Consider the following 135,510-nt stretch of genomic DNA (forward strand, 5'->3'; position numbering starts at 1 on the left):
CTACTCCCTTTCCTACGGCCAATTAATTTTTAGGGAGAGAAAACAGGGACTGGAAGGGGTGGGAAATGGGTTGGGGTCAGGGAGATTAGTGCTCTGGATTCTTTATATTCAGAGGCTCCTTGGAATCAAGTTCAGAGTCTCCCAAGGGCTGTAGCCTGGCTCATGGGAGGAGAGGGGTGTGTGTGTGTAGGGGGGTAGTTTCCAGGCTAAGAGGCAAACTGGGGAATCTTGCATTTTTCTTATCTTAGGCTCAGATTCTCAAAACATTAGAATCTGTTTCTTAGAAGTTGAGGATATTCAGCACTTCAGAGCGGAGGACTCAGCCCATGAGGATGCTAAAACCTCAGGCTTGGAATCAGAGGCTTATGGAATCTTCCACTTAGATTTTTGGACCCTTGGGGCATAGAACAGAGAATGTGGGAGCTGGAAGGGATTTTAGAACACGGAACAGAGAACCTTAGAGCTGAGAGAAACATAAAAAGGTAGAACTGAGAATATAAGACAGATCTAGGATGGCCCTTAGAAAACAATGTCAGAACTGGTAATAGGGAGAGAAGGGAACTTAGAGAATAGCAGAGAGTGTGGGGCTTGGAACAGAGAACCGAGGTCAGAGCTGGAAGGGAGCTTAGAACAGGGAATGTCAGAGCTGGGAGGGGCCTTAGAACAGTGAAAGTTAGAGCTAGAACAAAACTTAATGGTTCTCTAGTGCACGCCCTGCTTGTTACCCATAGCAGACCTTTATACCGACATGGATATGTCTTGCCTTTTCTATTTTCCCCTCCAATTATTTATCTCCCTGGAGCCTCACCTTGACAACCCAGTGAGCTGGACGTACCCCAATAATTATTGTTAGCTTCATTGAGGCAGCTAGATGATGAAAGTGATTAGAGCCCTGGCTGGGCCTGGAGTAAGGAAGAACTGAGTTCAAATTTGGCCTCAGACTTAGCTGTGTGACCCTAAACTGCTGTTTGCCTCAGTTTCCCCAACTGTAAAATGTCTAAGACAATGACAAGGGACTTGCCCACCTCCTATCCCAGGCAGAATTTCTGCCTAGGTCTCCCGACTCCAAGATCAGCATATATATACTTCCGACCATCTTTTACAGATGAGGAAGCTGAGATCTGGAGAAGAGACTATGGCATGTCTCCCAGCCAGGAAGCCTCAGTGGCTTGGAGACTAGAACCCGGGTCTGCTATCTACGTAGCGCGGGAAAACGGCATTCAGCCTCACAAGTAACTGCGCCGGGGGCTGAGCTCTGCTCTGATATTTACGGCGCTGTCGAGTCCGCCCCCCACCCCCGCACCTAGCCCAGGCTTGCAGTTCCATTCTGCGGAGTTCGGCGGCTCGGGGAGGGAAGGTGAGAGGGATTCTGGAGTCTAAGTCGTCCCTCGCAGCTAGCTCAGGCCCCGCCCCTCAGCTCCGGACTTCCACTGGGCTCCGGGATCTGAAGCTCCACTCCGCTTGGGGGAAGAGCCAGGAGGGTGGGAACCAGGCGTCCGGGCGGCCCCGCCCCGTAGGGGCAGGGGGTTGGGGGAAGCGAAGCGTCCTGGGCCCCTCCTGCCCCCGCATGGAGGGGACCCCGGAGTGCTCGGCGCCCGACTTGCGGGACGTGGAGGGCAAGGTGGGCCGGAAGACTCCCGAGGGGTTGCTCCGCAGTTTGCGGGGCGAGGGAGAGCCAGTTTCCGCGCTGCTGCAGCCTTCTCGAGGGATGCCAGAAGCCGGCCACGGCCTCGGTCTGGGCGACAAGGTCACGGCGCTGAGGTTAGAGCTGGTGAGTCTCTCCCTCTGTCTCCCCACTCCTCCCCGCCGGATTTTAGACCTGGTCTCCGTCCCCGGGCGGTCACTCCCCACCGAAGGGTTAAATAAAGCTTCTGCTTGATACTGGACCCCTCCACCCCAACCCTCACCGCCCACAGGGTTAAAACCTGGCGAGGCGTGAGTTGAAGCCGGCTGTGGGGCTGTGGGAAACTGTGAGCCTCCAGCCCCAGGGCCGGGGAAAACACTTTCTAGGGCTTTTTCCATCGCTCGTTTGGTTTGGTTGTGTTTTTCCCGTCCAGTTCTATAATAAAAGGTCAGGTTTGTTTTCTTTTTCCGTGAGGGATGTTGGGGCCTGCCTCACTCCTCAAACACTCGCTCCTATCCAGCACAGAGATCCAGCATCAGCGCTGCCTTAGCCCGAGCTGTAAAAGCCAACTGTCAGCAAGCTGTAGGACCCTGGACAAGACCCTTCCCTCAGTGGGCCCCGGTCTGTTCTCTGCAAAGAAGGGTCCTCAGAAGCCATCCATTCTATCTCTTATCCGACGACCCCATACCTTTCACCAAAGACAGGGCTGCAGGGAAGCCACTGCGTCGGGACGAATCGCCCTCCCCTTTCCCAGACCCTGCCTTTGCGCTAGGGTGAGGAGGGGGCGCATCGAACGCAGCCAGGCTCCGAGGAGCCATCTGCTTCCCCCACCCCGCACCGTGGGTGTGTGTTTGTGTTGGGCAGAAGGTGCCCAAGCTGCCATATCCCCACTCACGTCTTTTCAGGACTCCAGCTCTGCTAAAGGCCAGTGGTCCCTGAGTTAGCTGGAGAACCCCTCTCCCCAGGATCTTAGGGCTCAGCGTGAGAAACAGAGGCAAGTGGAACACGGTGGAGAGGACCCTGAATTGGACCTCAGTGGAGGCTACTGGGCTGCTTTGTGACCTTGGGCAAATCCTTCAATTCTACCAGTCTCAGTTTTCCACTCTGTAACTTGGGAGGGAGGTGGGGAGAATGGTGGTAAGGCAAAAGGAAACCTTATTTTGATGATTGCTTATACTGCCTCCTGGTGGTCTCGGGATGACCCTGGAGTCTCTTCTGAGGGAGCTCATCTGAACTGACCTGGCATGTGGGGAAAAGGGAGAGCTCTCAGGCTGGCCATGAGGCACCCAGCGCCATGGTGCCTCCAATCAATAGACTGTGGGTCTGCTGTCTGCACAGAAGACTGGCCTCTAGCATCACAGGGCTTTCCACTAGAGAAGTGAATTGTTTTCAGCTAAAACTCAAAAAGCTGCTGTGATGGAATGGTGGGGCTCCAATCTATGATGATATCATGGGGTTAATAATAGTTATCGCCCCCATTTCTATAGAAAAGTTTACAAAGCACTTCTCTACTCCACCCCTCTGGTAGCCAGTTGTTATTCTACTTTACAGATGGGGAAACTGAGGCCCAGTGGTAAAAGGAACTTGTCTGAGGTTACACATGCCTAGAAAGGCATGTCCCAGGCTCTTTCCCCTGCAATGTTAACACTTTCTAACTTTTCCCTCTATCAGCTGAAATGGAGGTTCAGAGCAGAAGAGGTAGTATTGGGGGAAGGGGTGTTTTTACAACCTTTGAATTTTCATCCCCCATAAGGAAGCCTGCTTAATTGAGGTGGAGAATGCAAGGGGGGACTGTGCTCCTCTAGTTTCTCCTAAAACCCCCAATCTGGCTTTCCAGGGACCCAGCTGGCATTGAGATCTGGGCATCCTGGTGTCCAGCCTCATCTAATCATCTTCTCCTTTCCCCTGGGGTGGGAGAATGGCTAGGGCCTACAATTTTCCATTAATCTGTGACTCCATAAGCTGTGGAGTGGATGGTAGAAGACCCACATTCCAATATCCACTCTGTCCCTTACTGGCTGTATGGGCAACTCCCTTCTTTCCAGGTCTCAGTTTCCTTTTCTGTCTAAGGAGCCTGGATGGTCTGACATTCTATCATGTCCCTTCCAGCTTGGAGACTCTGTGACTTTGGGGCACTGGCCCTTTAAGTCTCCGTATTATCTGCCCCAAAATTTGTATGTGGGAAGGGAGGATGGCTGTGCCCTTCATGAGTCCATCTGCTGCCCCAGCTGTCCCACTCAAGATGGGCTGGCACAGGATCCTCCTTATGCCCAAGCCCCAGCCTTTTCCTCCCTTCCTGATCACCTCCAGACCTAGAGTCTGAATGTTGTGGCATAAGTGGCCCCTTGGTGGGCTGGGGAGGGTGGCAGGTTTGGGGGGCATTTCTCTCCCTTCCCACTCCAGGAGACCTCCCACTCCTGCTGCTGTTGCCATGGTAACCAGAGCTCCTGGGTACATTCTAGCCCAGGCTGTCGGTGAGGTGTCCTAGCTCTGCCCCTTCCAAGCTAAGTGACCTTGAGCAAGCCGTTTTCCTCCTCAGGGTGTCAGTTTCCTCTTCTGTAAAATGACGGGATCAAACTAGGTGATTCCCAAGGTTCCCTTGAGCTCAGACATTCTATGCTTCCACATTCCCTGAGAATCCCCAAATGCCTCCAGTAAGGGTTGGGGGGGCTGGGAGCCAGGAAGTGTGGAGTCCCTGCTTTTTCCCTGGGGCCTAGACAGTGACGTCACTCTCCACCCTCCATCCCCCCAGTCATACATATTCATACCTATTCTCTGGCTCTGGTTGTCTCTTCCTTGAGGCTGAGAGGCTGTTGCCGGGTTCTTAGAATTCTGTAGAGGGGAAAAAAAAGAATTCTGTAGGGGCTGTGTTCTCTCTCAGAGAGCTGGTGGTACAATGGATAGAACACCAGGTATGGAGTCAGGAAGACTCATCTTTGTGAGTTCAAATCTGACCTCAGACACTTCCTAGCTGTGTGACCCTAGGCAAGTCACTAAAATAACCCTGTTGGCCTCAGTTTCCTCATCTGTAAAATGAGCTAGAGAAATGGCTAAACTACTCCAGTGTCTTTGCCAAGAAAGCCCCAAAGCAAGCAAAAAAAAAAAAAAGCCCCAAATAGGGTCACACGTGACTGAATAACAACAAAATGTTCCCTCTCACCTTCACACTACCTGGCCTCTCTGGGTGGCTCCCCATTGGGGGCAGAACCTATGTTTGTTGTAGGGTCCCCTAGGGGGACTCATGACCAGAGCCCCCATACCCTCTCCCCAAGGCTTGTAGTCCATTCTGACACTGAACCAGAAGCCCTTCTCTTCTGCCCTGTTGATGCTTGGAAAGCTCACTACCTTCCTAGGCAGCCCATTCCCCTTTGGGATTGTGAGGAAGCTACTTCTGGCTGCCTGAAAGCTGGTTCTCAGTACTGTCCTCATTGCTCCAGGCTTGACCACGTGCAGATGGCCCTGGCTGTCCTACTGAGCCTCGCATTCCCACCCAGCAGCACAGGGAGGGCCACTGGAGAAATGTTGGTTCAATTGAATTCATCCTCAGACCGGAGGCCTCTCCTTCAGCCCCCACAACAGCCCTGCCAGCCCCAGAGTCATGTCCAGGGCCCTTAGGGCACCACAATGGTGACTTCCTCTGCCTGTGAGGGGAGCACAGCTTGCCCCAACCCCCTCAGGCACTCCCCCTACCTACTTCTGACATTCAGCAAGTCCCAATTTCAGGTATCCACTCTGGTCTTGGGGGCTCTAGAGAAATGGACACACCACACTGCCTCCTCCCATCCAGCCTGCCTTAGGCATCACCGGTTCTGTGGGGGATGACAGACTCTTCTGGGACCTCCTTGAAGCTTCTAACCCACAGTCCTTCACTCTCTGCTCACCCTTCAAGATGCCCGGTCCCTGGCAGTGCTTTCCACAGGTGTCTGATCTTCCCACTGCCCTGCCCGTGCTGGAGGCTGAGAACCCGTTCTCTGCTGACCTTTTCTCTTCACAGGGCTAGCCCAGAGGTGGGGAACCTGTGACCCTCTAGGTCCTCAAGTGAGCCCCTTTAACTGAATCCAAACTGCACAGAACAAATTGTTTTAATAAAAAGATTTGTTCTGTAAAACTTGGACTCAGTCAAAAGGCCACACCCAAGGACCTAGAAGGCCACATGTGGCCTTGTGGCCACAGGTTCCCCACCCCTAGTCTAGCCAATCTTCTTGTCTTATCCCCTCCCCATTCTTGGTGGCCCTCTGCTGACCTCTGGGTTATGCCCCCAACTTTCTCACTGACTTGACAGCCTGGCTCTTGGTCAGTCTTCTTCTTTAACCCTATCCTTGCTACATTCTTACCCCCCCCTTTTTATTTGCTAGGCAATGGGGTTAAGTGACTTGCCCAAGATCACACAGCTAGTTAGTCTCAAGAGTCTGAGGCTAGATTTAAACTTAGGTCCTTCTGACTCCAGGGCTGGTCTCTATCCATGGTGCCACCTAACTGCCCCTCCTCGCTACATTCTTCAGGGACATCATATTTAAGCTGATGAACCCTCTGAGACTCTCATTCCTCAACTTCAGCTACCTCCTCCAGTCCTCTGCAGTCATCAGCGTTCATCATCTCACCTCAGCCCTTGACCCGTCATCAGGGATGTACTGAGGCCAGACCTGGAGAGCTGAGATCCCACTCTGAAAACTGCAGCCTCCTGGCCTTTGCCCCTCACACATCCCAATCCTCTTAGTGATGTTATTGTGACTTCTGATGCCCAGGTCCATCTCTGTCTTCCTCCCTCTGCCTTTCCCTGGCCCCACATCCAACCTTAACCTAATGGACAGACAAAATAAAGCTTCCCTAGACTCCCTGGACCCATTGACCAGCACAGTGACCTGACCCAGCAGCAGGTGTGATGTTGGACATCTGGCAGGCCTGCCAAGAGTGGAATAAGACATTTCATTATCCACCCCCTAGAACCAGCATTAGCCTTTTGTGTGATATTGTTGGGAGAGCTGTCTTCAAATATATAAGGGACTGTCCTATGAAACAAGGATTAGCTTGGCCCTGCTTGGCCCCAGGCATCATCAGAGAAGTTCCAAATAGGCTAATTGAGGCTGGATGGCAGGAAGAACCTCCCAACCCTGAGAACTGTCCCAGAGTGGCTGCCTTTGGAAGTGGCTTTTAGTGGTGAGCTCCCCTTCCATGGGGGTCTCCAAGCAGAGGCTGGCTGACCACTTGTAGGGGATGATGTCTAGTTTGGAACTGATGCCACAGAAGTGCCTTCCATCTCTGAGTTGCTGTGATTCTGTGATTTAGACTCGTGGAATGTTAGGCCACAAAGGGAACTTACAGACCATCCAGTCTAGTCCACTCATTTTGCAGACTAGGAAACTGAGTCACGGAGTGTGTGTATGTGTGGGAGAGAATGACTTGCCCAAAGGTCACACAGCTAGCATATAGCTCAGACCTCCAGACTTGTGATTCTGACTCCTGCCCTGCCCCGTGGGGTGGCCTTCATGACTTAGGGGCTGGCCTTGTCCACCTGGCCTGGCCTCAGCCTCTCTCCCTCCCTCTCCAGGCTTACCTTCGAGCCATTGATGTGAAGATCTTGCAGCAGCTTGTCACAGTGAATGAGGGCATTGAGGCAGTCCGCTGGCTGCTGGAAGAGCGAGGGGCCCTGGCTAGCCGCTGCAGCAGCCTCACCAGCAGCCAGTACAGCTTGACGGGGGGTAGCCCAGGAGCCTGCTCCCACCGGGACAGCTGGGAGAGCCTGCCTGACCCCACTCCCACCACCACCACAGCTGCAGCTGTCGACCAGCTGGACAGCGTCTCCATTGGCAGCTACCTGGACACACTGGCCTCAGGGGCTGAGCCCGAGGACGAAGGGCTCTCCGAGGCTGGCCCCCGACATCCTCCGACTGGCATGACTTGGGCAAAGGCTCCTCCCTCAGAGGAGAGGTTGTGGATAGAGGCTGACACGGCATCGGGGGCCAGGTCTGGGCAGAAGCCTCCTGGAGAGGAGGTCCCTGAGGATGTCAGATCTGGCCTCAGCTATGGGGCCCACTGGTACTGGGGACGGTGTCAGGATGATGTGACATTCTTGTAGCAGCAGCCCCAGGCCTCTCATCTCCTCCAATCTGTCCCCTTCCTTTCATTCTCTGAAATGAGGAGACAGTTTGGTTTCAAAGGTCACTTCTGACTTTAAATTTAAGATCTGAAGGTCTGGAGGAAGAGATTGGAAACTAGGCCCCAAGATGTTCCTCAGGCCAGCCTTCCTCTCCCCCAGCTCTTCCCTCACACGAGGTACTGTTTCCTATGTCCTGTCCTCATGCTTCAGGAAATCAGCCAGATGTCAACGTTGGCCTAATGAGGGGAGGCTGGTGGATTGGGTGCCAGAGATGGGTTAATGTTGCCCACCCCTTCCAAGCTAGACTCCCCCAGTTGTTAGGTGGGGGGTGGGAGGAGCCAGTGTGGAAGCTCCTCCCCATTCTCTACAAAGTCACCTAGAGTGCTGGGTGGTAACTCACCACTTCCCTGCATCAGGGATAGCATAGCTGTCTATGGAGGAGGTGGGAGGCCACCTCCCGAACCCACCACCTGAGGGCTATATCTTCCCATTGACTGCAGGATTGGAATACCTGACTGGGTTAACATCACTTCCTGGTGGCCAAGCTTCTCCTTGTCCCTTCCTGGGAGTGACAGGCCCCCTAATTCCCATGGGCTCCCTCTTCTTAGGAGTAATGCCCTGAGACTTTCTGTCAGTGGGAGCCTCATTTCCTCCTGGTCTCAACCTCACCAGCAGTTGGGGAGGAACCTCGTGCTGGTATTCTTCTCTTCCTGCCCACAGTAGGGAGGAGGTGCAGGATTCTGTCTCAGTGGCTAAGCCTGGCCTAACCTGACTCTCCTCTTCTCCTGCCCCCCTCCATTTATATGCCAATTCATTAACCTTGGTCTCTCTGTCCAGTCTCAGTGCCATGGGGCTTGAGCCTCAGGGTGGGGGGAGGGAGGGTTAGGTTATCTGAGGAGAGGGAGAGGGAGAAAGTCTCCCAATACTCAGTTTCAATAAAGTCCATTGTTGCCTGAGCCTGTTCTGCCCACATGGCACCAGCTGCCCACTGCCCAGTCTGTCTGTCTTCTGTACGCCTCCAACTCTGTCTCCCTCTGTCTCAGCTGCCCAGTTGAAGATTCTTTGTCTACTTTCTCAAAACTGAGGCTGATGGGGTGTCTTGATCTCTGTGATTCTGGTCCATTTGACACATCTCTCTGTTTTTTATTCTCTGATCTGTGTGTCTCTGTCTCTGATTTGTGCGTCCATCTGTCTCTGTCTTTCTAATGGATGAGGGACTCTGAGTCCCCTCCTCAGGATGGTAAGGTGTCTGGGAGAGCACCACAGACTGGAGAAAGAACCTCTGTCTATAAATTTCCCATAGGGACCTGGCAGAAAGTAGACTAAGGCATGGGGGAAGGAGCTGAAGTCACAATGCCCAAGGGGGGATGGGAAGCCAGTACTGTAGGGCCTAGCTCCTTGTCTGATAGCAGATTGGGCTAGTTCTGAGTGGAGCTCAGCTTGGTGCCTACGAGTGAGGTTGGCACTGTGGAAGGGAGGGAGTGGCCCAGACAAATCAATTTGTCTGCACGATAGGCGGGGAAGAGAACAAAGCAGACTCCTCTGGCCAAGGGGCCCGAGCTCAGCTCCCATAAAACCTGACTCTAATGCCATCAGTCCCACAGGGCCCAGACAAGAGCCTCAGCTCTGCCAGCCACCAGAGGCAGCTGGTGGCCCAGTGGATACAGTGCTGGTCCTGGAATCAGGAAGACCTGAGTTCAGATCCAGCCTCAGATACTGACTAGCTATGTGACCCTGGGGCAAGTCATTTCACTTCTGTCTCAGTGTTTCAGTTTCGGGTAAAATGGGGATAATTGCAACTACCACCCAGGATTGCTGTGAGAATCCAATGAGATAAGAGCTGTAAAAAGCACTTAGCGCAGTGCCTGGCACGTAACAGGTGTTATATAAATTCCCTTTCCTTTCCTTTGCCTATCCAGCTAATGGTTGTCAGGGGAGTTTCCCTTCTTCATTTTTAACTCCACCCCCTCCCGCCATGGCACAGTTTGGCCACCAGGGGGCAGGCACTATTTGCTGTCCTTTCTGAGCAATAGGTTGGGGTCAGAGGCTGGGAGACCGCCTGTGATATCAGGGGGGATCCCCAGTCCTGACTCCACCATCTCCCACCTCCCCTCTCCCATTGCTTGCCTTCCCCACCCTCAAACTGCTCTTCAGTTAAGTCCAGCCTCAAGAGTGGCATGAGGTCAGCTAGGATGGTGAAGGCACTGGGAGAGGAGGGGACTAGGGACATTCAGCCATCCTGGAGAAGAGAAGACCTGGGGTGAAGGGAGGGAGGGTGGCTAGACGGTGGTCTTCAAGCATCTGAAGGACTGTCCCGTGGAAGGAGGATCAGCCTTGCTCCACTCGGCCCCAGAGAGCAGAACCAGGACCAGAGCCTGGGTGGGGGAAGTCATGGGGAGACAAGTAAGAAAAAATTGACCAGTTAGTTCTGGCCATCAGTGGAGTGGAATGGGCTTCCTCAAGAAGTAGTGAACTTCCAGGGCCTGAGTTCAAATCAGGCCTCAGACACTTGTTAGCTGTGTGACCCTGGGCAAGTCACTTAACCCTGATTGCCTTTGTAAAAAGGTAGTTAGCTCCCCTTTAGGGCAGAGGCTTTTCACCTTTTTCATGTTGTACCTGCACCCCCTTGGACAGTCTGGTGAAGCCTCTTGACCCCTTCTCAGAAGAATATTTTTTAAATGCAAAAAGTGAAATATACAGGATTACCAAGGAAGCCAATTATAGTGAAATGCAGTTATCCACCATATTGGAAGTTGCAAGTTCCTGGAGGCGAGGCTCTGAGCTCCCGCTCTATTTAGGTCTCCAAGCAGGAGCAGAAGAGGAATCCTATTTAGGTCCAGGATAGGCTCAGTGCCTTCTGAGGTCTATGAGTTGGTAGGTCATTGTTCCCAGGTCTCCAGGGAATACCACCCTGTGGCCTTGAAAAGGCTGGTTGGACAAGAGCATGGTTATAATGCTCTTTAAGAAAAAGCCCTGTATGAGGGCTCCCCTGAAGGGGAGGATTGGGATGTTCATCCCCCCCATCCCCTGCAGCTTGTGATGGGGACTCAAGGCCCTTCTCTGGCCTGGCTGCCCTCCTATGGACACTTCAGATTGTCAGTGTCCTCCCTAAACTCTGGTGCCCAGGAGTACACCCAGCACTCCAGCTTGGTCTGAGCATACAGGGCAGAACACAGGAGAGCTTGAATTGGGGGGAACCTCTTGTTTGAGAGTGAAAGGAGGGGTTCTGTCTAAATCAGACCTCTGCCTACTCTCATAGAAGAGACAATTCCTGCTCTGATCACACACACACATCCTCTCTCACTTCTGGCATTTTCCATACATTTCTCCTCCTGTCCAATGTCCCCAGTGTCCCTGAGCCTGGTAGCGGTGCCTAAGAGCCCTGTTGGGTGTAGCCAGAATGGGATGGGAGGAGCAGGGGAAAGGGGGAGCCTTGAGTCTAGGAGCCAGCAGAGAGAGGGCCTGGGATCTGTGGGATTTCAAGGTACTCCTGGAAGCCTAGGAGTGGAGTCTGACTCCTTGGGTCAAAGCTCTGGGCACTGTCCCCTCCCCCACCCCAGGACAGCTATGGTTGGTTACTCTCATATGGGCCTCCTGACTCTTGGTCCCCCTATGGTCTCCAGGGAAGGGGGCCAGTCTCCGGGGTCTGGGAATCTGTGGGCTCCCTGAAGATAAAGTCCCCAGCACAAGGCTGGTTAGGATGAGGGTTCTCTGGAGGCAATGATGGAGAGGATCCAGTGTGGGTGAGGAAAAAAGGGAAAGAGGGAAGGAGGAAAAGAAGTGAGATCTTAGGAGCCTAGATCAAGAATTACAAGGAACCTGAGTCCAGCTCATCCCATCCCTTCATTTTATGAGTAAACTAAGGCCCAGTAATTTGAAGTGACTTGCTCAAGGTCAGCCAGGCAGTAGGTGAAAGAGGTAGGAATAAAGGGTGTGATGGGTGAGGGCCTCTTTTAACCTGAGTCAGCAGGAAGCTGAGAGGGTATGCTGAGGGTAACAGGGACTGGCCAAGGAGCCCAGTCCTTTTGAGTACGTGCAGAGTGCTCAGCTGTCCCCCGTTAGGAAGAAGGGCCCAGTTGGGTTGGGCAGCACCATGTCCAGCCTGTATCTGAATAGTAGCCTCTGCTTAAAGGCCTCCATTGAGGGGGGCCCACCACCTGTCAGCATTGTCTTCTATCATGGTAAAACAACTGCACTATCCCTCTCATTGCTCCTGGTTGTGCCCTCTAAGACCAAACAGAAAAGCCTAATCCTTTATCCCCACGGTAGTCCTTCAGATCTGGCTGGCATTCCTCACCATTGTCCCTCTTCTTCAGCTCAACTTGCAGCATCAAACTCATCAAAAATAGAAACAGAGGCCACCGAACCATACATAAGGAAATTAACATTATGTTCTTCTGTATTTTTAATTATGTTGTTAAATATTACCCAATTACCTTTTAATCTAGTTCTGGTCCAATTGGGAATGTTGTTCAATCATTCCCTAATGATGCAACTCATTTTTTTTCTTTTTTCAGTCATACATTTCTGTGATGAGGTCCTTTTCACCATCTCTCTAGCATAATTCTGTATTGGATATGTATTTCAGCCCATTCACATGCCCTATATGCCTCTCTGTTGCCCTTTCAGTGATTCTCAATTTCAGTACGTTGGAGACTGTGGTATTCCGTGAATGAATGAATGAATGAATGAATGAATGAATGAATGAATGAAGCATTTGTTAAGTGCTTACTACAGGACAAAGTATTGTGCTGATAGCTGAGGATATAAGTAGAAAAGTAAGCCAGGCTCTCAGGACACAGGTAGGTAAGGAAACTCTTATTCTATTGGCAACAACACATAGGGAAGGTTTCAGCTGCAAATGAGATAGAAAGGCCTCATGGTCCATAGGGTAGAGTGGCCAAGCAGATGGTCATACTGCTTTTTAATGTACTGATTCCTCTGGTAAAATCATATCAGTTTCTATAGTAGAACCATTTGATAGGGCCAAGGACTGAAGAAAGGAACTTTCTCATCTGGGTCTGCAAGGCAATGTCCACCCAGGCTGCATCTTCACAGGGGTTGCTTCCCAGGAAAGTAGCTGAGGGCCCTGGGCTGGAAACAGTGATCCTTCCAAGGCTCTTGGCTTCTGGGTCCTGAGCTGTCTCCCTCAGGGTCTGAGAGAGATGCTGATCACAATGGTAGTGGGGTTTGACCTGCCTCTCTCTCCCTCAGGGTGCTTTGCCACTTCTTCCTTTCTCTCTTGACATGGCACAGATATCCAGGACCCATAGCCATCAGAGACATATAGGCACGATGCCTCTCAATCCAGGCTCTGAGATCACAGTGTTTTTGGCTGTCATTAATTTTTGATCTTATAATCCATGAAAATCACCAGTTTTTTTTTAATAATTTTTTTTTCAAATCTAGCTATGATTCCCTCATCCTCTATTTGTGAACTGGTTTTATGAGCTTTGAATATAAGACTTTACATTTGTAACACCCATGGGGTGGGTCTCCCAGAGAAGATGATCCCCCGGATCAAAGTACCCTTGTATCTATATTTGCTTAAAACCATAGTCTCTGAGCTCCCACTTGATGCACTTACTCCTCATTTCTCACCTGGCTGCACTAGCTGGGGCCATCTAGGACTTCTCCACCATGCCCTATTATTGGGGTAATCTCATCATCTTGCCAAGATCCCATCAGTCTTGGGACTCCATCTCATCACTACCTCTTTCCATCTGACTCAAGGTGGAACCATGAACTCCAAAACTTCCTTTAAGGAGGGAGCTCAGCTCAGATGTCTCCTCCTTTCCCACCTGGCTGCACTCCTTTGGGACCTCTCTGCCTCCTCTACCACAGCCAGGTCATTGGTACCTCCCTACCTTTTCTGCTTTTTTTTAATGTGTTCTCTTCTCCTATTAGACCGTAAGCTCCTTGAGGGCAGGGACTATCTTTCTTTCCCCAGCACTTAGCACAGTGCCTGTCACATAGTAGGTGCTTATTAAATATTTATTGACTATTGACTGTTCATTATTTTTTCTAGGCATCCATAGAACATGTAACATGTGAAGGGGTAAGGAATAGATTTAGCAACTGAATGAATGTGGGGAGTGAAGGAGAGTGAGGCAATGATGCTGAGGGTCTGAACCTGGAAGATGGTGGTGCCCTTGACAAAAATAAGGATGTTTAGTACAGGGGTGAGTTTCAGGGGTGGGGAGACACAGCGAGTTCTATTTTGAATACAGTATGTTGAGTCTGAGATCTCTCCAGTCCATTCAGTTATTGTTTGTCCTTAGCTCTTAAAGAGGACCATGACATCAGGGAAGTGCCATGACATGCAAATGAATTGGATTTAAGTGAGGGAGGGCTGTGTAAAGTCACCAGCCTCACTTTCTTCTCCGAAGCCATCTGGATCCACGGGCAAGATATAGATCAGGATGACTGGAGATGGCCCTGGATGAAGTGAGGGACCTTGGCCTTTTCAAGCTAAGGTCTTTAAGATGTCTTTAACCAAGGTCTTCAACTGGCTATCCAATATGAAATGTTTAATAGGCCATTGGTGATATAGGACTGGAGCTCAGGAGAGAGATAGAAACTAGGCGTGGTTAGGCGTAGAGGCCTAGACTTGGAATAAGAAAGACCTGAGTTTAAATCCTGCTTCAGATATTTCCTAGCTGTGTGACCTTGGGGAAGTCACTTCACCTTTGTCTGTCTCAGTTTTCTCATTTCTAAAAATGAGACCTTCTTCATATGAGACACCTACTTCACAGAATTTACAGAGGATCTAAATAAGGTGACATATTAGTATTCTTTGCAAACTTGAAAGTGCTGTATTAATACTAGCTATTATTATACATGGACAGCTAGGTGGCATAGTGGATAAGACGCTGGGCCTGGAGTCAGGAAGACTCATCTTCCTGAGTTCAAATCTGGCATCAGACACTTGTCAGCTATGTAACCCTGGGCAAGTCACTTAACCCTGTTTGCCTCAGCTTTCTGTAAAATGAGCTAGAGAAGGAAATGGCAAAGCACTCCCATGTCTTTGCCAAGAAAACCCCAAATGGGGTCATAAAAAGTTGGACACAACTAGACGACTGAACAACAATAACATTATACATATATTTATGAGTCATTTGCATGGAGTTGATAATTAAACCTATGTAAGCAGATGAGATTACTAAGAGAAATACGGCCCATGACAGAGCCATGATGTATACCCAGAGATATAGGATATTATATGAGAGATGATCTAGCGAAAGAGAATTAGAAGGAGGTAGTCAGACAGGCAGGAGGAGAGCCGAGAGAGAGTGAGGCCACGAAAATCTAGAGAAGAGAGAGAGTAGCTAGGAGAAGAGACCAATTAACATTGTCAAATACAGCACAGAGAAAAATAAGGTTGAAGACTGAGAAAAAAAACCCCATAGGATTTAATAATTAAGGTATTATTGGTCCCCAAAAGAAATATGCCAAAGGATGTGAACAGTTATCATGAGACAAACCTGCAACCTATGAACAACCATGTGAAAGACTGCTCGAATCACTAATAACCAGAGAAATGAAACTCAAAACAACCCTGAGGTTTCAGTTCACATTCAAAAAATTGTGGGAAGATGACAAAAGATGATAACGGTAAATGTCAGATGCAAAGACCAGCACACTAATGTATTGTTTGTAGAGCTACAACTTGGTCCAACCATTCTTCTTTCATATACATATATTATATATATGTTATATACATATATATATATGATATACATATTTCCACTTAATATGTATATGCATACATATTATATATATAATATAACATATATACATGTTTCCACTTAATAGTATTTTATTTTTTCCAATTACATGTAAAGATAGTTTTCAACATTCATTTTTATAAGATTTTGAGTTGCAATTTTTTTCCTCCCTCCTTCCCTCCCTTTCCCCCTCTCCAAGATGGCGAGCAATTGATATAGGCATGTACAATCATATTAAACATATTTCCATATTAGGCATGTTGTGAAAGAAGAATCAGAACAAAAGGAGAAAACCACAAGAAAGGAAAAAAAGAGAAAATAATATGCTTTAATCTGCATTCAGATGTCATCATTCTTTCTCTGGATGTGGATAGCATTTTCCATCATGAGTCTTTTGGAATTGTTTTAGATCATTGTATTGTTGAGAAGAGCTAAGTCTATCAATGTTAGTCATTGTACAATGTGGCTGTTACTATGTACAACGTTCTCCTCGTTCTGCTTACTTCACTCAACATCAGTCCATGCAAGTCTTTCCAGGTTTTTCCGAAGTCCACCTGCTCATCGTTTCTTATAGCACAATAGTATTAAATTACATTCATGTACCACAACTTGTTCAGCCATTCCCTAATTGATGGGCATCCCTTCAATTTCCAATTCTTTGCCACCACAAAAAGCTGCTATAAATATTTTTGTACATGTGAATCCTTTTCCCTTTTTTATGATCTCTTTGGGATTCAGTTGGTCCAACCATTCTGCAAAACCAATTGAAATGATGCAAAGACAGTTAACTAAAACATCCAGACACTCTGATCTAGAGATTTCACTGCTAGGCATATAGACCAAGGAGGTCATTGACAAGAAGAAAGGTTCCATAGTCACAAAAATATTTGTAGTAGGAAAGAATTGGAAACAAAGTAGATGCCTATCTATTGGCATATATTGGCAAATAACTAAAGAAACTGCGGCACATGAATGTAATGGAATAATATTGTTCCATAAGAAATAGAAGTACAGAGAACCACGGAAAGACTTACATGAACTGATACAATGTGAAGCAAGTAGCACCAGGAATACAATATATGCAATGACTACAACGATGTAAATTTAAGAACAACCACAAAACAATTGGAAATGAATGTTATGAGATTATAAAGAACAAGTTTAAAGAAGAGATGTTAGATGACACTTCCCCCTAATACTCTGAAAAGACTGGGGTCCATGAGTATGGAACATAGTATATATTGTCAGATTTTTTCCCCCAGTGTTAATCAGTTTTGCCTAGTTCTGAAAGGGGTACACTGAGGTCTCCCAGTATTAAAGTTTCACTCTCTATTTCTTCCTGTAACTTGCTTAGCTTTTCCTTTAACATTTAGCCGTTATTTTATTCATTGTACTTATGCTAAGTATTAAGATAATTCATTGTCTATAGTATCTTTCAACAAAATAGTTTCTCTGATTATCTCTTTTAATTAAGGCATTTTTTTTGCTATTTCTTTGAGATCTTGATTGCTGCCCTGCTTTCCTGAGTTCAGCTGAAGAATAATATATTTGCTTTAGCCTCTTATTTTAATTCTGTATAAATATTTGTTTCAAGTGAATTTCTTGTAAATATTATTAGATGGTACTTTCTAATCCATTCTGCTATTCTCTTCTGTTTCATAGACAGGTTCATCCCATTCACATTCACAGTCATGATTTCAATTAAATATTTCCCTCCATCCTATTCTTATTTTCTTCCTCTTTGTCTTGTAAAAAAACCAATTGTTATAAGGGCTGCCTCTCTGGGAAGGGGAAGGGAAGGATATAGAGGGAAATCTAGGGTGTTTGAAAACAGAAGACATTAAGACAAATCTATTTTTAAAGAAAGATATCATTGGTATCTTTGGATAAGATCTTTGGTAAATCTTTGATTTATTTCAATCTCTAATCCCTTGATCCAGAGGATGACAATATGTAAGTTGGAGTCACAGAATATTAGATAAAAAGCTAGAAGGACTATCCATCACTTTACACCTGGGAAATTTTTACTCTTAACATATGGGTAAACTGAGGCACAGAGAGATGTGAATTACCTAAAGTCATAACATGGCAAGTGGAAGAACAGGTGTTCCAAACCAGGTGCTCTAACTCCCAAACCAGTAGTCTTGGCACTGCCTTTTGCTGGACTGAACACCTGTGATGTCCAAGAGAATAAATAGGACAGAGCTCAGGTGGTGGTGAAAAGAGTCAGCACTAACCAGCACTCTGGCATTCTCTGAGCCTAAGACCCCTAGCAGTCCCCAAAGACTTCCAGACTTCCAGGAGAGGCACATGTACAATAGAGTGGAAGCACAGACTCAGGTAGAGCAGAATGACTGCAGCTGTCCTACTTTGCTTCTGGGAGAGCTTGCCTGATGCTCCTTTACCAATATAGGTTGAGGAGTGGAATGAACCTTGGAGACCATCTAGTTCAATCTTCTCATTTGACAGATAAGGAAACCGACACCCAGGGAAGGAAAGTGACTTGTCCAAGGTCACACAGATGGACCGTGTTAGAGAAGGGATAGAACCCAACACTCTACGATATCCCTGCCTCTCACTGTTATACTAATTGTCTCCCTACTCCCCCATAACTGCCTGATAGGGAGACAGGACAGAAGGAATGAAAAGGAAGGAACCTCTGTTTTTTGTCCCATCTGTGGTATGAAGTGACAGCAGTGAACATTCACAAGCCTATACGGGCTGGCAGGGGAGCAAGCCTCCCTGAAAGGATGTTGCCCAGTAAAGATCTCCAGCCTCCTTGGGATACAGCCCTAGAAGTGCTATTGCTGGATCAAAGGGCATGCACATTTTTATAGCCCTTTGGGCATAGTTCCAAATTGCTCTCCAGAATGGTTGGATCAGTTCACAATTCCACCAACAATGCATTAGTGTTCCAATTTTCCCACATCTTCTCCAACATTTATCATTTTCCTGTTTCTGATAGGTGTGATGTGGTACCACAGAGTCGTTTTGACTTGCATTTCTTTAATCAGTAGTGATTTAAAACATTGTTTCATATGACTATAGATAACTTTAGTTTCTTCCTCTGAGAACTGCCTGTTCATATCCTTTGACCATTTATCAATTGGGGAATGACTTGCAGTCTTATAAATTTGACTCAGTTCTGTATATATTTTATAAATGAGGCTTTTATCAGAGACACTGGTTATAAAAACTCTTTCCCCCCCAAAAAAACCAACAACAAAAAAATTCTTTCCCAGTTTTCTGCTTCTCTCCAAAGAGATCATAAAAATGGGAAAAGGACCTACATGTACAAAAATATTTATATCAGTTTTTTCTGTGGTGGCCAAGAATTGGAAATTGAGAGAATTCCCATCAATTGGAGAATGGCTGAACAAGTTGTGGTATATGAATGTAATGGAATACTATTGTGCTATAAGAAATGATGGGCAGGAGGACTTAAACAAAAACAAAAAAACCTGGACTTACATGAACTGATGCAGAGTGAAATGATCAAAACCAGGAGAACATTGTATACAGTAACAGCCACACTGATGACTGACTTTGACAGACTTGGCTCTTCTCAGCAATGCAAAGATCTAAGTCATCTCCAAAAGACTCACGATGGAAACTGCTATCCACACCCAGAGAAAGGACTATGGAGTCTGAATGCAGATGGAAGCATGCTATTTGCTCTCCTTTTCCTTTGTTGTTTTGTTTTATTGCTTCATTCACATGGTTCCTCCCATTGGTTCTAATCGTTCTTTACATTATGGGGACAGAGAGAAAATCTAAAACTCAAAATCTTATGGCAGTGAATGTTGAAAACTAAAAATAAATAAATAAATTATTAAAACAAAAAACAAAAAGCTCCAGTCTCCTCTGGCCACAGACTAATGCCAGTTTCTATCAGCGCCTGCGCATTGCGTCACCCCTTCCACTCCACCTTCGTCCCTCTAGCTCCGGCCCAGCGACCCTTAGGCCCCGCCCCCAACCTGTGACGCTTGCCGGAGACGCAGCCAATGGGAGGCCACGTTGGCTAATCCGCCATCCGATTGGCCGAGCTCGGCGGGGGCGGGAATTCGGGCCCGCGGGTGCTGCGGACTGCAAGAAGCGGTAACTAAGGGGTGCGGGAGCGCGGTGCCGGAAGCGCGGGGCGAGATGGCCCCAGGCCTGGGCCTGGGAGCGGGATAGAGAGCAGAACCAGGGGCGGGACCGGGACCATACCGAAAGCAGGCCGCGACCAGGGCTGCGGGCGCATTTTACAGATAGGGAAACTGAGACTGGGGGGTGAGGGGAGGGTGTTGGGGTCACAGGGTCATGAGTCTATCGTTGGGAGGGTGGCCCCAGATGTCATCTAGACCCCCTTTTGACAGCTGGGGAAACTGAGGCCTGGAGAGAGAAAAAGGCCTGATGCTCAGCTGGTTAGTGTCAGAGACAGGATTTGAACCCAGGCCCTCCTTCCACACACCATCTATCCTGGCTAGCAGTCCTAGGCCCTGGTCAGCCTGAAGGCCTCAAGAGTTGTCCTCAGCCCCCAGGGCAGGCAGGACCCTCTTCCCGGGAGAAGGCTGATAGCCCACAAGCACTGATTAAGCACCTAGTGTGTGCTGGGCACTGTGCTAAGGGATACAAAGACAGGTCCTGTCCTGGAAGGGTTGGGAGGTTTAATGGAGACAGTATTCAAGGCAGAATAAGCCAGGCACCCTCAAAGAGGGAGGCGCTAGAATTCAGGGGATTTTAGTCTGGACTTGAAGGAAGGCAGGAGGTAGAGGGAGGATGCTCCGGGCCTGGGGCATGGCCAGGGAAAACTGGGGTCTGGAGATGGAGCGTCCTGGGTGAGGAAGAGCCAAGAGGCCAATGAAGAGTACTTATTGGGAAGAAAGGAGAGAAGCCTGGAAAGGGAGGAGGGTCGAGGTTGTGATGGGCTTTGAATGCCAAATCAGGGTGTTTGTATTTGCTCTGGGTGGTGGTAGGGAGCCATTGGGGTTCGCTGAGTGGGGCAGTGATGTGATCAGATCTGAGCTTTAGGAAAATTACTTTGGTGGCTGAGTGGAAGAAGGAGGGCAGTGGGAGAGACACCCCCCACTCCCCCCTCAGCAGCTATCACAATAGTATGAGGTGCTGAGCGCCTGCACCAGGGTGGGGGTGGTGTCAGAGGAAAGGGAGGGGCATATTCAAGAGATACTGTAGAAATGAAATGGGCAGGCCTGGACATGGGTGGTGAGAGAGTGAAGAGTCCAGGATGACTGCTAGGCTGTGAGCCTGAGGGCCTCGGTGTTGTTATACAGAACATAGGAGCCTGGGGCATGGGGGAAAGAGTCTTGGACATGCTAGGTTTTTTGTTTTTTTTAATTTATTTTGAATTATCAACAGTCACTTCCATAAGCTTTTGAGTTTTAAATTTTTCTCCCCCTACCTCCCCAAGATGGCATGCAATCTGATATAGGCTATACATACACATCCTATTAAACATATTTTCACATTTAGTGATGTTGTAAGAATTAGAACTAATAGGAGGAATCACCAGAAAGAGGAAACAAAACACAACAGAAGAAAAAAAATAGGAAATAGTATGCTTCGATCTGCATTCAAATTCCATAATTCTTTCTTTGGATGTGGATAGCATTTTCTATCATGAGGCCTTTGGAGATGTCTTAGATCCTTGTATTGCTGAGAAGGGTTAAGTCTATCAATATTAGTCATCATACAACGTGGCTGTTATTGTATACAACGTTCTGCTGGTTCTGCTCACTTCATTCAGCATCAGACCATACAAATCTTTCCAGGTTTTTCTGAAGTCAGCATGTTCATCATTTCTTTTTTTTTTTTTGCTTTTTTTTTTTTGGTGAGGCAGTTGGGGTTAAGTGACTTGCCCAGGTTCACACAACTAGTGTCATGTGTCTGAGACTGGATTTGAACTCATGTCCTTCTCACTTCAAGGCCAGAGCTCTATCCACTGTGCCACCTAGCTGCCCCCTGTTCAACAATAGTATTCCATTACGTTTGACGTGCTAGGTTTGAGACTTCTTCAGGACATCCAATCTGTGAATCCCAGCAGGCAGTCAGAGCTTTGAGACTTGAGGTCTTGAGAGAGCTTAAGACTGGATAAATAGACCTGAGAATCTTGCGTATAGACACGGGAGCTGACGAGATCACCAAGTAAGGTAGATGGCATAGAGGGGAACAGTGACCTGAGACAGAACATTGGAGGGTGCAAACATAGAGTAGGTGCTCAAGAGCATTGTTTTTTTGTTTGTTTGTTTGTTTTTAAGAGCATTGGTTTTGTGGTCAGAAAATCTGAGTTCAAATCTTGCCTTCAGTACTACCTTGAGTCCCTTAGATCAGCTAGGCATCAGGGGTACAAAACCCCGAAGCAATTGGCATTCTATCAATTAACCTTTCTGGGTTTCACTTTCCTTATCTGTAAAATATATTTTAAGTATTTGGACTAGGTAACTTCTGAGGCCCCTTTTAGTTCTGAATATAATAATCCTGGGAGCCTAGGTGCCTGTTATTGAATGATTGCTCTTGGGTTTGCTGATAACTCAGGAGCTAGCATTCTTCCCAGTCTTCATCTTTCCCTCCACTTATTTTCCTCTGCCCGTGCTTGAATGACTCTCCTTAGTGGGATGTGCCCCTTGCCAACCACCATTGTCATCCATTCTCGTAGGCCCAGATCTCCCAGCACCTAGACTTCTCAAGGCCGTCAGATCCATGGGGACCTAAGGGTCCACCGCACTTGTCTGAGGATGGTGAGTATTGATCATGCAGGTATCTGCTGCGTCTTCCTTGGGGCACCTGAACTCACCATTGTTTCCTTGCCATATGGTGGCTCAGGCAGGACCTGGAACCTGTGTAGACCTCTGTCCTTTTCTTCTTGCAGAGGAGGAGCCTGGCTCCGAGTCAGCTTGCCAAGAGGAAGCCAGAGGGCAGTGCTTCTGATGAAGAAGACTGGCACCCGGAGTCGGTGGTAAGGCCTAGCTCCTTTGTGCCCTTCTCACAAGTCATGCCCCAGGCATCTGTGAACACACCCAGTGCCACAGAGTCGGAAAATCCAGTCCAGGCAGCAGTCATTAAGTGCTTGCTTTGTGCCAGGCACTGTGCTCAGCCCTGGGGATACCCAGAAATGCAAAGGGCAGGCCCTGCCCTCAAGGAGCTCACAGTCGAATGGGGGAGATGAAAGGTAAATTGCTGTGTATGCACAAATGTGCACTAAGCAGCAGAAGTCTGGGGTAATCTAAGACTAAGGCACTGCCACTGAAGAGGAATGGGGAAGGCTCCTTGCGGAAGGAAGCAGGGACTTTAGCTGAGACTTGGAGGCGGCTGTGAGGAGGGAGGGCATGCCAGGCTTGGGCACTGCCAGAGAAAATGCCTGGAGGTGGGAGATAAGAGTTTCGTGTGCTAGGAAAAACAAGATTTTGTTTCTGAAATGCATTGCCAGTGTGGTGAAAGGACTGGACTTTAATTCTGGCTCTCAGTAAGCATTTATTAAGCACCTGCTATATGCCAGGTACTGTGCCTGGGTATACAAAAAGAGGCAAATGACAGTCCCTCCTTTGGAGGAACTCAGTCTGATGGGGGTGACACCAGCAAACAACTATGTAAAAACACGCTGTGGACAAGACTATGGGCTGCTAGGTGGTGCCATAGTGCCCAGAGCACTGGGCCTGGAGTCAGGAAGACTCATGTCCTGAGTTCAAATTTGGCCTCAGACACTTCCTAGCTGGGCGAGTCACTTGACCCTGTTGACCTCAGTTTCCTCATCAGTAAAATGAACTGGATAGGGAAATGGAAACTCCGGTATCTCTGCCAAGAAAACCCCAGATGGGGTCATGGAGAGTCAGACAAGAGTGAGCAAGAACAGCACAGACAGGATAAACTGGAAGTGATTCATAGAGGGGTGCTAGAATGAGGAGGATTTGAAAAGGGAGGATTTTAACTGAGACTTGAAGGAAGCCAGGCTGCTTGGCCTGGGGGAGGGCAGCCAGAGAGAATGCCTGGAGCCGTGAGGTGGAGGGTCTTATTTGTGGAGCAGCCAGGAGGCCGGGTCACTGGATCCAAGAGGATGTGCTGGGGCGGGGGGCAGCTATGAGAAGGCTGGAAACAAGGGGAGGGGAGTTAGGTGATGACGGGCTTCAGAAACGGGTTTACATTGAGTAGGGGTGACGTGATCAGACCTGAGTTTTCGGAAAATCATTTTTGTGGTTGAGTGAGGGATGGATTAGAGCAGAGGGAGACTTGAGGCAGGGACCCCCTTGAGGAGGCTGATCTATGTGAGCTGATGAGGGCCCAGCTCAGGTAGTGGCTGGTGGATAGAGAGGAGGGCTCGGATGTGAGATGTATTGTGGAAATGGCAGGATTTGGCAACTGACTGGCTCTGTGGGGGAGGAGGAGGGAGGGCTCCAGGGCGGGGGAAGGCAGAAGAGGGCTCCTAAGACAACGCAGGGTTTATGGACTCGAGGGCCTGGAAGGATGGGGGTGTCTTTGGCAGAAGAGGACAGAATTAGAGAGGGAAGAGAATTCGTTCAATCTGGACGTGTTGAATCAGAGCTACCTCCTGCACGTCCAGTTTGCAGTGTCCAGTAGCAGCTGGTGATAGTGGGACCGAAGGCCAGGCAGAGAACGGGGCTGCCTCTAGAGATCTGGGAGCCCCTGCTTAGAGGTGGGGCTGATGGGGAAACCGAGAGAGGGTAAAGAGGGAGTAGAGAAAGAGGCCTAGGGCTGAGCCTTGGGGAACATGCCCAGTGAGGGGCTGTGATCTGGAAGATGAGCCAGTGAAGGGGGTAGAGAAGGAGCGGTCAGGGAGGGAGGGCAGGAAGTGCTGTAGGGGCTCAGGGAGGGGAAGGATCAGGGAAGGGGCTTGAGGCCAGAGGCCTTAAAGGATGGTGAGAGTGGGAGGGCATTGCATACAGGGTGGACTAGAAGAGGCACCAGCAAGAGGTCCAGCTTGGGTGGCCAGTGAGGGCAAGGAGGAGAGCCTGGGCTAGAATGGGGGTGTGGTTGAGGAAGGGGTTGAAATACAGAAGCTCCCATCTCTCCTGGGCTGTTTTGTACCCCCCCCCCAGTATAACCCTGCCCACAGCAGAAGCTGCCCAACAGCTCTGGGTTGACTTGATTCTGGCCAGCTTGAAATCTGGGTTCTGGCCTGCACCCAGGCCCAGTTTGAAATTCACCCCCCTCCCCCAGCACGATCCTGTCCCCTTGAGTTCTGGAGTCTTCCCTGGGTGTGCATGTTGGTGGATCACGGATTCATGAACTCCATGCCAGGGAGAGGGGTGGTCTCTGGCACTCAGACAGGTGCATTGATGAGAAATCCTATGGGAAAGTGTCCTTCCTATGCTTCCAGGAGAGGGGGGCAGCCTGTGCAGGGCTAGCACCTCCTGTGTGGCCGGTGATTAATAAAGGGGGATGACCTGATAAAGGAATGTGGCCTTCGGTCCCGGTTCCAATAAGTCAGCCTCCTGGAAGGCTGAGGCTCCTGGGCCTGTGTTGTGACCACCAGGGATCCGGGCAGCCCTCAAATGGAGGCTCCCCCCCCCCCCAGCAGTGGGGCAGCGTTCCCCCGCCCCCCACCCCGAGCAGCCACTGCTAGAACTCAAAGCCCTGAGCAGAATGACTGGACTGGTGAGTGGGCACAGAGTGCTTGTGGACCCCTAGAATCTCCTCCTTCCTCTTATTTTCCTAGAGTAGGTCTTATTAGCTCTGATTGATGTCTCTGCCCCATGGAGCTGACATTGACAGACGGGAAAACCCAGGGCTGGTGCCGACCATTTGTCACCTTCAGGCGGCTCCTCTTCCCGACTTGCTGCTTCTCAAGCATCCCAGTCACACGCTGGCCCATCGGGGCCTCGATTCTCTCTCCTAGACTCAGAAGAGGCAGAAGTCAAACATTGAGGTGAATAGCCGGGACTGTTTCTTGTCACCTTTTCGGAAACCCCTGACTCAGCTAACAAATCGGCCTCAGTGCCTGGACAGCAGCCAACATGTAAGTCACTTGGGGAGGGTTTCTGACTGGGCTCCAGGCGGGAGGTGGGGAAGGTGGACCTCAGATGTGGTTTTGCTTGGCTCTTCTGTGTGTGTGTGCATGCGCGTGTGTGTGTGTAGGTATCTGTTTCGGGGCTGATTGGGCACAATGTCGAGCTAATGGCTGCTCACGTGCCTTAGTGATCCTGGTGTGGAGCCCTTGGCTGGCAGTGACTGACTTTTGCTGCATTGTCATCAGACTTGTGACCAATCAGGGCTCCTGAGCCCTGACCCTGGGCGCTTCCTTCTGGGTGCTTGGCCTTCTTGGCTGTGGTTTAGTGAGAAGGGCAGGAGACGAGGCCGAGGATGCGTGTCGGGCGTGTAAAGCCCGGACAGCACATCTCCATTCGGAGATGGAGGGATGCTGCATGCGGCTCCCACGCAGCCTGACAGGCTGTCGAGCCTGAGAGAAGGGCTCTCAGGGAGTCCCCCGTGCTCCTGGGCCAGGACGGCCCACGAGCTCTGCATTGAGAGCTCCGGCTCCAGGTCCGGAGCTGTCCTTCCCTCTCTCTCCTTCCTCACTGTCACCCTCACTGCTTCCACCCCGCCCCTTCTCTCCTGTCATCATGCCACCGAAGGAGGAAGTCACCCTAGAGTGTTGCTGTTCTCCACTCTCCCGTGGATGCTGGTGCTGTGTGACATGCCCGGAACTCCTCACTGGTCAGTGATCCCCTGGCAGTTCCAATGCTTCCGTGTCATACACCTCAAGCACCAGCTCTCCCTTTTGGTCAGCCGGCATCCTCCCTGGCCTCTCTGCAGTGTTCCATGCTGTTGGCCACCCCTCCTTCCTCAGGCCTTCTCTTCCTGCTTGGTCCCTGGATCCTTGGGCCTCGTGGTTCCTGATTCTGTATCTCATCCTTACGGTCACGTTTGTATCCTAGGAATCATCTTGGACACCTCACTCTCACTCAACTGGCCTCTCCAGAACCAAGCTCTTGCCATGGCTTGTCCCCAAACTACCCCTTTCCCTCCACTCATACCACAATGACCCTCCCCCTGTCCTCTTGGGCCTTTCTCTAGCCTGACTTTCCCTTCTGTGGTCCATTCTCTGTGAGCTGCTCCCCTCAAGAAGTTCCTCATAGGCCCTAGGGCAGGGCTTGCCATCTTGGGGTACACATCCCAGGGGCACAGGGAAGATTAAGAAATAATTGTATTATCCGTTGAAATCACTCTCTCTTCCTTTTATGCTTAGATGTGATAAAGTGAAGAGTTTTCTTCCTCTTGCTGAACAGAGGATGGGGGGTTGGGTTACTGAAAACTGAAGAGGGCTGGGACCCCTGCCTTAAGATCAAATACAGACTCTCTGCTTGGTGTGTAAAGCCCTTCCCTTTCCGGGCTGACCACCCATCTCCCTCATTCATTCATGCTTTAGCCAGACAGGCCTCGTTGGTGCTCTTGGCGTGTGACGTCCTGTTTCCCACCTCTTTGCCTTTGCTTGGGCTGTTCCTCCTGCCTGGAATGCTCTCCCTTCACATTTTTGCCACTTGGGACCTCTGCCTCCCTTTGAGACTCAGCTCACCTTCCCTGGGCCCCCTCAGTGTTATTGTTCACTGCACTGCCCCTCCATCACTGCATTTATTTTATATGAGTCTGGTGATTTCTCATCTGTAAATGCAGAACATAGGCTCCTTGAGGGCAGGGACCGCCTCACTCTTGCACTGAGCACCCACTGAGCATGCTCGCCTCATTCTTGCTGATGGATTGCTGCTGGTTCTCAGTGTCCCCCACAGATGGGCTTCAGCTCTGCTTGGCCAGAGGGCGGTGAATCTGGGGGCTCAGCCTTTCTTGAGGAGCATTTGTAAGTCATAGGAGAGTCAAAATCTGTGTTGTGGGAGGGTGATAGGTGGAGGAGCCCCTTCCCCACATACCTACAAACCTACAGTCAGGCAAAGTGAAAATGCTGCTTCTGAACGAGAAACCTGAACGTGGCCGGTGGTGGCCAGATTGCAGGAGGATGGCACCCCGCCTGCCCCCATTGCCATTCATAATCTTAGCAATCATGTTAATTTCCAGAGCGAGTACTCGGCCCTCCACACTACCCTTCCATCTCTTTAGCAAAATATATTCATGACTTTGCAGCAGCCGTTTAAAATGCATTAGCTTACTAGAAATTCATGAAAATCAGCACCTGTCTGCCAAGAGGAGGGCTGCAGTACAAAGGCAGGAATTCCTCTGTGGCACAGGCTCACTTTGCTGTTCCTGAACTACTCTGTAGCCAAGAGGAGGTTTTTTGCCTATTACCACTCTGGACCATACTTCATTCTCCTTAAAAATCACTCTCAGGGCTTCTGCTCCCAGGTCTCCCATTACCATCTGGCTGACGGGCTGGAGCAGGGCTGCGCTTCGTTGAATATTGTAATTACCCCCGGGGTCAGGGTGGGCGCAGAGCCAAGCCCTCATTTGGAGCAGCTGCTCCTGGAGAGGCTCCACCTGGTCCCAGTGAAAAATCTGTGTCTTGGGGCAAAAGGTGGTAATTGATGTGCCAAAGCCTGGCATGTCAGGAATGGCGGCTGCTCGACGTGGGGCCAGCGGGGGAATCCGTGTTAAACCAGCCGTGCATGCTGTTTAAGAAGGTTTATGGGCCAGACCCTGCCCAGCTTGCTCTTCCTCAGCAGGTCGTCAACTGGGAGTGGAGAACTTGGGGTGGGGGACAAGGTTGGGCTTTTAAGATGTGTGTTTCTTTTCCCAAACTTCTGCTGTCCCCCCCAAGATGGAGCAGGGTGAGAGGTCAAAGCCACAGTCTAGTTCCATCTTGCATATGGGAAGAACATGGCCTTGATCTTCATGGCTACAGTAGAGCAGGTTTGGAAGGAGCCTTGAGGAATTGTGGAGGCAAGGATGGAGCTACATGCAGTGAAATTGGATAGATTCACACAGCCTGGGAAGGACACAGATTCACACAGACTGTGGGAGCGAGTGGCTGAGGACCAGGTCAGATTATAGAGTCCAGTGATCCCACCAGCCTTTCCATTGGACCCTTTCTGCCACTACTTCTACAGAGCCCCTCAGGGGTGCCGATGGACAGTGCCCATCTCCTGTAGAAGAGGTCAGCGGTGCCAATGGATGGTGCCCATCTTCTGTAGAAGAGATCAGGGGTGCAGATGGACGGTGCCCATCTCCCGTAGAAGAGGTCAGGAGTGCCGATGGACAGTGCCCATCTCCTGCAGAAGAGGTCAGCGGTGCCAATGGATGGTGCCCATCTTCTGTAGAAGAGGTCAGGGGTGCAGATGGACGGTGCCCATCTCCCATAGAAGAGGTCAGGAGTGCCGATGGACAGTGCCCATCTTCTGTAGAAGAGGTCAGGGGTGCTGATGGACAGTGCCCATCTCCCGTAGAAGAGGTCAGGAGTGCCGATGGGCAATGCCTATCCCCTGCAGAAGAGATCAGGGGTGCTGATGGATGGTGCCCATCTCCCATAGAAGAGGTCAGGGGTGCTGATGGACGGTGCCCATCTCTATCGGAAGAGGTTTGGAATGGGGTGAGGCCAATCCAGAAATTCCACAAGTACCTGCTGATCCCCCTCAAGTGAAGCTTTGCCAGTGTGAGAGGCCGTGTAAAGGGCAGGTAGCTGCTGTGCTTTGTGTCTCCCTGAGAGGCGATGCCATCCAGGTGTGGCATGGAGGAGAGGGGCAGGGCTCAGCAGGGTCAGCTCCTCCAAGGGACAGGGCAGAGGCAAGGAAAGACTGGTCTGGGCTCTATGAGGGCTCTGCTGCCTCCTGGGGGACCTTGAGCAGACTGTCTCCCCTCTGCCCCTTCCTGCTCTCACACCTTGAGAGGGAGATGGATGGCAGCTGCTAGGCTGCGGGAGCCACCTCTAGAATACCCACTTAATTTGTTCAGTATTATAAGTAATGCTAGCCGGTATTCACACGACCCTCTCTTGTCTGTCCTTCATTCTTGAAGACGACCGTGACATGGGAAGGTGATGGCATGACTTGCAAGTGAATTGGATTTAAATGAGTCAGGGCTGTGCAGTCACCAGCCTCACTCGCTCCTCTGGAGCCATGTGGGCCCAGTGGCCAGATGTGGATCAGGACTGGAGGAGGCCCCAAGTGACGTGGCACTTTAAGGTTTTGCCAAATGCCTAACAAATGCCTCTTTCAAGCCTCACAACAACCCTGGGAAGTAGGTGCTCCATTTTACAGATGAAGGAACTGAGGCAGGCAGCAGGAAGATGACTTGCCCAGGGTTACACAGCTAGTTCAGTGTCTGAGACTAAATTTGTGCTTGGGTCTTCCTGACTCCAAATCCCTCGCTCTGTCCCTTGCAGCATCTGACTGAAATGTGAAATACTCAGAAGGTCCCGTAGAGAGCCAGATACATTTTCACTGGTCGTTTCATTTTCCCGGTGTGCTTGGAAGGCCGTGGCTCTGGCCGGACATGCCTGGCCTTACTCTCTTCCACGCCCCCTTTCAGGAGGTAGTGTGACCAGCCGCTAACGTGCCGGGTACTCCTCTTCCCCCTTCAGGAGGCGTTTATCCGGAGCATCTTGTCGAAGCCCTTCAAAGTCCCGATCCCCAATTACCAAGGTAAACTGGAGAGCACGTTGGGCGCGCTGTGTCTGTTGTGTGTGGCTAGCACAGATGCAGAGGTGTGGGAACTCTGCCTTTGCGTTGGGTTTTTGTCGTGTGAGGGTTGTAGTAAGGATGCCGACTGACCATCTGTGCAGCCACCTTTATGTGGCTGTGTGTGTCCCCCTGCTTCTGTCTGTATATAGTGTGCTGGGAGCTTTACTTCCTCCCCACTGGGGCAAGAATCCATGGAAAAGGGGAAGGAGGCTTGGGTTCACAGAGACCTGGGTTCAGATCCTGCCCCAAGTGGGCAGGTGATCATATACAAGAGGGTTGTGCGTCCAGGGGTCATTGAGTCCAAGACAAAAGGGAGGCCTAGAGAGGTTAGGAGACTTGCTGAGGATCCCACAGTAAATCACAGAATAGGGACTTGAACCCACATCCTTGGACACGTTAAAACCTTCAGTCTCTTGTAACCTCAGTTTCCTCATTTGTGAAATGGGGATAACTACACTGCTTACCTGCCAGGGTTGGTGCCAAAATGAAATATTCATGTAGAGTGCTCGTGGAAGTGTCATGTTGTTATTGCAGGTTGACCACACCTGTATTCAGGTGGAAGGAAGCACCAGCACAATTCCCAGAGGCCTCTGCTGAGGTGGAGGAGAGCCACACCCACTCTCCTTCATATCCCTTCCTGGTCCAGTTTCTTCCATGGGGGTGGGGGATCCACTCCCCCTTTCCTTGGTCGGGGAGAGCCTGGGGAGTGGCGGGAAGGGGCCTCACCTTCCTCAAAGTGAAGCGAAGGCTGAGGGCACCTGTTGGCATGGGAGAGCAATGGTGGCATCCCCTGTAGCTTTTGGGCATTCTTTGTCCTTTCCCACTGTTGGGCATAGCCCTTTCTTAAGCCCCAGAGCTTCCAAAATCATCCTCATGTGGTAACAAGAGACAGGAAGCAGGGGGGGCCAACAAGTGGAGAATGGCTGGCTGAGGGCTGAGGCTTGTGATAGCAAATGCGTGGAAGCAGAGAACCTGGGATGGCCAAACAAAGCACTCCAGGGGACCGCTAGACTGATGCCAAGACTGTAAACACAAGCAGCATTGAGAGGCCACCAGCCTCCCACTGCAGGGCCTATGTCTGCTGAATGTCGCATACGCTTCTGTTTTTCTTTGTTGGGAGAGAGGGCACCTTGATGGGGGTGTGTGTGTGTGTGTGCAATATTGGGGAAGTAACTGCAATCCTGAAACAAAGGGCACCAGGGAAATATTTGAGGATGACCGCTGGCCCTCGAGCCTGAGAGAAGCCCCTAAAAAGCCAGCCTGCAGAGTTGGTGACTGTGGCCTGTGATTGCTTGCAGGTCCTCTGGGCCTTCGGGCCTTGGGCATCAAGCGGGCGGGGCTCCGGCATGCCCTCCATGACCCATTAGAGGAAGGAGCTCTGGTTCTTTATGAGCCGCCACCCCTCAGTGCCCATGACCATCTGAAGCTGGACAGGTGAGTGAACAGGTGGGGAGGGCGGGGTGGGGGTGGGGTGGGAGCCCGTGGTGAGAGCCCCCTGTTGGTTGGACCTCTGCTGTCTGAGGCCAAGCCATTGTGTGGCCCTGGGGCATTCCCGCTCTGTGTACCCTCTGGGCTGCCTGGCTGGGGAGGTGGTCCAGAAAGCCTCTTTTCTTTGACGCTCCCCAGGGGTTTTATGCCCCTCTGTCTAATGCATGCCAGTCCCTGACTGGAGTGCAGCATCTTTGTGTAGATGCTTCCTTGCTGGCCGGGAACTCCAGGAGGTTGAGGGCCGTGACCTGACTCTGTCTGTCTCCCCCAGCACTTGCCCACAGCTCTGCCTCCAGTAGGCACAGAGAGAATCAGTGGGTGAATGTGCTAGGGAGGACTTTCTTCCTGCTCTGCTCTCTCCAGAGGCCCCAGATGGAGTTTTGTTATTTGGTTCTGGGCAGCACATGTTAGGAATTCCATTGATGAGTTGGAGGGTGTCCAGAGGAGGTGGACGGGATGAGAAAGGCCTCAACATCCAGCTGTACGAGGCTCATTGAGGGAACTGGGAATAGTTAGCAGACTCTGGGGGGACATGACCATTTCTCCAGGTGTCTGAAGGGCTTGCCTGTGGAGGAGGGCTCTGCCCAGAGGGCAGAGTGGGGACCAGTAGGGGGGGGCTGGAGGTCAGGAAGCTGACTCTAAGGAGGGGAAGGGGCTCTTTTACAAGATGAGGCTCCCTAGAAACAGGCCAGATGCCTGCTTTCAGAAGAGGTGTGTGTGTGCAGCCTGATGCCGCTGAGGGCTGAGACTCTGGTTCTGAGGGAAGTAGGATAACTTTAGTGCAGCACACAGGCTCTGCAGCTTGCTGGCTCCCAGACAATCACAACAGACAAGCTGTAGGCAGGATAAACTGGAGCTAATAGCAGGAAGGCACTAGGATTAGGGGGATCAGTAAAGGCTTCCTGGAGAAGGGAGGATTTTAGCTGGGACTTGGAGGAAGCCAAGAGGTAGAGATGAGGAGGGAGAGCATTCCAGGCAGGGGGCACAGCCAGAGAAAATGCCCAGAGTCTGGAAATGAAGTGTCTTATGGGAGGAACAGCCAGAGTGTGTGGGGGGGATGTAAGGTGGAAGAAGACTGGAAAGATGGGAAGGGACTAAGTGATAAAGGGCTTTATAAGTCAAACAGAATTTTCTATTTGATTCTGGAGGTGATTGACTGGGAGGTGAGGAGACAAGGTCAGACCTGAGCTTTAGGGGGTCACTTTGACAGCCGAGTGGAGGATGGCCTGGAGGCAGGCAGGCCCCTCAGCAGCTAGTGCAGTAGCCCAGACTTGAGGTGATGGGGGCCTGCACCAGGGTGGGGGCCATATCAGAGGAGAGGAGATTTTACGAAAGTAGAAACTGTAGGACTTTGCATTTGCTTCCATATGGAAGGTGAGACTGAGGAGCGGAGGGTGACACTTAGCTTAGAGCCAGACCAGGAGTGGGATGGGGGGCGCTGGGAGGATGGTGGAGCTATCGCCAGTCACGGGGGGTTAGGAAGAGGGGAAGGTTTGGGGGAATGGCAGAGAGTTCAGTTTGAGGCATATGGGGTTCAGGATGTCTGTGGGACATCCAGTCTGAGGTTTTTGGGAGCCAGTTGGAGACTGGAAGTCTGGAGAGAGGTTAGGGCCTGATAAGTAGATCTTAGAATCATCTGTGTTGAGATGATCATTTAATCCATGGAAATGATGAGATCCCCAAATGAAAGAGTCTAGGAGGAGGGGAGGGGCGCCAGGACAGAGCCAGGACAGGAGGGAACCTGCAAGGAAGCAGGTGCCTGGGACAGTGGCAACAGGTGGTCTGGGGGTGGCTGGCGGAGCGAGCATGCTATTGGCGTGCTCGAGAGTGGCCAGGGATGACACAGTGTCTCCTGCCCAGTCAGGCTCTGGGGCTGTGATGGAAAGAAGGCAGGAGCCCAGGTTGGTTTTTTTTTTCATTTTTCAGTGATAAGTGCAGCGCCTGGCACAGAGTAGGTGATTAATAAATGTTTATTGATAATTTTGAAAAATTTATTTGTATCAGGGTCTTAGTACATGGTGATTTTCTTTTAGTTCAATTTTATCTTATTTTCAGATCCATATTCTACCACACACACATACTTCCCTCTCTCCTCCCCCAAATCCATTGAAAAAGACAGAAAGACAAAATCCCAGTTTCAAACGTGTGTTGTCAAGCCAACGAATTCCTGCCTTGACTGTTCACCAAAGAAAAGGCCCTCGGCTGTCTGTCTGGAGGTGGCAGCACGTTTCATCAGGAGTCCTTGGCTTCTCAGAGGATGGATTAGAGTCACCGAGTCTTTCAAAATTGTTTGTGTAGTATTACTGAGTAATAACCATATTAGTAATAGCTAGCATTTATATCGCCTACTATGTGCTGGGCACTGTGCTAAGTGCTTTTACAATTACTATCTCATTTGGTTCTCACAACAGCCTTGGGAGGTAGGTGCTATTATTACCCTCATTTTACAGATGAGGAAACTGAGGCAAACAGGGTTAAGTGACTTGTCCAGGGTCACACAGCTAGGAAGTGTCTGAGTTCACATTTGAACTCAGGTCTTCTTGACTCTAGGCCCGATGCACTATCCACTGTGCCACCTAGTGGCCCACAGGGCATCATTTCCTCTAAGTCTTTCTGGGATTCTCTGAAACCATCCCCTTATTTTTTACAGCACATTCACAGACCATCACTTGTTCAGGCCCTCAGTGTCCAACTTGGCTACTATGAAAAGAGCTGCTGTCAATATTTTGACAGACACGGGTCCTCTTCCACACGGTGTCCCTGGGGAAGCGAGGCTTGATAGCTTTGGGGCCAAATTGTTCTCTGCAATGGCTGGACTGCCAGCGCTGTGTCACTGTGCCTCTTTGCCCACAGCCCCTCCAGCATCTGTCAGTCATCTTAGCCAGTCTGAGGGATGGGAGGTGGAACCTCAGAGTTGCCTTCATGCATTTTTTTAGAATTGTTAGTGACTTAGAGCATTTTTTCATATGGTCACTGATAGCTTAGACTTTAAGAAAAGTTTGTTAGAGATAGGACAGTGATGATTGGGTGATGCCAATGTCAGGGGAATGCAGAACAGAAGGCAATGATCAGGCTGAGGTGGGGAGGCCTGACATGATGGGGAGGAGAGAACCAGGAGGTTGAGCAGGAGGAGATTTTTGCCTTGAAAATAGGCCTTAATTAAGGAAGGAAGATGCAGCACTGCCTTTGGTTGGGGCTCCCCGCATCTGGGCTGAGATGACACAGGAGGCACCCAGTGCTGCTCCTTCAGCCTCCAGGACACCTTTGGTGAGTGGCTTCCCCAGGGGAGTGATTGAACTCACCCTTAGCCCTGGTTCTCTTCTCCTTGCATGACAGCAGGGAAACTGCTCAGCAAGAGTGTCCGTGTACCTGGAGGAGGCCCATGGCTCCTGCACGTGAGGCTGCAGCCAGGGCAGCTGCTGGCAACGAGCCCTGGCATGTGGGCAGCTCATGGTTTTGGACTTTCCTCAGCTGGTGCAGTGAATTAGGGGGCTATGAGGTAGTGTCTCCACCTCTGGCAGTGAGTCCTGGAGAGAAGAGGTTTCTGGTCCATTCCCAGGGTGCTCAGGTCAGGAGGGGTTGGCTGGAGCACTGCGTGGCCACCAGGACAGACGCCGCCTTCGTGAGAGGCTGTTTGGTGCTGTTGTGCCAGTTGCTGACCACGTGGGTCCTTGTGTGAGGCACTGGGGGGCGTCTTGGGTGGTCCCTGCCCAGCCCTCTGTGGGAAAGGGATCGAGTCCGGTGACTGAGGACAGGAGGAAGCTCTCTGTGCCACCCACCAAAGGACAGCCCTGCAGGAGCTCTGAGCTAGGAGCAAAGGCTAAGGGCCCTGGCTGTCCTGGGGGAAGGGAGAGTAGAGTGTAGACAGCTCAGTTCTGCAAACATCTGGGCTGGGGAGACCAAGGTGCATAGCGGCCCAGGCCCTGCCTTCATGGAACATACAGTCTCGCAGGGCTTGGCCGTTAAGGCCACAGCCCCAGGCAGAAAGTTGGTGGCCAGAGGAGTGGCAGTGAGCTGCCCAGAGGAGGCCACAGCAGGCGCAGGGCTCAGCAGACAGTCAGATAGGGTGTGTGTTTTAGGTGAGAATGGGCTGGGGCTGGCCAATCCCCTCCAGTGAGGCTGGAGCCCAGAGTGGCAAACAGGACCAGGATGGGGCAGTAGAGTCAGACTGAGGGAGGCCTCGATCCCCAGGCCGTGCCTTGTAGGCAGTAGTAAAGCGCTTACCCAGTATTCAAGCAAGAGAGCTATGTGGTCCAGCCTGTGCCTGAGGAAGATGAATGTGCCGGTGGTGGGAAGGACCAACGACTGAGGGAGGTGGGAGGGAGGCAGCCAGGCAGAGGCTGCGGAGAAGCAGTGCGAGCCTTTAGCTCTTGAGGGGAGTATGAGAGGACAGCACAAAAAGGAAGGAAAAGGGGGCAGCTCGGTGGTGCAGAGGGTAGAGCACTGGCCCTGGATTCAGGAGGACCTTGTCAAGTCTGGCCTCACTGACTGTGTGACCCTGGGCAAGTCACTTAACCCCATTGCCTAGCCAAAAAAAAAAAAAAAGGAAGAAAAGAGAGAGGTGGGGGCTGTCGACAGTGCTGTGAGTCTCATCCCCCTTGTCTCCTGCAGAAGCGGTCACTGGGGAGGTTGCTGAGGGGGTGTGTTAGCATTGAAGCTTGGTAGTCTGCTCAGTGCTCTGAGAATAAACCAGAGTGGGTGTCACGTGACAGTAGCCAGCCTTCCTTTATCCTGTGGGAAGGGGCCTTAGGTAGGGTGTGGTCAGTGGCCAGGTATTGGGCAGCCTTGTTCAGCCTCTGGAGCAGTAGCCACAAAAACTCGCAGAGGGCTGTGGTCCTGTCCACATCCTCACTCTGTATTTCCTTTGACCTGTTTTCTCAGGGAGAAACTCCCTGTCCATGTGGTGGTCGATCCCATTCTCAGTAAGATCTTACGGCCCCACCAGAGAGAGGTGAGTGAGGAGAGGCTGCCCTAGGCCCAGGAGCTGAGCCTGGGAGGCCGGCGGGGTGCTTGGGGGTTGCAGTGCTCTGCTTCCGGGCCTTGGCTGTCGGTTTGAGCAGCCCCGTGACAGGGCGCCCCTCTTCCTCAGGGCGTCAAGTTTCTCTGGGAATGCGTGACCAGCCGGCGCATCCCTGGCAGCCATGGCTGCATCATGGCGGATGAGATGGGCCTGGGCAAGACCCTGCAGTGCATCACTCTGATGTGGACGCTCTTGCGCCAGAGTCCGGAGGGCAAGCCTGAGATCGACAAGGCCGTGGTGGTCTCCCCCTCCAGCCTGGTCAGGAACTGGTCCAATGAAGTACACAAGTGGCTGGGGGGCCGGATCCAGCCCCTCGCCATCGATGGGGGCTCCAAGGAGGAGATCGACCAGAAATTGGGTACTGACTGAGCACATTCACTTGGTGCCGGCCTGTTCTCCAAACTTTCACACATGCTCTTTGGCTGGATCTCCCATCCCTTTGTTTGGGAGGTGGGGGTGGCAGCCTTGAAGGTGGGAAAGACAGTACTTGGGGAAAGAGAAAGAAATTCCAGAAACAAGATTTTTCATGCTAAAGTAGCTGTTTGTCAAGCAGTTTTCCACTTGAGGCAAGTTTGACGTGAGGCCAGTGGGCTCTCCATGAATCTTCTAGAATTTACATTGTGCTCTTCCTCTGACTGCACCTTCTCTCTCCTCCTCTGCCCCACTCCCACCCCAGCCAGCTTCATGAACCAGCGGGGCTCCCGGGTCCCCTCTCCCATCCTCATCATCTCCTACGAGACGTTCCGCCTGCACGCTGAAGCCCTGCAGCGAGGAAGTGTGGGGCTGGTGATCTGTGATGAGGTAGGCAGCGCTCTCTTCTGGGTGGCATTGGGCCCCCCCCGACACCCCTGCTGTCTGGGGCCCGGGGCCAGGGCTGTCCTCAAAGAGTATACAGGCTGAGCTTTGGGGGGAGATGCAGGACTCGGCAGAAAAGTTCATTCTTGAGCACATGCCTAAGGGACATCTGTTTGACAGCCGAGTGGAGGGCTGGTGAGCACAGTGTGGGGCGGGCCAGTTATGAGGCTTGGACATAATGGGATAGGGTGAAGAGAAGGGGGCAGGTGACGAGCTACATTGAGGACTCCCACCTATGCTTGAACGTGGGGTCTTTGGCAGAAATTGGGACATCAGAGCGGAAGCTGATGGCATCTGCTTGGGATGAGCTGAATTTGAGATGTCTGTGGGACATCCGGGCAGGACGGGCCTGGAGGTTGGGCGGCATAGACCTGGGAGTCTGAGCCCATGGGAGCTAAGGAGCTCCCCCCTGGAGAGGAGGGGCCAGGGTCACAGGGCTCCTGGAGGCAGGAGCCACGGCCATCTCGGTGTTCCTTCAGGCCCTGAACAGGACGTCCTGCACAGAGAAGGCAGATTCAAAAGAGGTGCTGGTGTGGTTTGTTTCCCACCATTATTCAACGAGAATAGAATGTTTTTCCCCCAGTAAAATTCCTGCCAGAGTAATTTAGCGACTGTGCTTTTCCAGAAAGGTCCCGGTCCCAGACCTGGGACTTCCCTCTTTGCACTGGGCCCCCTGCGTGGCTGGGTGGGCCTCAGGGTGACCCAAGGTGCAGGGAAGAAGCTAGGTGGGGTTTGGGGTTTTAATGGGAGGTTCCTGAGCCAGTCCTTGGTTCCAGGGCGCCCTTCCCCCTCTTGTCACACCGAGCTTGTGGTCTTCTAAAGCCCCCAGATCTTTTTTCAGTTGCACTGAAACCTTCCCGGCCTTAGGAAGCTGATTTTTTAAACCCAGTAGCAGACTGTACATTTGCCCCAGTCATTGTTTTCTTCCTGGATCTGGCCCAGTGTGGAGAGTCACCCACTTGGTTTTCAGGGCCACAGACTCAAGAACTCGGAGAACCAGACGTACCAGGCCCTGAACAGCTTAAACACGAGCCGACGAGTGCTCATCTCCGGGACCCCGATACAGAATGACCTGCTGGAGTACTTCAGCTTGGTGCACTTTGTGAATTCTGGCATCCTGGGTACGAGCCCCGGGCCCTCCCACAGCCCTTCAGCTTGGGTGGTGCCTGGCTGCCACCAGGTCCCTGGCACAGCTGGGCGAGGAGGATCAGAGGAAGTCGGTCCTCCTCTGCCCCCGCCTTGCACTCAGCACTCGTGCTTGGGAGCAGAGGATGGCCACGGGCCTGCGTGGGGCTTTGTCTCTAGGGCACTGGCTTCCTAAAAGCACGTGTGCTTTCTGTGGTGGGGCTGGCGTGGGTGGCACACATATCCTTCCCCTTGGCCTCAGAGGAAGGCTGGCTGCCTCTCCCCTGATGGGCCCCTAGGCCCCGGGCTAGTCGTGGTGCAGGGGGGGATGGCGGCCCTCCCACTGGGGTGAAACCTCTGACCAGCTCACTGTGTGGTAGAGAGAGATGGCATCAGAGGGCCGAGTCTGAACCTGTTTCTGCCTCTCACTTCTGTGGGCTTGGGCAAGGCTTTCTTTCTCACCTGTAAAAATGAGCAAGTTGGGTCAGGCTCTTGGGTTCCTTCCCGTTCTCTGGTCCTAAGAAAGGGAAGGACGCAGAGGAAATTTCCGAAGGGTCGTGGCTTCCTGCACCTTGGTGCTATTCTGACGGGGCACCACAGGACTCATGGCTGTTCTTGTGGCTTTTCTAGGTTGTGCACTGATGGTGGGGATGGAGGAAGGGGTCTTGTCCAGTCCTGCTGTCTTGTCCGTCTGTCTTCTCAGAAGCCTGGGCTGAGGTGCGTGTCAAGAAGCCACCTCGGGGCCTCCAGCTGACTGGATTTGTTCTGCTCCCCCCTGTCATTAGGGACGGCCCAGGAATTCAAAAAGCACTTTGAGCTGCCGATTTTAAAGGGCAGAGATGCTGATGCGAGTGAAGATGCCAGGCAGAAGGGAGAGGAACGCCTCAGAGAGCTTGTCAGCATCGTGAACAGGTAATGTGCTCGGGCCTGCTCACGAGCCCCCGGCAAGGGGCCTCCACCTTGGGAGCGCCTTCTGGGCCCTCAGGTTGAGTGTCTGTCATCTGTGGAGGCACCTCCTGGCTCTGGGCAGGGCGGGAGCAGATGCCCCTTGAGGGCCAAGGTGAGCCTGGGGAGCAGCAGGCTTGACTTGGGGGGGGGTCCCCTCCGGGGAGGCTGGAAGTCAGCGAGCACTGGCAGAGATGCTTCTAGAGCTCCCTGATCTGGCCTGCCTTGTCTTCCGGGCGAGGGGGACCAGGGCAGTGCGATGACCCCTCTCCCCTAACCCAGCTGCTCTCCTGACAGCCTGGGCTGCTTTCACTGCCATAGCTCCATCTCTCTCAAGCTGGCCCAACCCCCTCACTTTACAAGTGAGGAAACTGAGGTGCATTTATTAAGTGCCTGCTGCATGCCAGGCACTACATCAGGCTCTAGGGAGGCAAAAAAAGGCCAGAACAGTCTGTGGGTGGTGACCGCGGAGGGGCTTGAGCTCCCAGTCCTGCAGACGTGGCTTTTTGGGATGTGGAATGGTAGGTAGTGCACTGGCCCTCGAGGTGGGGAGACCTGGGCTTGGGTCCTGCTTCATTGGCTTCAGTACTTCAGGCTGAATCTCTCTGAGCTTCTGCTCCCTCGTCCCTAAAGCCAGGCTCACGAGGCCTGGGGGCCTGCTGTGGTGTGCTTTGTGAGGGTCAGGGAGATAAAGGCTGGGGGTGATGCCCGTCATTACCGTCACTGGGGACAGCCCAGCCTCTGGGGGCTTAGGTCGTCCTGGGCCTTGGACGGCCCTAGAGCTAAGGTGGAGGCCTCCTCACCCTGCCACTTTCATATGCTCTTGATGTCTGTTGCAGGTGTCTGATTCGGAGAACCTCGGACATCCTCTCCAAGTACCTGCCTGTGAAAATTGAGCAGGTGGTCTGCTGCAGGTATGCTGCACGCCAGGCCCCCACACCCCAGGCCTGCAAATCCAGGGGCTCCTTTATGCTGAAGGGCTGCTAGCTGCAGCCTGGGGCACAGTGCTGACCACTGTGGGCCGGGGATGCTGGGAGTCCCGGTTCAGCCATTCAGCTGGCGATCGTCCCTGGCCCTGGCTCTCTCCATCCCATGGGCCCGAGATAGTCTTATGACAAAAGCTCTTTGCTCATCTCAAGGTCTAAAGACAGACACAAGTGTCTGTGAATGAAGAAAGGTGGGGGTGGGGGGGTTCTCATTCTGTGCTGTGTGGCCTTAGGTCTCTGTGCCTCGATGTCCCCTCAAGGCTGTCGCCAGGCCCTGGGGCATGAGGGGTCTTAGCTGCCCTCTGCTCCCTGAAGGCGCGAGGCTGGGCTGCCAGGCTCCTGGAGGCCAGCTGGTGCTCGGGGTTGGCTGTTGCGGGGAGACCAGGGCACTGCTCGGGGCCCTCCCCCACCCTGGGCTTTTCTGGGCTGTAGGCTGACTCCATTGCAGACTGAGCTGTACAGACGATTTCTCAAACAAGCCAAGCCCATGGAGGAGCTGAGAGCGGGCAAGATGAGCGTGTCGTCCTTGTCTTCCATCACGTCCCTGAAGAAGCTGTGTAACCGTGAGTGGACCTTCCTCCAGCTGCCTCCTGGCCCTTGGCTCCAGCGCAGCCCATCCCCCCCACACCCGCTGGCCTCCCCATTCAGTACAGATCTCAGCAGCTCCAGCTGCCAACCTTTCCCTCTGCTCCTGTAACTGCCCCCACCTCCTGCCTCCGGTCATGCTCCACACTGCTGCCGCAGGGATTGTCCTTAAGCGTGGTTCTGACTGTGTCCTTCTCTCCCCCAACCTCTACTCAGTCAATGCCACTGGTTCCTTGTTGGCACTGAAGTGCCCTTGGAGGAGCTTTGACGTTGGGGAGACAAGTTTGACCCGCAGAAAACCCCTCCAGTGGAGCCGGACAGAGGGGCTTGGGACTGGGCTGTGGGAGCCAGACTCTGAGTGCTCTGGGCATTCTGATGGGGCTGGAGCCCCCCGCTGGGCCTCCTCCAGGGGGCTGGGGGGCTGTGCCTGTGGGTACCTGCGGAGGGAGACGTTTCTGAACACTGACCCAGTGTTCTGGCCTCTCAGACCCGGGCCTGATCTACGAGAAGTGTGTGGAGGAGGAAGAAGGCTTTGTGGGAGCCCTTGACTTGTTTCCCCCTGGCTACAGCTGCAAGTCGGTGGAGCCACAGCTCTCAGGTAAGTGCTGCCCTGTCTCTGTCACCCTGAGGAAGCCTGAGTTTGGAATTGAGCTTGTGGCCTGGGGGGCCGGGGGCAGACGAGAAAGAGGGGGGAGGCCTTACCTTGCATCATCCACTTCAAGGGCTGTCTTGCCAAACAGAAGAACAGGTAGAGTTGAGGCCTGGGAAACATGGAGCCTGGATGGGGAGGCAGCTGGGCAGAGAGCCCTCAGTTCAGATTCTGGGGGCCTGGGTTTGATTTCTAGCTGTGCCCTGTATGGCCTTCCCTCCCCTCCCCCCCCCCCAAAAAAAAAATTCAGGTCCTTTTCTAAAATGGGAGGCTGGACTGGATGAGGCGTAAAAGCTTGTCCGGCTCTAAGTCTGAACCTGGCCTCCAGGGCTTTGCTTTTTTGTGGACGCTTCTGAGTTTCTAAGTGAAAAAGTCCTTGGATTTTGAAATGCTCATGTGTCCTTAACCAAAGTCCCTACAGAGAGGAGGCTGGTGCAGTCCCAGAGACAAGGTGCAGGAGGGAATGGAGGGAGGGGAGAGGCCATTGCTACAGAGGGTGGAGACCTCCTTAGTGCCCTGGGGATTTGACTGCTGGAAGGGGCTTCCTTCTCCCTTGGGGAACGGGGGTGAGGTAGTCCCTGCAGACTGTGGGCAGTACTGCTGGCTGCTGTGGGGAGTTGGCTCGAAGGCCTGCTTAGAGACAGAGCCTCTGGGGGTGGCACAGCTCAGGCCTCAAGCCTCTTGCATGGGCTGACCCTCTGGTTCAGACCCTCATCCCCTCCCACCTGGTCTATCGCAGTGGCCTCCTGACTGGCCTCCCGGCCATTCTCTCCCATTCCAACCTGTCCTCTGCTCAGCTGCCTAAAGCACAGGTCTGACCTCTTAACCTCCAGCATCAAATATAAGGGCCCCAGTTTAGCTTCTAAGACCCTTCACAGCCAGGCCCCAAACCATCTTTCCAGCCTTGTTACCTGTCACTTCTCTTCCTACATACTGAGCTGGCCTTCTCTTTGTCCCTCCCACACAACTGCCCGTCTCCTGCCCCTGCCCCTGCAGTGGCCACCCCCTCTGCCCTCAGCACCGTGGCCTCCCACAATCCCTCACTTCCTCCAAGATGCGGCTTGGGCACCACCAGCTCCATGAGGCCTTTTGGGTCCCCCCAGGTGCTAGCGCCGTCATTGCCTCCCCAGTTATTCTGGGTGTGTACTTACATCTGCATGTGCATGTCATCTCCCTGAGGGCAGAGACTAGTCTCCCTTCTATCCCTCTCTCTTCCTTGCACCAGCCTGGCACTGGGCCTGGCACACAGTAGGCGCTTAATAAGTGTGTGTTGATTTCACAGTGGAAGAACTTTAGAGATCCTCTAGTTCAGGAGTTCTTAACCTTTATTTTTTCCTGGGCCCCTTTGGCAAGGCAGCCTGGGAAAAGCCTAGGGACTTTCTGCAGAATCACATTTGTAAATGACTAAATACTTGAAGGGAATGCCTGATTTCACTTGGAGGTAAGTGAAAATAAAGAAGAGACTTTTTTCCCATCCAGATTCATGGACTGCCCCACCCCACCCCATCCCATCTATCCACACCCCCTGACCCTGGCCAAAAAGTCACTTTATAGATAACAGCCTGAGATTCAGGGCCCCAGGAAGGGCCTTGGTTGAGGTCATGCAGGCAGGCAGGTGATGGCAGAGCTGGCTGTGGGGTGCCTGTCTCTGGTGCCACAGCTCCCCCGTGGCTTCCTCTGGATGGAGGCCTGGTCTTTCCTGCTGCAGTTTTCTTGAATGCAGTTCATTGGGAGCATTAGGTCTGGGCCCTGGGCTCCTCCACTCTGGGGGCTTGGCCATACTCATGACCTTTGCAAGCTCCCCGGCTTGGGTCTTTCCCCAGGGAAGATGCTGGTCTTGGATTATATTCTGGCTGTGACACGGAGGACCAGCAGTGACAAGGTTGTCCTGGTGTCCAACTACACCCAGACCCTGGACCTGTTTGAGAGGCTCTGCCGGCTCAGGAGGTGCGTCCTAGAACCTGGCTGGGCCACACCTGTCCAGATGTGGCCGGCCTCGTGCGAGTTAGCTCAGGATGGGCGCCTCGGACCACCTGGTTCCAGGGCTCAGGCCCTTCTGTCTCCCAGAGCCCATGCTTGGACAAAGTGACTTCCCCATGGCACCCTTTTGCCTAGAGCTGGTCAGGTCAGAGTCCTGTGATGCCAGGGCCCTGTGGCCCTTCCCCATCAGTGGTCAGGCAGGGTCTTGTGAACTGGCATGGAGCCAGGGCTGGGATCTCAGGACCCCCTGCACCTCAGAATCAGCAGCAGAGCCAAGAGTGACCTCAGATCGTTGCCACACCTCCTTCCCAGGGCAGGAGGCTCCCAAACCCAGGCCAACTGCCAGCCTGTGTGAGCACTGCTGAGGAGGGCTCGCCAGCCCGGGCCAGGGCTCTGGGCACCTTCCCTTGAGCTGACCTTTGTCCTTTCCCCTGCCCTGGGCACAGGTATCTCTACGTCCGGCTGGATGGTACCATGTCCATCAAGAAACGAGCCAAGGTCGTGGAGCGATTCAACAACCCCTCGGTGAGTGGGCAGGCTGACCCACCCGGAGCTGGCCCCTTGCCAGAGATTGGGGGTGAGAGGAGTGCTGCCTCACCACCAGGCTGCTGGGGATGGAGCCCAGGCTCAGGGGCCTTCCCACAGGGACAGAGATGGGCTTGAGACAGACTGGGTGGGGGCTGAGGGGCCAGGCTTATTCAGTATTGTCCTAGGCTGCAGCCACCCTGGGTAGGCCAGGGTCTGAGGGCATCTTTTGACTTTAACAAGGCTGCAAGTGGGTACCTGCATTTGGATCTTCTACGTGGAGTCTTTCTTAGTCTCCCCAGCTACTAAGACTTCTCCCCAAATCCCCTGGTCAGGAAAAGACTGGAAGAAAAGACTTAGGAGGGGGAGGGGAGGACATGCAAGTTGTCTTCAAGTTTCCAAAAGGATGTCATGGGTAAAGGGAAATCACACGTGTTCTACCTGGCCCTAGAGGGGCAGGCTGAGGCTTCATAGAGGTAGTGATCTCCCTGTTGTGGAAGGCCTATTCAGGCTTCCTTCAAGCTAGGGTTTGACATGAGCCCTTCCTGCTTGCTTCCAGCTGAGGGCAGGCCCAGCGAGGGGATGAGACTCACTGTGTTTCTTTTTTTTTTTTATTTTTTGCGAGAGGGGTGGCTAGTCAATGGGGTTAAGTGACTTGCCCAGGGTCACACAGCTAGTAAGTGTTATGTGTCTGAGGCCGAATTTGAACTCAAGGCCTCCAGTGCTCTATCCACTGGGCCACCTCGCTGCCCCGCTGTGGTTCTCTTGTTGCAGCTGGTCTTTCTCCAGGGGCCTTGCAAGCTGTCAGTGCACCTCTCTCCAGAGGGCTCTGCAGCCCAGCTGTGACAGGACCCACCCCTCCCCTCCCTGTCTTCCCAGAGCCCAGACTTCATCTTCATGCTGAGTAGCAAGGCTGGTGGTTGTGGCCTCAACCTTATTGGGGCCAACAGGCTGGTCATGTTTGACCCTGACTGGAACCCCGCCAACGACGAGCAGGCCATGGCCCGTGTGTGGCGTGATGGCCAGAAGAAGACCTGTTACATCTACCGCTTGCTCTCGGTGAGCTCTGCCTGGCCTTCAAGGCCTTGGCCCTAGGGTGGGGAAGAGCTCTGGGCTGGGGGCTGGCGACACCTTGGGTCAGTGTCATGTTCTCTCCTGGCCGCGAGTTCTCTGCTGCTGCCCCACAGGGGTCACACTTCAGCCTCCTGATGTCCTGGGTCTCAGCAGAGGAGACCCCAACACGGGTGGGGTTGGATGATGAGGCTGGGCCTGGACCGGGGTCAGTCTCCTGGCTGGAGCTGACTCCCCCTGCCCCTTCTACTCCCAGGCTGGGACGATTGAGGAGAAGATCTTTCAGCGACAGACTCACAAGAAGGCTCTGAGTAGCTGTGTGGTGGATGAAGAGCAGGACGTGGAACGTCACTTCTCCCTGGGGGAACTTCGAGAGCTGTTCACCCTCAATGAGGCCATGCCCAGTGACACCCATGACAAGTAAGGAGGTGGTGAGGGGAGGAGAGCCTGCTGCCTCCTGGGAAGTGGAGATGTGCTCCTGGGGGCTGTCTGTAGTCCAGGGTGCTGTGAGCTGGGGGGGCCAGAGCCCAGCTGGTTGCACTGCATCATATCTCTGCAGATTGCGCTGTCGTCGCTGCGTGAATGGACGTCAGGTCCGGCCTCCTGCTGAGGGCTCCGACTGTACCTCTGACTTGGCCCAGTGGCACCACAGTGCAGACAAGAGGGGGGTCCCAGATGCCGTGTTGCTGGCAGCCTGGGATGCTGCAGTGACCTTTGCCTTCCACCAGCGCTCACATGAGGAGCAGCGTGGGGTCCTTTGAGCCCTGGGACTGGGGCTGAACTGGGCCTAGGTTGGGGCTGGAAAGCTGGGGTACTGGACTAGGTGTGGACTGGGCCTGGGACAGGGCTAGAAAGCTGAGGAGCTGGACTGGGCTGCGGCTGAGGCTGAGGCCGAGGCCGAGGCCAGGACCAGGCTGGTCCAGGCCATCAAATGGCTACAGCCACCTAGGCTGGTCTGGGCAGAAAGCCTGTGCTTGCTGCACCAGGAGCTAGAGCTGCCCATCCTGGACCACTCCTGCCATCACTGCCCAAAAGCTGGGAGAACACTCAACCACACAGCTGAGAGTCAGAGATATGCAGAATAGATTTTTTTATTTTTAAAAATGTAAAAAAGGTACAGAGGAATAATAAAGGCATTAACAACTTTCTGGTGGCAGAGTCGAAAGCATGGTGTGGGCTCTGGGTGGATCCAGGCCTCAGTCGGGTACTCCTGGGGAAGGAGGGTGGCTCTGGGGATCACTTTTCCCCTTGATCCCCCTGAGCACAGCAGGGCCAGCTGCAACCCATCTGCCCAGGTGAGATGGGGAGCCAGGACCTGCCTGCTTTCTCTTTCCCTCTTGGGCCAGAAATTGGGCCTCTGGTACCATGCCCTACCCCACAAGCTCTGGCGTGAGTAGGGGTTGGAGGGAAGTGTTGCTGTACTCCTGTGGACCCTAGCCTAGGATAGGGCCTCTATATCCCGGGAAGGCCATAGTCACATCATACTGATGTAGTCGGCAAAGGCCTGGGAGGAGTCCCATGTGTCACTAACCACACTGAATGTAGCCCGTAGCCGGCCGATGGCCTCCTGAGCCATGCCGGGGTCCTGGTCTAGCCAGTTCTGGAAGAGGCAGAGGTGGCCGAAGGTCCCACGGCTTGGGTGACTCTGCTCCAGCTGCTTGGCAAATTCAAGGAGTCCATCTGGCTTGATACAATTGGAGCTGGGATGGGGAGGAGAAGGTTGGAGTCAGAAAAGGAGCCCTGAAGAAGGGGAAGTGGGGCCTGCTCACCCCGCTCCAACCACATACCTGATGTCCAGCTGGCAGAGCGAGGAAGAGGAGTCACTAGAGAAGATCTCAGCCAGTGCCACAAGGCCTGAGCTCCCTGGAGGAGGAAAGAGGCCAGGTCTCCCAGGAGGCCGAGCTGCCCAGCCCTTTCCTGGGTCAGTGCTGGCCAGCCACACTACACTCACCAAGGCGATTCCCTGGCAGCCGGAAGCTCTTCAGAGTGGAATTGCTCTTCATGGCGGTGACTAGCTTTGGCAGAAAGTGGGTCCGGCGCTTCTCCAGCAGCCGGCAGAAGGACAGGGTGAGCTCTGTGGGAAAGCCAGAGGAACCCTTGGGCCAGCCTGTTCTCAGGCCACAGCTTCTTGCCCCCATTTTACAGAGAGTGAATTTAGAGCTAGAAAGGGCAGCAGAGGCAACAGAGTCCAACCCACTCATTTTACAGATAGATAAACTGAGGCACAGAGAGGGTGATTTGCCCAAGGTCACAGCTAGTAAGCATGTGAGGTGGGATTTGAACCCAGATGTTCCTGACTGTAGGTCCCATGCTCTATCCCCTCCTGTCCTATTCCCAGTTGTCCAGCTCACCTCGGAGGGTGGGGTCCTGGAGCAGCAAGAGTACCTCCTTCTGGCAGTCAGCAAGGTTCATGTCATGGAAGCTCAGCTTCTGCAGGGCTGGGTTGCATTCTAGGGGGTAGAGGGAGACAGCAGGCAGCCTGTGGGGCTGAGTAGGGCAGCCCGCGCTGGGGACCCCGAGTCCTTAGCGCCCTGTCCGTCCCCTCCCCCATGCAGGGTGGTACCTCGAAGTGTCTGCAGCACCAACCCCAGTTCCCTGGGAGAGGTGAAGGTAGCACTGTCCAGGGCCAGCTGCCTCAGGGCAGGTGATGCCTCCAGGACCCGGCACAGGCACTTGCTGGCCTGCGGCCTGCGGGGAAAGCCCAGCTCCAGCTGTTCCAGGCAGTTCTCTGCCAGAAAGAGAGGAAGGGGGCAAGGCTGCAGCCGCCAGCCTCTGCCCCCAGGACAGCTGGCCTGTGGCCCAGAACCCCCTTACACGCTGGGGCTGCGTGGGACAGTGCCGGCCATGTGGGCTCCCCAGGCCGGTCCTAAAGTGTGGACTCTGCAGAGTAGGGGTTTTAACTGGTGGAAATGAGCATCAAATCACAATCCTCCACACAAGAGGACAGGGGTCCCCAGAGCCCAGGTGGCTACCCAGCCTTAGAGGCATGGAGTGGGGCACAGAGCTCCCCAGGCACTGCCCCTTCACCACTCCGAGCTTGTTTCCTTATCTGCCAAGGGTCCCACCCTGATAGCTTCTAGGGTCCCTTGCAGACCTGGGTGTGTGATCCCAAGATCTCAGTAGTTTGCAAACGACTTTCCAACCATATCCAGCACTTAACACTAGATGGGGTCTCTTGAAGGCAGAGGTCACTGTGACTCACCTCACTTGTCCTGAGGGCTTGCCAAGGATCAGAGGCTCCTGGCCTGCCCAAATCCCCCCATTCTACAACCCCCTCACCTGGAATGTCCTCATGCCCTGCCCCAGGGCTAGAGTTCCCAGGGGCTGTGGGACTGTCATCTGGGCTCAGATGATCAATCCGGATGGCCAGGGTGTGCAGCCTGGGCAGGACCCTGAGGGTGGTGTGGGCCAGCTCCAACACAGACAGAGGGGAGAAGAGGTCAGTGAAGTGGAGGGAGCAGAGGCAGCAGTTGGCCTGGGCTGAGAGGGCCTGCAGACCCTCCAGTAGGTGGAAGATATTGGAGCCTAGCCCTGCAGTGGAAGGAAGCAAACATTTATTAAGCACCTACTAGGGATGGGCCAAGCACTGTGCTAAGCATTGTACAAATATTACCTCATTTGATGCTCACCACAACCCTGGGAGGTAGGTCCTATTATTATCCCTATTTTGTAGTAGGGGAAACTGAGGCAGTGAAGTGACTTGCCTAGGGTCACATAGTTCATACATGTCTGAGACCGGATTTGAACTCGGGTCTTCCTTGCTCCAGGCCCAATGTTCTATCTACTGTACCACTAAGTTGCCCCGGGGGAGACATGTTAAGTCCAGGTCGTGCCACAGCCAGGGGTCCCAACAGGGCTGCCTTCTCTCCAGGTCCCTGCGGCTACTCTTCCCAGATCAATACCCTCCACCCCCAATCTGAGACCCTGATAAGAAGCACGGGTTTACGAAGTACTTTCCCCCCAAACAGCTCTGTGAGGTAGGTGGTGCAGATATTCCCACTTCACAGGGGAGGAACCTTAAGGCTCAGAGGCTGTGATTTTCCCCAAATCCACAGCCAGAAAGCACGGGAGGCAGGATCTGACCTCGGCTCCTCCAGGCCCAGAGAACAGTGCCCCAAGAAGCTTCTCGGCCCTACGTGGGTACTCTTGCCCACCTCCTATGGCAGGGATGGCCCTTCCCAGGGCCTCTCCCTGGATCAGGAAGCCACTGGCCCTCAGCATCCCCTCCTCAGTGATCCAGCATGTGTCTGAGTCTTACCCACCCCCTACTCCCAAGCAGAATGGAGGCTCCCTGAGGGTAGAGGAAGTGTTCCCTTGTGGGTTTGGTTTTTTTTAATATGCCCAAAGCAGGTGTTTAATCAGTACAATGCCAGTTCTCCATAGCCAGCTTGGAGAACCCTGCGCACAAGACCACAGAGGCATGCAAAGCTGCCTTTTCAGTGTGGTGCTGAGACAGCCTCCTATGGACCAGGCCTGGAGTTGGATGCATGTAGGGGAGACACAAGTACCCACTCTGTGCTAGGCCCCGGGGAGACTGGTTCAAAACTCAGGCGACTTAACTTGGGGAGCTGATGTTCCAGCAGAGGGCTGGCAGGTGCAGCTAACAGGCATCTTGCCATGGCGGCTACCACCCAGAAACCCTTACTACCACCAAGTCTGAGTGGAAAAGTCTACAGAGGCTGACCAAAGGAACATGTTTGCCAAGGAGCTGCTGGGTGAGCAGGAAGGGTGGGCCCACACTTCCAGAAGAGAAGAGGAAAGAACTTGAATGCCTCTCCCCTCCCCAGATACTCGAGGAGAATGAAGAGCTGCTTGAGAAAAGGGGTGCAGGGGGTATAGAAATCTATCCTGCCCTACAGGAAAATGGAAGGGGAAGAGGATAAGAGAAGGTGGGGTGGGGGGAGATAGAAGGGAAGGCAGATGAGGGGAAGGGGTATTAAGAATACACACCGTCTTGGGGTGAGGGGAGGGATGAGATGGGGAGAAAATTTGGAACTCAAAATCTTGTGGAAGTGAATGTTGAAAACTAAAAATAAATAAAGAAGCTATATTTTTAAAAAAAGGAAAGGGGTAGGTAGAGGATGGGGCAGAGAGGGCAGAGAAGCAAGAGACATAGCTCAGCTCCCAACACAACTTCTCTCCCGAGATGTAGGACGGAGATCATTAGACCAAGCTGTGATCAAGAAAATCCAAGAATTAGTCGCACAATATCATCTTTCTCCTCTAGGTCAGCAATGGAAGACAGTCCGGCCTGTGGACACCAGGGTCAAGTTCTGGCCAGGGAGGGCATTCCACGTGTGCAGGAACTGAAAAAGGACTGAGGCCACGCCCCAGCCCCAGAGGACCTAGGCCCATAAAAGGGGGACCAACCAGCAGCTTTTTTGGTCACTACTCAGTTCCAGGTCCAGACCCTAGGTGGACAGGGGAGGGAGAGATCTACCAGGATAAGGAAGGGCCATGGGCTGGGCTGTGAACGAAGCTCGGAACAAGCTCAGAGGCCAGCAGGGCCTGTGGGGCTCCCAGCCTCCAGCTCAGTCTGAGTCTTGTACAACCAGAGAAAGAATTCCAGACTGGGGAGAAGCCTGCTGTTCAGTCCCACTGAAGCGGCAGAGCTTTCGAATCAGCTGAAAGTGGTCTAATCTAGCAGCATTCTACTGGGACTTCCAACCAGGCAAGCCCACAGGAGGATTAGCATACCCAACTCAGGTCACACCAGAAGGGCAGTAATTTGACTCCCAATGTGGGGGCGTGGAAAACTTGCAGGTCCCCAGCCTGAGCTATCCCTGAGACCCTGGAGTAACATGAGACTCAGTATCTCAAGAAAGAAGCAGCAGGACAGGCCAGATTTTCCCCCAGAACTGGTCAGAGCCCAGACCTAACATCAAGTCCAAAGTTAGGAAGGAGATCCATGACAAAGAAGCTGATAGGACCTCAAAGTTCTCACTCATCAATGGGAGACCCACAGCTGCATGTGGCTTTGGATGGGCAGATCTTAATCCAAACAGACCAAACACGTGAAAGGGTCAGCCATGTCCAGTCTCTTCCATTCATTTCCACAAACATCTGTACTATGGCTGGCGCTGTGCCAGGGGGTATGTGAACAAAGACAGTGGCTAGCTGGCCAGTCATGCAGACCGCCCTGCCTGGGTGACCCTGGACAAATCCTTTCACCTCTCAGGGTTCCTGGCAGTCCTCTGGGGCTGTAAGTTGCAGAGAAGGTGCCAACCTGCATTACTTGGCAGAGGGGTGTTTCCTCTCTAGGAGTTCCCTAAATTAGTGAAATCACAAGAAAAATAAAGCGGGGCATGTTCCCAGAAGCCCGTTCTACCTGGAACTACAACCTAGACACAGATCATTTTGTTTATTATTTTTAAAGGTAGAGTGAGGTGGGAAGTGACCCCTGAGCTGGGCCTTGAAGAAAAGTCAGAGTTTGTATCTGACAGGCCATCTGGCCTAGTGAAGAGGTCACCAGACTTGGCCTCAAAGGCAGCTCTGACACTCCCTGCCCCCTCTGAGCCTCCACTTTCTCTCTGTACAATGGAGATAACCATCTATGCTTCCCCTCCCCTCTCTCTCCCCCAGGGGGGTGGGGTCAAAGTCACTCTAACTCTCAGAATGCTACAGACTGGGAGGGTCAGGCCTACTCAGGGCCTGGAGGGAGGTGAACCAGGAGCTAAAAGCAGAGAAACCAGAGGCCCCAGAGAAAGCAGTCTGGCAGAAACAAGGTCCGGACCCATATCTGGCAGCATATACTGAGACACGTCCACCACAAACAGTGAAGGAAATGGCCTTCGGGTTTGTGCAGAGGGAGTATAAGGGCCAAACAGAGCAGAGTGGGTCACCTGTGGATGACCCTGACCTAGCCTGTGTGTCCCCCTTGATCGCCACCAAACTGCTCCAAGAGACTCCCCAGGACTGGGGGCAAGAGCCAGATGTCAGCGCTGACCTGATTGTGGGCAAGTGAAGACAGGGAGAGGTATCCAGGGAAGGCTCTGGGGCCCCGGAGTGGGGGATCCTTGTGCTCTCCGTCTGCCTCCTGGGCCTTGGCAAAGACGGGATGTTTGTGACTGGTACCGGAACCACCGCCGGCGCTCTGCAAAGAACCGGCCTGCTGGAGGACACCTTACCATTATAGGAGAGGGTGAGCTTCTCCAGGGACACCCAGGAGCGCAGCAGGTGACACAGGATGAGCGTCGACTCTGTGGACAGTGGGATGGTGAACAGCTCCAGAGCCGAGATGCTGCGGAAGCGCTGGGCAGTGTCTAGAGAGGGAAGGTCCCTGCAGCTGGGCTCCCACATCCCACAAGACAAACGGCTCTGCCTCTCCTCTTCCTGCTCCTCCTTTTCACTGGCAATGAGGAAGACAAAGTCATAGAGGTCATCTGGCTCTGTCCCAGGCCTTTGCCAGTGAGGAGGGCAGGGGCTTTTCCCCCTGGGGGCCACCTGGGGCTGCAGGGCTGAGCTGGCTGTAGTCCGAGGGCCTGAGGATGGGGCAGGAGGACTCCCGGGGCCTGCTTCACCCAGCGTCCGGCTCTCCTGCACAAGCATGGCCTGTTCTTGAGCCTTCCTGGCCTCAGTCTCCCACCGAGTGGCCATCAGGGCAGCTGCTGAGCACTCTGCAGTATCCCGGCGTGGCCAGCCAGGCCCCAGAAGGAAAGCCGGCTCATCAAGGGCTGGGGCTTGTGCCGGGGGGTCCTCCCTACACAGAATGCAAGGCCCATCACAGGGGGCTGGCTGCCAGAGCCCTGCACTCATGGTGAGGATGAGGATGAACAGTGCGGTCTCAGGCACAGGCCAGGAGTACATGGACACGTGCTGCACAGCTCCGTGGTGAATAAGCCGGTGCAGTAGCTTCCGCAGGGCCTGGTGAGCAGCTCCGTCAGAGAAGAGCAGGTGCCGAAACTTGAGGGTGTGCAGGGAGCAGGCCAGGGTCTGCAGCGCCTCGTGCTGGGCCTCGGCCACCAGCTCCCCCACTCCCTGCAGTGCGTTGCAGATGGTGAGCTGGGTGACGTAGGGTGCGCTGTGCTGGAGGGCCGAGAAGCGGCTGTCCTGGAGGCGCCAGTCACACGATGGGTCCAGGGTCCCTCGGAGCACGTGGCAGAAGAATGTCTCCAGGAACTTGGTCCGCCAACAGGGCACACTCTGAGGCCAGAGAGGGAGGAGAGCCAGACAGGTGAGGCCAAGCCCCTACAGGCAGCCTGTGCCAGCCACTTCCTGGCTGCCCCCCTCCCAGTGTCCCGGGCTGGGCTGCCCAGTTAAGCCCCTTGCCCTGACATGGATTCAGCTTTGAACGTAGTTCTAACAGCTGCTGGTGAGGTGACCTGGGCAAGGACCTCACTTCGATCAGCCTCAGTTTCTTCATCTGTAAAATGGAGAAAACACTCCATCCTACTTCCTAGGCACAGGGTTGCTGGAAGGAAGAGACTTTTTTGAGTTGCTCTCACTGTTACTGCCCCGTCCCTGGGCTCTGCTGGCTTGGACAGTGGCCCTCATTAAAGGCCTTCCCAGCCCAGGCAGCGTCAGCCCAAAGGGTTTGGAGTCATGTCCTGGCCCAGTGACGTGTCTAACAAGCTCTTCTTCTGGCCTAAACCCACGTTCTAGCTTATTCAAAATCTGCCCTGAGCCCCTGTGCTCATTCTCAACCCCGCCGTGTTCCCAGCCCATAGAGCAGGCTGGCACACCCTTGGGCATGGCTCTGGCAGGGCTGGCTTGCTCTCTTAGGGATGGATCCCTCAGTGCCCAGGACTGGAGCACTGTGTGTTCCCCCAGAAGCTGCTTTCTGGAAGCATCCCTGCCCTGAGCTCAGCTGTCTCTTCCCCTCAACTACCGAGTGAGTAGAGGGGCCTTATCAGCCAGGCTCTAGTCAGCATGGCCCTGCACCACCTTAGTGCCAGGAGGGGCTGCCCCTGCCCTCACCTCAGGATGGGGTGGCCTTGTCCTCATCACATCATCCCAGAGCTGATGCCAGATGGCCTGCGTAGAGAGGCCTGTAGGGAGCAGAAAAACCATGCGTCTTGTCACTCCCAGGGGCCCCATAGACTCGAGACAGGCAGCTCGATCCCTGGCATCCAGTGCCACTCTCTACCCACCCCATGCCCCTGCTGGTGTCTCTAAGTCTCAGCTCCTGGATATAGGGATAGCCAGGTCTGCCCCATCCATTCCATGGGGATGGGGATGGCTGTTACCTGCCGGGGGCAAACCCAACCTCCTGATCTGGGGTGACAGTGACAGCTCACCTTTCTTCTGGGCTGCATGCTCAGCCCTCTCCAGGTAATAGATATTGAGCAGCGGTAAGATGCCTTGAAGTATGGGACCTGGAAGAGCTGGGAAAACCAAGACAGAGTGCTGGGTCTGGAGGCAGGAGATGAAGACAGGGGCCTCTCTCCACACATTTTGTTTCCACACTTGCCCGATTCAAGAAAGGGGGTCTTAGAGGGGAAAAGCCCCCACCCTGCAGCCACCTCTGCACTCGTGAAGCACTTTCAGAAGCGTCAAAAGGGGATGCTTGGCTAGAGGCCCTAAAACTCGTCCCCTCTGAGGTTCTGCCGGAGGCATCCTCCCGGAGAGACTGCTGAGCACAGGGGTGAGTGCATCTGTGCCAGCATTCTGAGTACCTACTGTGCGCTGGTGCTGGTGACATAGAGGCTGCCTTGGTCTCCACTCTCAAGGAGATGATATTACGATACATAAACAGACAAGCCAAAGCAGCCCATCCTGCTTTTCCTCTCACACAACTTCCTGTCTCCTTCGCCTCCAACTCTCAGAATTTCTACTTTTCTTTAAAGCTCAGCTCCAGCACCACCTCCTACATGAAGCCTTCCCTGATCCTTCTAGCTCTAGAGACCCCCACCCCCTCACCATGACTGTCATGAAAAGCAAGGGAAGAGCACATCAGGAGAAGAAGGTGACCACCAAGACCAGAGGCTGCAGACAGGTCAAGAAGGCTGGGATCAAGATCTTCCACTTGATTCAGAAAGGAGTAACTTTGTTAATGATTTTGGGGAGAGCAGTCTGGGTTGAAGGATGAGGCCAGAAGCCAGACCCAAAGGAGTCAGAAGAGAGTTAAAGGAAATTGAGGAGTTTAGCCCTAAAAAGATGGTGAGATCAAGGAAAGGGGTCCGAGGCTGGGGGAGACATGGCATGTTTGTGGGCGGCAGGGAAGCAGCCAGTAGACAGGGAGAGACTGAAGACAGAGATGAGAGTGGGGATGACAGAGGGGTGGCCTGCTGGAGGAGACAGGATGGAACAGGGTCCCTTGTGGCTGCAGAGGAGTTTGCTTTAGCCAGGAGAAGGGCCTCTTCTCTGAGACAAGGGTGAAGGGAGAGAGAGTGGCAGAGGCACCTTCAAGCGTAAGATTAGGAGGTGAGAGAAGAGGGAGACATTGGTGAGTGACCTCAGGTTCTCAGCTGAGAGGATGAGAGGAAGGGGAGCCAAAGGAGGTTTGGGGAGGGATGAGAAGGTCTGGAAGAGCCGCTGTGGAGAGCGGGACAGTGAGTGACGAGGGCGGTGTGGCAGGATTGCCTTGTAACAGGGAGGGCTTAGCTCAGGTTATGTAACAAATCTATAGTGGACCCATTCACTCCAGCTTCATGATTTTCCCCAGCTTTGTTTAGCAACATGTGAGTAGCAATAAAGCCAGTGGATGGTGGGAAGAATGCCAGTGGGTTAGGGTAGGATCTTCAAAAGAATAAAGGGGCAAGGGACTCAAGAGAAAAGGCCAGTGAACTGGAGCACCAAGGGGTCAAGATAGGGACAGGAGGAGAACACAGCAGTGCAAGGGGGGTGGTGTAAGAATTGAGAGTTTGAGGGACTGGAGGTCACAGCGAGGACAAAGAGGAGGATTTGGTACTGGAAGGCAGAGGGAGAAGCGGAATCACAACAGATTATGATGGATAGAAAAATTTCAGAGTTCACAAACATGGAAGTGAAACATTTATGGGTAATGGTGAGATCAAGGGTATGACTATCTTTGTGTATGACTGAGGTGGGGTAGAGGAGGAGAGCATGGGAAAAGGAATGAGATGAGGAAAAGTGCGGTTAGGGTGTTTGAGAGAGTATCAATATGTATGTTAAACTTCTAGTTTGAGAGCAGGAGCGGGGGAGGAGGGAGCCTGTGAGGCTGGCACTGAGCTTACTGAAGAAGAAGGGGGACATACTGGAGGTCTGCAGACAACAAATATCAGGATTTTGTTTGGGTGATAGATATTGTCTGAATGAATCTCAAAGGAAGAGATGTTACTGAGTGATGATGGGAGAGGGAGAGTCAGAAGTTAAAATGGAGAGCACAGAATATTCAGAGTCCCCTACCAAGACCAGTGCTGGAAAGGGATGGAAGCTGTGCTAGCAAGAGGGAGCCAGATCTTGGTGAGTGTACTAGGAGACGGAGGAAAAGATTTAAGATGAAAGTACATTTATTTTGTAGGGAACAGGCATTCGTTCCAGATGTATGACGGGATGGAAGGATGTTAATCACTGACGAATGAGTTCTTGTAAATCAGTATTATTCACTGGAGCTCCTCCGCCTGCCTGAAGCTGGGTGGAAGAAGGGTGAAAACAGGGCAGGCTCAATGCTCTAGAAAACTTCTAGCTTGTAAGTTACAAAGAACGTGCCAACCTGCACTGGTAAGGGGAAGGCCCTCTCCTGGGCGTTCCATATGCCAATGAAATCAGGGGTTCATGGCTAACCTATACACACACACATACGTGCATACGTACACACATTGATGAAGTGTCCCTCCACAGAAATCAGGTCCTTGAGGCCTGTTTCATTCCTGCCTTTGTTATGGGGTCCTTTTGTGTATAGATCGGACTTGATGCTGCTAATGTCTTTTCCATCTTTCAACTCTGTGGTTTTGTGACCGTCCATCTTGCATCTCAATAGGAATCACGTTACAATACACTCAACAAGTGACTATATTGCCTCTGCTTGGAAAACCTCTCCAGGCTGGGAGCTCACCCTCTCCCAGGCAGCATCGCCCATGCTGGGTCAGCTCTCAGGGAGGGGTCTCCCTGAAGCTCCCCACATTCCTCCTGGTCCTGTCCCCTGGAGCCCAGCAGAGCCCCGGCTGATGTCCTCCTCCCCGGGATAGTCGTCCCTGAGCCTTCTCTTTCCCCAGGCTACACTATCGCTCCTCCTCCGGAAGGGACTCCAGGCCCTTCCCGAGCTCATCAATGTCCTCCTTTACGGGGAGGCGTCCTAGCCTGACCACGAGCCTTCACAGCGGGAGGCCTGTTTGGGTCTTCTAGCTGGCCCGGGAGCCTGGGCTCAGTCTCCACGGCAACAGTGCCCGCACTCGGCACTGGCTCCAATTGGGCCACCTCTTGTTTCCATGGGAGCGCTACTTCCAGCCCCTCAGCGGTCCCCGGTTTCCATAGTAACGGGCCGTCCGTGGCCCCTCCCCCTCACCAAGTCCTCACTCACCCCACACCCCGCTCTCCAGGACACCCATGTTGGCGCTCACGGCCCAGCCGCATAGCACGAACAGCGCTGGGGGGCCGCTGGGCTCTAAGTCGGCCGTGGGGTTTCTTTCCCGGGAAGAGGCCTCCATGGCGGCCGCCGCTATGGACTCACGCAAATTCGGACTTATGCTAACGCCGCGAGGCCTGGGGGCCGCCATATTGGGCAGTGGCTCGCGCCTGCGCAAGCGCGGAGCTGCCTGCCGCCATCTTTGATGAAGTTGGAGCGTACCACAGGGTACACTGCCTTCTGCAGGGAAGAGGGGAAAGGCCAGTCCCGCTGTTCGAGCGGCCACGAGCCTGCGAGCTCGTTCCTGGCCAGAAGAATCGCTCAGATCCTCCGTTATATTCGAAAGCCGCCCTGCTGCTGCCCCAGGGGCCCCAGAAGCAGCGTCGGGAGCCCCGCCCACCCCCTTGAGCGGTGCCGTTGGAAAAGTCCACTTTATTTCCGGTGGTGGACTGGATTTCCGGTCCGTGACCCTGGCGAGTCCTTCTCGGCCAGCAGGGAGGAGTCTTGCTTGCGGAGGCTAGAGCGGACGTTAGACATGGTGTTGGGGAGCGAGAAGGAGGCGCTGGGCGACGGGGACCCCAAGAAGGTGAGGGAACACGGCGGGCCAGGCCTGGAATTGCACCTTTGCCAGCGCGCTTTGAGCTACCTCAGGCCTTCGGCCTCTAACGGTAGCGGCAGCCGAGGGAAGGATCCGAGGTTCTGAGGGGCCCTCGGTCGTGCTGGAGGAGGTCCCTAGTGGAGGGTCTAGGGATCCATGTGACCGCAGATTGGGGGAGGGGAGAGGGCGGGGTTCGGGGCCCACACGCTCTTTGGGGATCCCCCGGCCCGCCTGCCTTCGCCGAGAGGCCACACAATGAAGGCGCAGGTGGCAGAGGCGGGATGTGGACCCAGGGCCCTGTGTAGGGGCAGGACGGCGAACACGGGGACGCATGATTCGAGGCCTTTTGTCAGAAGAAGATTTGGGGGTCCTAGCAGACTGCAAGCTCAGCAGCGGGAGTGTGAGTGATCACCTTTCCCTCCCCCTCTGCAGCTTTTGACCCTGCTGACCCCGCTCTCCTCTGGGGCTCCCCGCGCGACCTTCTCCGAAGGATCATCATCCAGGCCCTGGGTCCCTCGGGGCCCACCCGCCCGCCTGCGCTGCTGCCCTTGGCTCCCCTCCCCCCGCAGTCCCTGCCGCCCATCTTCGGAGTGACTTTCGGCCCGTCGCCCCCCCCCCTCCCCCGGTCATTGCGCCCCGGCTTCCATATGGGGAACCTGGGGGTGTGCGGGACGCGCCTCCAGAGCCACACCCTTGACCTGGCCATCACCTGCAGCTGCTGTCGTGTCTGGTCCTCACTGGACCTCCCCCTCGGCGCCTTCCCTGCTCACCCCATCCTGTTCTGGCTTCACTTCTCCACCCAGTCCTCCCTTGCTCCCCAGTCATTTTACCATCCATAGCTTTTCTAGTCGATAACATACCTTAGATTATTCCCACCGTTCATTTTTTGTTTGTTTGTTTCTGATTAGGTTGGAAAAAAACAAAAAAGTCACCTCCATACTAACTGGTTTATGCTGCAGATTTATATCCTGCAATCCCAGACAGCCCCTCTGCAGCAAAGGAGTCCATCCTTTTACTGCTCCTAATTGATTCTCTCTCCACCGCAGCTGTGCCAGACCTTCTCTTTGTCCTCATTCCCACTCCTCCCCTCACCTCCATCAGCTGATTACCTCACCCTCCACTTGATCAAGAAAATAAGAGATCGTTCATTGGGCTTTCCCTTTTCTCCACTTCATCTCACAATCCCTTGACGTCATCTCCCATTTCCATTCATTCACTGCAGTTGCTGAAGTGGTGGCCTTTCTTGTCTAGGCCGACCCTCAGTGCACCCTTGAGCCCATTCGCTTCTTTCTTCTCTACGGCTCCACCCCCATCATCCTCTTTCACTCCTTTACCTTCAGTTTCTCCTCCTCTACTAACTCATTCTCTGCTGCCTAAGGCTCCCCGTGCTTAACCCTTTCTAGACTATTGTAGAGCTCTCAGCTATTGCCCTGTGTGTCTCCTCCCTTTTTCAGTCAACTCCTAGAAAAAGCTGTCTGGGCTTGCAGCTTCCAGCCCCTTGTGGTCTGCCTCTGACCTCTTCACTCAGCTGCTCTCTCCAAGGTTCATGTTTCCTAAGCCAAATGTCTTCCGTTGGATTCAGTACAGTGTAGTGCAGGGGTGGTAGAGCGGGAGGAGCATTGAAGACAGTCCGTAGGCATTGATTTAGGCACTTGCTGTGTGCTAGAGACTGCTAAGTGCTGGAGATATAACTGCAAGAAAATGGAAGAGCCCTTGCCCTCAAGGAGCTTATATTCTAAGGAGAAGACTGCATATAAAAGAGAGCTACAGGGTGGGTTGGGGAAGGTACCTGAGTGGCATCAGGGCAAAAACCAGAGAGAGGAAAAGAAGGGTGGCTGGCCTGGGGCCTTTCTTCAAGAACTCCCCCATGATAGAGAGGACCTGGTTAGGGGTGGGGCTCAGTCAGAAGGTTTCAGACACTGAGGGAAGTTACAAAATGGGAAGGCAGCAAAGACCAGAGAGACAAGCCGAGCTGGGGCAAGGAATGAGAGCCAGGACCTGGGCTCAAATGCTGACTCTGCTCCTGGAATGTTTGGGCAGTGCTTTTTCCTTCTCTGGGGTTGTGTGTTTATCTGTAAGATGACAGATTGGCCTTAATGATTTATGATGTCCCTGTGAGGTCTAATTCCGTGCCCCTATAATAGGCTGCCAAGATCTGGGAGCTTCTTTAGGAAGCCTGGATCTGAATGCCAGGAGCCTCGGCCGCATTGTTGCTGCAGTGCTTTGGGGAAGCCTGGGAAACTGGCCCGAGAGGGGTTGGGGTGCCCAAGATAATGCACTGGGGTGGGAGCCCCATCAGGCACTGCTTGCCATGCCCTCGAGGCTCGTTGGAAATGCCAGCAGCACCTGGAAGGTGTTGGTGCTGGTTCCAGTGTCTCCATGATGTGTGTTCTCCATGTCATGGTTGCCTGAGTCATCTGGAGCCTCCCCTTTAGTGAGAACACAAGCTCCCCAGCCTGGCCTTTCGGCTTTTTTTAAATTGGTGTCTTGTTTCTGCTTCACATTCGTTTCCAAATATATCTCTCCCTTCCCATAAGTCTTTCCTCATTAAAGGGGGGGAGGGGGCAGCGGTTCAGCAGAAACAGTTTGCCCATTTGTGCACTATTTCCCACTCTTGTTCCGTCCTGCTGTGTGGGAGGGAGGTTCATTTTCCCAGTTCTCCGGAGTCAGATGGCCATGAAAATGAGGTAGAGTGTAGTTCTACTTGGTGTTTTGGCAGTTTTAAATGTTTATTGATATCTTTTGATATCACCTACCTGTCTTTCCCCTCCCTCCCCAGAGCACCATCCCTGGTAACAAAGAATTGAAAAGAAAACGAAAAAGCAGTTCACCCCAGCTGACCCACACATCAGTGAAGTCAACGTGTGTGTCATGTCCCTAGATTGGAGAGTCAGAAGGAAAGGCGGGGGGTCAGCTGGTCTGCCTCCCACCCCCTGTAGAAACAGCAATAAACTGACAGCCAGCACTGGTCCTCCAACTTCTCCAAGATCTCCAAGGAGAGCCCAGCCTGCTTTGGGACACCTCAGCCTGAATGAGTCTCTTTGCAGTTGGCCCCCATGGCTCCTGGGTCTGGCCCTCTGATGGCCCTACCAATACTAGAGGGCAGTGGTCATGTTTCCAGTTCCTCCCGCTCTTGCCCCCATGTTCACAGATTTTCACCATTCCTGGTTGTCTTCTCTACCCTTGGAGTTTGTCGGCAGCCTCCTCAATCACATGGAGGCCAGAACTGGACAGAGGGCTGCAGATGAGATCTGACCAGGAAAGGACAGGGATTCTCCAACCTTCCTTTTCTTGGGAGCTCAGCCCCTCTGCATGCAGCCCGATACTGAAATTGTGTTTTTGGTTTCTTCGTCACACTGTTAATTCACTGAGCTTGCAGTTCCCTTAAACTCCCAGATCTTCCCTTTTTTGCCTCCCTATCTTATTTGTTAAAAAATGATTTTTGTACCTAAGTGCAAGAATTGACATTCATCTCTGTTGAATCGCATCTTCTTAGATTTAAGCTAGTGCTGTGGCTTGTTATCCAGTATTAACTCTCCCAACTTTGGGTGAGATACTTTGTGGAAAGCTTTGCTAAAATGTAGGTAAAGCATCTTCCTCATCTCCTTGTTAGGTTAGTCTGGCAGCACCCAATCCGGTGTCACACCCAGAGTCTCCTGAGCCTCACTGGAAACGAGCATGTGATTCCAGAGGTCAATTTCCTCTTTCTATTTTATGTTGTCACTGCATAATCTCTTGCTTGTATTTGCTTCATTCTGCCTTAGTTTGGGTCTTCTTGTGATTGTTTTCATACTCATCTTTTATAGTGCCTTAATATTCCCTTACCTATAGTTATAATAATAGGTAGTATTTATGTAATGATTTAAAGTTTTCCGAGCAGTTTACAAATGTTAATCTCATTTGATCCTCACAACTCTGGGAGGTTACGTGCTGTTATTTCTCTTTTACAGATGAAGTGACTTGCCTGGGGTCACACAGTAAGTGTCTGAGACCAGATTTGAACTTGGGAAAATGAGTCTTCCTGACTTCAGGCCCGGCACTTTATCCACTTCACCACAGCTTTGTGCAGCAGTACCCTCAGTAAATAGGCCTCATCTTTTGTTTATAGTTCTTTGCTGCCATACAATGGTAGCAGGTGCTCCAGACTGGCTGCTTCAGCCTCCCTTTCTTGTATTCACTAAGCTTCTGCCATGCTGTTCTGGCAATCAGTGCCAGAGTTGACTCTGTTTTGGGATGAGCAGTCCCTCCTCATCCTCATCCTTGCCTCTCAGAATTCTTCTCCCTTCAAGGCTGACCTTGGGGCTGCATTTCTCCATTCTCCTACTTGTTCCTTGTTCTCTCTGTCCTCAAACTACCCTGTACTTCCTGCCCTGTCCCCAGGAGAGTCTGCATGAGGGCAGTGTTGGCTTCATTCTTGTCTATACCCCCTTGTGTGTGGTAGGCGCTCTTGGATCGAGTTTGACATGTTCTGGACTTTAGTCACTTTGTGTTAACTCTGTCACTGCCCAGAGCCCACATGTTGGCTTATCCAGCATTCCAAACACTGTGGATGTCTGTCTATCCATTATCCATCCTTTTTCCTACATTACCAGTCGTTTCTCTTTGCCTGACAAGATGTCAGGAAGATCCGAATTCGTATTTGACCTTGGACATTTACTAGCTGTGTGACTTTGGGCAAGTCACTTAACCCCATTTGCCTCAGCTTCATCATCTGTAAAATGTGGATAACAATAGCACCTTCCAGGGTTGTTGGGAGGATCAGATGAGATGACAATTATAAAGCATGTAACACAGTGCCTGGCACATAGGGAGTGCTATAGAAATGTTAAGCTGTTAGCATGGTCCCACCTCTTCCTTAAGCGTCATTCATTTCTCTCGGACTTCTGGAGTCTCTACATGGTGGTTGTTGCCCTGTGTGCTGGGCAGCCACGAGCTTCTGTTCTTGAACATGGCTGTGACTTTGTGGCTTTTGTAAATTAACTGGATACACAAATGTTCACCAGATCTTTGGGCTCACTCACTTTCTGGCACCTGGGCCTTAGTTTCTGCCTTTTGGAACCTGTGTTAATGCCTGACTTGGAAGCCATCATGGCGCATGGTGTCTGTTGCGGCAGCAGGAGAGGCATCGAGTTTTTTCTAGGCGAGAGCAGGAGGTTGGGAGTTGGGACCCTGAGGCTATGGGCCTCCATTTTGTCCCTGGTTTGGTGACCAAGGATGGGTGATGTGTGGTGAGGAGAGCGATTTGGGAACCTTAAGGTACTATAGCAGCAGGAGCCAGGTGCCCTGTTGAATTGCTGCTGATGGCTCTCCTTTCTCTTGTAGGAAGATGAAGAAGAGGAGGAGCAAGAATTGGTGGTAAGAACCGTTTTACGATAGAAACCATCCTTGTAAAAGCTGAAGGTTGAAGCTGAGCTAAGTGCATTGGGGGGAGGGGACCCCTCCTGTCATTGGGCCTGCAGGGGAGAATCCTGGGAAGAAGTGTGAGACCTTGTGGCCTTCATAGCAGAACAGATGGGGTGCCTGGTGTGGGAGGGGTCACACAGCTGGAGAACATTGGCTGGCCAAGCCAGGCCGAGGGGCATCTCCCTGTGCCAACTGCTGGTAGTGCAGCCCACCGTGGTCAAAAAGAGCCCAAGATCCCAGAGGTAGCCATAACTCCAGCCCTTCCTGATAGCACCTGTTCTACACAACAGACCTCGGACCTCCCCACAGATGGGGACTGCCCTGCTCTTATTGGTTCCCCCACATCTGAGTAGCAGGAAGGGGAGTCCAGTCATCCCAAAGTGAGGTCTCCCAACCCTGTTCTCTAGATGGGACCCGGCTTCATGCAGCTTTCAGGGCCAGGCCAAGGTGAAGGGTCTGGGCAGTGAGGAGAGGCCTCCTGGATCCCTGACTGCCTTGTGTGTCTCTTGAGGACCCCCTGACCACTATAAGGGAGCACTGCGAGCAGATAGAGAAATGCGTGAAGGCCCGTGAGCGGCTAGAGATGTGCACGGACCGCGTGTCTTCGCACCCCAACACTGAGGAGGACTGCACTGAGGAGCTCTTTGACTTCCTGCATGCCCGTGACCACTGCGTGAGTCACTGCTTCTGGCCCGAGGACTAGGCAGAGCAGGCCGCTTCTCTGTGGCCCCATCCCCTCTCTGGGCCTTGGTTTCTTCTTCTATAAAAGGAGGTTTGACTCAGTAGCCTCTGAGGTCCCTAGAACTAAGGACTTCCCTGGAATTCTGGGTAACCAGAAGCAGCTGGAGCAAGTGGGAGCTCAATAGACACCTACCTAGGGTTGGCCTAGGGAGCAGAGCACCCAGATCACCCCTGGTGGGTCCTAGGTGCTAGGTCTTAGGCCTTTGCTGTCAGCAGCTTCGGGGGCAATGCTGCTTGCTTGTGTTTTCCTCTGGTCTGGGCCCTGGTAATGCTCAGTGCTGCTGGGCGGTTCAGTGGTTAGAGCACTGGACTCAAAGCCAGGAAGACCTGCCTGAGTTCAGATATGGCCTCAAGACTTCCACCTGTGTGGCCTGGGCAAGTCCCCTGCCCTCTTTGAGCCTCTGAGTTCTTACCTGTATAACGGGGGCCCACATTACAACCTCACATTAGCTGCCATTGTGGGGGGGGGCAGGTATTCCCACCATGTGTTTGGTGCCTCCTTTGAGGCACTGTTCGGCCTTTAATATGGAATTAAATGGACCCCCGAGGGATCTTTGCTCACCTTGCTTTTCCTTCTCCCAGGTGGCCCACACACTCTTTGAAAGCGTGAAATAAATGTGTGTGGCTGTGCCAGCTGCTCCAGGCTCTGCCCTGTTGGGGGGCGTCTCAGTGGCATCATTTCCCATCACATCACCCTGGATCTCGGACACTGTTGTACCATGTGTCCTGTTATTCTGCATGAGCCCGTGTGACCCACAACAGCTCCATTTGAATAAAACCCAGTCATCTGTGGAGGTGTCTCCTGTTGTCTCTGAAACAGCACTCGGAACCCTTCCTAGGGAGGACCCCTGGGGCCAGGGGAGGGGGCGTGATTTCCCATAGAAATGAGAGGTCATAGGAGCATGTGGTGGTCAAGGTCCCCTAGTCCAACCCCAGGGAGGGGAGCAGCTGCCCCAGGTCACCAAGGGGCTGTCTCTGAGCCCAGCCCTTGCCACCCACTGTCCTCTTCTTATGGTGGCCAGCCCCTCCCTGCCCCTCCTCCTCCGCCTCTAGGCTCTTCCTTGGGCTCCTTGACTTCCAGGTCTGGTTTCCAAACTTCCCTGGGTCTGTTTAGCATTATCCCATTATCCAGGTTAATAAGGTTGGAGTCCCCCTTGACTCTTCCCTCTCTTTGCCCAGCCATACGTGTGGCTCAGTGGTTAGTGCTTGACTTGGGAGTCATGAAGACCTGGGTTGGAATCCTGCCTCTCAAACACTCTAGTGTGACCCCTGGGCAAGTCACTTCCTTTACCTTTGCCTGCTTTATTTTTCTCATCTGTAAAATGGGGATCATAATAGCACCTGCCACCCAGGGTCGAGGTGAGGATGACATCATGTTTAGAAAGTGTTTTGCAAACCTTAGAAATCTGAGCTGCCATAAGTTGTCTCCACAGCATCCCTTGCTCCCCACTTCCTTGGCCACTAACCTAGGTCAGGTCCACATAAGCCTGCTCCAGGGCAGAAGCCGTTTAACTAGTCTCTTGTTTTTAGGCACGTGGTGATGAAGTGGGAAGGATGCCTTGCCTGGGACCAGGAAGACTGGTTCAAATCCAGCCTCAGACTGGTCACTCTGTAATGCTGGGCAAGTCAGTGTCTTGGCTCAGTTAACTCATGTGTAAAGTGGAGGTAACAGCATCTACCTTGTAAAGTTGTGAGGATCAAATGAGGTATTTGTACTGTGCACCACGTGGCACATAGTAGGCCCTTCCCAGACTTTACTGTCGTAGAAGCCTTAGCATGATAGGAATTGAGCCATCCTGAATGGAGAACACGGGATAGAAACAAATGTTAATCAGCTGCTGTGTGCCAGGTGCTTTACAAATAATCTGTTAAGATAAGGTACCTACAATGTGCCAGGCTCTGTGCTAATCCCTTTACAAAAGTCTCACTTGATGCGCATAACAATCCTGGGGGACAGGTGCTGTTATCCCCATTTTACAAATGAGGAAACTGAGGCAAAACAGCAGATCACATGCCCAGGGTGGCACAGCATTTGAACTCGGGTCTTCCCGACCCCAGGCCCAGTGCTCTGTCTATTGCAATGGGATTTAATTGAATTTGGCCAGCAATTCAAGGGTCGGGAGGCACTGCCCGTGCCCTCAGGAAGCTTGCAGTCTTAACAGTGGGTCAGGGGCCCTGCAGAGACACAAGAGGGCGCACGGCCCAGGGTCAAGGAGCTTTAGGCACTGCCTCTCTCTGAACCTCAGTTTGCCCCTCTGAAATAGGGTCGACGCCGGTCCCTGCATCCCAGGTTGGGAAAGGCGACCAGCGCCAAGGACGGGGTTGGAAACTGGGTGGGAGCGGGGAGGACAAAGAAGCCTGCCCAAGGCGGCGCCTTTGTCCGTGGTCCTGACGTCATCGCCGAAGACACCCCTCCCGCCACTAAGCGCCATGTGGGGCCGAGTCCTGCCCCATGGAGTCCTGACTTCCGGCGTGGCGGGCGCCATGTTGATGAAAGTCCTCGCTCCCCGGACTCCAGCCAGGCCGGAACCCCTTGCGGCGGCCAACGCGCCTCGCCGGAAGCGGACGTCGGCGGACGCGCAGACCGCGCACGCGTAGCCAACATGGAGGCGTCCTCGCGCGTTCTGGCAGGGGCGCGCCCGCTGCTGAGGCGGCCCGGGACCGGGCTGATTCCACGGAGGTTGCGGCACAAGAAAAAATGGGTGAGTGATGGACCCCACCGGAAGTGACCCCTGCCCGGGGGTCGGGGATGATGGGGAGCGTCGTGAGTGGGGGCGGGGCTTGCGCCCAGACCAGAAATGCGCCTGCGCCTTGTCTTGGATGGGGGGGTGGCGTACGCATACGCCGGGGCATACGCGCGAAGTGCTTTTTTTGGGCTTCTTTGTACCTGTTTCTGAGATGAGCGATGAGCGCACAGGTGGTTCGCGGCTTTCTTGGGCCTCGTGCGGGAAGGAGGGTTGGGGTACAGGCTCATGTAGCCTGGAGGAGGCCGAGGGCTGGCTGCTGACCAGCAGTCACTCGAACGGCCCCAGAGTGGGCCGTCTGCTTGGGGAAGGAGTGAGCTGCCTGTCCCGGAGTGGGGGGAAGGGCTGCCCCTCTTCCCTCGCCTCCGGGGTCACGTGCAGCACTCTCACGTGACCCTGCAGTCAGACCTCCCCGGTTCCCCTGTTGCTAGGCGGTCCATATGACTGCGGACATTCTGCCTGGCAGCCCCGATGCCTGGAGTTGTCCCTCCTTATCCCCGCCTGCCGGCTTCGGTTCCAGCCAGAGCCCCTCCTTAATGCTGGTGCCTTCTCCTTGTTTTCTCCAGTTTATGCTGTGCTTATTTATACCGTCGTTGTCTCCTTTGTTTCCGTTAGGCTGAGCCTGAGGGCAGGGACTTTTTTTTGTCTTTCTTCATAACCCCAGCACTTAGCACAGTGCGTGCCTGGCACACAGTAGGCCCTCAATCAGTGCTTATTGACTGAGAATAAATGCTTTGTTGTTTGGTCATTTCAGTCGTGTCCGACTCTTTTGTGACCCCATTTGGGGTTTTCTTGGCAAAGATACCGGAGTGGTTTGCTATTTCAGCTCATTTGACCGATGAGGAAACTGAGGCAAACAGAGTTAAGTGACTTGCCCAGCGTCATATAGCCAGTAAGTATTTGAGGCCCATATTTGAACTCAGGACTCCAGGCCCATTGCAACACCTAGCTACTGGAAAAATGCACAGCCATGTAAATTCAAGACACTCCAAAGGATCCTTACAGCTCTGGATTCGGGAGTTTTCACCCATGATGCAGGTAGATCAAGTCCCATCATCCATTATTGTTAGCTAGGCTCCATACAAAGTGAATACAATGGGGGGGCAGAGATTCTGACAGTTTTGCTTTCCCTATTTGTGTGAGCTCCTTGAGGTCAAGGACTGGTTCAAGTCAAGTCATTAAGCACTTACTGGGTGCCAGGCACTGACCGGGCTAAATGCTGGAAATAAAATTAGAAGTAAGCCAACTAGTCCCTACCCTCAAGGAGACTACAGCCTATGGGGGAACACAAAAGAAGGATGGGGAGAGGGAATAGGAGCCCAGGGGCCTGGTGAGGGCTGGGAACATTGCAAAGTAGGGCAGAAAGACCCAAGGATAGGAGCTGGACCAATTTTCATTATTACAAGGAACTCCTTGGGGAAACTCCAACTGTGTGGGTTAGCACCTTCTCTGAATCTTGGAGAGGGTTGCCCAGGGCACTAAGAGGTTTTGTTCAAGGTCACAAAGCCAGCTCTTGGACTCAGGTTTTTCTGACTTTATGCTTTATTAAGAATAGACAAAAATGTTTATTGAGTTGAATTTAAATTTCTCAGATTGCTTCACTTATTTGATTAGGACTTAGCACAAAAGGCAAATTCAACAGCTGTGACTGATGTGTATGGAAACTGTACAGTGAGCTTGGGCAGGGCCCATGATAGACCCAGCAGACCAGCAGGGAGAGCCTGAGGACCCTGTCTCACTTTTGCAGGCCTCCACAGAGCCGAAGTTCTCCTCAACCCGGCTGGCCCTGCAGAATTTTGACATGAACTACAAGGTCCAGTTTGGAGACCTGTGGCCCTCAATCCGGGTCAGCCTTCTCTCGGAGCAGAAGTATGGGGCGCTGGTCAACAACTTCTCCACTTGGGACAAAACCACCTCTGAGTTAGAGCAGCTGAAGGCCAAAGATTTTGTGATGGAGGCACAGAGAAGGGTGCAGCAGAAGGCCCTCCCTGAAGAACCCAGTGCTCTGGTCCTTCCTCCAGAGCTGGAGACACCCCCCCCCTCAGCAGCCCCCTGGCCCTGGAGCCCTAACCTATGCTGTTACACATTTACCAGAGGGGACATCAGCCGCTTCCATCCGTCCAGGTAGGTGGGATTGTCAAGTGCCCTGAGCCGTGCTCAGGGGAAGGGAGGGGTGAGGGCTTTAGCACTGGGGCCCCCTAACAGCCTTTCAAGAGGGACGATGTATCCTTTTCCTCATTTTCCAGTTCAGGGAACAGGCTGAGAGAGGCCTTGAGGCCTCTAAAACCCATCATGGAGGGAAAATGGCACCAGACCAATGCTGGTTTTATGGGAGCAGTATTGGGGCTCAAAGGAGAGCATGTGGCTGGGGAACTGACAGGTTAATTTCTAAGGTTTCTGGAAGAGGGAAAAATTCCGAGACCAAAAAAATGTGGTTGGTGTTAGTGCCAAAGAAATGGAGAGAGAGAGGACAGTTGGGGGCATAGGACTCAGAGCTGGAAGAGATGTCAGCCTTCATCAAGTTCAGCTGCTTTCGTTTTGTTTGGTTGGAAACCTCAGGTCCACCTGGGGAATGACTTGCTTAAGGCCCCACAGGTGTTGAGCAGCAGAGCTGGTAGTCAGGCCCAGGGCCCCTGATGCCCAATAATCCCTTGTTCTCACCCCTGCCCTGAGCTCCTTTGGGAGGCCAGATCTGGAACCCTGCTCCCTATGTTCTTAACTCAAGGCTCCTCCTCCCCCGCCTTCCTAAAGTTCCCGTCACCCAGCCATCGCTCCTGTTTGCGGTGGACCTGAGGTTACACAGCTGAGGATCCACTGGGTGCGACCCATCATGGCTGAGCGGCCAGGCCTCCTGGCACCATTCTCATCTCTCATCCTGGAAAGCGTGACCCGCAAGTGTGATGGGGACAGGTGGGCTTTCACAGACCATCAGTCTGGCTGAAGCAGCAGACCCCCTGAGCAAGAGACGGGAGGCAGCCCCAGCCGGGCAGCGAAGGCACTGCCGCCATGTTGGCCACCATCCCCCTCAGACTGATGGGGACAGCCCAGGACACTGAAGTCAGGAGCCATGGGAATAGCAGGGCCCCCCACACTACTGAAGACCTCAGACTACCAGAGTTGTTTCCAGCCCAGGCCCCCTGCCCCCTGCTTTGGAGGGGAGAAATCAATCTAGAGAAAGAAGGGACCCACCTTCTCATCACCGCCAGCAACAACTGCTGACCAGCTGCCGCCAGCAGTCAGATGGGAACGGGAGCCTGGGGCAGAGCAGCATCTCCCAGACCACAGTCCTGGGGAAGTCAGTCCTATGCAGAAAGGGTCAGCCATCCCCACCAGCTGCCAAACAGATGCCACCCTCACGAGGCAGCCCGGCTGAAGCGGCAGCATCCTCAGGAGAGGGCCAGACAGGTCAGGCCACCGCCTCCACTCCTACCTTGACCCCAGTGGGAACAGCCTAAGACCCAAGAGCCTGGGGAGGAGCCAGGCTTCCAGCCCAGGGCCCTCTGCCGTCCTCCTGGGAAGCAGTCCCTGAGCAGATACAGCCTGGGGTCTGCTCCTGCAGGGGCTGCAGCCACAAGTACTGAAGACCCAGAATAGAACAAGTCTGGGCTCTGTGAAAATGACCTGCAAGGAGAGCCCTGGCCCTCTGCTTGGCCGCTGCATCCTCAGGACCAGGGGATGTTTCTGTTTGATGTGCAGCTGAGCTTTCTCCAGGGGGCATCTCCCCATTAGACTGGGAGCACCTAGGGGTAGGAACTGTCTTCTCCATTTCTGTCCCAGCTGCTTTTCCCCCACCATTCATGGTCAGCAGACTGGACATTCTTTCCACATCCTACAGCACAGAAGAGTTGGAGCCCACTGTGATGGGCATTAAATTTGGAAAAGCCTTTGGTCCCCTGGAACAAAACATTGCTGGGCTCTCGATTGTGGACCACTGTCACACAATTAGAGTTATATGTGACCTAAAGGACCATGGAAGTTGGCTGAGCATGCTGGCCGGAGAAGTCGGGCCATCATTTAAGCGGGGGGGGGGGGGGGGGAGGCGTGGCTGCCTAGGGGCAGCAGCCTCCGTCTCCCCTCTGGGGAAGGGAAGGAAGGACACAAGGACACAGCTGCTCTTTGGGTGTTTCCTCCACAAAGGATATTGGGAGGGTGTGGGAAGAAGGCTTCCAGGGTGAGAAGGCATCTGGTCACTGATCTAGTGAAGCTGTGACCTTCGCTTCTTTCTGTGGAAAGCCATAGTCGAGGATCAGCCCGGCCTCCATAGCCTTTGAAACTGATATGAGGCCAGCCAAGCCTTTATCTCTATGTCAGTTCAAGGTCATTTGAGATTAAGGCCCTCCCTGAGCCTCTTGGCAGTGTCCCGGGGCCCAGGTCTGGTGGTCCATGCTCCCGAGAGCAGCACGCTGACAGAGACGTCTCCTTAGTTCTGTTACTTATTAAGTGACTGCACAGAGAGAACGTGGGCTTCCTGCCCCCCAAAACAGGAAGGAGGCCTGTAGTCCCAGGGTTGGTGTGTCCTTCTGGCCTTAAGTGTCCAACTCTAGAAGCCAAGTGTGGCTGTTTGTGTGTCTTGGCCTGGAGGACTTCGCCCACAAGTATCAAATGACCCCAGGGTGGGTCCACACTGCCCCTGAGTGGAAATCCTTTACAACAGTAGCTGTCTAGTCTCTGCTGGAAGATCTGCAGGGAGAGGGAATTTTCTGCCCCTCACAGATTACCCATCTGCCTCTGGGTCCTCTGGGATGGGGAAGCCCTACTGTCTCAGGGCACTGCCCATATGGGGGGGGGCAGAGCTGGGGGCTGTGGGTCTTGGCCTCGTCACACTCCCATTCCTACTCCTGAAGCTCCCCTGCTCTGTCTTCCAGGGTCGGCAGCCTGGGTGTTCTTGACTACTACCTCATGGATGCATCCTCCTTGCTGCCTGTGTTGGCTCTGGGTGTCCAGCCAGGTGACACCGTCCTTGACCTGTGTGCTGGGCCGGGTGGGAAGACGCTGGCGCTGCTCCTGACCGGCTGCTGCCGTAAGTAAAGACTCAGACCAGTCCAGGGCTCAGAGTCACCTTGGGGAGGGTGGGGAGCAGGTGGTTTCCCTTCTTACCCCAGCAGTGATGCCCCATGGCTCCCCCTCCCCATGTCTCCTTTTCTCCTTCTGGGCCAGCTGAGATAAGAAAGATTGGTGAGTGACGGCCCTTGGCCCTGAAGGTTGGTGAGACCATCCCCCAAAGCAGGGAGCAGTTTTTCCCTGGGGAACAGAGGAGACTCAGAAGGGGCATTGTGGGCAATGGGTCAGAAGATCAGCCGCCTGAGGCTTCAGAGATGTGGGAGAGAGAGCTCTGAGTGGAGTTGGGAAGGCCAGGTACAGATCTGTGCCCTGACATTTGTGGCTGGCACCACAAAACCTCAGTTTCCTCTTTGTGTGGTGATGCTTACTTCACAACCACAGTGGTGGTCACGAAGATCTGCAGAGATCACGTGCAGGAAGCACTCGGGCAGTCTGTGCTGGGGATGTGTGATTGAGGTGGGCCAGGGGCAGGGGTCCTGGTCTGACCATGCCTGGAGGCCTGGGTCCAGTTCTGGGCAGCTCCGGGGAAGGACCTAGCACGAGCATTTGTGGAACTAGGGCAGAGGCACCTCGGGATCACATGAAAGGAGGGTGAACTCCTGCCTGCCCCCGGAGGGCGGGGATGGAGGGGACACTCTTAGACTGGCTCTCCGGAGGCATTTCTGTCTACCTAGTAGAGCCCTCCCTGGGGGAGAGACAATCATACAGAGGCAGGAGCTGTAGGATTCTGGAAACCTCCTAGTATCACTTGACTGTCAGCACTTTGCAGGGAGGGGGGAGAAAAGGCAAAGTCCCCCTTCCCTGAGATATGTTGATCTGAGATCAGGAAGCCCCTCCAAGACCAGGACTGCCCTTCCCTTGTATTTCACAGAGTGCCTAGGACTGTGCTGACCCCATTTAACAGATGAGAACACAGGTTCAGAGAGTTCATCTGCTCCACATCGTGTAACTTGCAAGGGACCCAGCCAGGCTACGAACGGCCGCCTTCCTACCCCCAGTCTGTGCTCTCTGAGCCAGCAAATGGAACCCAGACCTTCTGCTTCCCCTGGGGGGTCCTTGGCCTCAGTATCTGTGTCTGGGGACTGGGCCCAGCAAGCTGCTCCTTGGTGAGGGCCTGCCAGGCCAGCTTCTTCTCAGCAGGCTCTCTTCAGTACGCTCTCCTTCCGCCAGGCCACCTGGCAGCTAACGACATCTCTGGCTCCCGAACCCAGCGGCTGAAGCAAGTTCTGCACAGCTACGTACCCCGGGACAGGAACCAGGTGCGAGTCATCCCAGGATGGTAGGAAGTGGGGAGACCTGGAGAGCAGCACCTATGACCGGGTGAGTGAACCCCCCAGGCCCAGGATGCCTAGATCTCGTGAGCGCAGGGCCCACATGTCAACTGGGCACAGCTGGGCACAGCTGGGTCTTGGAAGAGCAGCTTCCTCTGCCCCATGTGGGGAGTCGCAGTCAGAATTGGCGCAGAGCCCTAGACCTGCTGGTAGCCTTTGGGCTCAACGTCCTGCATGTCGTTCTGACCCTGGGAGCCAGCAAGGCCGAGCCCCTACTCACTCTGCAAATGTTCCTGGGACCCTTCGTCCTTGTCTTGTTGTGCTTTGCCTTATAGTCGTGTGTGTGTGTGGGGGGTGTGTGTGTGGTGTTGGGTGTGTCATGTGGTGTGTGGTGTGCAATGTGACCATACTACACGGGCTGGTGCCTATGAGAAGGAGTAAGGGAAGGAAAGAAGCACTAAGGGGCGTTACAGTTGTCGTCCCAGTTTTGTAAGCAGGTGAAGTGACTTGCCCAGGGCCTCTGTTGCTGCGCCCCCGGGCTGCTGGTCTGTGTGTTTTTGGCGGGGGGGGGGGGGCAGACTCTCTGAGGCCTCTCCTCCCTGGAGCAGGTGCTGGTGGACGTGCCCTGTACCACTGACCGGCACTCTGTCCTGGAGGAGGACAACAACGTCTTCAAGCGTTCGCGGAAGACGGAGAGCCAGATGCTGCCCATGCTGCAGGTGCAGCTTCTGGTGTAAGTGGGGCGGGGACGTGAGGCCTGCCGGGAGGGGAGGGGAGCTGCCTGAGGGGGAGCTGCAAGCACTGGGCAGACTGGCACTCCCAGAGAGGCAGGGGGGCCGTCCCGACGAGGACGAGCAGGGAGTACCTGACGTGCTCCCGCGTGTTTGAATCTGCCCTCCTCAGAGCCGTCGTTCGGTTCAGTGTGGCCGTCGGTTCCGGTCTGAGGACGTAGGCCACTTGGGTTACACCCGCTCCTTGGCCCCCAGCCATGCCCTCAGGGCTCCCTGGGCAGCAGACGGAGCAGCCTGCCCAGGGCTGAAACAAACCGCCCTGTGCCCTGTGCGAACTTGGTTTCTCTGACCCTGTAGTGGTGGCTGAGTCCCCAGCAATGGGGAAGAGACTGGATTGGGCAGCCACTGCTTCTGGCTCTTCCTGGGGAAGGACGTTCCCCTGAGCATCCCTTTAGGCACAAGGGGATTAGCTCCCCCGAGTCTGCGCAGAATGGGTCGAATGTGACTTCAGGTTGGAAAGGCGGGTTGGAGCCAGACTGCACAAGCCTTGGTTGCTGGGCCCAGGATTTTGTCTGATGGTCGCCGAACATTCTGAGCAGGGAGTGACGTGGTCACACTCACGCCTTTCTCAGCAAGATGGCTTGGGCAGCGGCCTAGAGAGTGAAGGGGGCGTCGAGGTGGCGCAGTGAATAGAGTCAGGGACACTGAGTTCAAATCCGGCCTCAGACGCTTACTGGCTGGGTGACCCTGGCCCGGTCACTAATCCTGTTTGCCTCAGTTTCTTCATCTGTCATTAAGGTGCAGAGAGAAATGACAAACCACTCCAGGATCTTTGCCAAGAAAACCCCAGGTGGGGTCACAGAGAGTCAGACACTTCTGAACAACAACAAAGAGTGTAGGAGGAAAGTGGGGTTAGGGAGGCTGATTGGAAGGGCGTAAGGCAGAGTCCAGGGAAGAGGTGACAACCAAGCTGGGTGAGAGGTGTGTGATAGGCGCCGGTGGGAGTGGCCTAGGACGAGTCCCAGGGCTTTGCAGCTTTTTGGATGTGAGGAGGGAACAGGCCTCAGCTGTGCATGGGGCTCCACTGATGACAATCCCTGCCCGTACCCAGGCCCTGGCCCTGAAGGACTGAGCCGGTGCGTGGAGAGGGAACAGAAACATTCAGCCCCTTGGTGACCTCTGTCCCCCCTGGCCAGAGTCTGGGAGAGACGGGGGATGCCGCAGGGAGGGAAGCTGTCCACTGATCCTGAATTAATCTGGGAGAACTTGCTGGGGGAGGAGGCGCTGCCTGCCAGGACCGGCCCTTCATCCCTCTTTTCTTCCTTTCTTTCTTTGTTTCAGGGCCGGCCTCCTTGCCACCAAGCCCGGAGGGGTGGCCGTCTATTCACCTGTACCCTCTCCCACCTGCAGAACGAGTACGTTGTGGGCGGGGCCATCGACATTCTGGCCAATGAGTACCAGACCGACGTCCAGGTGGAAGACCTGAGCTGCTTCCGGCATCTCTTCCAAGACACCTTCTCCTTCTTCCCGTCGTGCCGCATGGGGGAGCTGGTTCTCCCTGTCCTTTGGGCCAACTTTGGACCCATGTACTTCTGCAGGCTACGCAGGCTAACTTAGCGGTTCAGCATCCTGAGCCCCCTTCTGCAGCACAGAGTCTCCGGGAGGACCTGGGAGGGGTGGTGGGAGACGGCAGGCGATGGCAGAGCTCACCCCCCCCCCACAACCCCTTATTGTGGCCCAGGTGTGATTTGCCTCAATGTCTCCTGTAAATGTGGGAGCAGAGGAGGGGCAAGGCCTCTGCCCAGGCAGAAGGAGCGCGGCAGGAGGCTTTGGCAGGGTCCGTGGCTTCCTGGAGGAAGCTTTCCAGTATAGGATAGAAGGTGGCCTTAGCTGCTTGACCTGACCTGGCACACTGCAAAGTGTTAGTGGGACGGAGGCGCCTTCAGGACAGGGCAGCTGTTTTAACCTTTGTTTCCCTGAAGTAATAAAAGCATATCGATTAACTGGTTTGGGGCTTCATCATCTACTTTAGCCTGTGGGTGCTGAGAGTCTGCTCCTTGGGCGAACAATGTGGGGTACAGGAGCCCACTCTACAAAAGACTTGGGGAAGGGGAGACTCCTCCAGCCGGGAAGCCTAGCCCTGTTATGATGTAGGTAGGGGGAGCTTGGGTTCTAGCTGCTGCTCCTCCCTCCCTCCCTCAGCCTAGCCTGGATCCTTGTCATGGCAGCCCCTCCGGGAAGGATGGGAGATTCCAAGCTCTACCCCACCTGAGTAAGAATCTCCCACCAGCATCTGGGACTTTTTTTAAAATGTTGATTTAATGCTTTTTGATGCAACGGTTCAGAGATGTGGTTCTTACATTATTCACAAATGGGTTCCAAATGCACTGAAACTTCTTGGGGAAGATTGTAGAGTGGGTTAGAGAGCTCTGTTTCCAAATCTTTAAGTATACAGGTGTGAGTTTTTATTGGTGACACACAAAGACCGTTTTCAGTACCCAAGACTGAGTGGGTGATGGACAATGTCAGAGAATGAAGAATCATCAAGGAGGATGAGGCCTGAAAAAAAGGGCCGCAATTCAGCTGCCTCAGAAAAGGTCCCATTATCTCTTAAGCCTACCCTGCCCTTTCCAAGCTTCTTTGTTGAAGTTTGGAAAGGGGAAGGTGGGCTTGAGAGATAATGTGATCTCCAGTGCAGACCACAACCCATCCATACCTGTGCATCCAATGCTATTCCTACTGAGGGAAAACAACGTGGGGGTGGGATCTCAGTCTCTCCCTCCTCACTGCCATGGGGCTGCACAGAGTCCATTGACTGAAAGCCTCCCCAACGTTTTCAATGTGGTGCCTCTCCCTGGGTGTTCCGTAGCTGGATTCACTCTTCCCTTTGATGCTTTGTGTGTTTGTGGGGGAAAGTCTCAGGCTTGTTTAAAGGGAGACAGATACCTATAGCAAAGATGGCAACCTGAAAGGTTCCAGCCAAGGTGAACTTGCCTGAAAACCATCTCAAAGATTAGCATCACCAAGAACCTCTATTCATCCAGGACTGCTAGGAGACCTCTAATACAGCATACAACTTTCAAGCACTTCTATTGTGAAAAACTAGGATTGTGTAGAATATTTGAAATATAAACACACACGGGGCACCTAGGTGGGGCAGTGGATAGAGCTCGGGCCTTCGAGTCCGGAGGACCTGAGTTTGAATCCTGCCTCAGACACAGTACTCACTAGCTGTGTGACTGGGCAAGTCACTTAAGCCCAATTGCCTCACCAAAAAAACCCCCAGAAACATAGGAGGGGATTAATGAAAAGAAATGCGAGGGAAGGTAGCCTGGTGTACCAGAGCTAAAACTATTTTAAAGCAGCAATCATGAAAACTACTCAGTACTGGCTAAGAAATAGCGAGTGGTGGATCAGTGGAATAGGTTAGCTACACAAGACGCAGTAGTCCATGACTATAGTCATCTTCCGTTTGATAAACCCAAAGACCTCAGCTTCTGGGATAAGAACGCATTGTTTGACAAAAACTGCTGGGAAATCTGGAAAACAGTATGGCAGAAACTAGGCATAGACCAACATATTATACCATATACCAAGATAAGATCAAAATGGGTACATGATTTATGCATGAAGGGTGAAACTATAAGCAAATTAGGAGAGTGAAGAATAGTTTACTTGTCAGATCTATGGAGAAGGGAAGAATTTAGGGCAAATGACAGAAAACATTATGAAATGCAAAATGGATAATTTTGATTACATTAAAAAGTTTTTGCGCAAAGCTAATGCAACCAAGGTTAGAAGAGAAGCAAAAAGCTGAGAAATAATTTTTACAATCAATGCCTCTGATAAAGGCCTCATTTCTAAAATATGTAGAGAACTGAGATAAATCTATGATAATACAAGTCATTCCCCAATTGATAAATGGTCAAAGGATATGAACATGTAGTTTTCAGATGAAGAAATTAAAGCTATTTATAGTCATACAAAAAAATGCTCTAAATCACTATTGATTAGCGAAATGCAAATTAAAACAACTCTGAGGTACCACATCACCCTTATCAGATTGACCAACATGACAAAACAGGAAAATGATAAATACTGGAGAAAATTGGAACACTAGTGTATTGTTGGTGGAGTTGTGAACTGATCCAACCATTCTGGAGAACAATTTGGAACTATGCCCAAAGGGCTATAAAAATGTGCGTACCCTTTGACCCAGCAATGGCACTTCTAGGGCTGTATCCCAAAGAGATCATAAAAAAAGGGGAAAAAGACTCACATGAACAAAAATGTTTATAGCAACTCTTTTTGTGGTGGCCAAGAATTGGAAATTGAGAGGATGCCCATCAATTGGGGAATGGTTGAACAAATTGTGGTATACAAATGTAATAGAATACTATTTGCTCTCCTTTTCCTTTGTTGTTTTATTTCTGCTTTTTCATGGTTCCTCCCATTCTAATTTTTCTATACATCATGACTAATGTGAAAAGATGCTTGATGTGAATGTATAAGTAAAGGCTATATCAGATTGCATGCTGTCTTGGGGAAGAGGAGTGAGGGGGAGAAATTTAAAACTCAAAATCTTATGGAAGTGAATATTGAAAACTAAAAATAAATAAATTTTAAAAAAAAGAAAGAAATGGTGAGCAGGCAGACTGCAGAAAAACTGGAAAGACTTGCATAAACTGATGGCTGAGTGAAGTGAGCAGAACCAGGAGAACACTGTACACATTGTGCAATGACCAGCTTTGATAAACTTAGCTCTTTTCAGCAATGCAAAGTTCTAAGACAATCCTGAAAGACTCATGGTGGAAAATGCTGTCCACATCTACAGAAAGAACTTTGGAGTCTGAATGCAGATCAAAGCATGCTATTTTCTCTTTTTTCCCCCTCTCTTGTGGTTTTTCCCTTTTGTTCTGATTCTTCTTTCACAACATGACTAATGTGAAAATATGTTTAATATGATCATACATGTATAGCCTATATCAGAGTGCATGCCATCTTGGGGAGGGGGGAGTGGAGGGGAGGGAAATTTAGAACTCAAAATCTTATAAAAGCAAATGTTGAAAACTAAAAATAAATTTTAAAAAGGAGTGTAAAAAAGGGGAAAAAAAGAAATACAAACACAGGAGATGAGAAAGCTAAATATTTGAGATATTTGAAGGGGCTAAATAATTAATTGCTTACTTTCTAACAGAGAAAGAAAAGACCATTGTCCCTTCAGAATCCAACTGTTTCCAAGGGGGAAGGGAATAAGCATTTATATAGCATTCACTGTGTGCCAGAGCCTTTTGACATTCAGGTTGGGGATGGGGGTGGGGTACCAGAGAACAAGACCTCAATCCAATGTGATTGGCCCTTCAGGGCTGCACCAGACAAAGGCCAAGATCATCATGGTCTATAATGCTGGGGCCATGCCCAGAGAAAAGCCTTGGCAAGCACGACTTCCATGTTAGGAGCTGCCAGATGAGACTGAAACTAGGCACTTCAGTGGGAGAGCCAGGACCAGGACGTAATCCTTCTAGAATGATGGCAGGGCACTGACATCTAGACTGAAGGGGAATGGGGCCATACCTAGCATTGCAGCAGAGTCTCTCTCTGGGACTTCAAAAAAGGGAGAGGGTCTCATCCTAGCCACCCCATCTTAAATTGAAGGAGGGAGCAGAGTCTGGCCCTGTCACCAAGTACCAATTCAAGAAGAAAGGCTGCATACATGAGCAAACAGAAGAAGACTCATGCAGTGGAGAAATAAAATGAGCTAAGGGAATCAATCACAAGATGAAATTCCAGAAGAGAATTCTACAATAATAACAAGTAGAACCCAGGGGGAAAGCAGTGTACTGGCTACAAGCACTCAGCAGTGGACTGAAGAGATGAAGGAAAAGCTTCAGTGAGAAAAAGAATGACATGTGAGCACTGGGAAGGAGAAAAAACAGAAGGTGGAAAACCTTAGATACCCTGAAAACTAAAATACAGAAAATAGAAGTTCATTAATAAAACAAGACCTGTTGGAACAAAATCAAAACGTGCATCAATTAGAATACACGAGCTATCTACTATCATAGACAACTGATCTGGGAAAGAAAACTAGAAGGAATAATTCAATGATCATTGGGCTCCCTGAAAATCACCACACCAAAACCTGGATATCATATTTCAAGAAAATCATGAAAGGTAGAGGCAGCTAGGTAGAGGCACAGTAGATAGAGCTCTGGCCTTGGAGTCAGGAGGACCTGAGTTCAAATCTGGCCTCAGACGCTTGACACGAGCTGTGTGACCCTGGGCAAGTCACTTAACCCAGCTTGCCTCACCAAAAAAGGAAAAAAATCATAAAAGGAAACTTCCTAGAGATATTAGAACTGGTAAAGTGAAAATAGAAAGAATTCATAGATCACCATTTGAAGGAAATTCCAAATTCAACAGCCCTGGAAATACTATAGTCAAAATTGAGAACTTCCAAGTTAAAAAAAAAACTGCAAGCCACCAGAAAGAAATAAAAGACCTAGGAACCATCGTCAGAATCACACAACATCGAACAATAATTAAGAGAGGAGCAAGCCTGGAATAAACACAAAACCCAATGTAAAAAGGTTGCTGTTCAGTTGTTTCTGTCGTGTCTGACTCTCTGTGATCCCATTTGGGGTTTTCTTGGCAAAGATACTGGAGTGGTTTGTCATTTTCCTCTCCAGCTCATTTTACAGTCGAGGAAACTGAGGCACACAGGGTGAAGTGACTTGCCTGGGGTTACACAGTGAGGAACTGTGTGAGGCTGGATTTGAACTCAGGAAGATGAGTCCTCAGGCCTGGCGCTCTGTGCACTATGGCGCCACCTAGCTGCCCCAATACCTGAGATTAACATCCAGCAAAATGAAGTACGGTCCTACAGGGGAAAAAATACTTGTAATAGAACAGATAACTTTCAAGCATTTTTGTTGTGAAAACCAGAATTGGGTAGACTCTGAAATACAAACAGGCGATGAGACACCAAGAAAGCTAAATAAATGCCATTGAGCTATTTGAAGGGGTTAAATAATGAATCAATTGCTTTTTCTTCCTAACAGGGAAAGAAGGGACCATTTCCCCTTCAGAATCCAACTGTTTCCAAGGGGGAAAAAAAGGGAATAAGCATTTTTATATCATCCCCTGTGCTAAGTGCTTCACTTGTTATCTCATTTAGTGCTTACAACAAATCCTCAAGGGAGGTGCTGTTATTATCCCCATTTTACAGTTGACAAAACTGAGGCAAAAGGGTAAATGACTTGCCCAGGGTCACACAGCAAGTAAGTAAATCAAATGTCTAAGGCCACAGTTGAACTCAGCTCTTCCTGATTCCTGCTCCAGGACTTTATCTGCTGCAACATCTAACTGCACAATGTTCAAAGATAACGCTCGTAAGCCCTGTGAAAGATTTTTTTTATCTGGAAGAATAAGAAATGAGAGGAGGAACAGAATGTGATAGGGAATAAATATTTCTCACAGTTGAGGCAGAAGAAGAAGAATATACAGACAGGGAGGTGGTGGGGTCATAGGGAGCAGCATTTCATGAGCCTTACTGGTATCCAAACTTGGAAAAGGAAGGTTGAGCAAGCATACTAGAGAAGTGTCGAAAGACATTCAAGGGGCAGCTAGGTGGTGCAGCGGATAGAGCACCGGCCCCGAAGTCAGGAGGACCTGAGTTCAAATCTGGCCTCAGACTAAACACTTGACACTTACTAGCTGTGTGACCCTGGGCAAGTCACGTAACCCCAATTGCCTAAATCCCACCCCCCAAAAAAAAGACATTCAATAGGCAGAGAAAGAGAGAGAACAGGGAGGTTTTAGAACTGATAGAGCTGGAAAGGGAACAGTTACAAGTAAAACATTTCAACTACAGAGGACTGAATATATTGTTTCATCATTATTTTCTTTCACATAGGTATTCATTGTTTCTGATTTGTTCTTTGGACCACTCATTATTTAAGATGTAGAAGACTGATTATAAAGTGGTTGGCATTGAAAGGAGAGGGAGAAAGGGTCATAGCCATTGGGCTGTGTGTGTGTGTGTGTGTGCTTGGTGATTTGAGGGAGAGCAGAATAGTATTAGATCACTCCAATTATCTGATCTCGTTTCTTTTCTTTCCCTGTATTTTTCCTTGCAAAGAGGGGAGAAGAAGGGCAAAGAAGAAATATAATATGTTATAATGGGGGAAAATACTTAATAATCATAACCGCGAATGTGGATGGTATAGATTCACCCATAAAATGTAGACATATGGCTAAATGTGTTAGAAAGCAGGATTCAGTCTCAATCTCCCCACTCTAACCCATCTTCCACTCAGTATCAAAGCGATTTTCCTAAAGTGTAAGTCTTATTACATCACACACACACACACACACACACACACACACACACACATTCAATCAATGTTAGTGGCTCCCTATTATCTACAGGATCTTCTGATGGACATTTCAAGCTCTTAACCTGGTCTCTTTTGACCTTTCCAGACTTCTTAGCCCTTTTCCCAGGGACTCTCTGATCCAGTTCTGTGGACCTACTTCCTGCTCCTCTCATACAACACACGGTCTCCAATTTGTGCTGACTGTCCTTCTTCCTGGAACGCTCTCTCCTCTTCATCTTCAATTATTGATTTCCCAGTTTAAAAAACCCGCCTTCTGCAGGAGACCTTCCCTGTGCCCTCTCGACAGCTAGTTCTCTCCTTGAGATTACCTTCCAGATGCTCTGTAGGTTTCTTATACGTAGCCATTTATTTACATGTTGTCTCCCCCGTTAGAATGTAAGCTTCTTGGGGGCAAGATCCGATTTTTTACTTCCATGTCTGGAACACCATAAGTGCTTAATAGATGTTTGTTGAATGACTGAGATGCCAACTATAAACAACCATAGGAAAGAATGTTCCAAATCACTGATAATAAGAGAAATGAAAATTAAAATAAATTTAAGGTTCCCTCTCTGGCCAATCAGATTTTGCAAAGATGACAAAAGATGAAAGTGACCGTTGTTGGAGAAATTGTGGAGGTGCGAATGATGTGAATATAAATTCGAGCAAAGAAAAGGTCTTAAGAAGCCTCTCTACCAACGGGGGAAGCCAGCACAAGCTAAAAAATTGGGGTGGGGTATGTGAAGGTACTGGGCACAGCGTTGAAATACAGAGTCATAAGCACATCTAGAAAAGAAATGAAGGGTGGCTGGCTTGGGACCCTTCCCAAAATGGAGGCTCCTGAAGCAGCGGGGGAAGGGGGCCAGCATAGCAGAGGGTTGTTCCAGGGTGACAATGCTACAGTGGATGATTAATGGGAGGAGGGGGAGGGTGAAAAGGCCCTGTGTGAGGGAGGTCCCAAGGTGAGGCACGGTGTTGAAATCCAGATAGAAGTACACCTGGGAGGGGAATGAATGTCGACTGGCCTGGGCCTCTCTCTAAGCTAGAGACCCCAGGACAGGCATGTTGATGTAGCTGTAAAGTGTTCCAGCCATTCGGGAGAGGAATTTGGAACTACTCCCCAAAACTCACTATTCTTTAATTCTATGATGCCTCTGCTAGGTGTATACCTCAGCGGTACAGGGAAATGACCTCTCAGTAGAACAACATAGCAACTAGAATCTAAGGGATTATGCATCAACTGGGGAAGTGGATAAACAGATTGTGACATAGAAATGTAATGGAATATTATTATGGCATAAAAGTGACAAACGTGAAGGATTTGGAGAAATTTGGGAAGATATACATGTACTGATATACTTGGAAATGAGAAAAACCAGAACAGTTTATTTATACAAAAGCCACCATAATGCAAAAAGAACTTTGAAAGATTTAAGAGCTCTGGTTTAGCCTATCTGCCGAGATGGTTTCCTGGGGTATGGCTGCTGTGCATGCTACAGCTTCTTAGAGTCACAGGTGAGAGTGGGGTGACAGGTGGACACTAAAGGTGGGCAGCCCTGCCCATGCCACAGAAAGATCACTTGAAGGAACCGGGCGTGTTTAGGCGAGGAAGAGAAGACACAGGCTGGGCCATGTCTTCAAGTATCTGAAGGACTATTATGTGACTTAGGGAGTAGTCTTGATTTATGCAGCCCCAGAGGGTAGAACCGGGGTAAACAGGGTGATGCTTTGGAGAAGCTAAATAAGGCCCACTGGTCACCCCCCTCGAACTCCTCTGTCCACCAGGGCTTCACTTTCATGATCAAGAATGCTGAAATTCCTCTCTCTGGTCTGAAGGCCCACTTCTCCCCAGACCTCCGTCTTCTTAAACCAGTAGGTTACTGTCCTCTCCTGCCTCACCCATCCCTCCATGCTCAGGCCATCACCTGCCCCTGCTCTGCTTCACCTTCCTCCTTCCTCATCTGAATACTCCACTTAATCAGCACATTACACCACTTTTTAAGTCTCCTGTCCTGCCTTTAGTCAATCACGACATATCACACTCCAACCTTGATTTACTCTCCCACCCCCATCCCAGCTGCCTTGTTTGCCCTCCGTGTGCTGCTGAATGGGCCAGGCGGTCATTTTACTCATCCCTAATTAATTCTCCAGCCCCCTCCCCCCCATCAAAGCAGTTGTTCCAAAGCTTCTCTCTTCAACCCCCCCCACCATCCCCCCCCACCCTCTCAGCTGAGGACTTCATCTTCTACTTTACTGAGAAAATGGAAGCCATTTGCCATACATCTCCTCTTCTATTTTGTATCTTAGAACCCCCTTGGTAAAATCCCCCATCTTCTCTCTTGTTCTAGTCACCTCAACAGAGCTGTCAAAATGATATTCTAAGGCCCAGGTCTCCCCTACTCAGTAAGCTCCAGGGGTGACCTGATGGCAGTGTCCGGGAATTCCTCAACGCAGAATCTAAGACCCGTGCACTCCTGCTGTACCTCATAGACAGCCTCCTCAGGTAAGGCCACCCCACGCTAGCACCTTAGGCCTTCCTCTCCTGCTGGGTGCAGCATGAGCTGTGCAGAAAGGCCCATAGGGGCTGGGCCAAGTGCCTTCCATCTGCCCCCAAACTCTGTGTGACCCTGGGCAAGTCACTTACCCCGATTTCCTCATCTGTAAAATGAGCTGGAGAAGGAAATGGCAAACCAGTCCAGTATCTCTGCCAAGAAAACGGTCGGACACGGCTGAAATGACTTATCAAACGAAGGCCTGGGCTAACGTCTCACGCCATATATCAACATAAGCTCCAAATGGGCACGTGGTTTAGACATACAGGGTGACATGATAAATAAATTAGAGGAATGTGGAAGAAATTACCTGTCAGATTTATGGATAAGGAAAAGTTCATGATTAAATAAGAGATAGGCAAGTTCACATGAGGTAAAATGGATAATTTTGATTTATAAAATCAGAGTTTCTATACAAAGCAATGCAGCTAAAATTAGAAGAGAAGAAGGAAATAAGAGAAATATATATAATATGTGTGCATGTATGTGTATATGTACATATGTGTATGTATGTGCATGTGTATTATATATGTATATATGTGTATCTGTATACATATATGTGTATTGTGTATGTATGTGTGTATATGTATATATGTACGTGTTTATATGGAACTGAGTCCAATTTCTAAGAATAGGAGCAACTAGGTGGCACAGGGGATTGAGCACTGGGCCTGGAGTCAGGAAGACCTGAGTTTAAATCTAGCTGCAGATGTTTACTAGCTGTATGACACCAGCCAAGTAACTTAACCCTTGTTTGCCTGAGTTCCCACATCTCTGAAATGCGGATAAGAATAGTACCCTTTTTTTTTTTGGTGAGGCAACTGGGGTTAAGTGACTTGCCCAGGGTCACACAGCTAGTAAGTGTTATGTGTCTGAGGCCACATTTGAACTCAGGTCCTCCTGACTCCAAAGCCAGAGCTCTATCCACTGCGCCACCTGGCTGCCCCAGAATAGCACCCTTCTTGAAGAGTTGTGAGGACTTGATCCCTGTGTCTGCCGCCTGGGCTCTGAAGCCCACGCTCCCCAAGTGTCCTGCATCCGGAAGATATCTCAGCACTCAAAGACCCACCTCCTTCCTTCCCCTCCCCAGCCCACCCCTACAGTGTCTCAGGAAAAATGTCTGGTACCTTTGGTCAGACTTCAAACCGGGAGCCTCCTCCTGCCTCCTGGGAGGGACTTTCCTCCCTCTCCTCTGCCCCCCCCACCCAGACTGCTGCCTTTGCAGCCTCAATGGGTGCCCCCCCCATCTCATTTTCTAAGAGAGGAAACAGAAACCATTTAAATAGAGTTGCCCAGCAAGTTAGAGAGAGCCCTCCTCAAGCGCAAGCCTCCAGCCTTGGCTAGAACCCAAGCCCCCAGAGCTGTACTCCCCCTGTACAATGAGGGGCTTGGCCGGGGGGTCCCCGCCAGCCCAGCTCTCTGAAGTCTGGCCCTCAGTAGGAGCACGCGCAGCCCTCCCATCTGTCTCCTTCTGATCTCTCCCCGCCGGCTGGACGGCCACCACTACGCGACCTGCCGCCCGAGGCAGCTCCCCAAACTCCCCCTGCGAGATCAGTCGTTGTATTTGTTTCTTGACGGGTTACTAGTCACCCCAGAGCCAGGGGTGGGGGACCTGCGGCCCTCTAGGTCCTCAAGTGCTGCCGTTTGATTCATTTGACTGCACTCCAGGACCTAGATGACCACGTGGCCTCCTGGGCAGCGGAAGGGGAGGTAGAACTGAGGTTTCTTCCTCCTACTTCAGAGCTGTTTAAGACAGTGGGGTGTTGTCTTGAGTCTTCTAATAAGCAACCCCAAGCCTGCCCCACTTCCCTCCCTGGGTCTCTATGTACCCCTACGACCAGTGACAGGGACCTCAGCCTCAACATTTCAGGACGCCCGAAATCCTCCAAGGCCACGCCAGCTGGCTCTCTCTTTTGCCTTCATTTTCTACCTAGTATCCCAGATGCTCTGCACCATGCCTGCCTGGGGCTATACAGCAGGTGCTCAATAATTGCATGGGTGGAAAGCCCCCAATTCTCAGGTTCTCCCTGAATCTCCCCAGGAGAGGCATCTTCCGTCCCTCTGCTCAGCTGCTCCAGCACAGAGGCCCTGGCAGCATCATTGGCTAAAAATAACCCAGCCCAAAAATCAGTTTTGCCTGCAACAGTGAGGGGACGGAGACCAGGGGAAAGAGGACGCTGATGCCGTGAGGATGGTGATTCTTGACTGGCAGAAGCAAAGCTTTATGGGAACCCGGAGATTCAGAAAAACTGAGCAATGGAGCAGGCCTAGAGACCATGTGAGATGTTGGGGATACAAAAAAAAATTCGATGAGCATTTATTATAAATCTACTGTGTACCAGACGCTGTGCAGAGAGTGAGGATACTAAGAAAGGCAAAGACGTGGTCCCTGCCCTCAAGAAGCTCACCTTCTAAGACAGAAAATGAAAGTCTCTGCCCTGCAGCAGCTACATTACCGCCAAGTTGGGAGGGGGAGGGGAGGGGTGTGTTTATGAAAGAGCCTCCCTCTTCTCTCCTGGTTCACCTCATCCTCCTACTGCTGGAGGCAAAGCCGCTTAGCTATTTTTATTGTTTTTGGTTTTTTGGCTAGGCAATGGGGTTAAGTGACTTGCCCAGGGTCACACAGCTAGTAAGTGTTATGTGTCTAAGGCCGGATTTGAACTCAGGTACTCCTGAATTCAGGGCCGGTGCTGTATCCACTGCACCACCTAGCTGCCCCACAGGGCTATTTTTAGCTGGTGGTAAGCTGAGCAGCTCTTGAGATAGATAGATGCCTGTGTATATTTGTTCTATGTAAGATATATAAGTTATGTACAAATGAATATGTTATATGTAAGGTATATACAATTTATGTTATATGTAAGATATATATCACATATAAAGTTTTTATATGTAAGATATATAACTTACGTATAAATGTATGTTATATACACATATATGAATTATATATAAAGTGTGTCATATGTAAGTTGTATATGTTACATATAAATCTGTATAAGTTATATACAAGCATTTATAAGCAGAAGATATATATGTATGTGTATATATACATATATATATATATATTACATATATAAAACAAATGCAAGGTGGTTGAAGGTGGGGGCATCACAAAAGTCCTCACACAGAAGGTGATACTTGAGCTGAGCTTTGAAGGAAACAAAGGGGGAGAGGTGACAAAGAAGTGTATTCCAAGTGTGGGTGCAGTCTGTGCAAAGGGATGACAAGGAAACATAATGTCCTCAGTAAGGAGATCAAGAAGGTCAGTTTGGAGCATGGCATGTAAGAAGGACCACGGGAGTCAAAGCTGGAAAAGTAGGTTAGAGCCAGGTTGTGAAGGGATTTAAATGCCAAAGAAGTTTGGATTTAATGCGAGAGGCAATAATGATAACAATAATATTTATATAGTGCTTTAAGGTTTGCAGAGTGCTTTATAATTATTATTTTATTTGGTCCTCACAACAACCCTGGGAGGTAAGAAGGAAGGAAGGAGGGAGAGAGGAGAAAGAGAAAGGAAGGAGTAAGAAAAGAATGTTCTTCATTCTGCATACCGAGTCCCCAAGCTTTCAGCTGGAGGTGGATGGAATGTTTCATCGAGAATGCTTTGCAATTGTGTGATTAGTCATTCCTGTTGATCAGAGACCAACTCTTTCAAAGCTGATTATCTTTATACTGTTGTTATATAAATTGTTCTCCTGGCTGTTTACTTCCCTCTGCATCAGTCCATACAAGTCTTCCCAGGATTTTCTGAAATCCACCTGCTCATCATTTCTTATAGTACAATAATATTCCGTTATAACACAACCTGTTCAGCCATTCCCCAACTGATGGGCATCCCCTCAGTTTTTAATTCTTTGCCACCACAAATAAATGCTATAAATATATTTGTATGTATAAGTCCTTTTCCTCTTTATTCGATTTCATTGAGGGTGTAGACCTAATAGTGATATCTCTGGGTCAGAGGGTTTGCACAGTTTAACAGCTTTGGAGGTACAGTTCCCAACTGCTTTTCAGACTGGCTGGACCACACAGCTACACAGTGCATAACAGGGCATTAATGTACCTGTTTTCCCACAGCCTCTCCAGCATTTGTCATTTTACTTTTTTGTCAACTTAACCAATCTGCTGGGTGGGAAGTGGTACCTCAGAGTAGTTTTAATTTGCATTTCACTAATTATTAGTGATTTAGAGAATTTTTTCATATGGCTATTGACACCTTGGATTTCTTCCTCTGAAAACCTATTCATATCCTTTGATCATTTGGTAATTGGGGAAGAATAACTAATAATAACTAATACTTACAGAGCACTTACCATGTGCCAAATGTGCTAAATGCTCTACAATTGTTATCTCATTTGTAGTGAGTTTCTCAGAAGACGGTCAGAGCTGGCAGGGGCCTCCAGTCCATCTCCCTCATATAGAGAGGAGGAAGCAGCCTTAGAGTGAGCAGTAGCTGAGGGAGGGAAGGATGGACCGAATGGGGAGAGACTTAAAATGATGCTGATTTTTTTCCTTAAAAAAAAATCTTTGTGTGTATTAGAATTGTAGTATCTTTAAGTTAGGAGGGACCTCAGAATTCCAAAGATTTTGTCTCAGCCCTAGCTCTGTCGCAAACAGTAAACTGTGTGGCCTCAGTTTCCTTCTCGGTAAGATAAGGTTGAACCACACACACACACACGGTGCCTTTTGGCTCTGACATACAGTCTCTGCCCCTCCCTTTGTCCAAGTGAGATCCTTCCCCACTGGCAAGACCCTGTCCAACTCCTCCTTCCAGGTCCGATTCCTCAACCCCCTTGCATTCACTTCAGAAATAATAAATTCCATTTCTTTTTTTAAAGATAGATTTTTACAGGTATTTTTACATCACTTAGACCTCTCCCTCTCTCCTTCCCAAAGCGCCATCCCTTATAACAAAGACTTCTTGACAACGTGCTATACGCTCACCTGCCATCACGAGTTGGTCACTGATTGGTTATAACTTGTATTTTGTGTGTTTATTTGGAAAACAATGTGATTACTACGAGTTTAACTCTGTCACACAACAGATGAAACACGTATGAATGGGTTTTCAAAATTTTCTTCTCTTCTTTGCTTACGCTTCCACATCCCCCTTATTTTTATTCAATGCCCCCCAATGGTACCTGAGGCCACTACCATACCCCTGGACTGTTCCAGCATCCCGGGGGGGGTGTATGGGAATCTAAGCCTGACTCTTGATTTCTGGGAGCCTTCTTGATACAAATAAATTTGGGCATAAGGTACTGTGCCACTTGCTCAAAGTAGGCAGACCTCCAAGCCGCTTCCAGTCACTGCATATCATGCCCTACTCAGCATACCATCTCCCCTCCCCCTTTCTAAAAGCACTTTAAGGTGGTCTTCCTCCATTAGAATTTAAATTCCTTCAGGGCAGGGGACTATCCTGTTTGTTTGTATTTGTATCTCTTTTTTCTTCTTCCTTTCTTTCATCTATCTCTGTCATCTTTTTCTATCTATCTATCTATCTATCTATCTATCTATCTATCTATCTATCTATCTGCTTGTCTATCTGTCTGTCTGTCTGTGTCTGCTCATCTATCTTTCTGCCCGTCCGTCTGTCTGTCTCTGTGTCTGTCTATTTTTGTCTGTCCGTCCATGTGCCTGTCTGTCTGTCTCTTTCTCTCTAATGCTTACTTAAGGTCTCCCGTGGAATTTAAGTTCCATGAGGGCAGGGACTGTCTAGTTGTTTGTCTTTGCATTGCCAACATAGAGCAACCGTGCTGTCAAATGCATAGTAGGGGCTTAATAAATGTTTCATTTTCTCCATCCTTAGCCCAGGGAATTCCTCGAGGCTTGGCACTTCTTCCGTTCAGCCAGCCCGGTATTATGGAAAGAATGTTCCCTGGATTGGAAATCAGAGGACCTGAGTTTGAATCTCTTCTCTGCCCTGACTTGCTGTGTGACCTTGGGTGAGTCATCTCCTTTCTCAACCTCAGTCTTCTCTGTCAAACGTCACTAAGGTCCCTTAGGTCTGCGACTCTACTGCTCCTCTGGCCCTCCCTCTCCTCACTGCCCATGATCTCCTGGGCACCCTTGTGAGGGAGCCAGAGTAGCTACTTGTGCCCCCATCTTACAGAGGAGCAAACTGAGGTCCACAGAGGGGAAAGGATTTGCCCGAGGTCAGGTAGACAAGAGCCAGGGCTAGAAACTGGTTTACAAGCTCTTAGTTCATATAACCACCAAAGTGAGCCTGAGGGAGTTCTAATGCTCCTCTCACCTCCTGTTTATTTGTTGGGGGGAGCGGCCTTTTGGCCCCATCCCCTCTCTAAGCCTCAGTTTCCCCATCTGTAAAACAGGGGCATTGGTGTGGTCTGGACTCTGGATGGTCCCATTCCATAAAGGCCTTGTTCCCTTCCTTTCCCAGCTCCCAGGAAGTAGCTCTGCTTCTCCCCTCCCAGGCCCCCAGCCAGGCTCCCTCCTGCCTCAAAGCATCTCTCCCCTCCTTCCACCTCACCCCCCAGACTGGTTAGTCCTCTGGACTGCAGGAGCCTGAGGTCCCACAGTCTGGGGCTTCCCGCTGCAGCTGTCCCAGCAGCGTCCCCGCCTCTTCTTCTGGGGCCCCTCTTGGTTCCAACTCTACCTTCCAAGACTGATGCTCACTCGAGAGAGGGGAGGTGAGTTGGCCGTCAGTGCCTGGCTCTCTGTCTTTTTCCTTCTGGGGGCTGATGTGTCTCACAATCATAGGATACAAAGCTAGAAGGGCCCTTAGAGTTCACCTAGGCCCTCATTTTACAAAGGAGGAAACTGAAGCACAAAGGACTCACGTGCCTTGCCTGAGGTCTCACAGCCAGTGTCAGGATTTGTGGCTTTCCTAGCCATCCTTCTTCCTCTGGGGGTTAGACCCAGCCTTTGACATCAGGCCTCTCCCCCTCCCCTCCACTCTGGGCAGAACCCTGAACTAGATACTTTGTGTGGGGAGACAGAGGACAAGGAAGGCTTAACCTCTGCCTTCAGGAAGCCCTGGGTGTGAAGGGGAGGCATGGAGGGGAAACTGTGGCCCTTGACAATCCTTGCAGATGGAGAAGAGCGGGGGCTCAGGCAGCTGACCAAGATCCACATTTGGCCTGGAAACATGATTTGGGTAGACCCAGTTGCAAGCAAACTCCTTAATATGGATTTCTGTGTCTGCAAAAAGAGCCCCCATAGGGTTGTCTCCATAGCAGAGCTGGCCAAGGGCATTTACAATTGTTTCTGGATTACAAAAACCCCACTGTCTAAGGATTACAACCCAGGCCTGAAATCAAGCCCACAGAATGCTATTTGCAGTGGAAAGAGTCCTGGACTTGGAAGCAAGATCTGAGTTCCAATCCTGACTTTGTCACTTACTGCCCGTGTGACCCAGGGCAAGTCTCTTCCCTGTTCAAGTATCAGTGAAAATTTGGGGTCATAATCCTTGCACTTCTGGCAATCACTTCCATTTGATTCAAGAAACATCCATTAGTTTCTTATTACATCAGGAAGTTGGGCATTGTGGACAGAAGGGGGCTGGCTTCAAAGTCCTACATCTGACACATGCTGTTTTAGGGCAAGAACTGGAAGGGACCTCCAAGGTCATCAGTCCCAATCAGTCCCTCATTTCATAGATGAGGAAACTGAGGCCAGAAAGTGAAGTGGCCTGCCCACGGTCACACACCTAGTAAGAGTCACAGCCAGGATTTGAACTCAGATTCTGAATTCATGTTCAGTCTTTTCCCCACAATGCCTCTCTAAGATTCTAAGCTTCAAGGCATGCGCCTGTCATTGTGTGTTAAGAGAAAGAATTCATTCCCAGGGGGTCCCCTACACCAACGAAATCTTCATCTGGTTTAAAATGTGCTAGGGCAGTGTGCTGGGGGAAATCACAGGCTTATAGGATTGAACAGTCAGAGTTAGAATGGATCTTAGAAGCCATTAAGTACATCTCCCCCCTGGCTTCTGTATTTTGCAGATGAGGAAACTGAGGCACAAGTGACTAGGTGGCTAGGGAATCCAGAGCTCTAGCTAGAGTCAGGCCTGAGGCGGAGGATGCTTCATCCAGGCACAAGGCTCCAGCTGGAAGGAGGCAGATCTGTGGCTGCCTCAGCATCCAGCCCCAGCTTGCAGACCTCCAGTGACAGGAAGCTCACTATTTAGAAGCACAGGATTTAGAGCTGGGGGAACACCCTCAGAGGCCACTGAGTCAGACCCCCTCAGGTTACAGATGAGGAACCTGAGACCCTCTCTAGGCTGGGTGAATATCAGAGCTGTGATCTGAACCTTGGTCTTCTGACTCCAATGCCTTATCTTGAAGCCGCTCACCTCAGACCCTGCCCTTTGCCAGAAATCTTGCTGAATGACCGTCATTTCTTCTGGGTTGCTGCGGGGTCTTTGCCCTTGGCTTCAGGATGTAAAACTGCTTGATCTCTGCCACACAGAGGGGGGGCTCTGAGCACTTGTACTCTCCAGCTCCCTGGCCTCCCATGACCTCTCATCACCTCCCTCCTTCTGCTGCTGTCCCATCCCTGAATTCCCGGAGATCCCATCTCCTCTTCCCCTTACCGTGTCCAAGCCCTCTGGGCTATGAGCTGAGCTATAATTTACCAAGGAACAGAGACTACCCATGCAGAGATAATGGGCAGGGGTGAGGCTGTGTGGGGGGCTCATGCAAACTTAGCTGCCACCAGGAAAGAGTCCAGCAAGGAAGCAGGAACTGTCAGGATCAGCTTGGAGGCTGGATATGTCCTAGATTGTAACTAAGCATGGAAGTGGTTTAATATGTTTGGTTTGTCCTGCCTGCTGTGGCTACAAGGGAAGGACTGTATACGGTCTGTGCTTGGGTAAATAGCCCCAGTCTAGGGAAGTATTTGAGGGTAGGAAATGTCTTTTTCTTTTGTAACTGTAACCTCATTGCTTAGAACAGTGCCTAGTACAAAGTGCTTAATGAATGCTTTTCTACCTACTGGCCTACCTATCTACCTACCTACCTTCTTTTTCCTTCCTTCCTCCCTCCCTTCCTCCCTTCCTCCCTCCCTCCCTCCCTCCCTCCCTCCCTCCCTTCCTTCCTTCCTTCCTTCCTTCCTTCCTTCCTTCCTTCCTTCCTTCCTTCCTTCCTTCCTTCCTTCCTTCTTTCCTCCCTCCCTTCCTCCCTTCCTTCTTCTCCCCCCCACCTTCTTTCTGTCTCTCTCTCCCTGGGTAACCTGATACAAGATACATATGCCACATGTGTAGACACACACATACACCCTAGAAAGAGGCAGAGCTAGCGATAAGGTAACCAGCTCTCAGAGAGCCAGGGAGAACTTGATGGTTCCCTGGAGTGACCTCTGGTGTTGAGCGGAGCATGTAGCTTCCAGTAGAAGCATGAGATTATAAGCAAGAGGCAGACAGCACCCCCTCGTGGTCAAAGTATTTAAAATTCCAGACTAATAATCTCATAGCTACAGTTCGCCAGGTCAAGCTTAGACAAGGAACAGTGGGTGACAGTTGTAAAGATGCATATTTAAGCATGATATAAGGAAAAACTTCCTAACAGATTTAGAGCTGGAAAGGACCTTAGAGGCCATCGTGGCCAATTCCTCATTTTACAGGTGAAGAAAATGAGGCCCAAAGTGATTTGAGGGAAGTCATTTCACTTTCTTTTTTTTTGGTTTTGTTTTGGCTAGGCAATGGGGTTAAGTGACTTGCCCAGGGTCACACAGTTAGTAATCGTCAAGTGTTTGGCCTGAGGCTGGATTTGAACTCAGGTCCTACTGACCCCAGGGTGCTCTCTCCTCTGCGCCACCTAGCTGCCTATCATTTCACTTTCTTGAGCCTCACTTTCCTCATCTGTAAAATGAAGGTGTTGGACATGATGGCCTGTGAGATCCTTCCTAGATCTATATCTAGCCTCCTAGGACTTGTCTTCAGTCACATATGTTGGAAATAACAGAGTCAGGATTCAAACCCAGGACCTCTGACCTCAAATATGGCACCCTTTCTCCATACTCTATGATATCTCTTGTCCAAAATAATTTTAAAATTTACAAACTGCAATTCAGGGCTGGCTGCTGGCCAGATGTGGAGCTTCCTCATCACTGGTGGACTTTGGGTTTTCCACTTATCGCTTGCTAGACCTCTCCTCCCCAGGAGCAGCCTTCTCATCCTGGGCATACCTCTGCCCTGTGGCCGTCTCTTCTAATTGGCAAGTCCCTGGCCTAGATCGCCATTGTACAGGTGTCCAGGCCACACTCACTTCATTCCTGGCTCTACTCTTCACTCTCTGATCTTTTCCCCATCCTTGCCCCCTTCTCAGCACCTGAGTGGTCTTCTTCCATTAGAATGTAAGCTTCCTGAGGGTAGAGACTACCTTTCCTTTTGCTTCTATTTGTATCTCCAGCACTTAACACCAGCCTCTGGTGTGTTTGGCTCAACTCAACCCAGTCACTGTATCCTTCACTCATGCTGCCTTCCAGCAGCCTCACCACACCTGGACATTGGACAGAGCTGGCCAGTGGACCTGGCTGACAGTGACCGTGATTGGCATTTATGAAGTACAAACAGGATCACAAGGAATTCCATATGGCAGCGTCTGGCCCCAGGGACCCACTTTAGAGAAGAGAGAGGAAGGAGCTCAGGCTGGAATAGAGCAGGTAGGACTTGAAGGATGTGGGACCTTGGGCTAGAGGAGAAACAGAGGGTGGAGGAGACCCAGCAGCTCTAGAAGGCCCCCTTCCCTTCTCTAGCCTCAAGGTCTCACTTCACAAGAGAAGGGACTTGGATCTGATGGTGTCTCAGGTCTCTCCCGGCTCCCACAGTTCACCCTCAGGTCCTCTGCTGCTCGAAACCCTGGCATCAAGGTTTACAAAGCTCTTACAACCATTCTGGAGGAACAGAGGGCAACTGGGTGGGCAGCCAAAGGAGGACACCAAGGCCCAGAGGTGGGAAATGACCGGCCAAGTCACACAGCCACGTCCAGTGGTCTTTCCACTTTAGCTCTCTCGAGTCTCTCTCCCAGGGTCTGGATGACTCCTTCACAGGGACAGTCTCTGCTTGGGAAGCTGCTGATGTCCATGCATACAATGGGGTCACCAAGGCAGCCAGAGGGATGGAGATTGTCTGTCTTGAGCGTGGTCTTCCATCCTTATTCTCTTTTCCTTTCCTTTTCTCCCAGATGTCAGCTCCAGGAAGATCTCTGGCCAGAAGACTGAGCCTGGAACTCAGCTCTAGGGCTTGGCCTGGAATTTAGCACACAAATTGGAAGCATCCATGTGCCCCAATCTATCCACAGCCCTCCAACTCAGCTGGAGGCTTAGGTGAGGGCTGGAGACTGGGGCTGGAGACCATGGCCCCAAGAGTCTGTAGCTCTAGCCTTGCTTGGCCTTGGGAGCCCAGTGTGAAGGAGGCCGTCTTAGTCAGGGAGAACCCTATCCGCAGCTTTGACACTGAGGCAGCCTGCAGTACTGAAAATGAGCAGGTGTCTCATCTCATTGGTGACAATAAGACACTTAGCTAGCTAGTTCCCTAGCTAGTGATGGAGATAAATGGATGGATGGATACATAGGTAGATAGATAAAGAGAGATAGAGAGACTTGGATAGACAGATAGATGATGCATTTATTAAGCACCTGCTATGTGCCAGGCACTGCTTTAAGTGCTGGCTATACGAAGAAAGGCACAAACATGGTTCCTCCCTCTAGGGGCTGGCACATATATGTGATGGACAGAAGAAACGATCCACTTTAGGTTCTAGCATGTAAATGATTCAATTCACTTAAGCAAAAAAAAAAAATTTTAAGCACCTACTATGTTACATTGGGCTGGGCTCTGAGGATACAAAGCAAACAAGACAATAGCCCCTGTCCTCCTGGATTCCATAAATACCAAATGCATCCTATGGTCCCAGGGCTTCTTTCACCCCAAGCTCTAGGGTCACACAGACTGAATCTAATGTCGGGAACTACCATGAGAATAATTTCCTCTTTGCCTTTTTTCCCCTGCCTAGGCTTCTGTAGCTATAGGTCAAAGAGATCCCAGCTCATGTACAAGCACTCAAAGTAATAAGTATGTTGAGTGGAGAGTGCCCTTTATTTCATCCAATAGAAAAAGTACAAAGGATTCTGGGAGCTTGTCAATGGATATAGAAAACACACAAGGCACTCAAAGGAGTCACAGGATCCCCAAACTGATACAAAAATACATAGTAGTAGGGACCCTCAGAAGGAACTGAACTTAGGATTGTCATCAGGGCAACAATGATATTCAGTGACTCTCTAGTTATCCCCAGCGGCTTTGGGATTGCTGGAAAGGCAATCTTCCTTCTTCATTGTATGGCTTTTAAATTTCTGATATTTTGAATTATCAACAATCACTTCCATAAGCTTTTGAGTTTTAAATTTTTCTCCTCCCTCTTCAAGATGACATGCAATCTGATACAGGCTATACATATATATTCTTATTAAACATATTTTCACATTAGCGATGTTGTAAAGAAGAATTAGAACCAATAGGAGGACCCACCAGAAAGAGGAAACAAAATACAACAGAAGGAAAAAAATAGCAAACAGTATGCTTTGATCTGCATTCACACTGCATAGTTTTTTCTTTGGATGTGGATAGCATTTTCCAACATGAGGCCTTTGGCGATGTCTTAGATCCTTGTCTTGCTGGGAAGGGTTAAGTCTATCAATATTAGTCATCGTACAATATTCTTCTGGTTCTGCTCACTTCACTCAGCATCAGACCATACAAGTCTTTCCAGGTTTTTCTGAAGTCAATCTGCTCATCATTTCTTATAGCACAACAGTATTCCATTACATTCACATACCACAACTTGTTCAGCCATTCCCCAATTGATGGGCATCCTCTCAATTCCCCACTGAGATAGGCAATGGAGTGTCACATGTGGAACAGAAAAAAAAGCCAGTTTGGCTGGATGGGATGAGTGGGAGGGAGAGCCCCGTCCAATGAGGCTGGAAAGGAAGCTTCATGTGACCCTAGAGGCAATACGGAGCCCCTGAAGTATAGGCGAGTGACTCGATCAGACTTGGGCTTTAGAAAAAATCACCTTGGCAGCTCTATGGAGGATGGACTAGAATGAGGAGGAGCTTGAAGCTGGGAATAGGCCATTGCAATAATTTAGGTGAGAGGTGGTGGGGACCTCTAGGATTCACCACCTGCTCCCCTCCTACCTTTCCAGGCTTTTTTCATTTTATTCCCCACCATATACTCTATATGACCCAGCCACAGGTTGGTTTTCTCTAACAAGACCCTCCATCTCCCAACACCATGGATTTGCCCTGGCTGTGCCCCAGGCCTAGGATGCTGTGCTTCCTACCTTCTTTGGCTTCCTTTAAGACTAAGCTCAAATCCTACCTTTTTCAAAAGAATTCTTCAGAACCTTCCTCCGCACCCATTAGTCCTCACCCTGTGAGATGGCTTCCCATTTACACTGTCTATTTTTTGTACATATGAGTTCTCTGCATAGAATATAAGAGCAGGGAACCATGTTTTTCCCTGTCTTCACATTCCCAGATACAGCCTGGCACACAGTAGGTGCTTTGTGCATGCTTGTTGACTGACTAAGAAAGATGAGAGCTGAACAAAGACTAGCAGATTCTGCAGTTATGAGATCTCTGATGACTTTGGAGAGAGGAATGGGTGAGATGAGAGAAGAAGAGGGAGAAAAGGAAGACTCAGTTTCTCTAGGAGTTTGGCTGAGAAAGAGAAGAGAGAACAACGGCTTGGGGAAAGGGTAGACACACTGCAACGAAAGCTTCTAAAGGGCAGGGAGACAGGCATAGAAGAAGAGAGGGAGGAGGGAACCGCTGTTAAAATTGATTATCTGAAATAAAAAGGAAACTGAAGACCAAATTACTGAACCCTGTATGATTTCATGTGTAACCAAATCAGGTTGCCTGACTCCTCAGAGGTCAGAGACAAGCTATGATTTACACAGATGGTTTTTATAACAAAAAAAGAGGACTGGGAAAAATGACAGAAACTTGTTTTGAACATGATTCCAGACTTTCTTAATCCTCTGCCAGAGTCCTTTCCTGCAGGTGGTACCTTTTGTAACCAGAAAGTGGCCTGGGAGAGAGGAACTTGTTGTCAGTGGTTAGCAATCACCACCACCGCCAGCCTTCCTTAGCAGGGTCATGACTTGACTTAGATTCTGACTCAAGAAAAAAAGGGCGCTTATACATTAAGGCTAGAGAAAAATAGCAACCTCTGGCTGAACTTTCTCCAGCGGCCAGAAAGGGGAACTTAACCTCTGGTCAATCACCCTTTCTGCTAGAAAGGGGGACTTAGCCTTTTGAAAAACCTTATAATCTTATGATTATTTCATTCTTCTAAATTATCTGGTTACTAAATGATAAAGTCTTCCCAATCTGTCTATTCACTAAATCTATAGGTAACCCAGATTTAAGGAGCTATCTCTGTTTCTCTGGCTTAGCTCTTCCTAAAGAAAGGGATTTAATACTATAATCAAACCAAAAATAAATCAAAGTAATAAACAGGAGCTTATTTTCTTGTCACAGTACAGAGGGAAGAGGTTGAAGATTCAAGAGATGGATGGGGGATGATTGAGGTGGCAATCTGCTGGAGAAAATGGGAGATGGGATCAAGGACACAGGCAGAGAGGGGTTGGCCTTGTTGAGGAGAAAGGTCACCCCTTTGTGAGGTAAAGGAGGAGAGAGTGAGAAATACTATCCAGATGGTCTGAGATGATAAGAAAGGGAAAAGACAGAGTTCATATTAAATGGTCTTAATTTTTTCAGTCACATAAAAGACTAGCTAAGAGGGGAAAGTGGGAGGTATGGAAGACTTGAGGAGGTTTGAAAAAACATTTGTGGAAAGTGAGATAGGAAATAATGATGGAGAAATAAAACTAGACAGCTTTGCTACAATGGGGGTCTGGTTGGGGTTGGATTACATGCATTTAAAATGCACCAAATCTATTTGGAAAAATAGGTAAAGAGGGAGTCCTACCAACTCCTTTTATGACACAAATAGGGTGCTGATAACTAAACCAGGAAGAGCAAAAACAGAGAAAGAAAACTATAGACCAATTTCCCTAATGAACATTGATGCAAAAATTTCAAATAAAATGCTAGCAAGGAGATTGCAGCAATATACCACAAAGGTCATATGCTATGACCACCTGGGATTTATATCAGGAATGCAGGGCTGGTTCAATGTTGGGAAGACTATCAGCAGAATCGACTGTGTCAGTAACAAAACCAACGAAAACCATATGATTATCTCCATAGATACAGAAAACGCTTTTAACAAAATACAACACTTATTCCTATTAAAAGCACTAGAAAGCATAGGAATAAATGGAGCTTTCCTTAAAATGCTAGGAAAATGTTGGAGAGACTGAGGAAAGAGGTGCACTCATGCACTGTTAGTGGGAGCTGGACATTGATCTGGTGTCATTCTGGAAACAAGTTTAGAACTTTGCCCCCTGAGTTACCAAATTGCATGTCCTTGGACACAGTGATAACTGCTACAAGGCCTATAGCCCCAAAGAGATCAAAGAAGGAGAGAAAGGACCCACATGCCCAGCTTGTTTTGTTATAGCAAATAACAAGAGATGAAAGAAGGTGCTCACCAACTGGGGAACAGCCGTACAAATTCTGACATGTGAACACAATGGAATAGCTTTGTGCCAAAAGAGATGATGAAACATGAAAGAAACATAACACAGCTTGAACGCAGTAAGGCAGAGTGAAGCGAGCAGAGCTAGGAGCATGATTTATACGTTGATCACAAACTTGTAAAGGCAAACAACTTGGAAAGGCTTAAGAATTCTGATCAGTGCAATGCCCAACCACAATTCTAGAGGACTAGCGATGAATCCTGCTACGTGTCTCCTGATAGAGAGGGGATAGACTCGAGGTAAAGAACGAGACGTGCATTTTGGGGGCATGGCCTGTATGTGGATTTGTTTGCTTTGCTTGATTATGCATACTTGCTACAAGTGTTTTGTAGCAATGCAGAGAAGGGAGGGAAATTTGCCAGAAGGTGGGAATTAGTAATGCTATTGCAGAAAAGCAGGAAGGAAGGAAGGAAGGAAGGAAGGAAGGAAGGAAGGAAGGAAGGAAGGAAGGAAGGAAGAAAGAAAGAATCCCTCAGAGGTTCCCAAACTTATTTGGCCTACTGCCTCCTTTTAAAAAAAAATTACTTAGACCCCCCCCCCCCACTCTACTTTCTTTACGCCATTAGAATGTCAGCTCCTTGTGAATAGGGAAGGTTTCGTTCTTTGTCCTTGAATCCTCAGAACCTGACGTGAGGTTAGTGCTTTATCTATGCTGTTGCTGGGTTGATGGATTGATAATGACGCTGGTCCTACTGGCATCTTAGGTGCCTGTGAAGGAAGCACTTGATAGAGAAGTAGGTGGCCCTGGTGACTGTATGCTCACAGGCTGGCAGAATCCTGTTATCCCAGGGTCTGAGGGGCTGCCCCCATCCTCATCCTCTCTGGGCTGGCCCAGGGGGATGAGTTTTCAGCCACTCCCCCACTAATACACGTCTCCTACAGGCCTGTCCTATTGGCATTAGCCCTCAGAACCTTGACCCACCCTCTCATGGCCCACCCCTGGCTTCTTCAATCAGGGAAGGATGCTGCTAGCAGTGATCCCTAGTGATCCTAGGAACCACAGCAAATAGAGCCGGCAGGGCCTTCAGACACTGTCTGCTCCAGAGGAGGAAACTGAGACCCAAGGAGGTAAAGGGAATGGCCCAGACTCACACAGCTCATAAGCGGCGGAGGCAGGATTGGAACGCAGGACTCCAGCTCCTCTGCTTTCCATACTATAGCAGACTGTTGTATACAGCCTGAGCCTTTCATGGGGCTCCCAGTTCTGACGTGAACAAAGAAGATTTCCTGCATGAGGTTGTATGAGAGTTGGGCTTTATAGGCTGGGTAGAAATCAGCAGGTGAAGAAGAAGAAGGGGGCCATTCCAGGCCAAGGCTGAGGCAGGAAGGCACCAACACATCGGGAGGACAGTGCAGGGAGGGATGCACTTCCCTCCCAGGGCAGTAGACTCTGGCCCCTGGGGAAGAAAGCCAGAAATGCCTGTCTGCGCTAGGATTGGGCCTGGGACTTGTTCAAGAAGACTGTTTGGAGCCCTGTCATGAGGGGAAGGTCGAGGGGAGGCTCTGGCTGTCCCCAAATGTCCTACAGGGGAGACCTGGAAATGGAATAATAAGGGGCTATGGAAATCAATCAACCAACAAGCATTTATTAAGTGCCTAATGTATGCCAGGCACTGGGGCTACAAAGACTAAGAAGGAAACACGCTCTACTAAAAGGAACTGAAAACAGTCCAGAGGGGAAGAGGCGGCAACAAAGGATATACATTTTTTAAAACCCACTTAAATATAAAGTGAACAAATGCAAATACACACAAAATAAGTAAATGCAAGACAGTTTGAGGAGCCCAGGGCTTAGCTCAGTGCCTGGCACACAGCCGATGCTTAGTAAAATGTTTGTTGACTTTGAGGCACTAGCAGTGGGTATGGGGAGCCGGGTAAGGCTTCCTACAGAATGTGGTATCTGAACCATGTCTTAAAGGAAGAAAGACTCTCTATGAGGCAGAGGTAAGGAAGGAGTGCGGGCCAAGCATGGAGGAAGAACAGTGAACATGCAGGATGATGGGAGACAGTGGGTCTGGGTGAGGGGGAGGGAAGTGGTCAGTTTGACCAGTGTTGTCCAGGAAGGCTGGAAAGAGAGACCAGGCTAGCTTGTTCAGGGTTTTAAGAGCTAAACAGGAGGTTTCTAGATTTGATCCCAGAGGTAATGAGTTTAAAGAGAAAAGGAGTATCACGGTCAGAGCTAGGCTTGAGACTATCTATTCTTGGCTTCCTTCAACACAGCCCAGTCCTGACATCTATCTGCCTTTCCTTGTCTGGTTTCCTGCTCTCCACCCTCCCTCCACAGCTAGTGCCTTCCCCTCTCTGGCTGCCTTCCATCTACTCTCTGTTCTGTACGGACCTGGTTATTTACAGTCTCTCCCATGAGATTGGGAACCCCTCAAGGTCACAAACTATTTTGCCTTTCTTTGAATCACCAGAGCCTAGCAGTGCTCAGCCCCAAATTGGCCATGGCAAATGCTTCTTGACTGACTGGCTGACACACTTGTCCCGAGTTTTGAAACACTTTCCCCAAGGGAGCTCCCCAATAGTCAATCAATCCACAAGTTTTTACTAGCTCATTCTCAGTGCTGTACAGCTACCTTCCTTCGTGTTTTACAGAGGACAGGGGCTCTGTCTTATAGGAAGCTTGCTACATTCAGTGCCTAATAGATGTTAGGCATTTGGTTTTTTTCCCCATTAAATTGTTTTATTGAAAAGAGAAATACTGCGTAATTACAGATTGGATGAGGAAAATGCAAACAATAAAGAACGTATCTATCAGGCATTTGTTGAATGGTGTTGGATGGCGAAATAATCAGCCAGCCCCATCAGCTATTGACACTTTAGAATGAATGAATCAGCATCTGCAGTTAGGGAAAGCAGGTTTTGATATAGGAAACAGTAAAGAGAAGGAAAAGCTTTGTCCAGGAGAATTCTCCTGGCCAAAGGAAGCAAATTTAGGGGAAATCTCAGTGTTGGGGTGGATAGAAAACTGCCAGGGTTCTCTCCAAGGTCTAGCCTGTCTCTGTGACTTCCGTTTTTTCACCTACCAAATGATCTGTTTAATTTGCTCTATGGTTCAGCACTAATGCTCATGGACATCAATAAAAGGGGGAAAAAAAATCAGTCTGGTTACTGGCCAAACCTTATGACAACTGAAACAGCCTCATGGCTTGGCTCCTTTTGCCAGATCATTGTCCACTGCAGTATTTGTAGGGTGCAGGGGCTCCCACCCCACAAATGTCCTGGGATGCTTTTGAGCAAGGACACAGTAAGGCCGGCAAGCAGCCAGGCTGGTGAGGACGTCCACTGGGTACCAGAGAGCCAGGCCGGCCTGGGGGTGGGGTGGGGGTGGGAAGTGTCAGGCTTGCCTGCAGGGCAGGGAGGCTATTTTGGGGGCTGTGTGGAGGTTTGGACACTGAGGATGGGACCAACCCTAGTTCAGGTGGCAGGTGGGCACTACTTGGGCGCCTGGGGGGTGAGGCCATCCAGGATGACGCCCCAGGTGCCCTTCAAGGTGTGGCCTCTGGGAGGGATGCCCTCAAGGCCCAGGACAGTGGGATGCCAGACCCTTCTTCTCGGGCCTCAGTTTCCTTATCTGTGAAATGGCCTGCCCTAGTCCCATGATCCATCAAGTCCCTTTGTTGCTTCCCTCTTTCTTTGGAAGTTCCCTGCGGACGGGGATGATTTCCAGCCGACGCCCTTACAGCTAGACCCCTTCAGCCTTTTACAAAGAAAAGTACAGCACCTCCTCCTCACCGGGGTTGGGGGGGGTCTTCTCCTCGCCAGGCCGCAGGCGTTTCGAGCGCCACGTGGGGAGGTGACAGGGGCCCGGAGCAGGGTGTGCCCTGGAAGCCGGCTCCTGCCCCTGGGATGGCAGCCGGGAAACCCCGGAGGGCAACGGCATCGTGGGCAGCAGCAGCCGCTCGGAGCAGCTTCGAGGGCCAGGCCCCAAAACCACAGTCCTGGAGGCCCACGGGGACCTCGGGGGGCGGAATGGTGAGGGGGCATGGAACGGGGAGGGGGCGGGGGGAGAACGAGTGTGAAGTGTGAGACTGGGGGAGGGGATGGGAACCCTGAGGGGGGAGCGAGTATGAAAATGGGGGAGGGGGAACCCTGAGAGGGGAGAGTGAGCGTGAAAGGGGGGGAGGGGAAACTGGATGGGGGAGGGATCGAGTGTGAGTCTGGCTTCTGTGAATGTAAGAGTGAGGGTGGGAGAGTTTGAACCCTGAAGGGTGGGGGGAGTGAGTGTGACTTCGGTACTCTTTGTGTGTGTGTGTATGTGTGTGTATGTGTACGTGAGAGAGTGGGGGAGGGGGAGTGTGAAGTTGTGCATTTGCGGGGGGGGAGTGTGACTGTGGGCACACTGTGTGTGTGTGTGTGTGTGTGTGCGCGCGAGCCCAACGCAGGCGCTCCCTCCAGACCTGGCCGCGAACGCATCCCTTCTCCCGCCTCCGCGCTGTTGTCCAGGCAACCCTGGCCGCCGCCAAGCAGCCGCACACTGGGGGGAAAGGGCAGGGCCGGGTGCTGGGGGCGGGGCCTCCATTAACCATTTCCTCCCACCCCTCTCCCCTCGGCGCCGGCCTCCCTCGGTGCTCACGCTGCCGTCCGCCGCCCGCCGTCCGGCTCGTCGATCCGTCCCTCCATCCGTCCGTGCAGAACGTGGTTATGTCGCGGGAGCCGCTGCCCGGGGGTTCCGGGCTGGGGGGGGCAGCCCTGGCGTGCTGCCTGGTGGCGGCGGCCGTAGTGCTGCGCTTTTGGGTCGTGCGGGGCCGCCGGCAGGCACTCCACAAGGCTTTCAGGCAGCAGGAGTTGGCCCTGGAGGCCATGGGCCGGAGCGTGCGAGCGTTCCGCAGCCAGGTGACCCCCCGCCCCCGGGAGGGTCGGGGCGGGGGCCGGGCAGGTGCGCCCGGGAGAGCGGGAGGGGCAGTGGGGTGCGGGGGCAGCTTGGTCTGCCCGCGGCGCTCTCCCACCTGGGCTGTACAAGGCCCCACCCACGGCTCAGCCCTCTGACCTTTGGCCTCCATTGATCAGACTCGGAACAACTCTGGCTTACTTACATAGGGATAGGTGTGGGTTTGAGGAAAGGGCAGAGGGGGCACAGGATGGGGGAGGGGAGACCCAGGGTCTGGGACTGGGGAGCACCGGTCTCTTCCAGCTCAGGCTTTGATCCTGGCCTCTTCCCTGGGGGTGCTTAGCATGGATTAGGTTTCTTTGGAGGGGTCAGGAGTGATAGGACAAGTTCTGCTTGGCTCTAGAGGGAAGAACTGAGCGTAGTAGGGGCAGGAAGAGGGCAAATTCCCCTCAATATATAACAATCAGCGCTGTCTCCCAGGAGATGGCCTGCTGTGGTAGGTGGTGAGCCCCCCCCCCCCGGAAATATCCAAATCAGGTGCCCATCTTTCAGGGATGGTGTAGCGGGAGAATCTCAAGGGAGAGAGGGTGGATAAGTCTCACTCAGTCTCCGTGACTATCCAGGGTCACCTAGCTAGTGAGTCCTGGAGTCAGGATTCAAACTCAGGTCTTCTGCCTCTTGATAAACAACATGGAATAGTCTAGACGGAGCATTGGGCCTGGGTTTGAGTCCTGCATCTTCCATTTAGGAGCTCTGTGACTGGGCAAGCTCAGTTTGACATTGGACTCGGTGGCCTCCGAGCTTTGTCCCAGCTATGTCTTGGATTCTCCTTATTACCCGTAACATGGGGTGCTCCCATCCTTCTCTTTGCCAGTCTGGTCTGGGGGGCTCTCTGCCCCCCACCCCAGCCAGGGGCCCATATTGTCCTCAAACCCTCCCATGGGTCCTCCACCCATGTCTGCCCCCAGGGAGCCGTGGCATGGTTGGTCCCATGTGGGTGCAGGGAACCAGGACCTGCTGGGCTACCCAGGGCTGAGCCTTGTTCTTCTTTTGTGGCCCTCAGAACCCAGGGCTAGACGAAGAGACTGTACTGGCCCTGCCCCTGGCCCAGCTGGTCCAGAAGCTCAAGAACCAAGAGCTGTCCCCAGAAGCCGCCCTCTACAGCTATTTGGGCAAGGTAAGGGTGCTGAATGCCTCGGCACAGGCAGAACCCGGCATGGCCCCCAAAGTATCTGCCAGGTGGCAGACAAAGTCGGGTGGGTGGCAGAGCCAGAGGAAGGTAGGCGTGCTGACCGCTGCACTGTGTGGGGGTGGGGCTCCCTCAAATCCACAAACACTTACTGAGCTTCAGGAGTCCCCAGGCTGAACTTTGGGCACTGCCTAGGACTTGCCAGGAGGAAGCTGGGGCCCTGCGTGCATCTGTGTAGGACTTGGGCGGCTGTGAACAATGTGTGTTTGGGAGTGTAATCATGTCCCAAGTGCTCTTGGGTGGATCTTTCTCCCAGCCTTGGTTTTTTCTTTCCTCCAGCTTAGGGGATCCCATCTCCCCATCCATACTGGGTGCTCCCTGAAGGCAGGTCCCAGCTGGACCCAGAACAGGAACTTTGGGGGTGTTCGTCTCAGTTGCCTTTTTTTTTTTTTACCATGACAGGGCTGGCTTATAGTTTCTTAGGTTCCTTCCAGCTCTGGGTTCTGGGTTTTAAGGACTGACTATACAGGGTAGTGGGGGGAGGGGGTCCAGACCAGGCCATGGCCAGGAATTGATTTGGTGCTCATGCCCTGGCCAGGCCTGGGAGGTAACCAGAGAGACCAACTGCGTGACCAACTACCTGGGCGACTGCCAGGTCCAGCTGGCAGAGGGGGCCCAGCATCTCGACATGGGTGGCCTGCTCTATGGGGTCCCTATCAGCCTCAAGGAGTGTTTCCAGTACAAGGTATGACACAGCCTCTGCTTCTTGGGGCCTCCCTGTTGACATGTTAGATGGAAGCAGTGGGTGTGTGCCATCTTGGAACGGAGGGTGGGTTTTCGGGGGGGGGGAGCCAGGAGACGGTAATGTGTACTCTGTGATGAGTATTGGGCTGGATGGCAGTGATCCCTGGTATTTCCCCCCGCCCCACCTCTGTCTGTCCCTAGGACCAGGATTCCACTCTGGGCCTGGCCCGGAACATTGGCTTCCCAGCCACGGAAGACTCCGTGGTGGTGCAGGTGTTGAAGAAGCAGGGGGCTATTCCTTTTGTGCACACCAATGTGCCCCAGTCCATGTTCAGGTCAGTGGCCAGAAGCTGAGCAAGGAGGGTCAGTGGTGGTAAAGGCCCAAGCCGTGTGGATGGAGAGGGAGAGCCCATAGGACTTGGTGACCCTTTGGGGCTGCAGAGAGGGAGCTCCTAACAGTGTTTTCTTTGGAGTCCTAGCTGTGGGTTTCTTCCCACAGCTACGACTGCAGCAACCCTTTATTTGGCCGTACGCTGAACCCCCTGAACTCTACCAAGAGCCCTGGTGGGTCTTCAGGTGGGGAGGGTGCCCTCATAGCGAGTGGTGGGTCCATCTTGGGCTTGGGCACCGACATCGGGGGCAGCATCCGCTTCCCTTCGGCCTTCTGTGGCATCTGTGGCCTCAAGCCTACTTCAGGCAGGATCAGGTATGGGGTTGGGGAACCCTGGGGGAAGGGGCCCCATCGAGGTTCCCTCAGCTAGGAATGAGGGGCATAGGTCCCGTGTCCCTGAGCCCCTTTCAAGTCTAAAGCCTGTGTTCCTCTGTGACTTGGGATTGGCCTGCAAGGAGGGGACTCTTCTCCAGTTCCTCTCTCCCCTGTCCAGTCTCTCTGCCTTCTCTTTCACTCTCTTCTCTCCCCCATCCTTTTCTTTCTCTCCCTCTTTCTTTTTATGTCTCTCTCTCTCTGTCCCCTCCCCTTCTTCTCTCTCCCTCCCCTTTCTCCCCCTCTGTTGAGGTTGAGTCTGCAGCTGCTTTACCAGGAAAAGGGGTTTGAGGCTGGGGAACCTTGCTGTGCCCATGCTGCCCCATCCTGATGCCCTGCTCCATAAGAGGGGGCACCCCCAGCCTCCCTCTCTCCTTCAGAGGGCTCTTTGTAGCCTGGGAAGGAACTGGCATGCCATGCAAATGTTGTTTCTTGTCTTACTTTCTAGCAAGCGTGGGATGATAAGCTGTGTCAATGGGCAGCTGGGAGGTGAGGCCTGCAGTAGGTGGGGAGGGGTGCTGATTTTGGGGAGTGAAGCCCAATGGGTGGTCCTAGGGCGTGGGGCAGGGTCTGGGCCACAGCTCTCCCACTACAGACAGAACTGCTCTTCTTGCCCTTCCCTGCTTCCAGGGGAGGACAGCTTTGGCCAGCAGGCAGGCCCACTGTCTGAGCCCAGACGCATTGAGGTGCTTGGGGCCTCATTTTCCTTGTCTGTCTGTTCATCCTGCTGCAGTTTGGGATGGATATCTTAGGCTTGGCAGAGTGGGCAGAGATGCCACGGCTGCACCCAGGGCCCTCTGCCAGTCACTGGGAACACACAGACCACAAGGAGATAGTCCCCTAATTTGTGAGAGCCCCTCTGCCTTGCGCCTTCCCCAGATCACGCCTAGCCTGACCAGAGGCACTGATCATGGGGGTGGGCTGGGCAGTCATGCCAGCTACCGGGTGACACGGAGCCTTCTCTCCCTAGTCCATACATCTGTGGGGCCCATGGCCAAGGATGTCGACAGCCTTGCCTTGTGCTTGCAGGCATTGCTATCTGAGGACATGTTCCTCCTGGACCCCACAGTTCCCCCAATTCCCTTCAGGGAAGAGGTGAGTGAGGTCCTTCCCTGGGCCCCTGGGGAATGGGCTGCCAGAGAGGGCTGGGGTGAAGGCAGGGGCTTGGGGAGGGCCTCCTCAGGCCAGAATCCCTAGACTAGAAGTCTCCAGGTCCTGTCCTCCTGTGGGCTCCACAGCATTAGCACGGGGGAGCATTGGCTCCCTGGGTGTTTGTCCAGTGTCCGATTTCTGTGGAGCCTTGGGAAGGGAGGGGGGAAGATGCAGGGAGGTCACGGGGCCCACCGCTTCTCCTTCCAGCTCTATGCCAGCACAAAGCCTCTGCGGATTGGTTACTATGAGTCTGATGGGTATACCATGCCCAGTCCCTCCATGAAGCGGGCAGTGGTGGAGATCAAGGCACTCTTGGAGGCCGCTGGCCACACGGTATGTTGCCCTTGGTGGCCCCCATCTGGGGGGAGACCCAGCCGACTGAGTGCCAGCCCCAGCCCATTACAGACCCATCTCATTTCTGTTGGGCTTTGAGGTTATAGGGCATGGGCTGGAAAGGATGGGAGGGATGGAGTGTCAAGATTATTACCCCTGTTTTCAAGAAGGCACTGAGCTTCTTAGCAGTGAAGGGACTCATCCAGGGTCACAAAACTTTGGAGGGATGTCATGCTTGCTGCTGTGCCCAGGTCACTCTCAGAATCCTCCCAGTACCAGTCTGAGGGCCCTGGCCCCTTGGTTGCCATTACCCTCAGGAGACAAGCTAAGGAGGTGGAAGGAAGAAATCTATTCTCTGTACCATGATGAGAGTCTCCCTTGTGTTTCCTGAGTGGATGGAGCTGACTCCTGGGCTTCCTGGCCTCGAACTTGCCTGTGGAGCCTCTGGCCTCCCCCCCACCCCCCCCAGTCCCTTAGGAGAAGGCTCTGCCCACAGGAGCCTGGGCTGATCAGCAGGGCCAGTAGGGAGCAGCCCCTGGAAGTTTGCTAGCTGTTTTTCATATGTGGTGGGAGTCTCATTGGGGGGCCCCCCCAAGGCTCGGATGAGTTCATATTTGTGAAGCCTCTAGCCCAGGGCCTGGCACACAATAGATGCTTATTAAGTGCTGGTTCCTTCCCTTTCCCCTTCCCTTCTTTGTGCTGTGTTTTCTATCCCCATAAATGAGGGGTTGGAGTCGTTGATTTCTAGGGGCTTTTCCAGCACTGATGAGCTCTCATTTTTAAAAAAATTGATTCCTTTTGTGGTTTTTTTTTTATACCACCTTTATTTCTGAACAGGTCACTCTCCTCCTCAGCCTTCCCTTCTCACAAAGATTTTTTGAAAACCAGCCAGCATGAGCGTGTGTGGACTGGCCCCTCCCCATAATCCCCCACCTCTGCAGTGATGGGAGGAGGTCCATTTCTTCAGGTCTTTGCCGTAGCCGGGCGAGGTGGAGCCCTGGCTTCCCAGGAGCCCTCTAGAGACAGTGCCTGCTTTGCTGTTGTTTGTGACTTGGGGGCAGCCAGGCTCTTGGGTGTAGGAGTCCAGGGAGGGCTAGGCAGGGATTTGTGGGGGGCAGACAGGCAGGACCTTGGTTGGCTCAGTGACCCCTTGCCTCAAGTGACCTCTTCTGTGTCCTTCAGCTTGTCCCATTCCTGCCCTCCAACATCAGTTATGCTGTCGAGAAGCTGATCCCTGGTGCGCTCTTCTCTGATGGAGGCAAGGCCTTCCTAGAGAACTTGTGAGTATGGGCGCAGGCCGCCCTCAGCAAGAGGGAGGGTGACACTAGGGACAGCTTGGAGTCCCACTCATGTTGTTTAAGCCCCCTTCTCCTGCAACCCGTGCGAGAGGGCAGGTGTAATTAATCGTTCCCATTTGCCAGGGATAGAGAGGGACTGCAGTTTTTCCTGGGTCACACAGCAAAGGAAGTATCAAGAGTTGAACCCAGACCTCCTGTAGGCTGGGGGGGACAGATAAACTGAGGGAGTGGGCCCCAGGGAATTCTGGAAGCCTCATTTCCTGGTGGAGAGAGCCCTGGGCCACGTGACTGAAGGCAAGTCCTTCCCCTCCCTTGGGCCTGAGCTTCCCATCCTCTCAAGGGAGAGTCCTGGAATTTGTGGGTGGAGTTAGGAACACCCGGGATTGAATTTTGCCTCTGATGCTTTGAGCTGTGTGGCTTTGGGTGAGTCATTAACCCCCACACCATTGTCATAGTCACAACAGCTCATATTTTAATAAAGTGCTTTAAGGTTAGTGGAACACTTTAGCTATATCACCTTAGTTCTGGCCAGGTAGGTGCTGTTATGATGCCCATTTTACAGATAGGGAAACTGAGGACAAGAGGTACCTTCCCCCCAGGGCTCTTGTGAAGCTCCTTTGAGATGATGTCTGTAAAGTGCTTTGCCAGTTTTAAAATAACTCTAGAGATTCCAGCGCCCTCCCCCACTTCACCTAGTCAAAAGCTGGAGCACAAAGGCCCTGTGCGCCGAGCCCTGTCCTGGTACCAGCTTGACTCCCTCTCCCCCCAGAGGCTGTGCGGGCAGCCCTCCTTTGAATTCCCAACCCCTGGCCTTGGAGGGGCTCTGGTCCAACACTTGCAGGAAGCCCGACTCCGGGGGAGCTCCCGTGTCTCCCCCTATAACACATGTACCTTGCTAGCTGTCACCTGGGTTCTGTAGGGAGTGGTGGCCTTGGCCTAGGGAGGCTCATTCCCTGCCCTGTTACCTCTCCACCTCTTCAGCAAAGGTGACTCTGTAGATCTGTGCCTGGGGGACCTGACCATCATCCTCAGATGCCCAATTGGATCAAAGGACTGTTGTCCATGCTTCTCCAGCCTTTGGTGAGCTGAAGGGGAGGGTGGGCCCCAAGGCCTTGCTCCCATTCTCTTGTGGGTGTGCATGTGGAGGCCACTGGCCCCTCCTCCTCCCCTGCCTCTTGTTTCCCAATTCTGAGCCCCTGCTGTATTCTGGGCATTGGACTAGTCTATGGGAGGAGCCCTTGCCCTTGGGGGGAGGAGTGGGAAGGGCTTCTCTTGGTCCTCTCTCCTCTCCTGTGGCCGATGGCAGGGCTCTGGCCTGGGCTTATAAGCAAGGCATGTTTTTCCCTCTGTACAGCTCCCAAGAATGGCAAACTTCCTTGACAGCTTGAAGTCCCGGTAAGGAGGCTGCCCAGGTCCCAGCTTCATCCCCACCTGGGAGCTCCCCGTCAGGGAAGTAGGCCCAGAAAGGTAGTGAGCTGCTTGACGCTGCAGATACCCAAGCAGGGGCTGGCTGACTACTTGTCTTGTCCAGGAGGGAATTCTTGTTCAGGTTCGGGCTGGAGGAGTGCTCTCTGAAGGTCTGTGACTCCAAGCCAGATCCAGAGTAGGGCTTCGAGGGCAGTCTCTTTCACCGGAAGAGATAGGGGAAAGCCTTGATGTTTACTCTCAGCCTTTCTGGGGCCAGGCTCAGTGTCTGGCCTTGTTTTTGTACTTTCCGAGTATGCCATAGAGGCGATTCCCACCCAGGTATGGCTTGACTGGGTGCCCATGAGGCTCCTTCTAGGGTAGAGCCGCTGGAATTCTAAGACCTTGGCAGACTGGAAAGTGACCAGAGGCTGACCAGCTTCTAGAAGCTCCTGGAGGGGGGGCAGCCCCCGCCAGAGGGGCAGCGGGCGAGGGGGGGCGTCATGGCTACTGAGGACCCTGCTGCCCCTTCCAGTGCCATGGTCACTGCTTTAGGTCCCCGTTGGTCTGAGCCAGTTGGCCTGGGCTGGTCCTGGCTTTGGCTGCCCCCTGGTGGCTTGAGCCGGTTGAGTCAGGCTGGGAAATTCCAGACTGGACTTTGTGGAGAGCAGAGCTTACACATCTGCCAGAGGAGCTCTGCCAGGCCGAGATGCAGCTGGGGGATCCTCCTGTGTGGGTGGTGGGACTCCAAAGGCTCCAGTTGAGTAGGCGGTGGTGGGAGGAATGACAGGGGAGCCTCCCTGAGGTCCCAGCTCTCTCGCTTCCTCTCAGCTCCCCGAGGTCATCAGGCCAGCTTGGCCCTTAAGGCCCTGGGAGCTGAGCTCTGGGTCTTGGCGCTGCCCCAAACGCGACTGATGCTTCTCTATGCCTGGTTTGCCTGTTTGTCCCTGACCCGTGTCCTGAGCCTAAGGACGGGGCAGCAAAAAGCACCCTCCATTGGGATACAGAGAGTGGGGGGAGGGCCAAGCCTCCAGACTTCTGGTGCCTCAGCCTGGAAAAGCTCATTTGGGAGGGCAGAGTCAAAGAATTTCACAGTCAGAGGCCAGCAGCCCTCCTCATGCCCCAAAGGAGTCTCATTGTAACATACCCAGCTTTGTGAGGGGGTGCCCACCTCCTCCAAAGGCAGCTTGCTTCACTATGGGACAACTCTCCTGGTTGGGACGCAGCCTGAATCTGCTTTGCTGCAACTTGGGGGCCAAAGGAAGGGTTCCTTTCTGTCTCTAAGTCTTAGGTGCTTTGTCTCTGGAGACCTAAAGGGAGGGGCCCATCCCTTTAAGGGCACTGAACTAGAGAGGTAAACTGAGGCAGATGGAGGCCAGACCAAAGGAAGAGTTGGCAGGGGCTCATAGGCGTGAAGAGCTGGAGGGTACCAACTCTAGTCTGACCCCACTGTTGCCAGATGAGGTACGAGGCCCAGAGAGGGTGGGGGGAGGGGGTGTCATTTCTCTGGGTGGGGTTTCTTCCTCTCTTTCTTCTAGGTCGGCTGGGGAGCTTTGGAACTTACATCACGCGATTGAGGTGAGGGAGGGCCAGGTGCCCCAGCATTGGCTGATTGACCTCTAGGGCACAAGGTGACTCAGTGCTTGGCACAGTTCAGAGATGGCAGGCTGGCCTCACCAGAGCCACCCACAGTAGTGTCAGACAGGGCTACCGGGCTAGGGAGACCTGAGTCCCAAAGCCCCACCCTAACTTGGGGCTGCCTTGAGATGACTTGAGACTGAGCAAGATTGGCAAGTCTTCTACTCAGCTAAGCCCAGCCTGCCCACCCGGCCCCTGGGATGCACTGATTGGGGGTCTCTACTTCCATTCCCCCTATTCCCCATGGGGAAGCCCAGGCTGTGATAAGAAATAGCAGGCTGTGCCCCCCTGGGTGGTGGGACCCTCCTTGTCTGTCTCATCCCCAGAGCACTGTCCCTGGGCCATCTGCCCCTCACCCTGCCCCAATTTCCCCAGTTTAATAGTGCCCACCCCTTGGTATAGGGAGCCTTTCTGTGAGAGAAAGAGACATCCCAGGGTGGAGCTGCCCTGCGGGAACTGCTAGTCTAATTTCGGAGGCAGGACATTCCCCCAGTGGTGAGATCTGGGTCAGGGCTGCAGAGTTCCCTGCAGGCTGGGACACTCAGGAAGGGCTTCTGGAAGGAGGCCTCCGAGGGAGGTGAGGGACAATCTGGGAGGTAGCAGCAGGTCCTTCTCCACTCTGGAGTCTGAAACAGCCCATTTCTGGCTTCTGACTCATTCCTGCTCTTTTTCCCATCACCACCTCCACCCCCTAGCCTGGCCAGCCCTACCTCCTGTCCTCCTCTGTCCAGATCCTCCCCTCCCCACCAAGTTTATTGTTTCCAAGATAACAAGGGAGGGGATGCTGGGTGCCTCGAGGAGTCCTCTGGCTTTCCTGCCTCCTGATTCTAATATACTGTGACCTTGGCCAAGTCCCTTGTCTCTGGGTCTCAGTTTCCTCCTCTATTGAATGGGGATCCATGAAATCCTGACCTTGCAGAGTTATGGGCAAAGTGCTTTGGAAACTTGAAAGCCTCTTGGTCTTCCTGCTTGTCCTCCTGTCCCCCAATCCCTATCCCCCCCCCCAGGAATACCGTCACAGTGTCATCAGCCAGTGGAAAATGCTGGATTTGGATGTGGTTCTGACCCCCATGTTGAGCCCGGCCCTGACCATCAACTATCCAGGCAAAGCTGCAGGTGGGACTTCCATGGCTCGGCCTGCCCCGAGTACCCTCCTGCCCACTCCTTAGACTGGGCCCACCCTTGGGGTGGAAGAGGAGGGTTGAGACAGCTCAGGCTCTGAGTTCTGAACTTTAGACTGGGCAGGAACGTCCCTGGGGATCAGGCCTGGAGCATATGGCATTGGGAACCCCAACCCTTCAGCTCCCTCTCTGTTCCCCAAGGTCATCTGGTCATCATGGGCCAGAGGGTCAGATCTATATACCCCAGGATCTGGAGCTGCGGTTTCCAAAGGGTCCCCAAGACCCTTTCAGGGGGTCCATGAGGTCAAAAGTATTGTCATAATGTTACTTTGTTGTGTTCAGTCGTGTCTGACTCTTTGGGACCACATGGACCACATTGACCATGGGGTTTTCTTGGCGAAGATGTTGGAGTGGTTTGCCATTTCCTTCTCCGGTGGATTAAGGCAAACAGAGGTTAAGTGACTTGCCCAGGGTCACATAGCTAGTAAATGTCTGAGGCTGAATTTGAACTCAGGTCTTCCTGACTCCAGGCCCAGTGATCTATGTATTGTAGTGCTACCTAGCTGCCCCATAATAATGCTAAGATTTTTAATTTCTGAAATGGTAAATGTTGATAGCTATAACCCACATCAACAGAAGGTCTTGGGTGGGGGATCCTCAATTTTTAAGAGCGTAAGGGGGTCCTGAGACTTAAAAAGAACATTTGAGAACTGCTAATCTAGAGCTTGGGAGGTCAGGGCTTGGTGAAGTGGCGAAAGTGGTTTCCCAGAGAGGGGCTAGGTTGGGCCAGGTCACACAGTAATCGGGAAAGTGGCTTCCCTTGGACTAGGGGCTGGTCCTTCTTCCTGGGCCCAGGACAGGGTCTAAGGGCCTGTCCCTCTGGCCCCAACTTGAGGCATTAGTCTCTTTTCTGCCCATTTGAAGGTCTGTCTCATCAACACCAGGTTGCAGGTAACCCCCCCCACCCAAGAAAAAAAAATAGGCATGGAGGGCCTGATTGTTTTCAGCAGGAGTCTGACAACTAGAGGGTAAACTGCCTGCACCTGGGCCACAGTGGAGTCCCAGCCTCCTCCTCCTCTGTGGCACGGCCCCCTGGCTGACCTGGCTACCTGGCTGTTTCAGGGGCTGTGAGTTATACCATGCTCTATAATTGTCTGGATTTCCCTGCCGGTGTGGTCTCTGTCTCCACAGTGACCCAGGAGGATGAGAAGAAGCTGCAAAATTATCGAGGCTACTTTGGGGACTTTTGGGACTTGAAGCTCGGCAAGGTGAGTCTCTGCAGGTCTCTGGGTTCTGGTCCCAGGCTCTGCTCATGGGAGGAAGGGCCTTGGGAGGTCATGCAGTCCGGCCCCCTCATCTTATTGACACAGTGGAGCCGAGAGAGCTTTAGAGAGGGGCCAGTGTAGGCTCTGACCTAGGGTCACAGGGTGAGTCAGGGGCACAGCCAGAACCCTGGTCAGACCCCTCTAAGTAGCTGGTCTTTCTGTGGCTTTTTGATGCTTTCCCTCCCCTCAGTCCTTCCCATGAGAGAGTAGAAGTATGGTCCAGAGGGTAGGGCACTCATGAGCCTTGTGACTCTGGGCAGGTCACTTCGGTTCTCTAGGGCTCAGTCTGTCCTTTCTAGCTCTCAATCTAAAGGTGGGGGATGGGTTTTATTTGGAAGCAGTGGCCCTGGACTTGGACAGAGAGCCCTGCCATGGTCAGGTCAGGTCATGTAGGCTGGAGATGGAACAGGGTGGGTTGGGGTAGCCCCTTCTTTTTCTCTGGGAACCAGGTACCTACCCTTATCTTTACCCACAGGGCCTGAAGAATAGCGTGGGGATGCCTGTGGCGGTCCAGTGTGTGGCCCTGCCATGGCAAGAAGAGATTTGCCTCCGATTCATGCGCGAGGTGGAGAGGGTGAGCCAGGAGGCCAGGAAACAGACACAGAGGCCTTCTGGGCCTTACTGAGGGCTGAGCAGTCTCCATGTTAAGCCCCTGGTCTGCTCTTCTCAGCAGCCACCTTCAGTCTTCAGCTGAGGCATCGATAGCCCTGATCCCTCTAAAGTCATAAGTTTAGATACCCTCTCCCCCCAGACATCGCAGTCCAGTTCTCAGGGACAAGCCCCTTTTCCCCTCCCCATACTCCTCCAGTCCCCCGTGAATGTTATAGACCAGAAATGGTCCCAGCGGGAGTGACTGAAAGATCCTGTGCCTAACTTTCATAATAATAATAATTGCAGGGAACAAGCTGGGAGTCCTGGTTTTCATTGGTCACTTAGATCAGCACCGAAGGGGCTCACAGGTGGGGTGGTGGGAGCTGTGGTGACAGAGACACCAGGGGAAATGCCCCAGTGCTTATGGAAGTGCCCCCAGAATAAATACATAGAAAGTAAATACAAGGGGGGGTGGGCAGACACTAGTCATGTTGGGGGGCATTGCAGAGAAGACATGGAGATGGGGCCAGTTTGGCTAGATGGGTAGGAGGGGAGTCGGATGAGGCTAGAGAGACAGGAGGGGCTCGGGTGGTGAAGGGCACTAAGAGCCTGCTCCTAGGCCTGGATTAGGTTGTTGGAAGTCAAAGGATAACTGACCAGCAATTTCCTTGCCCTGTCCCTTCCACTATTCCCCTTGCCCCCCATTCAACAACTGCTTGTTGACACCTTCCCTAAAATGCAAGGTCCTGAGGAAGAGATCCCCCCCCCCGGCTAAGATCAAGCCCCTACCCATGGGCAGTATACCTTCTAGTACAGGGAGTGGAGCGATGGCACCTAGATGTGGCCAGGGCTCTGCCAGCTGGGAGTGGGGGATGGGAAGGGGAGTGGAGGGAGGATGGTGTTGGCAAGATCTGCTGTCTTCGGCTGCACCTCTCTCTCCCCACATTTCTCACTTTTTCACATTTCTGCTTTGCAGGCTTAAGCCCTGCTGAGCTTTCTTCAACACCAGCCTGGTTCTTTGGGCTCAGGTTGGGTTGAACCCCTCATTTCCTTCCTCCTTCTGCCTGCTTGGCTCCACTCCTTTCACCCAAGAGTATATCCTAAGGTTTATTTGAAAGAGGAGGGGGTCCAAATACCTGTAAAAAATGGCTCTAAACAAATTCTAGATCAGCAGAACCCGCAAAAAGAGTGAAACAAATTTCCAGCCCAAGACAACCTAGATGGTTGATTGGAAAGGTCTGTATTGCATGGGGCTGGAAGAGGAGTGTAGTTCAGTGTGGGTGTGCAGGCGAAGGCCAAGCCTCAGCAAACCTGAAGCAGGCCTAAGGGGACTGAATCACAGGCAGCTGTGGTGGTTTCCATATTTCTTAACCCACAAACGCCAAAGACAACTTAGAAGGTCAATGGGAAAAGTCTGTGACTGTGGTGAGAGAGAAGCATGGTCCCAGCCCCAAGTCCCTGAGCTCAGCCCTGGGGGGTGGCTGCTTCTGGAGTTTCTGGCCCACAGACTGAGGGAGAAATCCAGTAGCTGATTAGAGGGGAATTTCAGGGATCTCTTTGCTGGTTCTGAGGCAAGAATCACTTTGCCCGTGCTAGAATCTGGGTCACATTCCTGGGGCATGGAGGAGTGCTGGCGTGGTGGAGCTTGTAGTAGTGATGCAGAGAGAATCCTCCTCACAGTTCCAAGGTAGAAAAGAGAGTGCTTGTGGTCACTCATAGACCAGAGCACAGGTCAGGAAAGGAATAAACACCTCACCCTTGATCATACCACCTTGGAACTGAAAATTTATGGGTCCCTAGAAGTATCTCTGATAAAACAGCTGCACGACCCCCCCGAAGCTTGTGATAGTACATTCTCTACACTGGAAGCAGACCCCTGCCTTAGCAGAGTTTAAAAGTTAAGTAATTGGCTGGGAACATGAGCAAACTGCACAAAAAAATCAGACCATGGGGTCTTTCTTTGGTGACAAAGAAGATCAAAACATACAACCAGAAGAAGACAAAAAAGTCAAACCTCCCACATCCAAAGCCTCCAAGAAAAATATGAATCAGTCCCAGGCCTTGGAAGAGCTCAAAAAGGATTTTGAGAAGCAAGTAAGAGAAGTAGAAGAAAAACTAGGAAGAGAAATGAGAGTGATGCAAGAAAGTAATGAAAAACAAGTCAACAGCTTACTAAAGGAGACCCAAAAAAATACTGAAGAAAACAACACCTTAAAAAAATAGTGTGAGGCAGTTAGGTGGCTCAGTGGATAGAGCACCAGCTCTGGAGTCAGGAGGACTTGAGTTCAAATCTGGTCTCAGACACATAACACTCACTAGCTGTGTGACGTTGGGCAAGTTACTTAACCCCATTGCCTAGCCAAAAAAACCAAAACCAAAATACCAAAAAATAGCCTAACCCAAATGGCAAAAGAGGTCTGTTTTAAAAAGCCAATGAGGAGAAGAATGCCTTAAAAAGCAGAATTGGCCAGATGAAAAAGGAAGGCCAAAAGCTCACTGAAGAAATTAGAATGGAGCAAATGGAAACTAGTGACTTTATGAGAAATCAAGACATTGTAAAATAAAACCAAAAGAATATTAAAAAAGAAGACAATGTGAAATATCTCACTGGAAAAACAACTGACCTGGAAAATAGATCCAGGAGAGATCATTTAAAAATTATTGGATTATCTGAAAGCCATGATCAAAAAAAGAGCCTGGACATCATCTTTCAAGAAATTATTAAGGAAAACTGCCCTGATATCTTAGAACCAGAAGGCAAAATAGAAATTGAAAGAATGCACTGATCACCTCCTGAAAGAGGTCCCCAAAGGAAAACCCTTCGGAATATTGTAGCCAAATTCCAGAGTTCCCAGGTCAAGGAGTAAATATTACAAGCAGCCAGAAAGAAACAATTCAAGTATTGTGGAAACACAATCAGGATAACCCAAGATTTAGCAGCTTCTACATTAAGGGACTGGAGGGCTTGGAATATGATATTTTAGAGGTCAAAGAAGATAAGATTACAGCCAAGAATCACCTACCCAGCAAAACTGAGTATAATCCTTCAGGGGAAAAAATGGATATTTAGTGAAATAGAGAACTTTCACCCAGGAACTATATGAACAAAATTACAAAACACTTTTCACACAAATAAAGTCAGATCTAAATAATTGGAAAAACATCAGTTGCTCATGGGTAGGCCGAGCTAATATAATAAAAATGACAATTCTATCTAAGCTAATTTGCTTATTCAGTATCATACCACTCACACTACCAAAAATTATTTTATAGAGTTAGAAAAAATAAGATTCATTTGGAATAACAAAAGGTCCAGAATATCAAGGGAACTAATGAAAAGAAATGCAGGGGAAGGTGGCCTAGCCATTCCAGATCTTAAATTGTATTATAAAGCAGCAATAATTAAAACTGCTTGGTACTGGTTAAGGAATAGAGTGGTGGATCAGTGGAATAGGTTAAGTATGCAAGACACAGTAGTCAATGACTATAGTAATCTATTATTTGATAAACCCAAAGACCCCAGCTTCTGGGATAAGAACTCAGTATTTGACAAAAACTACTGGAAAAACTGGAAAAAAGTATGGCAGAAACTAGGCATAGATCAAAATCTTGTACCATATACCAAAATAAAGTCGTGGGTTCGTGATTTAGATATAAAGGCTGATATTATAAGCAAACTGGGAGAGCAAAGAGTAGTTTACCTATCATATTTATGGAGAACAGAAGAATTCATGATCAAACAGGAGATAGAGAACATTACAAAATGCGAAATAGATAACTTTGATTGCATTAGATTGGTAAGTTTTTGCACAAACAAAGCCAATGCAACCAAGATCAGAAGGAAAGTAGAATATTGGGAAAGAATTTTTACAACCAATGTCTCTGATAAGAGCCTCATTTCTAAAATGTGTAGAGAATTAAGTCAAATTTATAAGAATACAAATCATTCCCCAATTGATAAATGGTCAAAGGATATGAACAGGCAGTCCTCAGATGAAGAAATGAAAGCCATCTATAGTAATATGAAAAAAATGCTCTAAATCACTACTGACTAGAGAAATGCAAATCAAAACATCTCTGAGGTACCATATCACACCTATCAGATTGGCCAACGTGACAAAACAGGAAAATGATAAATGTTGGAGAGGATGTGGGAAAATTGGAACACTAATGCATTGTTGGTGGAGTTGTGAAATGATCCAACCATTTTGGAGTGCAATTTTGAACTATGCCAAAAGGGCTATAAAAATGTGCATACCCTTTGATCCAGCAATAGCACTTCTAGGGCTATATCCCAAAGAGACCATACAAATGGGAAAAGGACCCACATGTACAAAAACATTTATAGCAGCTCTTTTTGTGGTGGCAAAGAATTGGAAATTGATGGGATGCCCATCAATTGGGGAATGGCTGAACAAGGTGTAGTATGTGAATGTAATGGAATACTATTGGGCTATAAGAAATTATGAAGACTGACTTCAGAAAAACCTGGAAAGACTTGTATGGTCTGATGCTGAGTGAAGTGAGCAGAACCAGAAGAATATTGTACGATGACTAATATTGATAGACTTAACCCTTCTCAACAAGACAAGGATCTAAGACATCTCCAAAGGCCTCATGGTGGAAAATGCTATCCACAAAGAAGAAAGAACTATGGAGTTTGAATGCAGATCGAAGGATACTATTTGCTATTTTTTTTCTTCTGTTGTGTTTTGTTTCCTCTTTCTGGTGGTTCTTCCTATTGGTTCTAATTCTTGCTTACAACATGACTAATGTGAAAATATGTTTAAAAGTAATGCAAACATATAATCTACATCAGATTGTGTGCCGTTTTGGGGAGGGAGGTGGGAAGGGAGAAGGAGAGAAATTTTAAACTCAAAAGCTTATGGAAGTGATTGTTGATAATTCAAAATAAATTAATTAAAAACAAAGAAATAGAGGACTTTCAAGCATTCTTGATGAAAAGACCAGAGCTGAATAGAAAATTAGACTTCCAAATACAAGACTCAAGAGAAGCGTGAAGAGGTAAACAGGAAAGAGAAATCATAAGGGACTTACTAAGGTTGAACTGTTTATATTCCTGCATGGAAAGATGATATTTGTAACTCATGAGACCTTTGTCAGTATTAGGGTAGTTGGAGGGGAAAAAATATATGTATATGTATATGTATATGTATATGTATATGTATATGTATGTGTATATGTATATGTGTATATATGTATATATGTATATAGATAGATAGATAGAGGGCACAGGGTGAGTTGAAGATAAGGGGGTGAGATTTGGAGAATAAAATTAAGGGGTGAGAGAGGATTATACTGGGAGGAGGAGAAAGGGAGAGGTAGAATAGGGTAAATTATTTCACATAAAACAGACTAGAAAAGGCTTTTACAGTGGAGGGGAAGTGGGGGAAGGTGAGAGGGAATGAGTAAATCTTATTCTCACTGTATTTAGCTTAAGGAGGGAATACCATACACCCTCAGTTGGGTGTGGAAAGCTATATTACCCTACAGGAAAATAGGGAGGAAGAGGATAAGAGAGCAGGGGGATGATAGAGGGGAGGGCAGATTGGGGGGGGGTAATCAGAAGAAAACACTTCTGAGGAGGGACAGAGTCAAAAGAGACTAGAATAAATGGGGGGTAGGATAGGATGAAGAGAAATATAGCTATTTTTCCACAACATGACTACTATGGAAGTGTTTTGCATGACTACACATGTATAACCTTTATCAAGTTGCTTGCCTTCTCAATGAGGGTGGGTGGGGAGGGAGGAAGGGAGAACCCAAAATTTTAAAAACATGTTAAAAATCGTTTTCGCATGCAACTGGGAAATAAGATATACAGGCAATGGGGTATAGAAATCTATCTTGCCCTACAGGAAAATAGAAGAGGAAGGGGATAAGAGAAAGGAGGGGAGAGATAGAAGAAAGAGTAGATTAGGGGAAAGGGTATTCATAATGCATTCCATCTTGGGTGGGGGAGGGATAAGATGGGGAGAAAATTTGGAACTCAAAATCTTGTGGAAATGAATGTTGAAACTAAAAATAAATTAATAAAAAAGAGGGATAAACAAGAAAGAAAAGAGAGGGGGCTGTGGGGCAAAGAGGAGGCCTGGGTGAGGCTCCCTGACCCCTCCAGCTCCATGACCAAGGGTAACTCATAGGACCATAGACTTGTGAGTTGGCAGGGACTTTGGAGGTCATCAGGCCACACTCCCTTCATTTTGTTCTATTAATTTCATTTTTAAGTTCTAAAACAGCAAGTTAGACAAGCGCTTCCATTTACAAAATAGAACAGAAATGGGATTGTCCATGAGACTGACTACTAAGTAAAACTTGCTTTTCCTTTTAAGGATAATTCAATCTGTAATCATCAAAGCTGTCTTGTTTCCTTCTGTTCTCTTCTGAGTATGAAAAAATCCATCAATTACCTTTTTTCTTGGCAACCGTATCACTGTCCCCTTTCCTTCATCTCACTGGAAAAAATAATAATAGTTAGCATTTATATAGTGCTTTGAGGCTTGCAAGAAACTTTACCAATATCTTATTTGATACCAACTATACCAACTCTGAGAAGTTGATGTTATTATCCCCTTTATGGATGAGGAAACTGAGGCAGAGGTTAAGTGACTTGCCCAGGGTCACATAGCTAGTAAATATTTGAGGCTGAATTTGAATCAATTCCTGATTCGGGGGCAGCTAGGTGGCGCAGTGGATAGGGTACCAGCCCTGGATTCAGGAGGACCTGAGTTCAAATCTGGCCTCAGACACATAACACTTACTAGCTATGTGACCCTGGGCAAGCCACTTAACCCCACTGCCTAGCCAAAAAAAAAAAAAAAGACTTCCTGAGTCAAGATGCAGTCCTCTCTAGTACAGATATGTATAGTTAAGTACTAGTTCATCTGTTCCAGGGTTGTTTTTTTTTTTTCTGGGGTGATATTTTCTGGGTTTTCAGAGGTTGATGGGGTGGGTGAGAGAGACTACTTTTCACTCCTCCATCTTGGCTCCTGGAAGTGGAAGCCTGAAATTGTTTTTCTTTACCGTATTATTGTTATTGTATAAGTTGTTCTGGTTCTTCTTACTTCACTCTGTATCAGTTCATACAAGTCTTCCCAGACTTCTCTGAAACCATCCTCTTTATCATTTCTTACAGCACAATAATGTTCCATCATATTTAGACACCATAACTTATTTAGCTGTACCCCAATTGATGGGCATCCCCTCAATATCCAGTTCTTTATGATCACAAAAAGAGCTGCTATAAATTTTTGTACATATTCTTTTGATCTCTTTGGCATATAGACCTAGTATTGCTGGGTCAAAGGGTGCACACAATTTAATACCTTTGGAGACATACCAGTATGGCTGGACTGGCCCACAATTCTACCAACAGGGCATTAATGTTTTCCCACAGCCCTGCCAGCATTTTTTCCCCCTTATTTTGGTCAACTCTATCATTCTGATGGGTGTGAGATGGTACCTCAGAGTTGTTTAAATATGCATTTCTCTATTAGTGATTCTAAGCATTTTTTTCATACAGCTTTTGATAGCTTGGATTTCTTTTTCTGTTCATATCTTTTGACCACTTATCTGTAGGGGAATGGTTTTTATTATAAATTTGAATCAATTCCCTATATGTCTCAGAAATGAGACCTTTAACAGAGAAATTTGCCATAGCCTCCCCCCCATTTATCTGCTTTTGCTTTAATTTTAGCTGCATTGTTTTTGTTTATGCAAAATCTTAAATTTTATGTGATCAAAATTGGCCATTTTACCTTCCCTCTATCTCTGAAACTATACCATTCATAATTTCTGATAATCCTTTCTATTCATATACCATCATTTGTTTGGCCATTTCCTCACTGGTGGGGCATCCCTTAGTTTTGAGTTCTTTGAAAATCTCTTCATTTTACAGGGGGGGGAACTGAGGCCCAGAGAGGTTGTGACATGCCTAAGATCATGGTAATTAGCACACCTGGGACACCAGGCCAGGTCTTTTGGCTTCACCACATGTGGGTAGCCGCAGGCTGTGACCAGGAAATAGGGAGAAGTCAAGTTTGGCTGGGATGCCAAGTAAGGGACAGGGCACAGCAGGAATTAAGTCTGGAATGGGGACATGTTGCCATCCATGGAGGCCATGGAATATATGCCAGGCCAAGGTTCACAAGAGGTGATATATGTCCAATGCTACCATGCTGGCATTTATCTCTTCAGAACACTGGAGTTTGGCTTGCACACAGTTATCCAAACATGACAATACACAGACTGAAGAGTTCCCTGAAGACCTCTTAAGGGGGTAGCTTGGACTGGGGACTGTCATCATCCTCTATAAATCACTGGCCAGTAATAAGGTAGTAGGTACAACAGGAGTGCAGAGAAAGGAAGAGCAGCATGGAGTCCTGTCCATGGATAGGTGGACCAGACCCCTCTGAGGGCTGTCCCTATCCTCAAGGATTTGTGGATGCTATGGCTTCCTTCTCTTCACTGCCAAAGCATCACCCTCGGCCAGATCAGACTCTGTGCTAGAAGCAATATCCTTATACCCTTCCCCTGTTCCCCAGGTGAGTTAGACTAGTTTTTTCTTTCTTTCATTTTTTAAAAAGTTGTTATTTATTTTGTTAAATATTTTTCAGTTATGTGTAAAATTTTTTTAAACATTCATTTAAAAAAAATTAGTTTCAAATTCTCCTTCCTCTTGCCCCTTCCCCATCACTTGAGAAAGCGAGCATTTGATATTGATTATACATGCAAAACATTTACGTATTAGTATGGCTAGTTTATTCTTAAAAGGCATTGGGACGTTTTCCAAGACTTGGTTGGCTTTCAAGACTAAGGCCTTGGGCACTTCCTCATTGCCCTGAGTCTGAAGCATCTGGGAAGATGTGGGAAGGGAGAGGGACCGTGTGTCTTGGAGGTTGGGCTGCTGGATCATGAGGAACCGACTTCAGGCGTTCACCAATGCCTATCCTTGGTGAATATCTCATAGATCTCCTTTTATTCATTGTTGAATGGTTCCTTTTGTTCTAATATTGAACTAAATTACCAGGGGACTGGCCTGAGTCAGGTGCAGCCCAGAACAAAGGAAAGTCATGCAGAGAGAGACATATTTGGGGGTGGAACCCAGGTGGGAATTTGTTTTGCTGTACCACATATATCTTTATCAAATGTCTTGTTTTCGTTTTGCTCAATGGGAGGGGAAAGTGGGAGGAACAGATTATAAGTACATATAAAGTAAATAAATTTATCTTTAAAACTAGGGTGCTAGTTTATTGATAAATAAGAGATTTTTTGGGAGGGTTTACAAAGTTTATTTCTAGAATTTAATTTTTTTTCCTTTTTTGCTAGAAACTTGTCTGTTTGTTGGTGAAAATGTGCACTTCAGACCAGGGATGCCAATAAGTACAATATAAAAACATACATATCCGACTTGCGTGTTTCCTATAAGATTGTTATAAATCTGTAAATAATGAGACATATAAAGCACCTCTGTGGACACATGAACCCGAGATCAGCCTTTGGCCTCTTAGTGTATACAATATTGAAAGAAACTTACCGGACATACTACCACTGAGCTTAACACAGAGCCCCCCAGACCCCGTGTCTCTCCCTCCCTTCCCTCCCACAACACAGAGATGCCACACAAACAGAGAAATGTTTCTGAGGTAAAGCATAAATGTTCCCAAAATTTGTCCAGGGTGGATGGATGAGGTCCTAGTGCTGCCACGCTGCTGCCCTCCACCCACCACCAGGGATCTTCACTGTGTTTCTCTTCAAAATAATAAATAAATGAATTCTAATTTCATTTTGGTTTTAGCAACATGCAGACAAACAGCTAGATTATTCTTCAGCATACGATCTGCTAGCTAGCTTAATGGTAAAACCTACAGTCTTCTCTTTTTCTTTCTTTCTTTTTTTTTGGTTATTGTTTTGTTTCTGCAAGGCAATTGGGGTTAAGTGACTTGCCCAGGGTCACACAAGTGTCAAGTGTATGGTCTGAGACCGGATTTGAACTCAGGTCCTCCTGACTCCACGGCCGGTGCTCTATCCTACGTCACCTAGCTGCCCCCTAGTCTTCTTTAAAATAGCAGATTAATAAGAGATTTTGCAATCTTAGTAATTAATAAAGAAATATCCAAACATACCTCTGCATCACTCTAGAAATTGGGATGATGGGAGCTAGTATGGTAAGAAGTCAAGTTGGTTGGCTATTGGGTGAGCTACAAATGAGTCTGGTTGGTCTAACCCTAAAGCCCTGTCATACATGGGGACCCACCTGAGATTCGAACCCCGGACCTCTCTCTTACACACAAAAAGATAGATTCCTTAGCCTGGTGTTGAAGGTCTTTCATAGTCTGGCTATCCAGCCCTATTTCTCTTGCTGCTAGCCTCATCTACTAGCTGTTTCTCAATCGCCTTCTCTGTGTATCATTGACATTACTCATACAAATACGTCTACACATTCTGTTAGAATGAAATGTGAGCTTCTACGCCCTACGCTTCCTCCTCCCCTTCCCCCACCATCCTCAGCTGCCTGGATGATGGAGTTCTGGGTTTTCACATTTCTCCAGGTACCTGGCATGATGTGACTTGGCAGTGAAGTCAAGCAGCATTTATTAAGGGTTTACTGTGTGCTAAGATAATATTTATAAAGTGTTTTTTTAATCTGAAAGTGCTGTGTAAGTGCAACCTATAGTTGTTATCACTGATTGTTTCATTCTTTGTACTTGTATCCTTGGTGCCTAGCAATGCCTGTTACATAGTAGGTGCTTAATAAATGCTTGTTGATTAATTAATTTAGGCAGTGAGGAAGGAACTACTAGATACAGAGATGGAAAATGAAAGAGAGAGAGAGAGAGAGAGAGAGGGAGAGAGCACTCATGGAGATAGCCTCCTAGAAGAGAAGGGAAGGGCAGGATCAAAGGAACCAGTAGAAGCATCAGCCTTAGCCAAGAGAAGAGAAGATAGGCAGAAATAGAGAGGGATTTAACCATGGGGAATGGGGGAGATAAGGAGGATTATGCTGAATGGCCCCCACTGGCTCCGATGAAGAGGAGGCAGGGTTGTCCACAGAGAGAGTAAGATGGGGGCCGGGCTTGAAGAGGGGTGGCATCTCCGGTTCTGTGGGGAGATTGTGAAGCAATGTCAATCAAAATAGAATTACCATGCCGTGGTGAGGGCCAGCAGAAATGAGATACTAGAAATTTGTATACCACATTCAGCACCATGGGGCATAGTAGCAGAGAAGGTGGGTAGTAGGAGATTGATAGAACAAAGAAGTCACAGGTTCAAGGGTAGAGGATGGTGGAGCTAGCTGTGGCCCCTTTGCTCCAGAGACTTCCCAGGGAGCCCGATGTCGGTCCTGACCTGGGTCCCTTAGCATTCTTCAGTGCTCTGGAGGTCAGACCTACCTTAGATCGCCAGATCCAGCCTCTCTGGCTCCTGCCTGCTCTGAATCTGGCCCTTGGACCTCAAGGGACTCAATGTGTCCACCCAATGGGAGGGCATGAACAGTTCGATCATCTGCCTCTCTCATCAGACCACCCTCTCACCACTGATAACTCTGCCTGGACTCACTGCTCAATGTTACATCCCTTCATATGTGCCTTCCTCTCTCCCTGTCTCTTGGTTCATTCCCTGCGGCCTGTAAACACACCCATACCTCTCCCAACCTTCAAAAGCTCACACCTGATCCATCCATTTCCACAAGCTGTCACCGAGGTCTCTCTTCTGTTTTGTGGTCAAACTCCCTAGTGGTTTTCAATCACTCTTCACTTCTGTCCCTCTCTCGTGAGTGTGTGTGTGTGTGTGTGTGTGTGTGTGTGTGTGTGAATTTGGGTTAAGTGACTTGCCCAGAGTCACACAAGCTAGTAAGTGTTATGTGTCTGAAGCCAGATTTGAATTCAGGTCCTCCTGACTCCAGGGCCGGTGCCCTATCCACTACGCCACTGAGCTGCCCTTGTCACTCTCTTCCAACCCCTCTGCAGTCTGACTTCCTGCCTCATCATTTACCTGAAGCCATTCTCTCCAATTAATAATCTCTTAATTGTCCCCCTCCGCATTCCCCTTCTAGATCATTTCACTTGGTGATCACAACTCTCATGGATTCATTGATCATTTCTCTACCCACGACCCCCAGATCTCCTTATCCAGCCCATACTCCCTCCCTCCCCCAAATCTCCTCTCTTCTAAACTTCCCTATTAATAGCTAGCACTAAAACAGAGTTTTGGGGTTTGCAAAGTGCTTTACAATTATCTAGTTTTATCCTCACAACAACCTTGTGTGGCAGGTACTATTATTATCCACATTTTACAGTTGAGGCTGAAGGAAGTATGTGAATTGCTCAGGGCCATTCAGCTAGTGGGCAGCTAGGTGGTACAGTGGATAGCAAACTGGCCCTGGAGTTAGGAAGACCAGAGTTCAAATCCGGCCTCAGGCACTTGACACTTACCAACTGTGTGACCCGGACCAAGTCACTTAACCTTGTTTGTCTCAGTTTCCTCACCTGTAAAATGAACTGGAGAAGGAAATGGCAAACCATTTCAGGATCTTTGCCAAGAAGATCCCAAATGTGGTCATGAATCCCAAAAGAGATTAAAAGGAAAAGGACCTATATGTACAAAAATATTTATAGCAGCTCTTTTTGTGGTAACCAAGAATTGGAAACTGAGGGGATGCCCATCAGTGGGGAATGGCTGAACAAACTGTGGTATGTGATTGTGACAGAATACTATTGTGCTATAAGAAATGATGAGCAGGATGCTCTCAGAAAAACCTGGAAAGACTTACATGAGCTGATACAAAGTGACATGTACTGTGTACAAATAACAGCAGATCTAATCTCTCCTCCACAAGACAACCTTTCAACAAATAAGAAGGGCTCTGGGCTCGCTCTTCCAACCCTTGCTCAGAGGGGTACATTGAATCCCCAGGTGGTAACTAACTGGTGTTCCTCATAGGGTTCTAGGAGTAACCCTAAGGGTTTGGGGATTATAATACTAAAGCTTATGAGCCCCTGTTAATATGCTGCCCAATATCACCAAAGTATTTAACAGCTCCCCAATATCAATGAACAAACTTCATTAGTTTTTTAGCTTATTTTCATAATTATTCATATTTGTTTATGTTAGTTATTATTACTTAACATCAATTAGTTTTTTAAATGAAAGATTATATCTGTTATACCTATATCTATTTTCAATCAGCAAAAAATCTGCCTTCTCTCCCTCACTATCCCAACTCACTCACAAAAAAATGAGAACAAAAGAAAAACAAAACCCTTCTTACAAACTTGGATGGTCAAGCAAAACAGATGTCTGCGTTGGCTATGTCCAAAAAGCACATGCCTCATTCTGTGCTCTGAGTACTTCATCTCTCTATTAGGATATGAGTAACATTTTTTTTTTGGCAATTGGGGTTAAGTGATTTGCCCAGGGTCACATAGCTGGTAAGTGTCAAGTGTTTTGTCTGAGGCTGGATTCGAACTCAGGTCCTCCTGACTTCAGGGCTGGTGCTTTATCCACTGTGCCACCTAGCAGCCCCATGAGTAACATTTTTAATCATAAGTCCTCTGGAATCATGGTCGGTCATTATGCTGATCTGAGTCCCTTATTCTTTCAAAATTGTTTTTCTTTGCTGTATTATTGTCTTTGTATCAGTTGTCCTCCTGATTCTGCTCACTTCACTTTGCATCAGTTTATACAAGTCTCCCCAGATTTCTTGGAAACATTCCCTTCTTCATTGCTTATAGAGCAATAGTATGCCATCACATTTATATGCTGTAACTTTTTCATCTATTTCTCAATTGATGGCATCCCTCTCTGATTCCTATTCTTTGACTCTTTAAAAAGAGCTACACATATTTTTGTATAACCTTCATTTGTTTTGCTTAGAGCTAATCTCTCCCTTAATCTACCTTCCCATTAATGCCTCTTTCTCTACTTTCCCTCCTCCTATTTTCCTATTAAGTGAAATGTATTTCTGTACCCAACTCTGTGTGTGTATGCGTATGAATTCCTCTTTTGACTGGTTAAGATGAGAGGGAGGTTCAAGTATCAGCCTTTTTCCTTCACTCATTCTTCTATAAATTTCTTGGGTATCCTGATTATGTGAAACAAATTTCCCTTTTCTTTCCCCCTCTGCTCTATTCTTTTTCCCCTCTCTTTCCATTCTTCTCTTAGGATCATTAAGATACAACAGAACTGCTCCTAGGCCTTCTCTGATTAGATTCTCTCTCTGATCTCTGATGATGATATGGTTTAGAGGGATATATATCATCTTCCCATATTTAAAGGTAAGCAGTTTATCTTTGTTTACTTTCTTATGATTTTTTTTGACAGTTAAGAAATGGAACTTTACTTCCAATAAAGTCCAAGGATGGTCTAGCTTAACCTGCATGGTGGAAGGGGTTAGAATATTGCTCCTCCCCCCACCCCAAAGCCCTCTTACATTCACAAGGGCTCTCTCTTAATATGGATTTTGTCAATTTAAATTTGAATGGTCAGGGAAAGCCATCTCACAATGCTTATATCCAAAAAATTTCTCTCCAGTATGAGTTCTCTGATGTTGAGTCAGCTGAAGGGACATATAAGACCTTCCTGTTAAAATACATTCATAACATGTCTGTCTTGTAAGGATCCTCCAATATTTTGGAAGCCAGAGATAACCTGTGATTCAAGGCTTTCATACATTTCGCACATCTATAAGGTATCACAGAATTCTCTGAGTTCAATTCAGAATTGAGCATTTCACAAAATTTGACAATTGGAAGGGACCTCAGCAGTCATTTGTTCCAACTTATGCAGCAAAGGAATCCCACTATCATATACTCAATGGTCATCCCAACCAATGGCCATCCAACCTTTCTTTGAAGAACTCCAAAGAGGTTGATCCTCCCTTCTCCCGAGGCCACTCAGGAGAGTGGATACCACTCCAGTTTTGGACAGCTCCAATTACTAGGAAGATTTTCCTGATATCCACCCTCAATTTGCCTTTTTTGCATCTTCTACTCATTGCATCTGGTTCTACCCTCATGGGCAAACAGAATACTTGAAGACAGCCTTCATATTCTCCAAATCTTAAAACACCTTCAGTTCCTCCTACTGATCTTCATATGAAATGGAATTAAAACTCTTCACCAACTTTTTTTTCCTTTGGTCCTTTGGACTTTCTCTCTAGCTTATTGATGTCTTAACTCACATTGCCTCACCATGAAGACTTTGGATCATGTCCGATAAGGGCAGAGTTTATGGGATTATCACCTCCTTATTCTTGGAAGCTGTGGCTTTCTTAATTCAGGCCAAGATGGCACTCTCTTTTCTGGGTGCCATGCCATAATGATGACTCATGTTGAGTTGGTTGCACCTAGAAACTCCCAGAGCTTTTACAGAACATGCACGTGTTGTGTAATCATGCCTCTCCTATCATACATCTGGAAGACAAATCTTGTATGACAGCTTAATAATGGCCCCAAGCAGAAAGCCTCGCATTTGTCAAAGCCATAAAGTTTACCTCCTGTGTGAACTCTCTAACAGGAAGCAAGATGTGGCATGTGATTGAAGGCCTTCCCACAGTGATTATATCCACAAAGTCTATTTCCAGTATCAATTCTCCTGTGTCAGTTTAGGTTTCAGAAATCATGGAAGGCCTTTACACAGTCTTTACATTCATAAAGTTTTTCTGCTGCATGAACCATTTATAGATTGATATTTGAGTGATCACAGAATTCTTTCCCACAATCTTTAGGTTCAGAAGTTGTTTCTCCAGTACGAGTTCTCTGATAATTGCTTAATCGTGACCTCTGGATGAAGGTCTTTACACAATCTTTACATTCATAAAGTTTTTCTGCTGCATGAACCACTTATAGATTGATATTTGAGTGATCACAGAATTCTTTCCCACAATCTTTAGGTTCAGAAGTTGTTTCTCCAGTACGAGTTCTCTGATAATTGCTTAATTGTGACCTCTGGATGAAGGTCTTTACACATTCTTTACATCCATAAGGTTTCTTTCCAGTATGGATGATCTGGATCTTTAGAACATAGCATTTGTGGAAGGTTTTTCCGTAATTATTACATTCATAATTTTTTTCTCCTGAATACCTTGCTGATGTTCAGTTGAGTGAATTCTTTGCATATTCATTACAACCATAAGGTTTCCTGCCTGTATTAATTATCTAATGTCTAATTAATTGTGACCTCTAGTTGAAGGACCTCTCATAAGGATTATATTTATAAGGTTTTTTTCTCTACTACAAAGTCTCTCATACTGTATCAGGGTTGAGTAATAACTGAAACCCTTTCCTCAGTCCTTACATTTGTAAGGTTTCTCTCCTGAATGAACTCACTGGTGACAGACGTAAATTTGACTAACATTGGAAGACCTTTCTGCATTCTTTATACCCATAAGAACTTTTTGCTATATGGATACTCTGATGACAACATAAGCTTGACCCTCAATAGAAGGCTGTCCTACATCCATCATGCTGATAAGTTTTCTTTTCTATATGAATTCTCAGATAGGGATTAAGCAATCACCTAGATTGTGAGCTAAGTTGTGAGGCAGGGACTTGTTTTTATCTTTCATTCATTCATTTATTTATTTTTGGTAAGGTATGTATGTATGGGACCTCTTTTGGCCCTGCCATATTGGGGTTTGCTCCTGGTCTAGCCAGGACCTCTCTTTCTACCTCTTGTGTCAATTTGGGCTGGGAAAATGACTCATTGTGAGATTTTTCTTGTATTTCCCAATTGTGAGTCCATCTGGCGCATTTTCTAGATCTGTTTGGAGAAATTTTGAAGGCAGAGCTCAGCTGTACTGCTTCCTGCTACTCTGACATCTTGCTTATGCCCCTCATCAATTAGCTTTGCAAAGAGTTACTGAGAAGGCCCAGCAGAGACCAAAGCACAAAACGTCCCCCGTAGGAAGTGAACTCTGTCTTCTACACACTCTACACAGTCTCTGGGGACAATGTCCTGACACTTGATGTGGATGCAGCTTGGTGATTTCTGCATTTCCGGAATCCTGAAGGGCAGCCTACATCCCTCAGCTGATGATGCCACTGGCTCAGTAGTTGCCAGAGGCTCCCTATTACATCTAGGATCCAAACCAAGCTCTTTGGCATGGCATTTGAAGCCCTCTATGGCCCGGCTCTAATCCACCTTTCCAGGTTTATTACTCATTGCCCACCCCCCACCCCACCCCAATACACACTATGGTTCAGTCACCCTCCTCTTCTTACTATTCCTCACACGTGGTACTTCATTTCCCATTGATATGCCCTGGTACTGATTGTCCCCTAAGTCTGGAATGTTCTCCTTCTCCACCTCTGTCTATAGTTTCCTTCAAAGTTCAACTCAGAAGTGTTCTTCTGTAAGACTTTCCTTATTCCCTCCACCCCACTTCTCTTATTCCCCTCTCCCCCCATTATGGTGTATTTCTTTTGTATATATTTCATACATACATATTATCTCCTCTGAAAGAATATAAGCTTCTTGAGGGTAGGGACGGTTTAATTTTTGTCTTTGTATCCTCAGTGACTACTAACATACTATCTGGCAAACTGTGGGTGCATAATAAGTGCTTATGGATTGCTTGATTTATGGAACCTCACACTGGCCAGTTCATGGTGAAAAGTAAGGTATAAGAAAACTAGATAGGAAGTGGCCAGGTTATAAAGGGCTTTAAAAGTCAAACAGGGGAATATATATTTGATCCTGGAGGGGACAGGGGGGCCACTGGAACTTACTGAGCAGGGAGGTAATGTGGGAAGACCTGTGTTTTAGGAAGATCATTTTGGCAGCTGAATGGAGGATGGATTGGAGTGGGGAGAGATGTGGGGCAGGAAAGTGCACTAGCAGGTTATTGCAATAGTCCAGGTGTGAGATGATAAGGGCCTGCACCAGGATGATGGTCATGTCTGAAAGGGACATGTATATGAGAGATGTTGGAAAGGTAGAATCTATAGAGCTTAACAACCGATTAGATATGGGGACAGTGGTGAAGAAAAGTGAGTGGTCAAAGATGACACCTAGATTGAGAGCCTGGGTGATTGAGAAACCATGTGATAGTGCTCTGGGCAATAATAAGAATACTAGGAAGAGGGGAGGTGAAGCCTACATACAAATGGCATCCTTAGTCATTGTGGGAACCACCCACTAATTGCCCAGGTCCACCAACATTCTAGTTTTCACTCCTGAATTAGGGCGAATTCTTTATCCACCTCATCTCTTCCTGACACCTGAGAAGGGTGTCTCCCACTCACTCCCTACTGGAGAGGAGAAGACA

General features: G+C 50.5%; 6 protein-coding genes across 8 annotated transcripts; 5 read left to right on the forward strand and 1 right to left on the reverse strand.

The window, feature by feature from the left end:
• The first annotated feature begins 1,152 nt into the window (after nucleotides 1-1,152).
• On the forward strand, nucleotides 1,153-8,677 carry LURAP1 (leucine rich adaptor protein 1). The gene is made up of 2 exons (XM_020987647.2): nucleotides 1,153-1,771; nucleotides 7,173-8,677. The coding sequence occupies exons 1-2, from the start codon at nucleotides 1,568-1,570 to the stop codon at nucleotides 7,698-7,700; spliced, it is 732 nt and encodes a 243-aa protein (XP_020843306.1). The 5' UTR covers nucleotides 1,153-1,567; the 3' UTR covers nucleotides 7,701-8,677.
• Nucleotides 1,683-46,399, forward strand: RAD54L (RAD54 like). 2 transcript variants are annotated; one of them, XM_020987643.2, is made up of 19 exons: nucleotides 1,683-1,771; nucleotides 22,104-22,185; nucleotides 22,317-22,403; nucleotides 25,299-25,418; nucleotides 29,925-29,985; nucleotides 31,323-31,458; nucleotides 36,394-36,463; nucleotides 36,602-36,890; nucleotides 37,209-37,333; nucleotides 38,358-38,508; nucleotides 39,298-39,424; nucleotides 40,297-40,371; nucleotides 40,876-41,006; nucleotides 41,516-41,626; nucleotides 43,501-43,624; nucleotides 44,104-44,182; nucleotides 45,062-45,241; nucleotides 45,510-45,673; nucleotides 45,813-46,399. In XM_020987643.2, exons 2-19 carry the CDS (start codon nucleotides 22,183-22,185, stop codon nucleotides 46,012-46,014), a joined length of 2,235 nt encoding a protein of 744 aa, XP_020843302.1. In that variant the 5' UTR covers nucleotides 1,683-1,771; nucleotides 22,104-22,182; the 3' UTR covers nucleotides 46,015-46,399. The 2 variants fall into 2 exon arrangements, with proteins under 2 accessions (XP_020843302.1, XP_020843301.1); XM_020987642.2 differs by lacking the exon at nucleotides 1,683-1,771 and adding an exon at nucleotides 19,460-19,546.
• LRRC41 (leucine rich repeat containing 41) lies at nucleotides 46,327-57,916 on the reverse strand. Of its 2 annotated transcripts, none has more exons than XM_020987947.2 (10): nucleotides 57,675-57,916; nucleotides 54,490-54,576; nucleotides 54,170-54,240; nucleotides 52,381-53,395; nucleotides 48,533-48,784; nucleotides 47,817-47,981; nucleotides 47,605-47,703; nucleotides 47,205-47,327; nucleotides 47,041-47,116; nucleotides 46,327-46,953 (listed from the first exon to the last, which is right to left on the reverse strand). In XM_020987947.2, the coding sequence occupies exons 1-10, from the start codon at nucleotides 57,868-57,870 to the stop codon at nucleotides 46,728-46,730; spliced, it is 2,310 nt and encodes a 769-aa protein (XP_020843606.2). In that variant the 5' UTR covers nucleotides 57,871-57,916; the 3' UTR covers nucleotides 46,327-46,727. The 2 variants fall into 2 exon arrangements, with proteins under 2 accessions (XP_020843606.2, XP_078012740.1); XM_078156614.1 differs by lacking the exon at nucleotides 57,675-57,916 and adding an exon at nucleotides 56,969-57,652.
• Nucleotides 57,917-58,158: 242 nt separating this feature from the next.
• Nucleotides 58,159-65,253, forward strand: UQCRH (ubiquinol-cytochrome c reductase hinge protein). Its single transcript, XM_020987648.2, has 4 exons — nucleotides 58,159-58,305; nucleotides 63,640-63,672; nucleotides 64,232-64,393; nucleotides 65,044-65,253. The coding sequence occupies exons 1-4, from the start codon at nucleotides 58,255-58,257 to the stop codon at nucleotides 65,074-65,076; spliced, it is 279 nt and encodes a 92-aa protein (XP_020843307.1). The 5' UTR covers nucleotides 58,159-58,254; the 3' UTR covers nucleotides 65,077-65,253.
• A 1,705-nt stretch (nucleotides 65,254-66,958) lies between these two features.
• NSUN4 (NOP2/Sun RNA methyltransferase 4) lies at nucleotides 66,959-76,271 on the forward strand. The gene is given in 8 exon segments (XM_020987649.2): nucleotides 66,959-67,163; nucleotides 68,953-69,329; nucleotides 72,071-72,225; nucleotides 73,437-73,533; nucleotides 73,535-73,586; nucleotides 74,146-74,270; nucleotides 75,610-75,650; nucleotides 75,653-76,271. Coding segments are annotated over 8 exon segments (1,179 nt in total). The 5' UTR covers nucleotides 66,959-67,064; the 3' UTR covers nucleotides 75,886-76,271.
• Nucleotides 76,272-105,381: 29,110 nt separating this feature from the next.
• On the forward strand, nucleotides 105,382-117,537 carry FAAH (fatty acid amide hydrolase). Its single transcript, XM_020987650.2, is given in 16 exon segments — nucleotides 105,382-105,671; nucleotides 106,730-106,843; nucleotides 107,454-107,600; nucleotides 107,801-107,934; nucleotides 108,099-108,305; nucleotides 108,811-108,851; nucleotides 109,333-109,457; nucleotides 109,722-109,847; nucleotides 111,030-111,127; nucleotides 112,127-112,173; nucleotides 112,176-112,225; nucleotides 112,500-112,540; nucleotides 114,088-114,127; nucleotides 115,195-115,303; nucleotides 116,431-116,576; nucleotides 117,109-117,537. Coding segments are annotated over 16 exon segments (1,767 nt in total). The 5' UTR covers nucleotides 105,382-105,479; the 3' UTR covers nucleotides 117,259-117,537.
• Nucleotides 117,538-135,510: the final 17,973 nt, after the last annotated feature.

The sequence above is a fragment of the Phascolarctos cinereus genome, unplaced genomic scaffold (assembly GCF_003287225.1).
Source record: "Phascolarctos cinereus isolate Bilbo 61053 unplaced genomic scaffold, phaCin_HiC Scaffold_5;HRSCAF=322, whole genome shotgun sequence".
Taxonomy (NCBI): domain Eukaryota; kingdom Metazoa; phylum Chordata; class Mammalia; order Diprotodontia; family Phascolarctidae; genus Phascolarctos; species Phascolarctos cinereus.

What these genes read in the sequence shown, in the direction of transcription:
- LURAP1 (XM_020987647.2), top strand. Translation starts at nt 1,568, where the DNA reads ATGGAGGGGACCCCGGAGTGCTCGGCGCCCGACTTGCGGGACGTGGAG. An exon ending in CGGCGCTGAGGTTAGAGCTG is followed by an intron (nt 1,772 to 7,172) that starts GTGAGTCTCTCC and finishes CTCCCTCTCCAG; the next exon opens with GCTTACCTTCGAGCCATTGA.
- RAD54L (XM_020987643.2), top strand. An exon ending in ACTGGCACCCGGAGTCGGTG is followed by an intron (nt 22,404 to 25,298) that starts GTAAGGCCTAGC and finishes TCTCTCTCCTAG; the next exon opens with ACTCAGAAGAGGCAGAAGTC. An exon ending in ACATCTACCGCTTGCTCTCG is followed by an intron (nt 45,242 to 45,509) that starts GTGAGCTCTGCC and finishes TTCTACTCCCAG; the next exon opens with GCTGGGACGATTGAGGAGAA.
- LRRC41 (XM_020987947.2), bottom strand. Translation starts at nt 57,870, where the DNA reads ATGGCGGCCCCCAGGCCTCGCGGCGTTAGCATAAGTCCGAATTTGCGT. An exon ending in GCATGCAGCCCAGAAGAAAG is followed by an intron (nt 54,241 to 54,489) that starts GTGAGCTGTCAC and finishes TGCTCCCTACAG; the next exon opens with GCCTCTCTACGCAGGCCATC. An exon ending in GGTGCTGCAGACACTTCGAG is followed by an intron (nt 47,704 to 47,816) that starts GTACCACCCTGC and finishes TCTACCCCCTAG; the next exon opens with AATGCAACCCAGCCCTGCAG.
- UQCRH (XM_020987648.2), top strand. Translation starts at nt 58,255, where the DNA reads ATGGTGTTGGGGAGCGAGAAGGAGGCGCTGGGCGACGGGGACCCCAAG. An exon ending in GCGACGGGGACCCCAAGAAG is followed by an intron (nt 58,306 to 63,639) that starts GTGAGGGAACAC and finishes TTTCTCTTGTAG; the next exon opens with GAAGATGAAGAAGAGGAGGA. An exon ending in AGGAGGAGCAAGAATTGGTG is followed by an intron (nt 63,673 to 64,231) that starts GTAAGAACCGTT and finishes GTGTCTCTTGAG; the next exon opens with GACCCCCTGACCACTATAAG.